Source organism: Nylanderia fulva, unplaced genomic scaffold (genome assembly GCF_048542155.1).
Source record: "Nylanderia fulva isolate GAGA-0341 unplaced genomic scaffold, ASM4854215v1 Scaffold73, whole genome shotgun sequence".
Classification (NCBI taxonomy): Eukaryota; Metazoa; Arthropoda; class Insecta; order Hymenoptera; family Formicidae; genus Nylanderia; species Nylanderia fulva.
Window position 1 is genome coordinate 1 of NW_028190841.1, and position 144,179 is coordinate 144,179.

General features: G+C 32.5%; 13 protein-coding genes, 1 long non-coding RNA gene and 1 pseudogene across 21 annotated transcripts in view; 9 read left to right on the plus strand and 6 right to left on the minus strand.

The window, feature by feature from the left end:
* The first annotated feature begins 249 nt into the window (after nt 1-249).
* Nucleotides 250-5,691, plus strand: LOC146720258 (histone-lysine N-methyltransferase ASH1L-like; annotated as a pseudogene).
* A 2,931-nt stretch (nt 5,692-8,622) lies between these two features.
* LOC146720259 (uncharacterized) lies at nt 8,623-17,571 on the minus strand. 3 transcript variants are annotated; one of them, XM_085488854.1, is made up of 10 exons: nt 17,218-17,571; nt 15,230-16,107; nt 14,916-15,102; nt 13,925-14,652; nt 13,560-13,679; nt 13,292-13,460; nt 12,974-13,213; nt 12,640-12,886; nt 11,913-12,198; nt 8,623-11,723 (listed from the first exon to the last, which is right to left on the minus strand). In XM_085488854.1, the coding sequence occupies exons 1-10, from the start codon at nt 17,378-17,380 to the stop codon at nt 11,655-11,657; spliced, it is 3,087 nt and encodes a 1,028-aa protein (XP_085344980.1). In that variant the 5' UTR covers nt 17,381-17,571; the 3' UTR covers nt 8,623-11,654. The 3 variants fall into 3 exon arrangements, with proteins under 3 accessions (XP_085344980.1, XP_085344982.1, XP_085344981.1); XM_085488856.1 differs by having other exon boundaries at nt 11,658-11,723; nt 11,859-12,198; XM_085488855.1 differs by having other exon boundaries at nt 11,660-11,723; nt 11,854-12,198.
* Nucleotides 17,572-19,467: 1,896 nt separating this feature from the next.
* Nucleotides 19,468-20,801, plus strand: LOC114928826 (ciliogenesis and planar polarity effector 2-like). Its single transcript, XM_085488870.1, has 4 exons — nt 19,468-19,785; nt 19,930-20,195; nt 20,293-20,429; nt 20,516-20,801. Exons 1-4 carry the CDS (start codon nt 19,692-19,694, stop codon nt 20,721-20,723), a joined length of 705 nt encoding a protein of 234 aa, XP_085344996.1. The 5' UTR covers nt 19,468-19,691; the 3' UTR covers nt 20,724-20,801.
* PolZ2 (DNA polymerase zeta subunit 2) lies at nt 20,110-21,858 on the minus strand. Its single transcript, XM_029300179.2, has 3 exons — nt 21,551-21,858; nt 21,178-21,475; nt 20,110-21,104 (listed from the first exon to the last, which is right to left on the minus strand). The coding sequence occupies exons 1-3, from the start codon at nt 21,567-21,569 to the stop codon at nt 20,804-20,806; spliced, it is 618 nt and encodes a 205-aa protein (XP_029156012.1). The 5' UTR covers nt 21,570-21,858; the 3' UTR covers nt 20,110-20,803.
* Nucleotides 21,859-37,654: 15,796 nt separating this feature from the next.
* On the plus strand, nt 37,655-48,505 carry Miro (mitochondrial Rho GTPase). Of its 4 annotated transcripts, XM_029309907.2 has the most exons (14): nt 37,655-38,656; nt 39,357-39,562; nt 39,657-39,707; nt 39,797-39,898; nt 39,979-40,020; nt 40,288-40,453; nt 41,098-41,218; nt 41,294-41,486; nt 42,229-42,495; nt 42,807-43,019; nt 43,100-43,296; nt 45,273-45,311; nt 45,610-45,681; nt 47,653-48,505. In XM_029309907.2, the coding sequence occupies exons 1-14, from the start codon at nt 38,458-38,460 to the stop codon at nt 47,777-47,779; spliced, it is 1,995 nt and encodes a 664-aa protein (XP_029165740.1). In that variant the 5' UTR covers nt 37,655-38,457; the 3' UTR covers nt 47,780-48,505. The 4 variants fall into 4 exon arrangements, with proteins under 4 accessions (XP_029165740.1, XP_029165741.1, XP_029165742.1 ...); XM_029309908.2 differs by lacking the exon at nt 45,273-45,311 and having other exon boundaries at nt 37,656-38,656; XM_029309909.2 differs by lacking the exon at nt 45,610-45,681 and having other exon boundaries at nt 37,659-38,656.
* On the minus strand, nt 48,360-50,965 carry Chchd2 (Coiled-coil-helix-coiled-coil-helix domain containing 2). The gene is made up of 3 exons (XM_029309911.2): nt 50,514-50,965; nt 49,751-50,136; nt 48,360-48,588 (listed from the first exon to the last, which is right to left on the minus strand). The coding sequence occupies exons 1-3, from the start codon at nt 50,552-50,554 to the stop codon at nt 48,578-48,580; spliced, it is 438 nt and encodes a 145-aa protein (XP_029165744.1). The 5' UTR covers nt 50,555-50,965; the 3' UTR covers nt 48,360-48,577.
* Nucleotides 50,966-53,005: 2,040 nt separating this feature from the next.
* On the minus strand, nt 53,006-54,858 carry LOC146720260 (uncharacterized). Its single transcript, XR_014926148.1, has 2 exons — nt 53,818-54,858; nt 53,006-53,723 (listed from the first exon to the last, which is right to left on the minus strand). It is a non-coding gene; the product is annotated as an uncharacterized LOC146720260 (long non-coding RNA).
* A 2,345-nt stretch (nt 54,859-57,203) lies between these two features.
* On the plus strand, nt 57,204-58,293 carry Lamtor2 (Late endosomal/lysosomal adaptor, MAPK and MTOR activator 2). Its single transcript, XM_029309969.2, has 3 exons — nt 57,204-57,437; nt 57,762-57,924; nt 57,995-58,293. Exons 1-3 carry the CDS (start codon nt 57,370-57,372, stop codon nt 58,142-58,144), a joined length of 381 nt encoding a protein of 126 aa, XP_029165802.1. The 5' UTR covers nt 57,204-57,369; the 3' UTR covers nt 58,145-58,293.
* A 647-nt stretch (nt 58,294-58,940) lies between these two features.
* On the minus strand, nt 58,941-65,191 carry inc (BTB/POZ domain-containing protein inc). Of its 2 annotated transcripts, XM_029309942.2 has the most exons (4): nt 64,912-65,173; nt 64,428-64,724; nt 63,394-63,522; nt 58,941-61,784 (listed from the first exon to the last, which is right to left on the minus strand). In XM_029309942.2, exons 1-4 carry the CDS (start codon nt 65,110-65,112, stop codon nt 61,755-61,757), a joined length of 657 nt encoding a protein of 218 aa, XP_029165775.1. In that variant the 5' UTR covers nt 65,113-65,173; the 3' UTR covers nt 58,941-61,754. The 2 variants fall into 2 exon arrangements, with proteins under 2 accessions (XP_029165775.1, XP_029165776.1); XM_029309943.2 differs by lacking the exon at nt 58,941-61,784 and having other exon boundaries at nt 62,339-63,522; nt 64,912-65,191.
* A 1,648-nt stretch (nt 65,192-66,839) lies between these two features.
* On the plus strand, nt 66,840-74,879 carry LOC114936653 (glucose-induced degradation protein 4 homolog). The gene is made up of 4 exons (XM_029309904.2): nt 66,840-67,367; nt 68,861-69,028; nt 69,523-69,755; nt 69,948-74,879. The coding sequence occupies exons 1-4, from the start codon at nt 67,221-67,223 to the stop codon at nt 70,009-70,011; spliced, it is 612 nt and encodes a 203-aa protein (XP_029165737.1). The 5' UTR covers nt 66,840-67,220; the 3' UTR covers nt 70,012-74,879.
* On the minus strand, nt 73,136-77,769 carry Rab40 (RAS oncogene family member Rab40). Its single transcript, XM_029309927.2, has 4 exons — nt 77,390-77,769; nt 76,891-77,084; nt 76,574-76,796; nt 73,136-76,069 (listed from the first exon to the last, which is right to left on the minus strand). Exons 1-4 carry the CDS (start codon nt 77,547-77,549, stop codon nt 75,759-75,761), a joined length of 888 nt encoding a protein of 295 aa, XP_029165760.1. The 5' UTR covers nt 77,550-77,769; the 3' UTR covers nt 73,136-75,758.
* A 9,441-nt stretch (nt 77,770-87,210) lies between these two features.
* LOC114936641 (uncharacterized) lies at nt 87,211-113,100 on the plus strand. Of its 2 annotated transcripts, none has more exons than XM_029309883.2 (8): nt 87,211-88,438; nt 91,833-92,043; nt 92,135-92,258; nt 92,335-92,380; nt 92,522-92,612; nt 93,004-93,201; nt 93,337-96,474; nt 107,083-113,100. In XM_029309883.2, exons 1-8 carry the CDS (start codon nt 88,293-88,295, stop codon nt 107,149-107,151), a joined length of 4,023 nt encoding a protein of 1,340 aa, XP_029165716.2. In that variant the 5' UTR covers nt 87,211-88,292; the 3' UTR covers nt 107,152-113,100. The 2 variants fall into 2 exon arrangements, with proteins under 2 accessions (XP_029165716.2, XP_029165717.2); XM_029309884.2 differs by having other exon boundaries at nt 87,212-88,438; nt 93,385-96,474.
* Nucleotides 113,101-113,301: 201 nt separating this feature from the next.
* Nucleotides 113,302-117,373, plus strand: Sqor (Sulfide quinone oxidoreductase). Its single transcript, XM_029309926.2, has 9 exons — nt 113,302-113,847; nt 113,996-114,151; nt 114,236-114,344; nt 114,422-114,646; nt 114,730-114,930; nt 114,998-115,207; nt 115,288-115,474; nt 115,648-115,894; nt 116,002-117,373. The coding sequence occupies exons 2-9, from the start codon at nt 114,066-114,068 to the stop codon at nt 116,060-116,062; spliced, it is 1,326 nt and encodes a 441-aa protein (XP_029165759.1). The 5' UTR covers nt 113,302-113,847; nt 113,996-114,065; the 3' UTR covers nt 116,063-117,373.
* A 48-nt stretch (nt 117,374-117,421) lies between these two features.
* zetaCOP (COPI coat complex subunit zeta) lies at nt 117,422-119,541 on the plus strand. Its single transcript, XM_029309941.2, has 5 exons — nt 117,422-117,509; nt 118,072-118,317; nt 118,388-118,521; nt 118,582-118,672; nt 119,370-119,541. Exons 1-5 carry the CDS (start codon nt 117,492-117,494, stop codon nt 119,415-119,417), a joined length of 537 nt encoding a protein of 178 aa, XP_029165774.2. The 5' UTR covers nt 117,422-117,491; the 3' UTR covers nt 119,418-119,541.
* A 221-nt stretch (nt 119,542-119,762) lies between these two features.
* The window catches only part of eve (segmentation protein even-skipped), a 36,506-nt gene continuing 12,089 nt past the window's right edge, over nt 119,763-144,179 (plus strand). Inside the window, exon 1 of the mRNA XM_029309970.2 lies at nt 119,763-119,941. Within this exon, the coding sequence (XP_029165803.1) occupies nt 119,886-119,941 (56 nt within the window). The 5' untranslated portion in view covers nt 119,763-119,885. The remainder of the gene's footprint in view (nt 119,942-144,179) is intronic.

Here is a 144,179-nt window from a genome sequence, read left to right on the forward strand (position 1 = left end):
AAGGTCCCCCGTGGACCTGGGCCGAAAAACCGCCCCCCGGAAAACGCGCTGGCCCCAAAGAAGTGAAGAACCCTGAAGAGGTACCTGAAGAAGCGGAGGCAGCAAGGCGCCTTGTGGGAAAAGGTTCCCCGGAAACTTTCCCGACGGAAAAGACGCGGAAAATTCCGGTTCCCGGGGAGACTGAAAAACAATCTGGACAACTCCAGCACGGTGCAGGGACCTCCAGTCGAAGGGCTGGGACGGGGGTAGGAGTCTTGTCCCGGCCAGCTGGGGTTTCGAAGGGACCTGGTGGAGTCCACAGCAGCGTGCTGTCCGAGAGCTGACCGACCCCGATCAAGTACAGAAGATCCCGGACTGCCGGATCTACGCGAGAACGCGCCCTGGAGGAGCCCCTGGGCTTTAAATCGAGTCAGCGGATCGCGGAGTAACGAGGAGAACCTGAGGAAGTGGAGCGCGTGAACGCGAGGCGGCAGCGAGCGTAAAATGGAGCTGTCCGGCTGCTTAAACAACAACCACAAAGAAGAGAGGCTCGACCACCCCCTCGAACTCTAGGTGGGAGCGCGAAGGGGCTGGGAGTCCCGGGCTATGATCCGGAGCGAGGCGCCGCTGCAGCGCGTCGCCAGCGGGACAGGACTCGGCAGGAACCCGGGGGGACTTTCCGCGCACAATCGGAAAAGCAGTCGAGGTGGAAAAACGGTACCTGCGGGCCGGGCAACAACATCTTTGAGTACAAAAAGGGACGGGGAGCCCTCGAAGAAAGCTCGCCGGTGCCGCTGACGCCAAGGGGGAAGATATCGTCGCCCTACGGGGGAACATTCACCGCCGCTGAGCAGCCCAGGTATCATTCCGACCGGAAAGTTGCGACAGAAGAAGACCCCGTTTCACTCCAGACGACCTGCTCTGGCTGCACGCTCAGTCCAGGTTCCTAATAGGGATGCGGTCCCATCGGGAACTACAAGAAAGTCAAAGCGTGTTGTTTTTCTCGCCCTTCCTAGGTGGGAACTCCCAATAAAGCAGAGATGCGTTTAATAGTTTTGACGTTGCAAAAAAATTTTCGGACTAACATTTACTACGACGTGAAGCCGACGCCCCTGTACGAGGCGCAGGGGGCAGTGAAACCCCGGAAGCGGCTGCGGGGACGACTGCATCAATCGCAGGTTTCACGAATGCTCCCCGAGCGTGCCCCTGCTCCGACAAGGCGCGAATCAGAAGATTCAGAGCCGAGTGGTCCCCGGGTTGCGAGGTTCAGACGGAGGACAAGGGTTGGGGCGTGAAGACTAAACAGGCTATCAAACCCGGGGGACTTATCCTCGAGTACGTGGGCGAAGTCGGCCCGAGAGGGAGTTCAAGTCTCGAATGGCGACCAGGTAGGATTCCTTTTAAAAATCATTTCAAAGTCTTGTTTTTTAAATAGAACCCCTATATTTTTTTATATATACTCTTGTCTTTTTACGGTGAATTGCGAAAATCAATATATTAAAATAAAAAAAATTTAAAAAAAATTGATCTTTAAATGACCTTGAAAAGCGCCCTTGGAAAAATCGTGTACTATCTGTCTTCCTTTTTAAAAAAAAAAAATGTTTTACTTGAAACATTTTTTTTTATGCGATAAAAAAATTTGGTATCGAAAAAACAAATAACTTTGAAATGACCTTTTCATCGATGAAATGGGACACCCGTTACCGGAAATAGAAAATACGTAATAAAATTTTCAAATTTTATGAAAAAACAGATACGCCAAGACACGCATCTTATGCCTCACCGGACGGCGGGTTTAGTGATCGACGGTTCGATGGGGGGCGTGGGGGGTTTGTAATCACCGTGCACCGAATTGCGACATAGAAGTGGGGCGTCCTCGGGCCCCCGCGTATGGGATATTTGCATCCAGAGACATCAAGCCGGGCGGGAAATTTACGTACGATTACAATTTCGCGCTTTTCAATCCGGCGAGGGTCAGCAATGCGATGTGGCAGCATGCCCTTTGAGGTGTCATAGGGAAAACATCATCATCATCATCATCAGGTGGAAGATAAATTTTTTAAAAATAAATTCACTTTGGAAATTCTACCGGGGATGGGAAGAGTCAAAAGGGTGGGCCCGAAGGTCCCGTGTCCCCCCCGCAGCCCAGGGGGAATCCACCGAGAAAGGCCGTGGGCAGACCGCGGAAGAACATTTGAAAATCGGCAACGCGCGCAAACGGCCAACTCGAAGAAACCCCTGCAAATCTAGGAAGGTGGGGACTCGACCTTTACCCAACACGCCCAGCTGAAGCCCAGTCCTATCAGCACGTTGCTTCGCGCGCGACACCACTGCTCCTGTGAGAAAACCCGGAGAAGTGCCGGCTCAAGTCGGCCCAGTCGGTCCGCATATCCAGGTGCAAACGGAAAGGCGAAGCCCGGCGGCGCGAGCGTCCCCAAGGGGAGCTCCGGGGACTCCAGGCCCAGTCCGACGCCTTTTTCTGCAGCTGACCGCGTTTACCAAAACCAAAGCGCAACCGTGCGAACGCGTAGGCTCGCACAGGCTCAGGATGACCCGGAGGTGCACAAGACCGCGAAACTGGCCAAGGTCGGTCGATGAAACCACGTCAAGTTCTTCGTTATTATTTATTATTATAAGATTAACATCATATCTTTCTTTACAGGTATTGAAGGAATTATACACGATCGTGACGACGGCGAACGACGAAAACGGCCAGCCGCTGTGCGCGCCCTTCATGAACTTACCCCCGAAGAGGAAAACTGTCTGATTATTATGAGAAAATTGCGGAACCCATCGATCTGAGCGCGATAGATCAGTGGCATTGGCACCGGTCATTACAAGACAGCGGAGCATTTTTGATCATGACATGATCAGGCTCTTTGACAACAACGTGAGGTTCTTCGGCAGACAACGTCCGAGATAGGAATCGCCGCGGCGAGGCTCCGGAAGCTGTATCTCAGCAGTAAACCAGATTTCGTGGATGCTATCACGGAGGCGACCGGGTCTCCGCCGGCTCAGAGCTTCCTGCCGCCTCGTGGATCCACCGCCGGGGAGGAAGATGTCATAGATGCATCTGCGGGCTGCACAGGTATCTTAATTACCAAATATGCATCTGGGAAGATTGAAAATAGAGAATCATCTCGGATAGCAAGCCCAAGTAGAACAGAAAATCAAAATAATATCATTTTGACGTCATTGATCAAATTTGGAGTTCAAATTGATCAATGACGTCAAAAAATGATATTATTTGATTTTCTGTTCTACTTGGGAAGCGTACATCAGTTTAACGCCCAATGACGTCAGACTGACGTCATTAACGTCAAAATGACACTATTCTGACGTCTAATGACGTCATTTGACATCAAAAGCACTCAGGGACTTTGCTATTCCCAAGTAACAAATTGATGTCATTAAACATCAAAATGGCGTCATTTTGACGTTTAATAATGTCAGTTGGACGTTTAATGACGTCAGTTTGCTAGTTGGGAATCGATAACTCCCTGAATGTTTTTACAAAGACAATCCAAGTAGCAGACTGACGTCATTAAACGTCAAAATGACGTCTAATGATGTCATTCGACATCAAAAGCACTCAGGGAGTTGTCTATTCCAAGTCTAATGACGTCAGTTTGCTATTTGGAATTTCTTCTGACGTGTATTTTGAAATTATCTCATTGAAATGTTTCCTCACGCTGATAATCGATGCAGGGACGAAGGTCTGATGATCCAGTGTGAGCGCTGCCTGGTTTGGCAGCATTGCGACTGCGTGAAAGCCGACACGAGCATCGAGTCTTATTTATGCGAGCGATGCCAGCCGCGCAAGGTCGATCTGGAGATACCATTGGAGGGGTGAAGAGGAGGAGGAGGGCCAGAAGCACTACGTGACGTTGTTGCGGGGCGACCTGCAGCTTCGAAGGGCGACACGGTATACGTCTTGAGGGACACTCCTGATAAACACACGTATAAAACTTCTACAGAAGCCCGACTCCGAGCAGATGGGACATTTTTCAGGATCGAACGTCTGTGGAAGAATCACGAGTAAGTGATTGTTTTGCGATCAGTCGAGTTGAGTGAGATAACAAAAAATATTAAGCTAGCTTGACCTTGAAATTAAATTATCTGCATTTGACAGAGGCGAGAGGTTTGTGTTTGGACACCACTATCTCAGACCGCACGAAACTTATCACGAGCCAACGCGAAAGTTCTACGTCAACGAGGTCGTCTGCGCACCCTTATACGAGGCTGTTCCTTGTGATCTCGTGGCCGAGCGATGTTGGGTGCTGGATCCACATACTTTCTGTAAGGTATATGTTGTACAATATTTGTCATCGATTATATTAGCGTAGTAAGTTTTATTTTAAAAAATTTAGACAAAAATTGTCTAAGGTTTATAAGTCTGAGTTCTTGCCGCGGCTATGTCAGATTGTGACGTCAGAGGCGAGAAAGCACACGCTGAAAATTCTTAGACGGCATTTCGAAATAAAAAGATATGAAACGGCACTTCAAATAACTTTAGCACTGTAGACTTCCTGGTCGATGAAGAACCTTAAAAAGGTCTACTTATTAGTCTTGTCATTTTGATCTTGAATGAATCATGTAATTATTTGCAACTAGCAGTTACATATTTTTTTCAACAAATATGTTTTTTACAACTACTTGGCCATCCTATCCTTACAACTTTTTATGCCAAATATTACGAGAAATCAATTTATGTAAAAAATCAAGATGATCTTGTCTTGATCTTGACTATGTCATGTAAGATGAAACTGATGACTTTTGTCTGAAACATTTTTTTTTTTATAAAACTTACATTTTTCAAGATATTTTCCCGAACTTTCGAATATTCTGTTCAATTAACTTTTTGAGTTCAATGACCTTGTCTTGACCTTGACTGTATAATCTAAGATGAAACTAACGATTTTTGTCTAAAACATTTTTTTTTATAAAACTTACATTTTTCAAGATATTTCTTCCAACTTTTCGAACGCCTGTTCAATTAAATTTTTTATCACACCCTCGTTTGAATCAATTTCAGGACGTCCGGTCGGCTCGACTCCCGAACACACTTACGTGTGCGAGTACCGCGTGGATCGCGCGGCGCGACTCTTTACGAAGGTGGCCAGAGCGAGACACGCTGTATGCACGAAACCTTACGCATTCGAGACTTTCCCGGAACGTATAAAACACTATCGCACCTATCTGGTAAGTTTATTATCTATACAAGATTAAGGTATCAATATCTTTTTCTCCGCAACATCACATCAAGTATCGACCTCTTATTTCCAGCCTCACAGCCTAGATGGGATCAAGATGTCCAAGGAGAAAAGAAGAGAACAACGGTCAGGAGATGGACGGAAACCAAAAATTGGAATCCGATAACGTGCATAAAATGCATGGAAAGGAACACAAGTGCGTCAGCAGGACGAGACGAAGATCAGGCGAAATCCTGACGTCGCGTCTCCTATAACATCGTACGCCTCAGGTAAAAACGATCTCGAAGAGAAGTTGAAGAGGGCTCAAGTTTTTCCTTACGTACTCATATTTGTATATATATTTTTCTTCTGCAGAGGAAGAGCAAAGGAAGAAATTGAATGGGCATCCTGTTGAATCTACTGCAGAGGATGCCGAATAAGAAGGACCCGTTGGATCTGTCGTTCCTTTTAGAAAGGAACAGGCGAAATCGAAAAAGACCCTGGTGGACTTAACCCGTGACAGTGGGTGACCGTCACCACGATAATGATATATCCGTACTGTATAATATATAAAAGTTATAACCTTATAGAGTTATACCTTACTACACACAAAATCTCAGTCAGATAATATATAATAGGCTAGGTGTCTCAGGTAGCAAGCTTACGTCATTTTGACGTTGATTGACATAATTTTGACGTCGATGACGTCATTTATGATGTCTAATGACGTCATTTGACATCGATGACGTCACTTTGACGTTTAACGACGTCAGTTTGCCTACTTGGATGGTTCTCGATCGTTCTAAACTTGATTCTATCGCGTATCAAGATAATAATTGTACATTTATCTCCCTGCTCTTCGCATCCCTCCCCTCAACGCGGAGAGTGCGGGAAATGATCTTTCGTCCAGCCCGTCCATCGATTGTAATTATTGTAATTTTATATCAATATATCTATAATCAGGAAGTAACGCTTATTTAAGCAAATGACAATTTAGATTTTTTTCTACATTTTATTTTCTTTTTTTTTTTTTCATAGATAATTAGATGTTAAAATGTACTTCCCTTTTTTTGTATTTGCTCTGATTCTTTAAATGTGGTAAAAATATTACTCCATCAAAGAAGTGTCATCATGTCTTGTAAGCAATTTGTAGGTAGACTACGCTGACATAATTAGAATATTTAAACTGATAAAGATAAATAAATATGCATTCTCTCCGACAGTTGGGCTATATGACTTGTATAGAAAAGTGTCATTTGTACATTCTTTTCATAGAGTTGACAGTAGCTAAATGTGTACAAATTAAACGTGTTATACATACATAGAGCAGGAGGGTGGTTCTACGAAAGGAAGAAATAGATGTTATTGAATTGCGAAATACTGAGCGTACATATATATTTACATATGTATAGGTATTGTGATGATGCTTTATCGTGCACAAGGTATAATATTATATTTTTCATAATCGAATCTTTTTTATTTGAATCAAGTGTTGTAATATATATATACTTTCTTCGCTTTTACTAGGGGAAGAATATCTTTACTATATAATGTATTTTAATTTATTGATATATATATATTGAGAGAATATAGTGGACCGGACGCGATAAAGTCGCAATAATTCCAAAATTGTACATATGTATTCAGGACCTTTATATTTATTATTGCATTACACAGTATGGTAGATACATATTATATATTTTGTAAATTTTATTTTATTTTATTTTTTCCTTGTTTTTCTTTTATATATATATATATATATATATATATATATATATATATATATATATATATATATATCATATACGTATATTATGTATACATTAATTCTTGTGGAATAAATTTTGGTATATTATACGTTTTCAAATTCAACGTAAGACGAAAGTATATCAAAAGAAATACCATTAATATGTGTGCATTTTTTTCCCATAAAATTATAATTACCACGCACGAGAGATATTTAATTTTATTTAACGCACTTTTTTCCGATTTATTAAAAAACATGAAAATATATTTATTATATTGTGTAATTCAAAAATAAAAAAAAAGAAGAAAGAGGATTTATGAAGCTGGCCTTCTAAATTGTAATATAAAAAAGGGTGTGTGTGAACTGGAATTTTAAAATGTATGGTGAGATGAGAATTTAACAAGTAAATCGTAAAAAAAGAGGGGGATATGTTAAACATTGATTTTTTTCCATGACATATAATACACAGTTGCATCTTACTCGATTATTTTTGCGCGATTGAGCGAAATATAAATATTTTAATGCATACAATAATTATGCATTTTTTTTACATAGAATTTTTATTATTGCGAATACATTTTTAATGATTTGGAATTATTTTTTTGCCAATTATACATCTACTTTTGCATATTTTTATATATATGCAATATTTGTTTTTTAAAATAACTTTTGTCTGTAGGTGAACAAGTCGTTTGTCAATCATGTAATAATAATAATAATAACGGCATTAACAATTATTAGCAGCATTATGTAACAATTTTTAATTCGATATCTTTATTGAAATCATGTTATACCATGATGCATCAATTTACGCATCGTTATATCGTATTAAAAAAATACTACATGCCCAACTTGTAAATAAATGCGAGCGAAAACAAAAAATATATATATATCCGATTATAATTTTATTAATTTATGTTATTGACAAGGTTTGAGAAACCGATTATAATATAAATTGTTGTTTTTTGCAATAAAGGGATTATTGTATTTTCGCACTGAAGAAATATATATATATCTTTCGTCTTACGTTTTATATTATATATATATATATATATATATATATATTAAATTATATATTATATATCTTTTGTCTTACATTTATCTCGAATTATTTAAATCGCGAGAACGCGGCTTTTTGTAAAATTCCATTGTTAAGCAAATTTTTGTTTTTGCAACATTGTATCATTAATCAATAATTAATGTCGTGTGTTTGAATTGTGTACGTATATACATATATATTTAAAGCAATATAATGCGATGATGCATTAGATGGATATTTTTCAGATCAATATCATTCGTGACGGATGGATGTGTATAATTATATGATTTGTGGCCTCCTGAGTTCTTTTTTGCTTATCTATGATTAACATCATCATTATAACACATTTAGATATTATAATCAAAAGAAATCAGAAAAAAAACAATTGTTGCGACAAGCTTTCAGCTAATATGTAGTGCATGTACATATATACTATATTGTATTGTATTCTGATAAAAACACAAATACACGTGAAAAGTTTTTTCCTTACATAGATATACACATATTTTATTCTCTCGTCAATCTTTTTCTCTTTAATAAGTACCATACTCATATAAGTTTAATATATAATGTGTGTTGCGCAAGACTGAATATGTGTAACGCATAAAATTACATATTACTTATGAATGTAAGATACATATATCTATATAGGTGAAAGGCCGAAATAAATAGAAGAACCTTTTTATTTTTACGAATAAGTTTGTACATTTTTGTGTCAACAATTAAGAGTTTACATAGATTATTAATTTTTTTTTTTGCTTTTCATCATATAGAAAAAAATTACTAAGTGATTATCGTCATTACACAATATTTCTATCATTTTCTTCTTCACTTATGTGGTAACACAGAGGTACTAGCATACGCTACGTGTAGATTAAATATAGTGTTCTTGATTATTTCTTAAAAAATAGCTCACCCCTCTCTTTCTCTCTCTGTTTCTGTCATTTTTTTTTCTTAATATTTTTTTAAATTATATCTAACTTTGCGTATCGTATTATTTCTTAATTGTTAAATTATTTTCTCGATTTCACACAGAAGTACTTTAGCTCGGAACATCACACACTGTACAATATGTACGGAGACAAAAAAGAATAAAATAAATAAAGAGCTAAAATGATATATATATATATATATATATATATATATATATATATATATTGTATTGTATATAAGAGCTAACGATACGGTGTACAAATGAAGGTACACACTGTACAATATGTATGGAGAAAAAGAAAACGCGAGCTAAATAAGACAATCATTCTTCGAAAAAAAAGAACGTAAAAAAGAATCTCTTACAGCTGAACAGATTCGTGAAAGAAAAATGTCGCGTTTTGTTCGCAAGATTTTTTTTCTTTCGACTGACAATTAAAATATAAAGGTGATTCGTATATTTACTAGTGTTTGACCGCACTTATTTTCATATCGTCGCTAAATTATAATAATTATATTTTCGATTCACTGAATCTTAAACATCTGCAATGTAGGTATCGTCGAGCAAATCGATTTTTTCACGCTGTTTTTTTTTTTATTATACCCCCAGGATGGATATTGATAAACATCGTGTTTATATAAACATATAAACGGTATTTATATATATAAAAATATAGTCGTCGACACAAGATGCAAGATTAGATAAAAATAAACAAATTTCGCTCTTTGTGTTTCTCAAGAAAGGATGCAAGGAAATTGAATATTAATTATATGTCCTAGCAGAGGAAGTACGTAGGGTAACAAATGCATTATGAATCGATAATATATATAAAATTAGCTGTAAAAATCAAATAAGTAAAATTAGAAAAATTGGAAAAATCATACTTTATGTAGATAATAAATCGTGTAACTAGAGAAGATACAATACAGGTACAAACATTTGAAATCGCTTGATTAAATGATAAAGTTAAAATTGTCGTAGCAAGAGAGAGATTTTATTTCGCATGTTGTGCTGTGCAATGAAAAATCTGCATGTATAAAACGTGTGTCGAAGAATAATTTATTTGTGCCACAATATTTCTTTTTTTTTCCCTTATACATCGTCGATAGAAAGATAAAGATAAAGAGGTATACAATATATTATATATATTTTTTCCTCTTTCTAAAAGGGCACTGCTATATAAAGGTTCACTATTCAGCGAATTCGGTTGGATGCACTAGTTGATGATTAAAGTGTTTTTTGTCTTAAAATTAATTAATTAATTTAGATGTAAACACAAACATAAGCGAAACAATCTGACATATAATACTAACTAATGTGATGTATCAATTCGTGCTCTTCATCTCGCATTTTGTCCAACTTTAAGGCTCCTGACTCCTCGTCGACGGTGTCAGATTTTGACGTCAGAGGCGAGAAGACACCAAAAAATTCTTAGATGCCAAATAAAAGATATTTCGATGAAACAGCAGGTCTTAAAATACCTCGAAAACTATTATTTTCTCTTTATAATCCAACAGCTGTAAAATATGTTGATTAGGTATTTAAAAAATATGCTAAAGCCATCTGAAATAGTCTTTTTATTTAAAAATGGCATCTAAAAATTTTCACGCTGACGTCACAATCTAGCCGCGACAAGGAATCGAGGAGTCTTAATGCGAAAAAAAATTCCTAAGTGCTCAATGCTATGTATATTTGTCTTGTGTAAATTTATGTATAGGGTGTCCCATAGGAAATATCTGAAACTAATCAGCTGTCATTTTTTAATGCATGCGGTTATTGAGAAAACAAAAATTGTGTTGGAAAGAGAAAAGTCTGCAGTTTTTAACTGATATAAATAAAATATTTGTATACCAGTTTATTTTATTGATAAAAAGAAATGAAAAAAGCTAATAATCACATAAAAAATAAATAATTTCAACAGTACTAGAAGCACTGTTGAAAATATTTATCATTAGTTTATGTGATTATTAGCTTTTTTTAATTTCTTTTTATCAATAAAATAAACTGGTACACAAACATTTTATTTATATCCATTAAAAGCTGCAGACTTTTCTCTTTTCAACACAATTTCTGTTTTCTCAATAACTGCGTACATTGAAAAAATCACAGCCGATTAGTTTCAGCAATTTCCTATGGGACACCCTGTCTAACAATCTCCCCGAGAAATACACTAGTGCCCATTGAACCAAATTCGCTACATCTATTTAGTATAAATAGATCAATAATTTTTTCTGCATAATTCTTTTTACTTTATATAGATCTGTACATATTTACACGAGCTCTTTTTAGGATAATTACTTTTTTTCTTTTCTCGACCTTTTTATAATGCTACTTGCGTGTAGTTTGTACCCATACGTAGTACTCTTCCTCTTTCTCCTACCTCTTTTTTTACGATTTCTTGAGAAAGTGTTGCGATAAAAAGTTATATCTCTTTTTTTCCTCGCGAATGTGTGTTACATTATCGTTTTTTTAATGCACTTAGATTATTAGACCTGTGTTTCCGGTAAGGATTTTCGAAACTCGCTAGAGATGTATCTGTTATAATTTTTAAAATAATTTCTCATTTGCTGCAATGAGAAAGTTTTCTTCATAATAGCAGTATTTTCGCGTATTTAAACACTTGTCAATACATATATTTTGATGTGTGTGTGTGTATATGTGTGTGTTATTTTGACGTAAATTCTTTTATCTACTTATGAGATTGTTGTATGATTGTTGCAGTTGCTCTGCGAAAGGATAATTCATTCATTTGCGCATAAGACTCTGTTATTCTTGCAAATAGTATCCTGCTCCCATATCGGTAGAAGTAGTTGCAATCATGTCACTTGTAATCTCCTGCAAATACATACACCATTTGTAAGATCCACATCATTACACGAGATACTATCTATTGTGACGAGAAACCAGAATCAAGAAACTTTCAATGTTTAAGCAAAAACAAAAACAGCGTTCTATATGTTTATACCTTACATTCAGTTTCCATTCTCGGTTTAGATTTACGATGGTGGATTATTGTTTGCTTACAGCTTGGCTGCCAGCTGCAGTGGTCTGACCACTCTGTTGTTGCTGGCCCCAATACTGGTTGTTGTAATACTGCTGATTCCAGCTGCTGTTCCAATTACCATTGCCATATCCCTGTTGATTGTATCCAGATTGACTGTACGACGTGCTCGTGTGACCGTATCCTTTCCAATTGCCTCCCCATTGTTGCTGACCCCAGCTACCTTGTTGGTTCCAGCTACCCTGGGACTGATTACTCGACCAATCTTGACCCCAACCTCCAGACTGCTGCGATCCTTGATAACTCCCGCTAAAAATCAATGTAAGTACTCCGGTTTTTTTTCTTTTTCTTTTTCTTTTTTTTTGAGGAAATACCGTAGAAACAAATAGCAAACTGACGTCATTAAATGTCAAATAACGTCATTTTGATGTTTAATGACGTCATTCGATGTCAAAATGATGTATCCTTGTAATGTCATCCCAAGTAACAATTGACATCATTAAATGTCAACATGATATCATTTTGACGTTTAATGACATTATTCTGACGTTTAATGGTGTCATTCTGATGTCTAATGACGTCATTCAATGTCAAAATGATGATATCCTTGTAAATATCATCCCAAGTAACAAACTAACGTCATAAAATGTCAAAATAATGTCATTTTGACGTCTAATTACGTCATTAGATGTCGAAATGATGTATCCTTGCTATCTGGGATGGTTCTATCGCTGAATAATTATCAATTACCTCATAGAACCCCAACCTCCCTGTCTAGGTGCGACAGATCGGTTTCTGTCATTTCCTGATCTCCTGTCGACACCGCCGGTTCTTCTGTCGACTCCTCGTATCATCGCGGGCCCAGGTCGTCCTCGCAGCCTCCATGGAGGAGGGATGTAGCCACCAACATGCCTCATATATCTCTGCGGTCTCTCTCCTCTCCAACCACCCATATTGGGACCACGTCGAGGAGGAGGATTGCGTCCTCTGTCTTGATCTAAAAATCGAAATGTATATATACATAATAGTATATCGTACCATAACATAATTTATAATGAATAATTGCAAATAATAATGTCCTCACAATTATTTCTTCGATTATGATCTCGCGTGTCTCGATTGTTTCGCGAATCGCGCGTTTCTCTGTTGCTGGCCTCGGTCTTGTCGAGACGCGGCCGCTTTGAGGCAGTTGATTGCTGGCCAAATCCGGCCTCCTTACCCTCCTTGTTGTATTTCTCGATAAGCTTCTTACCCTCCTCCTCGTCGAGTCCGATCCACTCCACCGCTTCGAAAGTCTCCCCCGCCGAAGGTGCAGCGAAATTTGCTGTAATTATCGACGCTTCGATTAAACACTGTTGGCAAATCACGAGCATTTATTGAATAAAGTGTCAGCTAAAGATACCCTTCATCTCCTTGAGATCAGACTCCGAGACGGTTCCTTCGATCGCACTGTGTCCGGACAAACGTTGACTGTATTCTTCATCCGTTGGTACCACAACGACGGCTTTTCGCTGATATTCGCAGAAACTTCGTATCTTACGTCTTTGTACGGAAGAATATACGTTGCTCTTCTGCTCACAAAATGTATATATCAGCAAATAATTGTTATAAAATGTTTTCTTTAAATTTAGCAAGTTTCAGTTCTCACAAACCACTATATTCTTTCGTACCTGATCTAATATGTAGTTACGCCTTCTGCCACTTGCCACTTCGATCAGCTGATCGAGTGCGCGATTGCACTTGTCAATAACTTCTCGTCGACTATTTTCCTGATCCGACAGAGCAACGTCCTAAAAAGATATCATAATTAATATTACATATCTATTATATGTATACATATACATATATTAAAACATTAATATATTTTAATATATAATATTTCCTATATATTTTATTATTTTATATATTTTATTATATTATATATTTTATATAAAATAAATATTTAATACAATAAATTATATAAAATATACAATAAAACATAATAAAATATTATATATTAAAATGATAGAACTTTATAATATTTGCAGACACTTACTCCTGTCTTTTCCACCAAGTTGTGGAGCGCTAAGATATTATACAATTTATTTGGATGCTCGGCCGCGTGGTTCCTCGCCCAGGTGGTTTTTCCGGCCGCAGGTAACCCGCACATCATGATCACCTCGCAGTGCGCCTTCGCGTCCGGTCTACGCGGCCCGGCAACTTTGTCCTTCGATTCCACGTTACCTACTAAGGTATAACCGGGAATTTGTTTGCACCAGCCCTGCTCCTGCCCGAAATTGCAGACGAACGTGCAGTTTTTGCTGAGAATGTGCGGAAACAGGGGTCTGTCGCCGAGCTCCTCCTTGGAGATGCTGAACGCGGATCCGAGATCCTTGCCGTTCACCGTGTAGGATAACTCTATGGTGTCCTCGGGCGTCATATCCAAGTAGCAGCCCACGACGTCGTCCTTGCCGAATGGCGAGCCGTAATCTGTGAATTTCGAGTCGGTGCCTTTCTGTCCGGAACTGGTGTACGCGTAACTCAGTCTCTCCTCGCCGAGTTGCATGGATGAGAAGAGAACCGACCAACCGAGTCTGAGTGCATGTTGCTCGTCTTTCACTGCAGCATGATGTTCTGTAATTTTGGCTTCGTAGTATACTTTCCTATTCGCAAAACCATAAGATGCTCTTGCGCCAGCCCATATGTGGCAGAAGTCGCTGTTGTGCATAGGTGTGGCAGAGAAAAATCCTTCTTTGTTGATGATTAAGTTCAAGTCGGAATCATCTAAAAGAAAGAATTTATACAAATATAATAATAATAATAATATACTTTTCTTCAAGATATATATATATTTTATATATTTTTTATTTTATAAATTTTTTTATCATATAGGTATATTTATACATATTTTATATTTATTTAATTAATATATTTAATTAAATTTATATATATATATATATATATATATATATATAAATAAATAATAAATAAATAAATAAATATATATATAAATAAAGATAATTGCATAAAAATTTATAAGAACTTACACCAAGATAAGATCACGGCTGATTCATCGAAATCTGGTTCATCCTCGACTTTCTGCGATACAGGAGATGCCTGATGAACTTCCGCTGGACTAGGAGATCTCTTTCTTTTTCTGTATTCTTTTTGACTTGATTCTTCTGCATCCAGCTTGTTTGCACCATCTTGTTTTACTTCGGATGTTTCTGTAATCTTTTTTTATACAAATAAAGATAAGTAAATGACGATTAAAAATTGCGATTTTTATATTAAATCTAAGAGAAATAATCTGGATAAAAATATTTAATATTTTACATGTAAGATATATAGATTTATATACCTGTTCATCTTGTGGAATATTATCTGCTTTCTCATCTTCATCTTCTACATTAACTGAAACGTCCATCGCTTCATCTTGCACTGTATAATCATCATTAATAGTCTTTTCTTCATTATATGATTTGTCTACCTGATCAGGTATCACATGTTGTTGTTCAACTTGTGGAATGTTTACAGTATTCTTAACGTTATATGTATCTGCTATACATTTTGCGTCTTCTTTCCCAATCGAAATTTTATTTTCCACGCCTTTCCCGAAAGTGTTTTGCACTTTATCGACCTCATCATCTTCCTCAACTTCGGTTTTTTCTTCCAGGACTTTGTAAACTTCATCTATACTAGACTCTTTTGTTTTGTGCTCTTCCCGAGGTATAGAAAATCGATCTACACATGCAATTGTACTAGCTTTTACAGACGGCTCTGTCACAGGTACTTGGAGAACATTCGCCTCATACTTATTATCTTCTAAAATATTAACACGCTTCGCTTCCTCCTCCTGAGATTTTAGCGGCGAATAAATCTTGTTCTGAATAACATTATCTTCCCGTTTTTCTTCAGGCTTTTCAGGGGACCATTTTGATATTCCTTCTTCTTGCACTACATCCTCAGAAGTAGACTCTGATATTGTCGTTAACGAGTCATATGATTTCTCAATATACTGAAGTTTACTCGGAGTGGATTGCTTCGACGAATTTGGAGTAGTAGCTATTCTCGATGTGTTTCTTGTAGAAACCTTTGTAGGAGTCACCATAGAAGAACTCCTGGACGCTCTGCTGGGTGTCCTCGGTGGTTGCCGTGCGGCGTCCGCAATTCTTTCTTGCGTTTCTTTGAAGGCTGTGTCACCTGTATTCTCCGCATACAAAGGTTTTTCTTGACCATCTATGGAAAAAAAACGAAATTATCATTTTATATCTTTCTTTCAACAAACTTCTTCAAAGATAAAGTTATCATTTTATCTAAGCAAGGTTCTTTGAAGAAGTAGAAAAGAAATATTGAACTAAATATTAAGAATATTTGTATACATAAATAAAGAGTAAGACAAAATATAAAGTTATTAATAATATCTTTGCAGATTTTTTTGAAGAAGAAGACTTATCATGCTATCTTGCAGACTTCTTCATCTTTGAAAAAGGTATTGTGCAATATTAAAGATATTTAAATAATTATTTAGATATATAATCTATTATTTACATATATAAATAAAAATCTTGTATAGTGTAGGGTTATTGTATATCTTTGAACTTATTATATATCTTCGAAGAAGAAGAAGAAGAAAACCTATTACACTATATTAGAAACTCTGAATATATAAATATAGTATAACAAAAAATTATCATTTTATATCTTTGCAGACTACTTTTTCTTTTTTTAAAGAAGTAGAAGACATCTCGCTATATTTAGATACATAAAGATCTTGTAGTGTAGCATTATATCTTTGTATTTATCATATATCTTTTCTTCTTCAAAGATGAAGACATATTAAAGACTCTATTTAGATACATAAATAGAGTATGACAAAAAATAAAAGTATCATTTTATATTTTTGCAGATAGCTTTTTTAAAAAGTAAAAGACATCGCACATTATATTAAGATACATAAATAAAGCTCTTATAGTGTAGCATTATTTTATATCTTTACACTTCCTATATATCTTCCTCTTCTTCTTCTTCGAAGACATAAATAACACTCTATCAGAGCTCCTATTTAGATCCATAAATACAGAAATAATCATATTTTACATCTTTGCAGATTACTCCTTCTTTTCTGAAGAAGCCACTGCGCTACGCAGATACATAAATAAAGAAACATTCCTCCGCACACTTTCAAGACACCAATCGCACTCTTCAGCTGCAGCTTGCAGACATCCTAACAGACGTACTCGTGCAGGAGGGCAGCGTAACCACCAGGAAGTCACCTCGGGACCGGCTAGGAGGTGGGGAAAGGACAGGGACGAGGAAGATAGGACCTTAGATGACAACAACACTTACAGTCCTGCTGCTGCGTCTCCTCCTGCAGCACCTCCTCTTCCTCCTCCTCCTCCAGAGCCTTGCGTAGCCGATCGACGAGCACTGGCTTGTTGCCCTTGGTGTCGAGACCGCGCTCGCTCAGCGCCGCCCGTAACTCTATCACTTTCAATTTAGACGGATCCATTGTGCGCGCGCGACGTGCCCGGTCAGCCAGTTAGCCGGATTCATGCACCCCCTGCAAGCCACCCGTTTGACGCGAATGCGAGAGGAGTCTCTTCCCTCTTCACGAAAGGCCCATACACTTATTACCATACACGCGCTATGCTGCTCCGAGCCGCGCTGCGCGTACACAATATGGCGGCGACCGCGGCGACCCTCGTCGGCCCGCAAACACCTCGGTTACGTAGCGCGCGCGCGCGCGCGATTGGTCGGCGCGCGGCGTCGTTTCTGGGGCGACGCGCGAACGCCCGGCCAATCGCGCGCGCCGTCTCATACGCCGGCCAGCGCGGCGCGGCCGCCGATTGGCCCGCGCCAAGGCGGGACGCGCGCCCATTGGTCGAGACGCTTCCGCCGTCCCTGTCAAATTTCAAATACCGTACATCCTTGATGTGAACCGTATTTTTTTCCGTAATACTTATTAGGTTGCATTCCAAAACGTCCTCTTCGTGGAAAATTCTAGTATTTTAATATAATATTATATAATTATATAATATTATATAATTATATAATATTATATAAGTGCCCAGATAGCCACATATAGATTATCAGTAAAATTTTCCTCGAAGAGAACGTTTTGGAACGGAACCTTTTTTTTGTGTTTTATTGTTCTGGTCCTACATACTTTTATATCTGAAGAAAAGTTAAATATCAATTTTGTTTTTAAATATCAATTATTAAAATTAATTAATGAAAGGCTCGTATAAATTAAACAAAATTAAACAATCATATATAGTAGGCCAACTAAACGAGCAAATAAATAAGATGTAAAAAATTTTTTTTATTAATAGTTAAATCATTAAATTAACATTCCGTTACAGAATCGATATAAATTGTAAACGTTTCGACTGCACTACAGTCTTTATCAATACATAAAAATTAAATATTAAAATATAAAGTTAGATGTTAAAAATACAAAGTTAGTTAAATATTAAAATATAAAATTGAAACGATTCTTCGCTGTTGACCAATAGATATGCAAGGCGATTGGTCTGAGATGCCAAGTTATGCGACATTTGAGCATGATTATCGTTTTAACAAGTCCTTTTCCCCGATATTTCAAGTGTGTGTTGCGAAGTCTGAATACCCCTCAGTATATTCAGGGTATTCAGACTTCGCAACACACACTTGAAATATCGGGGAAAAGGACTTGTTAAAACGATAATCATGCTCAAATGTCGCATAACTTGGCATCTCAGACCAATCGCCTTGCATATCTATTGGTCAACAGCGAAGAATCGTTTCAATTTTATATTTTAATATTTAACTAACTTTGTATTTTTAACATCTAACTTTATATTTTAATATTTAATTTTTATGTATTGATAAAGACTGTAGTGCAGTCGAAACGTTTACAATTTATATCGATTCTGTAACGGAATGTTAATTTAATGATTTAACTATTAATAAAAAAAATTTTTTACATCTTATTTATTTGCTCGTTTAGTTGGCCTACTATATATGATTGTTTAATTTTGATCAATTATTAACCTGCTGATGGCCAAAAATTACACCTATATGCGACTGAGTAAAAAAAGAATTAAGAAGAAGTTATAATTTATTTTAACTTTTTAGTTGGACAAAAAAGACTGGGAGGATGAGAATGTGCATTATTTTTACAGATCAATTTCACTGCCTCCGATAATTCTACATCATAGTTAAAATTGCTGTTATATATATTACTGATCTTAGATGTCAGCGAAAAAATATTTTGATATAAACTTGACATGTATGTATGAGGTCGTAAATATAAAAGGAGAATTAACTAAAGAATTACAGCTTCTTATACTAAATTATTATACAAATAATAAAATAAAAAACTGAATTTCTTGAACGTTTTTTATTTTCTTATATTTCTTTTATTTTATTTTTATTTCTTTTATTTATTTATATATCAGAATAATACAAAATATTTCTCGGGTTGGACGATGGTCGTACACAAGGTACTTAGATGAACGATGGGAGGGGAAGGAAGGTCATCGCATGAGGACCTTCCTTCCCCTCTCGTCGTTTATCTACGGGCCTTGATCTTGATATGGATGACGTATGACGTCGCTCGCGCTTGCGCTGTCAGCTGTTTGCCGATTTCTTATAGTATATATAGTTTATTCTCATGAAAGATCGATGATGAATCCACAATCGATAATACGCGCGAAAATGTTGATCATTTTATTGATCTGATTGATTTTTCAAATATTTATAATCTGAAATTGTACGAATAATTTATTGCACTTTTATCACACCTAATATTGCATTCAATTGCTTCTTATTCGATAGAAATGAGTGCTATTAACATGAACTGGTTAGCTTCAGCGGAAGGAGAATCCTTGGTCCATCATTTCTATAATTCTTCCAAAAAGAGGAGATTTTATGGTACTGATTATATATAATAATATATTTATATACATCTTATATACTATAAAATTATATATTATATTAACTATAATTATATATGATAAACAACAAAAGTTAAAATGTGTAAAGCTTTCCCTGAGAATTGCTTTTTGTCTCTTTCAGGTATTCTGGAGAGGCCATCATTACCTAGTTCTATTGAGGAGGTCACTTACAAGATCTTCATGATAGGCAGATCCGGTGTGGGAAAGACTTTGGTAGTGGGAAAACTTGCAGGCACCTTGGAATCCAATAATTATGCAGAAACCAATGGCATAAGAAAGACGAATGTTTTTTGGCCTGTAAAAATCTGGGATAAAGTTGTCTTGTTCAAGCTGCAATTCTGGGATACATCAGAGAGCAGTATAAAAAAATATAATCACATTCTGCCGGTACTTAATTGAAGCGCTAAGAAATTTTTGAATAGCAATGTATGATTTGAATAGCTATATATATTCTATATTAAAAAGAAAATGTATTTTATTTCAGGCATGCAAAGACAAAGTTGATGCAATGTGCTCTGTGTTTTCCTTTGATGATGCGTCAAGCTTTAATGATGTTCCATACTTGATGAATACAATGACTGCGATAAAGGAGAAACCAGCAAATATAGTGATTGGCACAAAGTAATATATATATATATATATATATGTGTGTGTATTTCAATTTGATTAAAAAGAGACCTGGATAATCCAATTAAAATCTTTTTCAGGTTCAAACCTTGGTCAACCTGCGTGATAGATGATGCACAAATCAAGGAATTCAAAGACAAATGGAAAGTTAAGGTCATTAAGATCGATGCCAGTAAATCGTCCATGAGAACTGAAATGTTTGATTGCTCTTATCAATTGAATGCTATCTGCAACATTTTATGGAACAGAGATAAAGAGTTTATATCCAAACTGATGGGACAAGCTTGACACTGCATGTTTGATGCATTTTTTGTTAATTTTATACAAAATAAAAGTACAAAAATATAGATTAATTTTTTGCTTAAATCTTAGGTTTTATTTGTTGCATCCTCAATCACATACATCTGCAAGTTTAAACAATCAGTTTTAATATTCTTCAAGGGCAACAGAGTTTTATTAGTCATCTCTACATCTCCATCTTCAACGATCCATGGAAAATCTTCGCATTTTGGATTCTCGCTCAGGATAATATGTGCAGTTTCGCAAGTCTGAATTTCAATAGAAAATGTTGACCCATCAGGGAGAGGTTTTAAATATGTATCACACATCGATAGCTTCAAACAGATTGTCTTCACTGCTTCTTCTGTCTTTAAATAATATGGATCTTTCCTTGAAATGAAAAGAGATTACTGTAAAGATTGATTTCTCTCAGAAGAAATTTATATTCATTGTTGCAACATACTCTACAAATTCTGCTTGCAATTTAATTATATCAAAGACAAATTTTTCTATTGGCAATTTGTTCTCGTTGTAGAAGGTAAGGCTGATGGTTTTAATACTGCTTTCATCTTCCTTTATCAATTCCCTGATTGCGTTCAGAATATTTGACAAGTACTCATTCAATTCTGGATGTTCCGATACATGTACTGTAATTCCATATATCTTTCTTTTGACGTATATTTCCTTGGGATAGATTTTGCGACAAAATAGTATCTGATTGAATGCTACTTCTAAAAACTCCAAGAGAATGTCAATACCAACTGTAAACAATGTTATAAATATTGAAGGCATATTGTTTAAAGTTATATACATTTTGATCGATCATAAAAATGTACCTATATTGTCCTGAGACATTTTATGATATTAAAAATAACTACATGTTACATATATGTTACATGTTCAAAATATAAATATAAATTTATAAATGTATATCTTCCATTTTCACACACGTGTGTTTATAGCCGCCATTAGGGATGGGCGATATTTGAAATATCGATATTTTTTAATTAAAATATCGATATTTCAGCTTTCGATATCAGCATGTATCGATATCACAGATTAATAGACAGATCGCCAAAGGTCTGGATGAAGGAGAGACCAGCATTTCTCACTGATTTCAGCGCCATATCGTAGTAGTGGTCAATGCAGTAACTATTAATACGTTCCCAAGACACAGATTAATAGACAGATCGCCAAAGGTCTGGATGAAGGAGAGACCAGCATTTCTCACTGATTTCAGCGCCATATCGTAGTAGTGGTCAATGCAGTAACTATTAATACATTCCCAAGATAAGAGCGTCTCATGCTCATGAACTCGTCCGGCGGCATGTACGAGATTTATCTTATCTTTTCGTAGCGTTCGCGTATTTCGGAAAGGACAGAATTTTATGATGTTATAAATAAATAAATAAATAAAATATTAACCTGACCTATTATAATTATTTTTTAATAAATGTTTCATTATTATTATCATCTAAGTCTAAGTCGTTTAATTAATTTTTAGTTTTTTAATAATTAATTTAATTTATTCTAATCATTTTAATATGTGAAAAATACTAATACGTATACGTTTTATAATGAATTAATATATTTCGAGAGTCGAATTATATATTTTTAATAATATAAAAGTGTTCAAAAATTATATTTGACTTTTAATTTTAATTATTTTAGCAAAGAGTTCCGAAATCTCTTACACACATAATAGGGATTTTGTTCATCCATATAATTCGCAATTAAGTATATATGTTAATTATTAATTTTAATAAAATACAAAATTAAAATTAAAGGTCAAATATAATTTTTGATTGAACATAAATATATTTAATTCGTTATAAAACGTATACCCGTGATAGTATTTTTCTCGTACAAAAATAACTAGAACAAATTAAATACTCATAAAAAAATTAAAAAACAGTAATGAACGAATGTGCTCCCGTTATCGCGCACTCCCGCTGCTTTTTGTTTTATCTTCCTTGGTATTAATCATACCCAACGCTGTTTTCTAATACAACAGGGTCACTTGCTTGGTCTCCCTAGTTATGCACGAGTAGCACACTCACTTCATATTTAAACCTCTGTTTACTGGTATTTCTCTTTATTGACTTGTTTGTATACAGTATTTTGGCCCTGATCAGGTTAGACCTATGTTTGACTTGCTTTTTGTTGTACACACCCACTACGAACAAGTTACCTACGTTGTGTGTGTGCTTGTTCACCCGACCCGTTTGAGTTGTTGTATATGTCACATTACCCTGTTTCTTTATTGTCCCCTACCGATCAACCAAACTAATTTTTAAGTTGTTATTCTTTTCCATTCCTTTTTATATCTTTTTTGTTGTGTGTTGTCTTAATTTCTTTACTTCATGTTATGTTTTTGTTACGAGACATATCATTCCTTATCATGGGTATATTGTAGTGTTTTAAGTGATTTGAATATATTGGTTTAAAAAACTCCCCCCCCCACCTCACCCTCGGACCCCGTAGATAGTGTTCTTGGTAGTATTTTTATTTGATTCAACCACTAATACTTAACCTATATATTTAATGCCCGCCCATTATCTGGATGAATTTTATTACAAATCCCACCATTATGTGGGGTAAGAGATTCGGAACTCTGTCCTTGCCTAACCCAATAATTCACATGAAAAGTCAAATATAATTTTTGACAACTCTTTAGATTACTTAAGAATATATAATTCGCTTCCGAAAATATAATTCATATCAAACGACGTGAAGCTATGTTTTCATATCAAAATGACTAGAACTAAATTAAAGTAATTATCAATTGGGTATATTTTACGCGCGCCGCCCATTTGAGATACAGATATCGATTTGTTTTTAAAAAGACCATTGTGATTTGAATAAAAGAAATAATTTTTTTAAAAAGTGTTATGTTCGTGACAAAAAGAAGTTAATACTATTTTTTTAAAAACTAAAATGTATATTTGAGCGGATATATTAATTTGTTCACAGTGTCGTACATAATATAACAGCATGACATACATAAATCTGACGCTCCCAAATAAAGCCAACAAACTGATTTTTTTTACTGCGTTTCGTCAACGATAGTCCCCATAAAGTTGTATTTATAATAAGGTCGAAATGACCAAATTAATTATTGACATATTAGCATGATATTGAAAAAGACTGTCGTGCAGTCGAAACTTTTTATTATCTTATCTTTTGTATATTATGAAGAAAATTAATAAAAAATTTTTTTAATTAAATCATATAAGCTCGTTAAGTTGGCCTTTTTTTATACCCACATTTTTTAATTGTATACGAGCCGAAGTTAACTTATAAAATATAATAATTTTAAACACAAATATATTAAATTAATTATAAAACGATACCCATGATAGTATTTTTCTCGTACAAAAAAATTAGAGTAAATTAAATTAATCATAAAAGATTAAAATTAAATTTAAAAGAATTTAAACTTATATTTTAATTAATAAAATAAAACATTTTATTACGTCAAACCGTCGTGAAATAATTAAATAAAATTTGCTATTTTACGTCGAAGTCAAGTTTTTCAAGCTTATAAACATTTTATTAAAAAACAGATTCAATAAATATAATACATGTTATATATATATTATATTTATTGAATCTGTTTTTTAATAAAAGTTTTTAAGCTTAGAAAACTTGACTTCGACCCTAACTAGCAAATTTTATTTAATTATTCACGACGGTTTTACGTAATAAAATGTTTTATTATTATTATATAAAATATAAATTTAAATTCTTTAATTAATTTTTAATCTTTATGATTAATTAATTTACTCTAATTATTTTTGTACGAGGAAAATACTACATGGGTATACGTTTTTTCTTATCCACATTTACCTCTAGCCTTTTTTTTAATCCATGTAATTTTCCATTTTCCCCAACATATGTATCATCCCCTCCTCCTCCTCCGCCAACAAACACCATGTCTCCGCATATGCCAAGCAGTGCACTTTTTCCCCTCCCAACTTTACCCTCCCCAGCCTCCTTTTTTTAAGCACTTCCTCTATTATCCGCTATCAACAAATGAACAAGTGTGGGTCATTGGACAACCTTGCCTCACACCCCTTGCCGTCCAGAAGTTTTTTCCTTCCTCCTTCCCGCTCTTACTTTACCTCCTGTTTCCTTGTATACCTCTTCATCCTACTACTTAACCCCTTCTCTACCCCCTTTTCCTCATCGCATCCAGTAACACCTCCCTATCCACTGAGTCCAAACGACGCTATTCAGATCTATGAAGGCCGCTACTACCTTACCTCCATTCTTTTCACTGTTTTATTGATAAGGTCTTTAGCAACAATATACTGCAATCACAACCATTCCCTTCCTAAAGCCTTGTTTGACTTCCGGCAAATATTTCCCCCTCTCTATTTCCTCCTTTAAACCCTTTCTGTCGAATCCCCACATACCACCTTATATAACGTTGGCATCAAAGTCACACCTCTATGAGTTTTCCACCCTATTTTCCCCGTTCCCTTTTTAACAGTGGGTACTATTATCACCTTCTTTCCACCTCTCCGGCCACGAATCCTTCACTACTCCAGACTATTGTTGCACATTTCCCATTACCCACTCTCTTCACACCTACTCGAATCAATATTTCCATCTGTACCTCACTAGGTTATCCCATTCCTGCCACCTGCTTTTCCTTTCTTCAATTTTCCAAGATCTCTTTACTTCCCCCCTGCTTATTCCGCTCCTCAGACTCTCCTTTTCTCTTTCATCCTCTTACAACTTTAACATCTACCCTCCCAATAAGTCATTGAATATTTCCGCCATCCTCCGCTTTTTCTCTCATCACTCTTCTTCGTCGTCCTTTCCCATGTTGATGAATTTTCCATACCTCTGCCTTGCGTTCTTGCCCGACTAGAGAGGGCACGTGTACCCTCTTATCCGCACTCATTACTTTTTGCTGTACACAAAGGAGCTAGATGTCTGCCCGTGCGTCTGGAGCAGGCGCCGCCGCAGCCGTGGCGGCGGCCAGGGCCCGGAGCGGGCGCCGCAGGCGGGCCGCGGCGCCCCACAGGACGGCAGACCACAACCGGTCGGGGGGCCGGCTCCACTCTCGGGGGGAACGGAGCGCAAGTCCAGCGGCTAGACGGCGAGGTGGGCGAGAGAGACGAGGAGCGTAAAGAGGGGCCAAGACACCGTCTCCCCAGGCTAGGGACTAGCGGAGGAGGGGAGTACGAAACAGGCGGCGTTCCATTCTCATTTTTTCTTAGTCATTACCCAAAGGTGCCAGTTACCTACTCTTTCCCACATTTTCAGCATTCTCCTGTATTTATAACGTACAATCAAAGGGTGATGGTCCGAATCTATGTTATCTCACCACTCCATCTCTTTATCCTTTTCCTTTACTCTATCCTCTCCCACCAAATAGGCTATCACCGATCCCATCTTCCTCATGTATATGTGTACGCACCCTCCCTATCCCCTCTAATCCCTCCGTGAAAAAATTCCCCATCCACTTCTTCTAGCTCTTTTATAAAACTTCCTACAATCCTCATTTACCTTCTTGTACTCGATCTTTCTTTCCTCTCCTCCTCTCCTCCTAGCACTCCCCCAACTTTCTACATGTCCTTGCGTTGAAACATCTCCTCTAAAAATCGTCCATTTGTAGTATCGTTATCTCAATTCCATCCTTCATTTCCTCCATTTCCGTTTCTATGTCACCGTTAACTGTATATACCGATACCCTCCATTCGCTTACTACTATAAATTCCCGCCATCAGTATTCCCTCAGCTTTTTCCCATTCCTGATACTTTATAATTCACACCTCTCCTCCTTTGACCCAATGGATCTTCCCCCCATCGGTCTTCCTTCTATTCTCTCTTTGCTGCTTGATTCTATCATATATATCCTTTCAGGTAAACATCTTTTAATCGCCTACCACCTCTTTTCCTATAACATGTTTTAATCATAAACCAATACCTCCAATCTATATTATTCAAGAATTTTTCTCCTTGTTTTTTTAAACCCCTGAAAACTTCCAAAAACCTATCTTGCAATTCCTCTCTTAATTATCATTTGTAATTTCTCTCGTGCTCCTTTCTTCTTTTATCTCAGTAGTACCTTTATCACTACTAATTATATTAGTAATACTCTTATTCCCTTCTCATTTACTTCTTCTGCTTTTCTCCTCTTATATCCCTTTTTTTCCTCATTTTGCTTCATGCCCACCCTCTTCACACCTCCATTTTCTCCTTCAATTCTGCTAATTTCGCCTTTCAGTGTCTTGAGCACTCTTCTTTACTCTCCATTTCCACAAAACATCATTGATTTTTATTTTTTATCCTACGTAGTTTGCCACACCTTGTTCCCTTTCTCTTTTATTCCTCCGCACAATTCCATTATTATCCATTCATCTTTCTTTTACTCCAAGGTTAGGTGTCCTCTTTCCTCACCCTCTGCCTCTTTAACAGACTATTTTTTTCATATACCTGTATCATTTGTCTTGCTTGCCTAGTCTTACAACCACCATTATCCTTCTTCCCTCACTTGTCCTTAAAAACTTCTTTATCCATTATAATTTCCGTTTTTCGCGCTATTCTTTCATTATTTTCTCAAACTCTTTATTTTTAATCATTCACTTAAATTACTTAATATTTCTTATTATCACGATGTTATTCTTCTTTATTCTCTTCTTTCACTTAAATTCTTGAATAAGATGTCTCTTCATTTTCCCCATTATTGACTCAAATAAACCCTTACTCCATCCTTCTCCCCCCTATCTTTCTACTTTCTCCTTTTATTATATTATCATTCTTCCTCCCAACTCTATCACCTTTCCTCCAGTCTTTCTATCTTTTTTCCCCATTTCGTTTCTTTAGTATCTCCATTCCCCCTCCTTTTTCATATTTCAATCTTCAATTTCTTTTCCTCACCAAACTTTATATGTAATCTTCTTTCCTATATCCTCCATCAGCATCTGTAACTCCTCCTTTCCTATCCCCCTACTTTCTTGTCAGCCTTTCGTTTTTTTGATCCTTCTCAGCCATTCGTTCCTCTTACCTTATCCGTCCTCTCCCCTTCTTCCTTCCTTTTCAAGAAAATCCTCTATAACATCCATATGCTCCTCTTTCTTTCGCAATCTCTATATTCTCGGCCTACCTGCCTCTTTGTTTACTTCATCCTCATCTCCCTTCATTTCCACCTCTCAACCATCATCTCTAGTAGGCTAGATCATCATATCTCTACGATTCATCTTCAGACCATTCTTTTCCTCCTTATCATTTCTCTTACGCTTTCTTTCTTTGATTCACTTAATATATGGTTCTATATCGCTCAAACTCGCAGTGAATTCCCGAGATGATTCCCTATTGAATTCCCTATTTCTACTGCACTGCTCTATACACCTACTCTCTTCTTACACGTGTCTACGTGTCCACGTGTCTCACCTTTTCCTGCTTTATATTTTCAACTCCTTACCCTTTTCCGTAGTTCCATCCTTCAAATCTACCTCCTCTTGTTCCTAGCACTATCACCTCCTATTTCATCTTCTCCTACCCCTTTTCTCACTATTTCCTCACAAATACCTGGCCACGCTTTCACACACCTGTCATCACACTCTCACTGTGTAATAAGACAAAATAGTGAGGGTTGATAAAGGGGGGCAGACAGAATGAGGAAAATGGAGGGAGATGGAAAGGAAAAATTAGAGGAACGTGAAAGAGTTCAAGTATCTAGGATATAGTCCAAGGAATGGAGGACAGGCGGCGCAGGGTGAGGGACAGAGTGAGGAAAGCAGGAGCGGGTGATGAGACAAGGTATGGGGTATGGGAAAGAGAAGATTTGCAGGAGAATGGATGAAAAGAGTATGGTTAATGAAAAGGTTGGTGGGAACGTGATGGAGGTATGGGGCGGAAATATGGGGGTGGAAGGAGAGGAGAGGAAGTAGAGGCAATGCAGGAAAGATGGATTAGGTGGACGTTAGGAGTAGATTGGGTGTACGCCGGGGTATATGGTAGAGAAGAGATAGGAAAGGATAAATTCAGGGATAAGAGCAGGAAGAAGAGCGATAGGGTATGAGAAAAATTAGAGGAAGGAATGGGAGGAAGTTTAGCGAGGAAATGCTATGAGGAGATGAAGGAGAGGGTATAAAGGAAGGAAAGGAGGAGAAAACGATGTGGGAGGAAGAGAGGGCAAAATTTTTTGAAGGAAGGGGGATAGAAGAGAGGGAGATGGAGGAAAAAAGAGAAAGGGGGGAGGAAGTATATGAGGGATGGGAGCAGAAGACAGAGAAAGGCAAAAAGGAGGAAAGATTGGAGAAGATAAGAGGAGTCGAGATACAATAGATGGTATGGAGAATGGAAGGAGGAGGGTTTACCGGAATACTTGAGAAAGAGGGATGGGGGAAAGCAGATGGAGAAGGATAGTGAGTATAGAATGAACAATGAATGAGGGGGGCGAGATACTGGGAAGAGGAGGGTGGAAAAGAAGATGCAGACTATGTGGGATGGAAGATGAAACTTGGGACATGTAATAGGAGAATGTGGGGGAGAGGGGAATAAGGGAAACTGGTGGGAAAAAATGAGGGAAATACTGCAAGAAGGAGGAGAGGGAGAAGGGTGGATGAGGAAATTAGAGAAAAGAGGATGGAGGGAGGGGTGGAAGGGGAAGAGGAGGAAGGAGTATGAGGAGAATGTGTGAAAGTATGAATGAGGTGTTGGGGAATGTATGGGGACTGGAAGCCGAGGCGAAGCGAGGAATAGGTTAGGGACAGCTCTTTCTCTCTCTTAATTAGTAAATAGGTAGATTAAGTTAGAGATAAGATAATTGTAAGATAGATGAAGAGTAGAATGTAAGAGTAGTCTATAAGTTAAGATTGGAAGAGAATTTGTAAGGTTTGGGTACGCTCCTCAAAGCGCCTTTAATCCCTGAGGGGGCAAATAAAGTATTGAATTGAATTGAAATTGGGTATACGTTTTATAATTAATTTAATATATTTGTGTTTAAAAATATATTTTGACCTTTAATTTTAATTTTTATTTTATTAAAATAATAATTAACATATATACTAAATTGCGAATTAATGGATGAAAAAAATCCCCATTATGTGTGTAAGAGATTTCGGAAACCTCTTTGCTAAAAATAATTAAAATTAAAAGTCAAATATAATTTTTAAACACTTAATATTATTAAGAATATATAATTCGGTTCCCGAAATATATTAATTCATTATAAAACGTATACGTGATATTATTTTTCTCACATAAAAAATGACTAGAATAAATTAATTAATTATTAAAAAACTAAAAAGTAATTAAACGACTTAGACTTAGATGATAATAATAATGAAACATTTATTAAAAAAGATTCAATAACTAGTAGGTCAAGTTATAATTTTTTATTTATTTATTTATAACATTATGAGCTATTAAGCTCATCATCTCGTTCGCTCTCTGTCTTGCTTTCATTCGGCAAGTCACAAACGATATATGATCCTCGTATGTTCCGACTTCAACTCTCGAGAACTCTGAAACAAACGAAACTCGTGTCCAATATACAGGGTGTCGGTAACTAACAGACCAATGATTACAAATGGATTCTTTGGTCAATTTGGGAACGATTTTTCCTCAGCGAAAATGTCGAAAAAGGTTCATCATTTTTTACAACTTTCCAATCTTTGTCATTATATATCTTATTAGAACTAAGCCTTAAATTAAAATTTTATTATAGTAAAACTCTACCTGAAATTAACTGAAGAATGTAATTATGTTAGACTTTTAACTCCAAAACGTTTTAGTTTTCAAAAAACCTATTTTTTCAATCGCTTATAACTCGAAAATTATTGACTTCTCTACATTTTTGCTAAGGAAAAATCGTCTCCAAATTGGCCAGAGAATCCGCCCTTAATCATTGGTCCGTTAGTTACCGGACAACCTGTATATATTATATAAAAGTGTATAGCACGTCAGAAGCTTGTGAGCTTACAGCGATAAGTAAAAAACAATTGCGTATCTATTTCATTGCGTTATCTGTTTTAAACGCGCGCTTTAATTTTTCCAAACGTTTTTGCACTGTTTATATTTTAAAGGTCCTCTCTTCTAAAAATCTTGTTTTAAAGATCACTCTCACGCGAGCAAAATTTGAAAACATAAATTATTTAATATTTTTACTTTATTATTTGTAAATCCTCGGTAATTTCAAAATTTTTCTATTTGAAAATTATTAATTTCTATTGCCAATTAATTTGGGTGCGTTCCGTTATGCACTGCAAGTACGACAGTACTACCAATAGCGTTCCGATATAGATAGCAGTGCACTGCGAAAGTACTATCATGAGTATATGACGTCATTAATTTTGACGTTATTTCCTGTTGCGATTACTGCAACCGGCGAGGTGGTAAAGGGTGCGTTCTGTTATGCACTGCAAGTACTGGCACTATGACGTCATGCAAGTGTACTGTTGACAGCGTTCCTTTTTAATTTTGTGCACTTTGAAGCTACTGCAAAATAGTAAAACGGAACGCACTACAGTACGCTTTCAGCAGACTTTTAACTAACCTTTTCGCTAATAATCATCGAGTGAAAAATTGGTGAAATGGATAATACCATTATTGCATTAATTTACATATAATTTAATCGAGAATATATATGATTCGAGTGAGTCATCAAGTGAAAGCGATTTGGAAATGGAATTAATAAATGAAATGAGGACGACAAATTAAAATACCTAGAATTAAAATGTAAAATTACGTTAAAAATAATTGTATCATTATATTTCAGATATTGAATTTAAAAGTTAGTTCCATACGTACACATGGAGGTAGCCATCTGATTACTGCGAGTGCTTTACCTCGCCGGTTGCAGTAATCGCAACAGGAAATAACGTCAAAATTAATGACGTAATATACTCATGAGAGTACTTTCGCAGTGTACTGCTATCTATATCGGAACGCTATTGGTAGTACTGTCAGTACTTGCAGTGCATAACGGAACGCACCCAAATCACTCGCAGTAATCAGATGGCTACCTCCCTGTGTATGATGGAACTACTTTTTAAATTCCATATCTGAATATAATGATACAATATTTTTAACGTAATTTTTACATTTTATTCTAGGTATTTTAATTTGTCGTCTCATTTCATTTATTAATTCCATTTCCAAATCGCTTTCACTTGATGACTCACTCGAATCATATATATTCTCGATTAAATTATATGTAATTAATGCAATAACGGTATTATCCATTTCACCAATTTTTTACTCGATGATTATTAGCGAAAAAGGTTAGTTACAAGGTCTGCTGAAAGCGTACTGTAGTGCGTTCCGTTTTTACTATTTTGCAGTAGCTTCAAAGTGCACAAATTAAAAAGGAACCGCTGTCAACAGTACACTTGCATGACGTCATTAGTGCCAGTACTTGCAGTGCATAACGGAACGCACCCTTTATCACAGACTTACTCTTACTCCCATTGCACTTTCGTTTGCGGTTTCAGTATACGATTTTTTTATCGTAGTTACTGAAAATTATTATTGGTGAATTATACTTGTGCAGTGGTTTGAAGAATTACAATTTCGTTGAAATTGTTGATTCTTCAAAAAATTACGAGACTTCGCGGAAATTGCGTGCTTTCTTGGCATTTTCCGTTCGCGGCAGGCGGTTTATTTTTGATTGTTGCAAGTGTTTTTTTTTTTTTTATTAAAATAGATAATAATAATGTGAAATAAATCACGATATTTGACAGATGTGCATATTATATAGAAATTGTAATAATAATAATATTATATCATAAAATTGTAAATTGTTTCAATTTTTATAGACTGCGATAAAAGATTTTACATTTGGATAAGAAACCTGCGGTAAGTAAAAATATAAAATTCTTGAAAACGTACCAAAATATTTGATAACGTAAAAAGGTGAACTTTGAAAAATAAGGAACTTAAAATTGCACTAATAAATTGGGCATATGTGAGCCGTGCCGCGGATGTAAGGTGTGTTATATCGAAATTTAATTAATAGAATTGAGAATTAATCCCAATTTTAAGTCTTACAAATGTCCAAGCTATTTTTTGTACTCGTGTACATTTTTGAAAGTTTATATCGAAAAATTAAATTTCAATATGCGTCTTACATCTCACATTTCGCATACGGCTCACATATAGCCTATTTATCTTTATTACTGTATTTCAACCCTTATAGAAATTTATTACTAAGTAACGCCAATTTATCACTTATTTCGAGTAATTAATCACTTTTATTTCGAATACTTAAATTACGTATATTATAGTATTTTAAATACTCAAAATAAGTGATTAATTGGCGTAGTGATAAATTTCTACAAGAGAATAAGGAGCCTTTAAATTCTTAATGTAAAAAATTTCAAGTAATTTTCTTTAATAAAATTTAATTAAAAATTTTTGAACACCTGTGTTATATCACATTTAAAATCGTGATTATTTCAATAAAAAACATTTTATGTGTAAAAAATATATTTTTTATATTTAATAAATTATATATATAAGTATATATATATATATGCATATGTAAAAATATTCTCTTTCTCTTTCTCTCTCTCTCTCTCTCTCTCTCTCTCTCTCTCACACACACACACACACACACAACGGGGGCCAAATCTCTCAAATTGGTCTCATGATCAATTAGCCTGGATTCGCACCAGGGGCAAAGTCTGTTGGTAATGTCAAACGAATTTAGCCTGGACTTGCACCAGGGGCAAAAGTCTTTTGGTCGAGTCTACGAAATTTAGCACGGACTCGAACCAGGGGCAAAGTCTTTTGGTTCAAGTCTACGAATTTAGCACGGACTCAAACCAGGGGCAAAGTGTGTCGGTAAGGGGCAAAGTCTATCGCAATAAAGATGGCGGTCTCTTCTTTAGGCAGAGCCTTTGGCGATCTGTCTGTTACGTGATGCAAAGTCTATCTTGATAGATTTTTTAGAATACGTTGTCATATCTTATTAGTTATTTATTCATCGTCTTTTATTAATTGTAGCACGATCACAGATTATAGACAGATCGCCAAAGGCCTGCCTAAAGAAGAGAGGGGGGGGGTGACCGCCTCTTCGTGCGAAGAATTGCCACCTTACCGACACACTTTGCCCGGTTCGATGTCCGTGTAAATCGTAGACTTGAACCAAAAGACTTTGCCCTGGTTCGAGTCCGTGCTAAATTCGTAGACTCGACCAAAAGACTTTGCCCCTGGTGCAAGTCCAGGCTAAATTCGTTTGCATTACCAACAGACTTTGCCCTGGTGCGAATCCAGGCTAATTGATCATGAGACCAATTGAGAGATTTGGCCCGTTGTGGTGTGTGTGTGTGTGAGAGAGAGAGAGAAGAGAAGAAAGAGAGGAAGAGAGAGAGAGAGAGAGAGAATATTTTACATATATGCATATATATATATAAAATTTATTAAATATAAAAAATATATTTTTACACATAAAATGTTTTTTTATTGAAATAATCACGATTTTAAATGTGATATAACACAGTGTTCAAAAATTTTTTAATTAAATTTTTTAATTAAATTTTATTAAAGAAAATTACTTGAAATTTTTTACATTAAGAATTTAAAGGCTCCTTATTCTCTTGTAGAAATTTATCACTACGCCAATTAATCACTTATTTTGAGTATTTAAAATACTATAATATACAGTAATTTAAGTATTCGAAATAAAAGTGATTAATTACTCGAAATAAGTGATAAATTGGCGTTACTAGTAATAAATTTCTATAAGGGTTGAAATAAAGTATAAGAGATAAATAGGCTATATGTGAGCCGTATGCGAAATGTGAGATGTAAGCCGCATATTGAAATTTAATTTTTCGATATAACTTTCAAAAATGTACACAAGGTACAAAAGATTAGCTTGAACATTTGTAAGACTTAAAATTGGGATTAATTCTCAATTCTATTAATTAAATTTCGATATAACACACCTTACATCCGCGCACGGCTCACATATAGCCCGTTTATTAGTGCAATTTTTAAGTTCCTTATTTTTCAAAGTTCACCTTTTTACGTTATCAAATATTTTTGGTACGTTTTCAAGAATTTTATATTTTTACTTACCGCAGTTTCTTATCCAAATGTAAAATCTTTTATCGCAGTCTATAAAAAATTGAAACAATTTACAATTTTATGATGTAATATTATTATTATTACAATTTCTATATATATGCACATCTGTCAAATATCGTGATTTATTTCACATTATTATTATCTATTTTAATAAAAAAAAAACAAAAACACTTGCAACAATCAAAAATAAACCGCCTGCCGCGAACGGAAAATGCCAAGAAAGCACGCAATTTCCGCGAATCTCGCAATTTTTTTGAAAAATCAACAATTTCAACGAAATTGTAAATTCTTCAAATCACTGCACAAGTATAATTCACAATAATAATTTTCAGTAACTACGATAAAAAATCGTATACTGAAAACCGCAAACGAAAGTGCAATGGGAGTAAGAGTAAAGTCTGTGATAAAATTAATTGGCAATAGAAAATTAATAATTTTCAAATAGAAAAATTTTGAAATTACCGAGGATTTACAAATAATAAAGTAAAAATATTAAATAATTTATGTTTTCGAATTTGCTTGCGGAGAGGATCTTTAAAACAAGATTTTTAGAAGAGAGGACCTTTAAAATATAAACAGGCAAAAACGTTGGAAAAATTAAAGCGCGCGTTTAAACAGATAAACGCAATGAAATAGATACGCAATTGTTTTTACTTATCGCTGTAAGCTCACAAGCTTCTGACGTGCTATACACTTTTATATAATATATACAGGGTGTCCGGTAACTAACGGACCAATGATTAAGAGCGGATTCTCTGGCCAATTTGGAGACGATTTTTCCTTAGCAAAAATGTAGAGAAGTCAATAATTTTCGAGTTTTAAGCGATTGAAAAAATAGGTTTTTTGAAAACTAAACGTTTTGGAGTTAAAAGTCTAACATAATTACATTCTTCAGTTAATTTCAGGTAGAGTTTACTATAATAAAATTTTAATTTAAGGCTTAGTTATAAAGATATATAATGACAAAGATTGGAAAGTTGTAAAAAATGATGACCTTTTTCGACATTTTCGCTGAGGAAAAATCGTTCCCAAATTGACCAAAGAATCCATTTGTAATCATTGGTCTGTTAGTTACCGGACACCCTGTATATTGGACACGAGTTTCGTTTGTTTCAGATTCTCGAGAGTTGAAGTAGGAACATACGAGTATCATATATCGTTTGTGACTTGCCGAATGAAAGCAAGACAGAGAGCGAACGAGATGATGAGCTTAATAGCTCATAATGTTATAAATAAATAAATAAAAAATTATAACCTGACCTACTAGTTATTGAATCTTTTTTTAATAAAATGTTTCATTATTATTATCATCTAAGTCTAAGTCGTTTAATTACTTTTTAGTTTTTTTAATAATTAATTTAATTTATTCTAGTCATTTTTATATGAGAAAAATAATATCATGTATACGTTTTATAATGAATTAATATATTTCGGGAACCGAATTATATATTCTTAATAATATTAAAGTGTTTAAAAATTATATTTGACTTTTAATTTTAATTATTTTTTAGCAAAAAGTTTCGAAATCTCTTACACACATAATGGGGATTTTTTTCATCCATATAATTCGCAATTAAGTATATATGTTAATTATTAATTTTAATAAAATAAAAATTAAAATTAAAGGTCAAATATAATTTTTAAACACAAATATATTAAATTAATTATAAAACATATACCCATGATAGTATTTTTCTCGTACAAAAATAATTAGAGTAAATTAAATTAATCATAAAAGATTAAAAATTAATTAAAGAATTTAAACTTATATTTTATATAATAATAATAAAACATTTTATTACGTCAAACCGTCGTGAAATAATTAAATAAAATTTGCTAGTTACGTCAAAGTCAAGTTTTCTAAGCTTATAAAACATTTTATTAAAAAACAGATTCAATAAATATAAGTACATGTTATATATATACTTATATTTATTGAATCTGTTTTTTTTTATAAAATGTTTTATTATTATCATATATAATATAAATTATTTAATTATTTTTTAATTTTTTTATGAGTAATTTAATTTGTTCTAGTTATTTTTGTACGAGAAAAATACTATCACGCGGGTATACGTTTTATAACGAATTAAATATATTTATGTTCAAAAATTATATTTGACCTTTAATTTTAATTTTGTATTTTATTAAAATTAATAATTAACATATATACTTAATTGCGAATTATATGGATGAACAAAATCTCTATTATGTGTGTAAGAGATTTCGGAACTCTTTGCTAAAATAATTAAAATTAAAAGTCAAATATAATTTTTGAATACTTTTATATTATTAAAAATATATAATTCGACTCTCGAAATATATTAATTCATTATAAAACGTATACGTATTAGTATTTTTCACATATTAAAATGATTAGAATAAATTAAATTAATTATTAAAAAACTAAAAATTAATTAAACGACTTAGACTTAGATGATAATAATAATGAAACATTTATTAAAAATAATTATAATAGGTCAGGTTAATATTTTATTTATTTATTTATTTATAACATCATAAAATTCTGTCCTTTCCGAAATACGCGAACGCTACGAAAAGATAAATCTCGTACATGCCGCCGGACGAGTTCATGAACATGAGACGCTCTTATCTTGGGAACGTATTAATAGTTACTGCATTGACCACTACTACGATATGGCGCTGAAATCAGTGAGAAATGCTGGTCTCTCCTTCATCCAGACCTTTGGCGATCTGTCTATTAATCTGTGACGAAATATTGCATAAATATTTCAATACAACACAACGCCCTCTGTATTAAATTTCTTTCTTTTCGGAACTAAATAAAATTTTAGGTGACATTTTGAATATCTTTCAAAAGATGATTTTTTTGCATAATCAAAGACATTCCTTTATTTTTATCTTTTTAACCTCGCCGAACAGATGACTTTGAAAAAGACATCATCTTTCGTCATCTTTAGTTTTATTTGCTGGCTGAGATGTTTTCACAATAATTTTAATAATTTTTTCATTTCTATAGATTTCAATATAAAAATTATTCCAAGCAGGGGAGAAAAGACGGGACGTATAAAAAGACTTTTTTTTTACACCCATTATATGTCACAGAAGGGAAGAATCACAGATGCGCGCGCGCTAGAGAGCGAAATAAAGTGCAAAGAGCAATATACACACATATATATATGCAGTACCGCTATACACACACAAACACACAGCACCATTCATTGCGGTGGCATAGGTAACCTTGAAAAGGCCACCCTCGAAGCGCAACTACACTTCGGTCCCGTGAATCCGCCGGAGAGTTTGCTGTCAGTCGCCAGCTTTGAAAAAGAAGAAGAAGAAGAGAAAGAAGAAGAGGAAGAGAACAAAAGGAATCGAGGCAAAATCCCAAATAACACCTTCAATAATACATACAAGGAGAAACGGTGAGAGAGAAAGCAAATAGAATGAAAAGAATGTGTGGTTGATCATCGGATCATCTTTGTCGCCCACGAAATGTCACCCTAAGGACGAGCACGAGCGGTGACACTCTCGGCGGGAGGTGCTGTTGACGGCTCGGCGCGGGTCTTATTTAGGTTATACCTCGTAACTGTGCGCGCGGCTTTCTCTTCGTACGAACGACGATGCCGTCCAGGAGGCGCTGAACGGCGAATGCCGTTCTAGGCATCGTCAGGGGATTTGTAATTGTTTTGTTACTCGAGCGCGAGCGAGAATGGTGCAACGCCCGGTCGCGCCCAGGCGCAACGTCAGGATACTGCTGATCGGCGAACGCGGCGTCGGCAAGACCTCCCTGATCCTGTCCCTGGTCAGCGAGGAGTACGCGGAGGAGGTGCCCAGCAAGGCCGAGGAGATCACGATACCGGCAGACGTCACCCCGGAACAGGTGCCGACCCACATAGTCGACTATTCAGGTATGCTGCGCAATGTTTTACTCTTTGCGTTACTCTCCTGGTCAGATATATTGTTATTATTATTGTATTTTTGCTTCTTTTCTTCCTTTCTTCTTTATTTTCCTTTTTATCTTCATTTTCTTTATTTTCTTTAGTCAGATGTGGTGCGCAATATTCTACTTTTGGGTTTCTCTCCTTGTCAAATATATTATTTTTATTGTACTCTTCTTTTTGCTCTTTTCTCCTAAATTTTTATCTTTATTTTCCCTTTTATCTTCATTTTCTTCTTTTTTTTTGTTTTCTTTTTCTCCTTCATTTTCTTTATTCAAGTATGGTGCACAATATTTTACTCTTGTGTTCCTCTTCTTGTCAAATATATTATTATTCTTGCATTCTTTCTTTTTCCTCTTTTCTTCTTTATTTTAATCTTCATTTTTATTCTCTTAATTTATCGTCCATTTTCTTCATTTTTTCCTTTATCTTTATTGTTTCTTTATTTTCTTCTTTTCCTTTACCTTCTTTATTTTTTTATCTTCTTTTTGTCTGCTTCTTGTTCTTTTTATTATTTTCTTTATCTTTCTTTTTTTTTTTAATTTTTTCTTCATTATTTCTTTATTTTCTTTTTTATCTTCTTTTTCTTTAAATCTTTATTTTTTTTTTCCTCTTATTATATTATTATTATATTTTTTATATTATCATAATATTCTTATAATATTTACAGCGGTGGAGCAGACAGACGATCAGCTAGCAGAAGAGATTCAGAAGGCGCATGTGATATGTGTGGTTTATTCGGTGGAAGATGAAGATACTCTGGACAGAGCTGCTAGCTATTGGTTACCATTGATCAGAAGGTGCTCGCCTGACAATCGATGCCCAGTTGTACTCGTAGGGAATAAAATCGATCTCGTAGATTATTCTACTATAGAGGTTTGTTATAAAGAAATATTTAAATGGAGCGTACATTTTTTATTATATTTTATTACATGTCGATAATTTTTAATTTTTTTAATTGACATTCTAGGCTGTATATCCCATTATGAAGGAGTTTACAGAGATTGAGAGTTGCATAGAGGTAAGACATAAATACATTTTGATTTATAAACGAAGGAAATTGAAGGAGAAGGATATGGGGAGATATATATTTTATTTTCTGCTTTTTAGTGCTCGGCGAAAACACTTCAGAATGTTTCGGAAACGTTTTATTACGCGCAAAAGGCAGTTTTGCATCCTACGACACCTTTATACAATTATGACACACAGGAGGTGAGATTTATATATATCTAGTTCTTCTTTAATTTAATATTTCTAACTAAACTTGACTGAAACAATATGTTCTATTTCAGCTCACCGAGGAATGCAAAACTGCTCTAAAGCGAATTTTTAAAGTATGTATTGGATATATATTTTTATCTTCACAAATATATATTTAAATTTTTTTCAAAATAAATGAAATATTTTTTGAAATTATATTTTTGTCTGAACAATATTTTCATGAGTAATATAAATATAATTAAAGTAAAGTTATAAGGTTCAGAAATAATTGCAATGGATTAAAAAGTATATAAATATATGTGTATTATATACAAACACTGACTATATCTTTTTTTATTTTTATGAATGATCTATTATATTATTATTTCTTTTTCCAACAGATATGCGATGTTGATAACGATGGACTTTTAAACGATATGGAATTGAACGCGTTTCAACAATGGTGCTTCAACACACCATTACAACCGCAAGTGCTGGAGGATGTGAAAGCTGTGCTATCAAAAAATATTTGCGACGGTATATGTAATGGATGTGTCACAATGAAAGGTATTCAGCCAGTTCAATATTAAACTTAAGCACTAAAACTAATTACTATAATTAATATAATCTGTATTTAATAAATCTATATAAATTTATATTTATATCAGTTATATTAATATATTAATATAAATATAAATTGAGAGTGTCAAACAGGCAAGAAGAGCCAAATCGCGGATGACAGTGCGTTATCCCAACGAAACTGAATTTTTTCCCGATTCAGCGACTTTCGGATCTATATTTTTCTCTCGCATTTATTTCCTTAAGGGAGGAACAGGGGATGTATGGAATTAAATCTCTTGTAGAGATTATTCCAATTTTAAATCTTGGCCGTGATCAAGTAAAATTTAGTGCCTTGTGCACAGGTTTTTAATCCTAACGAAAACATTTAGTTTCGTTGGGATAACGCACTGTCATCCGCGATTTGGCTCTTCTTGCCTGTTTGACACTCTCAATTTATATTTATATTTATATTATAGAGCCTTGTTAAATTCTTAATTAATATATTAAATTATATTAATGATATATTAACAATTTATATAAATATAAATACAATTTATATAAAGAAATATGTATATATAAAAATATAAATTATATAAATAAAATATAATTTATAAATAAATATAAATTAATATAATCTCTTACTTATGCAGGTTTTATGTATTTACAATGTTTATTCATACAACGTGGAAGGAACGAAACTACTTGGGCCGTGTTGCGAAAGTTTGGCTATGATAATGAGCTGCAAATGTCAAAAGATTATATTCACCCTCCGTATGTATAAAGAGTCAATTAGAGTGTCTTCACTGATGTGTCTTCAGTATTAATAATCGAGTGACTTTGTCGTAGATTAAAAGTCCCACTTGGCTGCACCACCGAATTATCGCACAAGGGACAGGAGTTTTTGACGTTACTGTTTATGCAACATGATCGCGATCGCGATGGAGCTCTCTCACCCTTAGAAATGGAATCGCTGTTCTCGCGATGTCTCGTACCGCCATGGGGTGACGAGTACAAGTACACCGTACCCACGAACGAGAAGGTTTGCATACAGAGTGTCCTAATTTAATCGATCACTCCCAAAATTTTTTTATTTTTGATTGTACAACAAAATGTTCCAAACCAAAGTTGTTCGATTTGAAGAGGGATAGAAGATGGTGCTATAGACTTTCGTAAAGTGTGCTTTTCAAAGTCATTAAGTTTTTTTTAAATGGAACTTTTTAGTTGGAAGTTTTTATTAAATGGAATTTTATAAAATATTTTGTAAGATATTTATTTTTTGACAATCTTACCTGAATACTTTTATTTATAAAATATGAAATGAAAGAAATCAATTGATATAAAAAAGTTTGTAAGAAAAAAATATAAATTTATTCATTTTTTAGCCATTTCACTCTAATAACTTTTTATAGTGAATATTGCGAGAAATCGATTTATGTAAAAAAAAAATATAGTAGTTCCATTTAAAAAAAACATAAATGATCTTTAAATGACATATGACCTTCAAATAATCTTGAAAAATGTTAAAATTACAACTTTTGTGTGAAACATTTTGTTGTACAATCAAAAATTAAAAAATTTGGAGGTGATCAATTAAAATGGGACATCCTATATATACTTTTGCTTATATTATTCCTAAAAGAAAATTGAATTCTTGTAAAACGTCAAATAACGAAGAAAACCCGGTATATCTGTTTCTCTGAGGACCGGAAAGCTATATTATCATCAGATATAAATGCAATATATATTTGAACGTAATTTAATTTACATAATTTTGCATGCAGGGATGGATTACGTTCCAAGGCTACATGTGCCAATGGGCACTGCTGACACTGACAAACGTGCGCAAAACCTTGGAATATATGGCGTATTTGGGTTACAATATGTACCATAACGAGCCCCAAACGAGCGCGATAATCGTAACTCGTGAGAAGAAAGTAGATCTAGCAAAGAAACAATCTAGCAGAAACGTCTACACCTGTCACGTGATAGGTCCCAAGAGTAGTGGAAAGACTACTTTGTGCAGGACCTTTATCGATCCTAAACTTGAGGTAAATCATTATTCATAATTGTATAATTAATTAGTCTATTCCCTGGAAAAATCAGGGAATAATTTTTTGATAAGATTTGAGTAGACACATTGTTGTTGCGGATGTGTTTTTATAATATATTTAATATATATTTATTTTGTATAATATATTATTTTATTATGTAATATATTATTTTATTTAATATATAATTATTCATATATTCTATTTAAAAATATATATTTAATATATTTAATTATCTAATTATTTAATATACATATATATATTTAATATATAATATATAGTTATATATAATATATTTTTCTTTCTTCCAGAAATTGAATGATGAGACGGTACCGTCAAACGCCCATGTGACCGTGAACACTCTGCACGTGTACGGACAGGAGAAGACGATGGTGCTGAAAGATATAAATGTGCTAAATGTACAGGACGCCTTAACGCCGGCGGAGATACAGTGCGACGCCGCCGCTCTCGTTTATGACGCCAGTAATCCGAAATCATTCGAATACATAGCGCGTATTTACATCGTCAGTATTCTATACTCTCTCGTATTCATTAACAAAGGATCTCATATTGGAAACTTTACATAATAAGTATGCATTTGCAGAAGTACTTCGCCGATAGCAAAATTCCCGTTCTGATAGTAGCGAACAAAAGTGACCTTTCCGAGGTGAAACAGGGATATCTGCTGCAACCGACCGCGTTTTGCAGCAAGTACAAACTGATGCCGCCGCAGCCGTACAGTATTTCACGTACGGTGCGACGTGAGATTTTTGTCAAGCTAGCTACAATGGCAGCTTTCCCGTAAGTTGAACTCTCTTTCTCTCTCTGTTATAGTACAGAATACTCGAGGCTCCTGGGTCCTTGCCGCAGGCATCTCACAAGGGAAGGTCATACGATGGCCCAAAAGTTAGGTGACGATTTTGTGCTCGTCTGATAAGGCACCCTTCAAAAAGTAATATATGAAGTCCGTTTGCTAATGTAACGCCAATTACCAGATTATCGGGCAAAAGAAATTAAAAAAAAAATTTTTTTTATATATCTCGAAAATTATTGGAGGTATAAAAAAATGTTTTATACAAAAGTTTTATAGTAAAAATAGCTTTATTTAATGACATTAATACAATTAAAAAAACATTTTTTTTTAATTTTTTGAAAAATTAAAAGAAATTTTTTTGAATTTTATTATTTTGTTTATCAAATAGTAAATATGCAGTCAAAAAAATCATGTCAGAATGACCCACTAGTAAAAAAAAAAGAAATGGTTTCTCTCTCTCTCTCGGTGTGTGTGTGTGTATTTGTGTGTGTGCGCGCGCGCGTGTGTACGTGCGTGCATTATGTGTGTGTTTATTAATAATGTGTACAGTTAATATGTAAATTTTCAAGCAAGCAATGTTTGAAACAATAGCACCGTGTGCAGTGTGCACATTTCAAATCAGAAAACTGGTCACAGTTAAAATGTGAGCATATAGAAAATTTTTCAAATGAGAAAAATGCAGTTTGCAACTCGATAATCTGGAAATTGGCGTTACATTAGCAAACGGACTTCATATATTACTTTTTGAAGGGTGCCTTATCAGATGAGCACAAAATTGTCACCTAACTTTTTGGCCATCGTATGACCTTCCCTTGTCAGATTGTGACGTCAGCGGCGAGAAAGCACACGCTGAAAATTCTTAGATGTCATTTTTAAATGAAAGAATGATTGGACCTCAATTATCGCCTCTGACGTCACAATCTAACATAATTGCTGAGGAACCAAGAGCTTTAGACTCTTGGGTCCTCGTCGCAGGCAAGTCAGATTGTGACGTCAGCGGCGAGAAAGCATACGCTAAAAATTCTTAGATGCCATCTTTAAATAAAAGGATGACTGCCTCAATTTTCAGCGTGTACTTTCTCGCCTCTGACGTCACAATCTAACATGATTGCTGAGGAATTAAGAGCTTAAAGGCTTCTGGATTCTCGTCGCGGTCATATCAGATTGTGACGTCAGAGAGATTTGAAATATCTTTTTATTTCGAAATAACATCTAAGAATTTTTAGCGTGTATCTTCTCATCTCTGACGTCACAATCTAACATTGCTGAGAAACCAAGAGCTTTAAGCTTCTGGATCCTCGCTGTAAGCATGTCAGATTGTGACGTCAACGGCAAGAAAGCTCATGCTGAAAATTCTTAGATGTCATTTTAAATAAAATGATGATGGGACCTCAATTTTCAGCGTGTGCTTTCTCGCTTCTGACGTCACAATCTAACATAATTGCCGAGGAACCAAGAATTTTAGGCTCCTGCATCTTCACTGCAGGCATGTCAGATTGTGACGTCAGGGAGATTCGAAATAAAAAGATATTTCGAAATGACATATAAGAATTTTTAGCATATATTATCTCTGACGTCACAATCTGACATGATTGCTGAGGAACCAGGGGTCTTAAGGACGAAATTAGCCAGATAGATTTCTTGGTGGTTCTTCGATTTAGAAAAAATAGATAATTTTTTTCTTTCGTAGCTGACACACTCAAAATTTATATCGATTACGATCAAACAGCTTTTTCGCTTGTTATTTTTTTTTCTTTTACATATATATTTTTCACCCTAAAGTTACGTAACAGTGATTTGCTGTTTTTCTTACAATTCGCACCTTTTCCAGAGTATCTCCCCTCTTCTTTTCTTGTACTTTAATTTAAAAAAAAAAGATAATGACGTAATCGTATATATATAAAATAAATTATAAAAAAGGAGAAGACAATTCGGTATTAACAAAAAGATATTTCGTGTTTAGCCGCTTTCAAGGAGCATGGGTATTATTTTACAGAGACAGGTTGGTCCGAATTTCAATTTCACACTGTGTAAAAGATAATAGAAGCTTGAGCAAATCGTGAAAACTGCATTCGATCATCATCATCATCATCCATCATCATCATCACCGTCATCGTCACTATTCCTGTCAGTGCATGCTGTCATTTCATATTTCAAGATAGAGTTAACTCTCCATCCTTATTATTAAATATAATAAAAACTGTAATAAACCGGGCGATTTGCTCACATTTGTTAGAAAATCTCTCGTCATCGCACGGATATGGAAAAACTATACGTAACAACATATTGGCTCTTTTCAGCCATTTGAGGCGTATGGTCCACATGTTGCTTGTCGAAACCTCACCCTCTCAGTGGTGGAGTTCTTTCACAAGGTTTTATTTCGTATTACTGCTTTTATACTCTCTATATATATTTCTCCCCTTCGCGATCCACAAATTCAGTCATTCGAGTCGTAGTCGCTTTTGATAGAAACTGACCGCTTTTTTTCATTCAAGCATGAGCATGTCAAGGTCAATCTCTCAATTTTACAAGAAAAAGCTTAATTTATACGCTTCTCTAGAAATTTTAACAGAAGAGAGATTTTTCTTTCGATCCGATGTTGCTTATCGCATATGGTAAAACTTCATTGTCAGGATATAATCTGCAAAATTTCATCTGTCATCAAGGTGTCTACTCTCTGGAGTTTTTTTTTATCTTGAAGAATCCAAAAATTCTCATCCAGGATTTTTTTCTCAAAAATTGTGCCTTTGATAATTTAATTCTTATATTTTAGCACTCAAAAAACAAATGTTTAACATATCTTTAGTTTTTATCGACAATCTCTTTTTAGTATTAAGATCTTAAGTAAGTTTTATGGAAAATTGTTCAATTTTTGAAAAATAATATTTAAATAAATTAGTATTATAATAAATTATTCTTGTTTCGTATATCTTTGTAACATTTATATAGATATTGATAGTGATATACTTGTTGCATTTTGCTATTGTCCAAATTAATTTTACAATTACAAGGTGTCTACTCAAATTTTGTAAATAAGTTTCCTGAGAATTCTCTGATTTAAAAAATTCTAAGTAAATTAAGAAAACAGACGATTACAGTTATCAAGAGTGCAGTTTTCCCAGCATTTAATAAACGTTAAAAATATATATGCAATAATATAAAATAAAAATATAAAACAAAAATAATTTATTATAAATTTATTATGAAATATTAATTTATTAAAATTATTATTTATTCGTTTGTTGAATTATTATTAATTATTTATTAAATAAATAGAGTACTAATTTATTTAAATATTGTCTATTAAAAAATAGAACAATTTTCTATGAAACTTACATCAGATTTTTATACTAAAAATAGATTGTCAATTAAAAAATTACATGAAACTTTAATAAAAACTATATTGTAAAGACATGTTAGACATATATTTCTTAAGCTGTGTGCTAAATAAAAATAAGATTATCAAAGAGGCAATTTTCCAAAAATTTCCTGAATGCCAATTAAATTCCATGAAAATTCCCTGATTTTTCAAGGTAGAACAAAATTCCTTGAAAATACTAGGTTTTCAAGGTTTTTGCCGGGAATAAATATTAAATCCATAAAACATTTTTGTAGTCATATGAATATAATGATATATTAAAATACATATACATAGTAAAAAAATTCATTTTTTAAAAAGTTGCTGCATTTATGTGAATTTTCTTATTTTGCTTGGAATTTTCAACGCGAAAAAGTTTCCTGAAAGAACAGGAAATTTTTTTACAAGATTTGAGCAGACATCCTGATCATTTTTATGTTGTATTAGTTGTATCATCAGTGTTGTGCTTAGATGATTTTAAAATTATCTAGATAAAGATGAGACGGAAATATGAAAATCTATCTTAGATAAGAGAGAGACGAAGATGATTTTGTTTTAAATATATCTAGATAAAAAATAAAATTCTATGGTGATTTATCTAGATATTTTTTTTAGGATTGTTTACGTAAACACAGTTATAAAAAAATATAAATTACAAAAGGGATATAAAAAAATATACTATTTAAATATAATATAAAAAATATATTGTATATATTATTTATAAATTTTTGTTGCTTCTTACTTAAGTTCTACTATTTAATTGCTATGATTCTAAACCAAATTATCTGAATAAATAACACTTTCTTTCATCTAGATGATCATCGATATAATTTTATTTAGATAATAGCAGACACTGTGTATCATTGTATCGTTGAGTATTCGAAGATGACATTGTGGTTTTATCATATTGAAGTATTTGAGTATTTTTTTCGAATTTTACGATTCGAGAATCGTGGCTCTAAATCTCTCTGCTTGGACGTTTCAGACACATAAACCAGTTCGGCCTAATGCAAGGGGACTCCCTGGTGTGGTGGAAAGCAGGCCTCGGCATCGCGGTCGCCACAGTCGCCGGTTACGTGATGATGCGTGTACTGAACACGGAGAAGAGATAGTCTACCATATTCTCTCGTGCTACTTGTGCGTGTTTAACTGCCTCCTAATGTCGAATAAAGAAAGAGAAATCTGTTATTATATATAATAATAATCGCGTTATACATATAGGTTGAATGGTACATATTATATATATATATATATTCATAAATCACACACTAATTTTCGAAATATACAAAGCTAAGTATTAGAGAGAGAAAGAATTTATGAAAAAAGAAGTGCAAATACTTTGTGTAGTCGAGGTACGCTTATACCTTACTCTGGTCAGAATACCCAAGTTTTTATTCGCTATTTTTTTCTCTTCCGACATGTATCATCTTGTAAGAAGTATTTTCACCTTATAATAATATAAATTATTGTTTAATGTATTGTAATATATAAAGTAAGAAAGAAAAGTGCGATCTGTGTATTTGATGTCAGTCTTTATTTTGCTTTGTTTAGCGCGTTTTTAATCTTCGAAAGAAAAAAAGTCATACATTAAATTTTTATAATTTATAATTTTCAAAAAACTATAGGTTTTTTTATTATTACATGCATTTTTATATATATGTATAGTTGAGGGAAGATTAAATGTCACACGTATAAAATTTAAACAAACATAATTTATTGCTCTTTTAAAACTGTATAAGTACTAAAAAGAAATGAATTAAACGCTGGACTATTTTATGTTACATTAACAGTATTGATATAATGATAAAAATAAATCAAATTTTTCGCTGTACAATCTATAGGATTATAGAGCACATACTTTAATTTCTTCACCTAGAGAATTTCTATATTTCTCCATTTTCTACATCAATTTAGATAATATCTGAAAACAGAAAACATAGAACAATTACAAATTCAATCAAGACTGTATCAATAGAATTAACAATATTTTTAAATAATATAAAATCAAGAACAAAAATCGGACAATGTTGCAAATTCAATTATGAACTATCTATAAAAATAACAATATTAGAAAAAAAATATAAGATTAAGGATGATGAAAATAATCTGAGATAATTACAGATTTAATTGTCAGGATTATATCTTTAAAAATAATATTAGAAAAAAATATATATACACAAGATGCCCCAAAAATCCTGCAAATTTCGAAAATAAAGGTTTTTTAAAAAAATGTTTTAAATCGAAGTATTAGGGTTTTAAGTGGCATTAAATAATATCAGTGTGACTATATTATAAACAACTTGTTATTAACAAAATGTAAAATTACTTTGAAATTTTTTAATGGAATCCCCTATTTTTAATTGCACATTCTTGTAGCTTATTTCGAAAACTTTTCAAAACACTATAATAAAGCATTCTTTCATTCAGTGCTTTTCAAATTATAATGCTTAAAGTTTACAATATTTTGACATAAAATAGAAAATATCTTGTAAATATTTAGTTGTCGGTAATATTATCTTAAATCTTTTATGCATAAAATAAAATCAATGGTATAAAGAAAAACAGTTATTTTTAAGAAAATGTATACACAATTTGCAACATATTTTTTCCTAAAAAACAATTATGCATTTTCTTTACACCAATTGATTGGTCTTATTCTGTGATAAAATTACCGAAAACCGAATGTTTTACATGCTATTTTGCATTTTATGTAGCTACAAAATAGTGTAGCTTTCAAGTCTCATAAATTCAAAAAATATTTAATGAAAAAAAAAAACTTATGGTATTTTGAAAAGTTTTTATGAATATATAATCAAAAATAGGGTTTCTCATTTAAAAATTTAAAAATGAATTTTATGTGACTTCAACAACGTTATTTTTTAATATTATTTCAGTATTTATACTAAATAGTATTTATATTATCTCCTACTGTTTTTTATACTATAATACTTATTATTATTTCGAGAAAAAACATTTTTCTCGAAAAGCCTTCGTTTTCGAGATATTTAACTACTATAGGACTTTCAGGACATTATATACCAAATTGTGGATAGAAAATAACAAGATTTCACAGGACTACTGACTATTGGCAACTTTGCATTGACGCAGCGCCTCGTTGAAGCCTTCACACAGGCTCAGATCAGACTGATTCTGGGCGCATTCCAGGAACTGTTTAATCTCCCAGGAGCAAGCAGCTCCTGTGGCTGGTGCAGCCGGAGCAGCCTGCTGCATAGGCGCAGCAGCAGGAGCAGCAGCAGTCTCACTGGAGCCTCCGCTGAAGAGTCCAGTCATTGCATGACCGATGGTGTGTCCTACAGCAGATCCGATAGCTACGCCACCAGCTGTGGCAGCCATCTGGCCCATGAGGGATGGGCCCTGTTGCGGTGGCTGGGCCACCATGGGTGATGTTGGTGGGGCATGAGCTGGAACCCTGGATGGGGCAGGCGCAGCTGCAGCAGCTGGTCTGACGCTGAAATGAGGTTGATTTAGTATAGACTAGATGTCTTCTACATGGATTTTATATAGAGATTGAATTTTACACGAACAGCTAGTTTTGGTAATATACAATTGAGAAATGAAACTAAGGTCAGTTTTATATAAACTACATTTATATATCTCTTTTAGTATGAATTTTATATAGATTTTATTCAGACTAGATTTTTTATATAAGCAGCTGATTTTGACATTTTAGTTTCTAAATTTCTACAAGATTTAGATATATTGTGATGATGATGATGATAAAGAAAGTCATAATGATGAAGAAAATGATGATGATGCATGATGTAACTTTTCAAGATCCAAACGAGGGATTATCATGGATATTATAATTTATTATCGTGGACTTACGTCCTCGGAGGAGGCGCAGCTGCACGTCCACGTCGTGGCATCTTTCCTAGTTGTTTTAATGGATAGACTTGAAGATGTAAATTGATGAAATATTTCGCAAATGCGCAAACCTGGACTCTGAACCCGAACCTTCTCGTTCGACAACGTTCGACAAACTACTAGATGGCTGCGCAAATTGCACGATTCGGAAAGCAAGTTACGCAATCATGAATCATGATAGAACAGAGAGGGCGTTCCAGAAGTTTCTTCAATTCTCTTTGTCGCTTTTTCAATCACGTGAACGTGACTCGAAATTTCTTCACGTGAGCGTGATTCTTTTTTCTATATATATATATATATATATATATTGTTACGTCCTCCGGACGTTCTTTCTCGCAAAAGACGTCTCTCGCACACACTCTCACCACAGATTAATAGACAGATCGCCAAAGGTCTGGATGAAGGAGAGACCAGCATTTCTCACTGATTTCAGCGCCATATTGTAGTAGTGGTCAATGCAGTAACTATTAATACGTTCCCAAGATAAGAGCGTCTCATGCTCATGAACTCGTCCGGCGGCATGTACGAGATTTATCTTTTCGTAGCGTTCGCGTATTTCGGAAAGGACAGAATTTTATGATGTTATAAATAAATAAATAAATAAAATATTAACCTGACCTATTATAATTATTTTTTAATAAATGTTTCATTATTATTATCATCTCAGTCTAAGTCGTTTAATTAATTTTTAGTTTTTTAATAATTAATTTAATTTATTCTAATCATTTTAATATGTGAAAAATACTAATACGTATACGTTTTATAATGAATTAATATATTTCGAGAGTCGAATTATATATTTTTAATAATATAAAAGTGTTCAAAAATTATATTTGACTTTTAATTTTAATTATTTTAGCAAAGAGTTCCGAAATCTCTTACACACATAATAGGGATTTTGTTCATCCATATAATTCGCAATTAAGTATATATGTTAATTATTAATTTTAATAAAATACAAAATTAAAATTAAAGGTCAAATATAATTTTTGAACATAAATATATTTAATTTGTTATAAAACGTATACTTGTGATAGTATTTTTCTCGTACAAAAATAACTAGAATAAATTAAATTACTCATAAAAAAATAAAAAAATAATTAAATAATTTATATTTTATATGATAATAATAAAACATTTTATAAAAAAAACAGATTTAATAAATATAAGTATATATATAACATGTACTTATATTTATTGAATCTGTTTTTTAATAAAATGTTTTATAAGCTTAGAAAACTTGACTTTGACGTAACTAGCAAATTTTATTTAATTATTTCACGACGGTTTGACGTAATAAAATGTTTTATTATTATTATATAAAATATAAGTTTAAATTCTTTAATTAATTTTTAATCTTTTATGATTAATTTAATTTACTCTAATTATTTTTGTACGAGAAAAATACTATCATGGGTATACGTTTTATAATTAATTTAATATATTTGTGTTTAAAAATTATATTTGACCTTTAATTTTAATTTTTATTTTATTAAAATTAATAATTAACATATATACTTAATTGCGAATTATATGGATGAAAAAAATCCCCATTATGTGTGTAAGAGATTTCGGAACTCTTTGCTATAAAATAATTAAAATTAAAAGTCAAATATAATTTTTGAACACTTTTATATTATTAAGAATATATAATTCGATTCCCGAAATATATTAATTCATTATAAAACGTATACGTGATATTATTTTTCTCATATAAAAATGACTAGAATAAATTAAATTAATTATATTTTATTAAAAAAAGATTCAATAACTAGTAGGTCAGGTTATAATTTTTTATTTATTTATTTATAACATTATGAGCTATTAAGCTCATCATCTCGTTCGCTCTCTGTCTTGCTTTCATTCGGCAAGTCACAAACGATATATGATACTCGTATGTTCCTACTTCAACTCTCGAGAATCTGAAACAAACGAAACTCGTGTCCAATATACAGGGTGTCCGGTAACTAACAGACCAATGATTACAAATGGATTCTTTGGTCAATTTGGGAACGATTTTTCCTCAGCAAAAATGTCGAAAAAGGTCATCATTTTTTACAACTTTCCAATCTTTGTCATTATGTATCTTTATAACTAAGCCTTAAATTAAAATTTTATTATAGTAAACTCTACCTGAAATTAACTGAAGAATGTAATTATGTTAGACTTTTAACTCCAAAACGTTTAGTTTTCAAAAAACCTATTTTTTTCAATCGCTTATAACTCGAAAATTATTGACTTCTCAACATTTTTGCTAAGGAAAAATCGTCTCCAAATTAGCCAGAGAATCCGCCCTTAATCATTGGTCCGTTAGTTACCGGACACCTTGTATATATTATATAAAAGTGTATAGCACGTCAGAAGCTTGTGAGCTTACAGCGATAAGTAAAAACAATTGCGTATTTATTTCATTGCGTTTATCTGTTTAAACGCGCGCTTTAATTTTTCCAACGTTTTTGCCTGTTTATATTTTAAAGGTCCTCTCTTCTAAAAATCTTGTTTTAAAGATCCTCTCCGCGAGCAAAATTCGAAAACATAAATTATTTAAATTTAATAAGGAAAACAATTAGATATTTAAAGACAAGGCTCGTGTGATATTATAAAATTAAGATTTAGAAAGACAGGGCCAACTATAACGAGCATATTAAATTAGTGAGAGATGTAATGTCAACACATAATTGATTTATTTCTTAGTAGATACAATGATAATAAAAATAATAAAACGTTTCGGCTGTTACCTCAGCCTTCTTCAGTAAATATAAAAACAATAAAAATTCTCTTAAGAAAAATTATGACATATTACGCATTAGAGTCTATTTTTTAATGAACATTTTGGTTTAATAAGTCGATGAATTTAAATTGGGTTACGCTTATAACATTTATTAAATTAGATATTTTTTCTAATCGGCTAACCATTTTTTAGTTAAGATGGTAAATTTTTTGATTATGTCAAAAAACATGTAAACGAGTTCCCTGTTGTTAGTAGAACAGGTTGACGGCCCATTCCACGTCATCAATTCTTTTGAACATTATTAGTTAAAATTATCGTCAGAACCGCTTGATATGAGAATTGAAAACAATTAGATGTTATCCAGCATCAAAAAGTTAGTCCCCATCATCAAGGATATTTCCGAGTAAGTTCGTCATTGCAGTATATTTCACCGTGATTGTCTAAGTATATTTTTATTTTTTTGGTATATTAATTTATATTAATAAGTTATTTTTTTTTATGTGAAAGATCTTAATTGTGTTTAGAATTGCTTACTTAAATTGATGAGTAGTCAAGATTCCGCCAAGTTGATGTGTTCACTATACAAAGTCACATAAATTATTTAATATTTTTACTTTATTATTTGTAAATCCTCGGTAATTTCAAAATTTTTCTATTTGAAAATTATTAATTTTCTATTGCCAATTAATTTTATCACAGACTTTACTCTTACTCCCATTGCACTTTCGTTTGCGGTTTTCAGTATACGATTTTTTATCGTAGTTACTGAAAATTATTATTGTGAATTATACTTGTGCAGTGATTTGAAGAATTTACAATTTCGTTGAAATTGTTGATTTTTCAAAAAAATTACGAGATTCGCGGAAATTGCGTGCTTTCTTGGCATTTTCCGTTCGCGGCAGGCGGTTTATTTTTGATTGTTGCAAGTGTTTTTGTTTTTTTTTTTTTTTTTTTTTGATAATAATAATGTGAAATAAATCACGATATTTGACAGATGTGCATATATATAGAAATTGTAATAATAATAATATTATATCATAAAATTGTAAATTGTTTCAATTTTTTATAGACTGCGATAAAAGATTTTACATTTGGATAAGAAACTGCGGTAAGTAAAAATATAAAATTCTTGAAAACGTAAAAATATTTGATAACGTAAAAAGGTGAACTTTGAAAAATAAGGAACTTAAAAATTGCACTAATAAATGGGCTATATATATATGTGAGCCGTGCGCGGATGTAAGGTGTGTTATATCGAAATTTAATTAATAGAATTGAGAATTAATCCCAATTTTAAGTCTTACAAATGTCCAAGCTAATTTTTTGTACCTCGTGTACATTTTTGAAAGTTATATCGAAAAATTAAATTTCAATATGCGTCTTACATCTCACATTTCGCATACGGCTCACATATAGCCTATTTATCTCTTATACTTTATTTCAACCCTTATAGAAATTTATTACTAGTAACGCCAATTTATCACTTATTTCGAGTAATTAATCACTTTTATTTCGAATACTTAAATTACTGTATATTATAGTATTTTAAATACTCAAAATAAGTGATTAATTGGCGTAGTGATAAATTTCTACAAGAGAATAAGGAGCCTTTAAATTCTTAATGTAAAAAATTTCAAGTAATTTTCTTTAATAAAATTTAATTAAAAAATTTAATTAAAAAATTTTAGAACACTGTGTTATATCACATTTAAAATCGTGATTATTTCAATAAAAAAACATTTTATGTGTAAAAAATATATTTTTTATATTTAATAAATTTTATATATATATGCATATATGTAAAATATTCTCTCTCTCTCTCTCACACACACACACACACACACACAACGGGGGCCAAATCTCTCAAATTGGTCTCATGATCAATTAGCCTGGATTCGCACCAGGGGCAAAGTCTGTTGGTAATGTCAAACGAATTTAGCCTGGACTTGCACCAGGGGCAAAGTCTTTTGGTCGAGTCTACGAAATTTAGCACGGACTCGAACCAGGGGCAAAGTCTTTTGGTTCAAGTCTACGAATTTAGCACGGACTCGAACCAGGGGCAAAGTGTGTCGGTAAGGGGCAAAGTCTATCGCACGAAGATGGCGGTCTCTTCTTTAGGCAGGCCTTTGGCGATCTGTCTATTAATCTGTGCTCTCACTCACTTTATACAATGATGAAATACAATGACTAATGTACACGCGAAAGAAAGAAGATTGCTCTCTGGTCAAGTCACGTCCGTACGAGATGACAGCTAGACCAAAACTGTCATGGAGCCTGAAAACAACCACCGGGCGGTTGTCAATAAACAACCCCCCTTAACGATGAAGCTCCACGACACAAGGGATGATATTCAGGGGATGAAAGATCAGGGACGTAACAATATATATATATATATATATATATATATAGAGAGAGAGAGAGAGAGAGAGAGAGAGCAAATTGACATCATTTAAACGTCAAATGACATCATTAAACTTCAAAATGACATATTAAATGTCAAAATGACGTCGTGACGTCATTTGATGTTTAATGATGTCAGTTTACTACTTGGAAAGCTTTTAAAAAGCTTTTTAATTAAAATTATTTATTTATATAAATCTATATTTATTTTATAAAATAAAATGATTTATTACATTGCATATAAAAAGATAAATATAACATTTTGTTTCTTTTAATTTTAATCCTCTTGTTTATTATAACATTTTGTGCCACTTTTACAAAAAAAATAAACATGTATCACTATAATTGTCATATGAATTGCATTCAAAATTAATATCTTATCTCTAATTAATAATTGCATGTTATTTAAAAATTAAAAAAATATATATTATATCATTATCACATATTGCATAAAAAAATAACATATTTCACTATCACATGTTGCATACAAAAATAACTTAAAATAACGTGCATTACTAATTATCACATGACAAAACGCCTTCAACCTCGGGTGCGTTCCGTTATGCACTGCAAGTACTGGCACTATGACGTCATGCAAGTGTACTGTTGACAGCGTTCCTTTTTAATTTTGTGCACTTTGAAGCTACTGCAAAATAGTAAAACGGAACGCACTACAGTACGCTTTCAGCAGACTTTTAATTAACCTTTTTCGCTAATAATCATCGAGTGAAAAATTGGTGAAATGGATAATACCATTATTGCATTAATTACATATAATTTAATCGAGAATATATATGATTCGAGTGAGTCATCAAGTGAAAGCGATTTGGAAATGGAATTAATAAATGAAATGAGACAACAAATTAAAATACCTAGAATAAAATGTAAAAATTACGTTAAAAATATTGTATCATTATATTCAGATATGGAATTTAAAAGTTAGTTCCATCGTACACATGGAGGTAGCCATCTTGATTACTGCGAGTGCTTTACCTCGCCGGTTGCAGTAATCGCAACAGGAAATAACGTCAAAATTAATGACGTCATATACTCATGATAGTACTTTCGCAGTGCACTGCTATCTATATCGGAACGCTATTGGTAGTACTGTCAGTACTTGCAGTGCATAACGGAACGCACCCCTCGTATTGGGGTTATATGACGTCTTAATCGTTCTATGACGTCGATATATTTCGAAAAAGTTAGAAAGATTAGAAACGATCTATAAAATTCGTCGACTCTTTGCACAACCAAAACCTTCTTCTTTAAAAAGCTCATTCATATATTGTATATTATATATATATATATATATATATATATATATATATATATATATTTACGTCAAATGACGTCATTTGACATTAAAATGACGTATTGCTATCTAGATATTATTTCTAGCAAGAACGCATAGATAAGCACAATAGCTATCGAATAGGGAATTTTTGAAGTCCCCAAACATTTTCTATTTAATAGCCAATCGTTTATGTGTGTTTCTATTTATCTCATTTTTGACGTTTGTGACGTTTGCGAACTCACTCATACAGCGATAACAGCTGATTCCGAAGTTTGAGGAAGTGAAGTAAATTCTGTACGTTTTGTATCGATAAAGTTTTTTATATTTTTATTTATATACGGTACATATATGTTTGAATAATTAAATAAAATTTGATAAAATAAAGTAAAAATATGTTGAAACCGAAAGCTCTCACGCAGGTTTTAAGTCAGGCTAATACTGGGGGCGTGGAAAATACTTTGTGAGTAAACATTTTAAGTAAATTAATAATTTTTAATAAAAAATTTTATTTTTTGTAAACAATTCGTCAAAATTAAATTTTTTATTATTTAAAAAATTTTCTAGTACTTTTTATACCTAACTTGTTATTGACAAAATAATATACGTTTACATATACTTTTTTATATGTATTATTTTTTATAATTTAATTATAATTTTTATTTATTGTAAATATTTTTATCTGTTAATTATAATTTTTATTATAAATATTTTTATCTTCTAATTATAAAATTAATTTATTATAAATATTAATCCCTTAATTAATATCCCTTGAACAATATTTTAGATTACTTAACAGAGATGGAGGATTACTAGCGTACAGTGGTTATGGAGATAAAGATGCTAGAGTTACAGCTGCTATTACGAGTAATATTTGGACAGCTTACGAGAAGAATGGAAGGAATGCCTTCAAGGAAGACGAATTACATTATGTCCTAATGGATTGCATGGTAATGATATTAAACTTTTTATTATTTGAAATAAGAATAAGAATCTTTTAAATTCTTCCCTTCTTCACAGGAAGGAAAAGTTGTCATTACAGAAGTAGCTAATTTGCTCTTGTGTTTGTACGCAAAGGAAAATGTGGGATTTGGATTGTTGCGAGAGAAAGTGCAGGCATTGGCTATGTATCTTGATCAACCCTTAAAAACGATAGCAAATATGCCTTGAAATTACCATTGTTTTGTTTTTAGGAATTCTTATTTCATTAAAATATGCTCAAACTTATTCTTTTTATTTATTGTTCATGAGAATTTATGATTATATCAATATATAATACGCTATGTATATGTATAAATATATTTTTTATTGATTTGAAATTATGTGTACTTTCACTTTTAGCATATACATATTTTTATACACGATTATAAGAATATAATCCCAAGTAGCAAATTACGTCATTTTGACATTTACTACTTGGGATGCTGTATATATGGGTGTATTATAAAAGAAAAAGCAAAAGGGAAGAGAAAAAAAAAGTAAAAATAAAGATAAATTTAAAGTGTAAGACAGGCAATAAGAGCCAATCGCGGAAGACAATGCGTTATCCCAACGAAACTAAATTTTGTCGTTAGAATTAAATATCTGTGCACAAGGCACCAAATTTTACTTGGTCACAGAGCAGTCACCCGGCAAGCGAAAGGTCTCGGGTTCGATTCCCGATTCAGCGACTTTCGGATCTATATTTTTCTCTTGCATTTATTTATTTATTTCCGTAGGGGGGTTAAAGGATTATTGAAATTAAATCTCAAAGATGAGATTATTTCATATTTTAAAATCTTGGCCGTGACTAAGTAAAATTTGGTGTCTTGTGCACAGATATTTAATTCTAACGAAAAAATTTAGTTTCGTTGGGATAACGCACTGTCTTCCGCGATTGGCTCTTTATTGCCTGTCTTACACTTTAAATTTATATTTATATTACAGAGCCTTGTTAAACTCTTAAAAATAAAGAGTTATTTGGAACTTCAATAGTACAATAAATCTTTTATTTCGTACAAGTTACAATTAATACAAACAATTTGCATTTTAATTTTTCTTCATCTCACTTTACAAATCACACGCTATGGAAGGTCTACTTATTAATGTAAATTCACCTATCGATAATATAATAGTTGTTGTAAATAATTACTATTTATAATGCAAAAATGTGGTTTGGTGTAATTTAATATAAATTTATATAATTTTTTGAAATATATATGTTTATATATGACATTGTGAGACTGCATCGGCAAAAAATTAACTTCAAATTTTTTTTATTTGTTACACTCTGTGAATTGCACTACTAGATAAGAATTATTGCATATAGAAGGTTGTGGTATGTAAAGTTCTATATCAGAATTGTTTTATATTTTGAATGATCATTAAAGAAATGATTTTTGATTTCCTTATTATACATCTGTATACATACACTGATAAGATGGATATGTTTGTATGTATAAAAATGTGTGTGAAATCTGTGTGCCTCATTAAAATAATTTTTCAACCGAGAATTAAATGTGTAATATAAAATATAAAAATTTGTGTTTCTCAGACAAATTCATTTTATGCAGTTAAATTAAATGAACAATTAATTAAGTTGCAAACACTTGTTAATATTATAATTATTCGTATTGGATAATACTTGACAAGAGAATTTTCAAATTAAAAATTTCCACTTGAAACACAAAAATAATTAAATATGCATATATGTATGTATATACGATAACTTTTTACATCCTTATCGTGTAATAATCTGAATAATCTGAGACCTATCTCGTTATAATAATTTTAATCTCCAATGTAAATATATATATACATATTATCTTCTTGTTCCCTAATGCCAAACATTGAATAATCAATAAATCTATCTATCATTATTATAAATCTCTCCATCTATATGAAAGTATACAAACTTTACATGAGTAAAGAGGAGCGCATGTGTAATGTATATAATATAATGAACATTAATTAATACCGACTAAAGATTCACGAGTAGATACAGAAGTTTGAGCTAGAAAGTAATCGCCTTACATGCCTAAAAAACACTGTACATAGTGCGCGAGATTAACAACAATATATATTGGTCCTAAAATTCCGTCAAATTAATTATTATCAGCCAATTTGTAATATATCTTGTTATGTACCTCACTATTCGCATAAATATTTGATACAACTATAAGAGATTAAAAAAAATTTTTTTGTTAAACTGTATACCCTCTTACAAAAAGAAAAATGTGTATGAGAAAAAATTTTGCACATGTATTGCAATATTATAATGGCATCTATAAAAAGCCAAAATATTACGTATGTTCTTTTTTTCCAATGTGTTTATTATATTCTTTTGTTCTCAATAATAGGCCTTTGACAATTGACAGCCTACATCTGTTGTAACTATTATTTATTACTACGGATGTAGGGGATCATATCGCAGTGTGTGTATATTTTGACATTTAATGACGTCAGTTTGCTACTTGGATATTGTATTTTTTTCTATCTATGGATGAACAATACGTGCACTATTATATTTCAAAATCTTGTAAATTGTACATATTGTTTCTCTCTCTTTCGCTCTCTAAAATTTCCTTCATAATAGCATCTACAAAGAGAGATTAAGCTTCTACTTTTTTCTTTTTTTTTACACACATTTCAAATTTGTATCCTTAACAAGTAAGTGTAATAAAATTGTTTCCGTTTAGAAAAAATCCCTCTTCCCCATATTATTAACAATACAATGTAAAAAGTCAAGTGTTCATATTCAGTTAGTTTTTGTTACAATTACAATGCGTCTTGGATTTCTTTTTTTTTAAATTATCACGTGTTACAGGTATACAAATATTATTTTTTTTTCTTCTTTATGTTTTACAGCGGCAGTGCGAAGGTATAAGTAAATTTAGACGTTCTTACGATAAGGACACACCGGATGGAGAGTGGGAAAAAGAATTTTTGTACAGATTCTTCGCGGTACAAAAATGTGACAATCTCTACATCCCACTATATATATATATATATATATATATATATATATATATATATATGTGTGTGTGTGTATAGTATATTATTTATAGCGCTAAGATTAAAAACTACGCATTATCGCAGAAATTTTCACAAATATACATCATTTTATCTATTCAAAATATATACGACAAAGCTATAATAAAACATAACTGCAGCCATTTCATCTATATGGAACAACATTATTATTTATTAATAATATAACTATTTTCTCTTTCTCTCTCTCTCTCTCTCTCTCTCTCTCTCTGACTATATATGTATAATTATATAGCGTACCTGCTTTTAAAGCAGATAGGTGCGCTTATAGAAAAAGGAAGGTTTTTCTTCTTCTTTTACGTCTGTATAAAGTTGTATGAAATTATTAAACTATGTCCTTCTTTCTCTCGTGAGATCGATATTTTTTTCCCTTTCTGCGTACAACTTGTCAATGAAGAGGAATAAATTAATAATGATACTTTCGGTTTTTAAAGCTTCATGTACAATATATATATATGTATGTGTATATGTATATATCTTGTGCTATGTAATATAAATACATATACTATATAAAATTTCTTTATCCTTTGCACAGTAATGTCCCTGTTTTTTTAATTACATTATCTAGGAATAGAGACTATATAATGGAAAAAGAGTTTTTCGGAGCTTACCCTTTACAATTAAATGTAGAAACAACGAAAGAAGAAAACAAAAACAAAAAAACAGTCTTCGCACACATCTCCTGTTGCAGCGCAGTTGATTTTTTCAAATTAAAGGAGGCAAGAGGAAAAACAAGGACGGATCTTAGACATTACATGCGTGAACCCTTCTGCTGCAAAACCTAGAACGTAATCCAACAGTCGAAGCTTAATAAATCATCAGTAATTAGTCACTTATTATATAGTAATTATAATATACTTAATTCTAAATTATGAGTTGTCAAATTTAAATATCATACAGATTTTATTCAAATATATTGTTCCGCCTCTGTTACATTGTTGCGCCATATTTATATATACATAAATATATATATATATATATATATATATATACATGTTTATAACTATAAAGCTACAGCAGTTTCAGTTCCCAAAAGCTACCCCATATCAAAAAGCCACCCCATACGATATTTTTAGTATATATATATATAATTATAGTATATATATATATATATATATATATATATATATATATAATTTAATTTTTTATATGATCTAAATATATAAATAATTTATATATATATATATATATATATATATATATAAATAAAAGCTACCGATAAAAAAATATACAGGAGACAATGGACAATTCATTCTTATGTATGATGAATAATATAGTTTTAGCATGCATAACAATAATTCATGCAGGTCACAGGTCATAAAGTAACCAAACCAATGAAAGAAAAAATTCTTTATTTAACGAACGGCATGCGGTACATAATAATAGTAATAATAATAATAATAATAATTAATAATAATAATAATAATAATAATAGTATGGTACGTACAACAAATATCAGAGGCAGAACATGCTTAACATGCGAGGAGGCCTCTGAGTCTCTCACAAACTATTAGGTGGTTTTTTTCAATTAATACGACTTTAATAAAATGTGTGCATTTAAAGCACTGTGTATGTATATATGTACAAAACATATAAGAAATTTAAGATTGTCTATAAATTTTTATTTATAGAAATTTTTTAAAAATTCTCGTCAAAAATATATTTAAAAAATCTATAAAAAAATTCTTTCCTTCTTTTTTTTGTTTTGTTGTGATTAAGCAAAATAATTCTAAGCAATTGTATCTAAAGTATTGCGAAAAAATGTAGATAAAAATATAATTGAACCGAACCAAGCGTGTGATTGATAGGATATATATAAAGTAAAACTTTATCTTTTAAAGGTATATATCTATAATATATATCTTTTATTTGTCATACGATAAAGCTTATCTTTGGTTTTCTACCCAACCCATACAACTGTCAGTCAATTTAGGCAAATCATTGTTAATACCAAAAGTAATATTGTTTTATTGAACCTCGTGAAAAATTGATAAAAAAATATGTTATTTGATTTCACAATAATGTTAGAAATCAAGGAAAAATCGATGCTGGATTGCAAAAATCTAAATAATTTTCTTACGGAAAGCATTTGTACTTTAGATATTTATTTTCTCACTTCTGAATGAAAATCTCTCATGCAACCCAACATAGAAGAGGTATATAACATAATACCGACATAAATTATTCAGAGGGTACATAATTCTCACGTAAACAGTGAAGCTATTTAGTAAAGAAATGTGAATCAGACCTCTATTAATAAACCTGTTGATTAATAAACTATTGTATTACTAGGTTTCAGGGTATAACGAAAACATAAAATGGTCGCATTAGCCATAGTGACTACTTTGACTCAAACAAGGATGGGAAGCAGTCGAATAGGATAGCGGTACCTTGACACGATCCGTGGATTCCTCTTCTTTACTGCTGAGCTGACTAGCTCCATATTCTCGGCTTACGACACACAGAAACTCGGCGTGATCGTCGTTACCATAGTTATATTGAGAACCTATGTTAATTAACTGGAAAGAAGAAATAAATAAATTAGTAAAGAAACAGCATAAATAAAAAGAAAATGTTATTGCAAGTCCAACACCATGTGGAAAAGAAATTTATATACCAATAAGCACCAAATACATAAGATTTTGGCTTTCAATGGAACTGGCTGTTTTTTGTTTTTTTTTATATGTTGTAACTTATGTCCTGCTAAACAAAAGATGTAATAGTCTCAAAGCTAAATATTGGATAATTACTGAGTTATAGCCAGTCAGACAACTCACAGAGCCTAAGTTTTTGTATTTGACTTGCTGTGAATCAGTGACCATCTATTATTTAACTTTGAGCCTATTACATTTTTTGTTCAGTAGATTATAAGCTACGACATATGAGAAAAATCAGTTGATTTTACTAAGATTAAGGATTTTTAAACCTATATAAAATCCTAGATAAAATTGAATCTTGGTCACAACAAGCTACAACATATGAAGAAAACAGCCAATTCCAGTAAAAGCCAAAATCCTATTAGAAAGCCCTTTTAGGAGATGATTCTTTGTCGAAAATTAAGAAGGATTCTATCATAAACATGTTTTATATAGCTTTAAGCCTATTACATATTTTGTTCAACAGATATAGCTACGACATATAAGAAAAACCAGCTGCTCTCACTAAGATTTAATCTTATATGATTAATACAGGGTTTTTAAATCTATATAAAATCCTAGATAAAATTGAATTTTAGTCATAAGCTACAACATATAAAGAAAACAGCCAATTTCACTGAAAGCCAAATCCTATTTGGTACAAAGTCCTTTTAGGAGATGATTCTTCATCAAAAATTAAGGAGGATTCTCTCGTAAAAATGCATAGTCCTGTCTCGCACCCTATTTAGAATTACTTTGTAAATGAAACAAGGAAATACCCAATATACCTGTTCAAATCTCCATCCATCTGACATGGTGGACACCATCTGCGTCAACTCGTCCTCGTGACACTGGAGAACTCTGTAAACATGCTTCTTGGAGTCCCTCTGCGGTCTGGTGTCCCTCAATATGATCCTCTCCTTAACTAAGCGAATGAGCTCGGTGATGTTATAAAACTCCGCCTCCTCCAGGACTCCCTCCTCAGTCAGGTCCTTATTTATGACCAGCTTGCCATGACGTAGATAATTTAACACCGGACTGAAGTACGTGGGGTCGCGGTCTATCAGGTAAGCTCCCGTCTCGTCCTTAAAGAAAGAGGAAAAAAGGCAAAAATTATTATGTCGCGCATTTTTCTAGACGGAAGAAAAAAAATAAAAAATAAATCAAATGTAAATAAAATAAACACTCGAAAAAGATTATAGAATACTAAATTGGGGAATTAATTTAAAATTCCCGGTTTTCTCGGAAGCAAAACAACACGGGTCAACTAACCCTGTCCGAAATAAGGTCCGAGTCTTCCTGACAGAGCCGATACAGAAACGAGTTCGGGTCCCTCGCCAGGGTGGTCTTCGCCGTTAAAAAGTACGTCCCGCCCACGTTCAGTCGCACCCACTGATTTTTGTTGCACCGTTTGTTGACATGATTCTCGGTCATTTCGTGCGAGTTCGTGTTCGTGACATCGAGATCCGCCATACTTGCATCTGGCAGCGATTGACATTTAAAGGGACGCGCGAGTTGGGTTTGATTAGGTTTCTGTTCCCGGAACGGGCTTCCCCCACCAGGATGAGGAGAACGCCGTTGATCAAAATTCGGTTTAAATGAATTAATGGAATTTTTTGTTTAATAATAAAATAATAGATATTTAATAATAAAATTAATTTTATTTATTAATTAATTATAAATGGAACTTAGTAATCTCAAACCAAGAGATACAGTACCGAAGAATTAATTTTTCGCGCTTGGGCTCTATTGGCCGATTTAAAATATCATATATTAAAATTAATTTTATTTATTTATCATAATTATGTAGATAAACTGTATTTATTTTATATATATAATAATATAAAAATGGCCGCATTCGGCAGACACAACGGTTGAATGATTTTCTGATGTACTTCGATGCCAATTGGCTGGATCTTAAAGTAGTAACCAATCACGTTTGGTTGCTACTTAGCAGTTGAGTTTGCTGAATGCGGCATTTGATATATGTATATCTTATAATGACGTCACTATCACTTTATTTATTTAAGAATAAAATAATAAATATTTAATAATAAAATTAATTTTATTTTTACATAATAATTATATATGTTCTACCCCAGGTAACAAACTAACGTCATTAAACGTCAAACTGTGACATCATTAAACGTCAAAATGGCGCAATATTGAAATATTTATGCAATATTTTAGCAATATTTCGTGCTGTAGAGGCTGGAACTTGGGATATTAAAACAAAATCATATATCTTTATAATTACCTAAAATAAATTTATATATTTTTATCTTATATTTATCTAGTTAATTTTGAAATTATCTAAGCATACTATATATGTATATAGTTTTTATATTACAACTTCGAACCTCTTTATAATTTAAAAAGTATACTTATTATAATGAAAAAATACTTTTATTATAGGGTTTTGAAAAGCTCTTGAGATAAGCTACAAGAATATGCAATAAAAATAAGTGGTTCTATTTAAGAAATTAAAGGTGACCTTCACGTGACCTTCATAAGCAACTATTCAAGGTCAAACTAATGGTTCCATCTTAGGTTCAGGAATTGGTTCACAACGAATTAAACTTCGGTTAAAGCGAGTTGTGGAACCGGACTTTAACAATTTTCAAAACCATACAATAACTTTTATTTTGTTTAAAACAAATTCTTCTATATACAATCAAAAATAAAAAATTATTTGAGATGGCTCTTTAAAATGGGACTGTATATAAAGATAAAATGACGCCAAAATGTTATCTAGATAATTATCTATATAGATTTATTTAGATAACAGTAAACGATAACTGAACAATAAAAAATGTGTTCAGTTGAATATCACCCAAAATACGCGTTTCAAATTTCGTCGCAAAAAAAGAATACATTTATGGAACTCACATAAAAACACTAAAAGTTTCTAAACTTCCCAGGAAGAAAGCACGCGATTGGCTGTTGACTAGAGAATTTTTTCAAGCCCCAAAAATTCATCTATCTGACAACCAATCATATGACATTTTGAGAAGCAAGATCGGATTATTATATTTTTTTCGAATTATTATTCAAAAAATCTTTAAAAAAAAAGAATAAATAAAAAATAAAAAAAACTTCAATATACTCGACTAGAATTTTTTCATCGCGCATTTTTTTTCCTGCGAATAAAAATTTCGATGATAGAAAGGTTAAAGGAGGGAGGGCAAAAAATATTTCGCTGGAAAATTAACGATCCACGAGGAGGGGAGCGAATCACCTCGGAACGGAGATTCCGGGTTCCGGGAGTTCCTGCACCCGCGGCATGTAGATAAATAAATTTCGGTCTCGCGGGGTCTGGGTTCGAGACTTCGCGCGATAAAAAGCACCCGTATCTCTCTCCCTCGCGGAGACTCGACCGGCAGTCATTGCGACACCATCGGTCCTCTCTCTTTCTTTCTCTTTCTTTCTCCTTTTCTCTCTTCTTCGTGATATGCGGGGTGCCGCGTCGTCGCCGCCGTCGTCGTCGTCGTCGTCGTAAATTCCCCCCCATCCCCAGGACTCTCCGAACGTCGTCGCGTGTCGTCGTTTGCCCAGGGGACACCAGCACCTTTGACCGAAGGATGCCGGTGAAGGTCGACGTGATCCCGCCACCACCCGCGAACTCGAAACAGCCCGGCGTCACCAAGTCCTTGTTGTACAACGGCTCGCGCTTTCAGGGCTCGCAGAAGTCCAAGGGCAACAGTTACGACGTAGAGGTGGTCTTGCAGGTTAGCCTCCCCCCTCCCTCTCTTCCCTTCACCACGCTTTTTCGGAAATTGCGCCACAAAATTGAAGCTCGCGTTTTGCGCCTCTTTTGTAGAGGAGAGATGGATTTTTTAAGTGTAGCTTCACTTGGTTTTTTTTTTTTAATTCTTTAGAGTTTCTTTGGGTCATTCAGATTCTGTAAAACAGATGCAAAGAGGATGAGATAAACTTGTTTTTGGAATTTTCTCTGATTATTTTGAAACTTCTCGGTCCTTTCTTTGGGTCATCTTCAGTAAATTGATTAGACAGAAGGTTCTGGGTATTAGCTTCACTGTTTTTTTTAATGTATCTTCACTTGGTTTAATTATATAGATACTTTGATTCATTACGATCCTGCAAAATCAGTTGCAAAAAGAGTCAGATGCAGATAAACTTGTTTTCGGAATTTTCTCTGATTATTTTGAAACTTCTTGGTCCTTTCTTTGGGTCATCTTCAGTAGATTGATTAGACAGAAGGTTCTGGGTATTAGCTTCACTGTTTTTTTAAAATGTATCTTCATTTGGTTTAATTATATAGATACTTTGATTCATTACGATCCTGCAAAATCAGTTGCAAAAAGAGTCAGATGCAGATAAACTTGTTTTTGGAATTTTCTCTGATTATTTTTAAACTTTTTGCTTCTTTGGATCATCTTCAGTAGATTGACAAGACAGAAAGTTCTGAGTTTTACTGTTTTTTAAATATATCTTCACTTTTAAAAGAGGAACAAGGGAAATTTTGAGATCTCAACCATGAGATAGGAATTCCTAAGTTTCTTAATTTTCACAATAACATCGCGTTTGGCTCTATTGACTGAGATGGAGGTGTATATTATGTATATATCTTCACTTGGTTTAATTATATACCTAGATACTTTGATTCATTCCGATCATGCAAAATCAGTTGCGAAGAGGATCAGATGCAGATATTAAGTGCAAACAAACTTGATTTTAAACTCTTCTCTAATTTTTTAATCTCTCAGTCCTTTTATCTTTAGCAGAGTAGATCTTTTAATTAAAATAAGTGAAGATATACTTGAAAATAATGAAGATAAAGTCTGACAAGAAAGTTCTGGATGTTATCTTTATTTATTTTAATTATATACAGATACTTTAATTATTTTTAATCAAAATCAGGTATGAAGAAAGCTGATGAAGATTAGATGCGGATATTAGGTGCAATAAACTCTTCTCTAATTTTTGAACTTCTCAATCCTTTCTTTGGATCATTTTCAACAGATCTACTAGACTAAAAAATTCTGAGTGTCCTATTAAATTATTATCACACTTTGACATCACAAATTATCTCTTTCAGGATAATTTTTCAGGAGATTCGCACAGAATAAAATTGATATAAACCGCGCAAACAGGCCCAGTTGTTGATTAGAGACTTTCTCACCTGTTGTTTGCAACGATTATTATCCCAATAAATTAGAATTCAATTCGCATACTCATATTTTTCCTTTCACTGTTACAGCACGTAGACGAAGAGAACAGTTACCTGTGCGGATACTTGAAAATCAAGGGCTTGACGGAGGAATTTCCGACATTGACGACGTTTTTCGATGGCGAAATCATCTCCAAGAAATATCCCTTTCTCACTCGCAAGTGGGACGCGGACGAGGATGTTGACAAGAAGCACTGGGTCCGTATCAGTGTTTGCCGTTATCTAAATAAAATTATATGGATGATCATCTAGATGAAACTTTTGCGTCATCTTATCTTTATATAGATAATGAAAATATGTATGATCTATATCTGCATCTTAGATGAAAAAAAAGTATTATCTTTACTAAATTATTTAGAATAATTTTCAGATAATTTTAATTTTAGAATCATAGCACTTAAAAATATTTAAATAGTAGAACTTAAGCAGTAAGCAATAAAAATATGAATACATATATTTTTATATCCCTTTTATAATTTACATTTTTTTTATAATAGTGTGCTTACAATAAGCAGTCTTAAAAATTATTATCTAGATGAATCGCCATATAATTTTATCTTTTATCTAGATATATTTAAAACAAAATCATCTTCGCATCTTATCTAAGTTGAATTTATATATTTTTATCTCATCTTTATCTAGCTAATTTTGCAGGATTGCGATTGTACTTATTTTCCTTATTCTCGTTGCAGAGTAAGTTCGAGTCGTTCTGCCAATATGCCAAAACCTTCAATTCCGACACGTTCGATTACGAGGCGCTGAAGGGTACAGACTTTGTATTCATGAGGTGGAAGGAGCACTTTTTAGTTCCTGATCACACGATCAAAGATATTAACGGTGCCTCTTTTGCGGGATTCTACTACATTTGCTTCCAGAAATCCGCTGCCACAATAGAGGGCTTTTATTATCATCGTAGCTCCGAATGGTAAAGCAATAAAGCGAGTCTGCATCTGCATATTATAAGTTAAAAGAACTAAACACTTGTACACTGAGAAAGAGCTTAATCGGTAATACTTGATCCTTTAATCTGCCAAACTTATTTAAACAAAAAAAAAGCATATCGAATATTACCAACGAAATATATATAATTAAAGACAATTTTTATGTTATGTTTTAGGTATCAGTCCTTAAATTTGAGACATGTTCCGGAGCACAGTATACAGATTTATGAGTTCAGGTGAAGTCCTACACCTTTGCTGAGAAAAAACTCGTGACATTCATGTCTTTTCTCTTCTAGCACACAGATCTCATAAAACGTTTGCCCGATAAATTTATCAGTGCATGTTGTAATAAATTGGTTTGCATTAATCAAGTGACGCTCTCCATCATCTTGGGGGAGATTTGCAGCAAAAAAAGAATTTTTAATATCTTAGTCGATCATGCTAAGAATCAAAGACGAGAATTGCGGAGTGCCTATGTAGCGATTGAATGGTACAATTGATTACAGATTAATAATCATGATATTGTAAAATGCTCTTTTGGTCGAAATAAATTACCTGAGATGCATATCATTTTAAATTCTGGTGTTTATTATTCGGCTTTTGTTGACAAAAAAAACTAAAATATTTATATTTATATGTATGTGTGTCGTCGTCCATGTGATTTACATTTTTGAACATTTAATTTGATAATTAAATCTTACATCACAAATACTTTATTTGTGTTTGTGTGTAGGAGATAAGCTCAACTTTGTTTTTAAAAAAAGTTAAATAACGATAAAATAATTGTAAACGACAAAAATTATTTTTTATTTTATTTGACTTGGGGAAATTTATGAGATCTGTCTGCTATATTACGGAAGATCAGGTGTACTCGTTGTTTGAATGAAGCTGTACGTATGTCGTAAAAAGAAAGAAAAAAAGAAGAGAAAATGATATAATCACGAAAACTATATCGAGATTGATTTGTATTTTATGTGTCAGAAATTTATTTATTATTTACGTGATTGATCTTTATCTAATAACTTAACATACATATATAAAATATATGTATACCTGATTTTTTTTAAGAATAGATATTAGGCACACATGTTGGCTGTTTATAAAACTTGTCATCATGTTTTTCTTTTTTTTAATTAAGTGTTAATTAAATCTATCAATTTCTTTTTCTAGGAAGATAGTACTCTATTGTGATAAGCACATTATCGTACTATAACATATATATATATATATATATATATATATATATATATATATATATATATACGAGTGTGTATAAATTTACAGATTGTAATGAAGTAATGCGTAGTTTATCTGAGATTTTTATTGGCATACTATAGTTTTCATTTGCGTTTTACGAAAATTATTTTAAATCACCGGTGATGTTGATATTTTAAATGGCACATGTTATGTTCTACATTATATTTTAGATATTTATTTATTAGCATTGTTAAGTACTAATAATTTTGTTTTTATAAATATATATATATTTGTGCTAATAACACAAGCCTGTATGATTTTCATGTTTGAGATTTGACAGTGCTTTCCTACGTAATTTTGTTCGCTGAATCCTGACATCAGAATTTGAGATTAAAATGTCAAGAATGATGAAAAATGTCAAATAGCAAACACTGACGTCATTAAGAGTCAAAGTGACGTTTTAAATTTCACTTTACACAGGCTTCATGGACTCCACAAACCCTAGTGTTGAACTTTTATAAATAAATCAATTATAGTTTTTTTGTTTAAATTAATAAATTACAGTAATAAGATAATTAAAGTATAAGTTATGAAAATGATTTTAAAATTAATTTTAACACACTAAATTTTAATACACATATTGATATTATTATTATTAATTATAATTATTATTTATAATTTTTAATAATTATTTAATTATTTAAAATTAGATTTTTTTCACAGAAAATGCAATTTTTTAAAGATAAAAAGGACTATTTTTCTCTAATTAACAGATTTAAAAAATTCAAACGGCGTTTTGAAAAGGACTTATTTAGTTAGACTATCAGAAAAAAATATTTTGTAAATTATATATATATATATATATATATATATATATATATATATATATATATATATATATATGCATATGGGCAAATTCTGATGTCAGGTTCGAATTTATAAAATTACTTATGAAACTACTTTGCCCAAACATATTTTAAGACTCTTTATTATGCAGGCCTGTGTAATCTATTTAAATACTCAGAAACTATAATGAGTCGAAAAAATTATATATGCTTCTTACGATGAAGCGAATTGACAAGCGTCACAAATTGGATATTGAAAAATGGAAGGTGTACGTAAGATAATATATATATATATAATTTAATATATAATAGCGGACTACCTTCTAAATACACTTTCCCTGATATTGTTAATTATGCTAAGCCGATCTTTATTATAAAATAATTTACTATTATCATTCTTATTTTACGAGCTGTGCATTGTTGTTTCTTTAAGAAGATTATTCTTATACTTAGTTATCGATAACAGTTATATAAAAAATATGCTTCGTAAAATGTCACATTTTAATTTATATAGTTGCGATTTTTTTCAAATATATAATCATTTCTGCGAAATTCATCGTTTTCGACGAATTGTAAATCTTGCAATACGTACAATATGAAATGTTATATTAATTTAATAACACTCCGCAATTGCTTATGAAGGGATTGTTGAAATGTATTTTACATGACATATACATATATATGTTCATAAATATTTCATTTATTTCTATTGTACAATTATTATATATATGTTTTAAAAGTGAAACATAAAGTAATAGAGAAGAACATATAGTAATATAATTGAATGTAGATCGACGAGTTCACAGATCAAATTTGCTATTAACTGCAGTAATAATGTATAGTTGGATAATAGATTGACGAAAGTTAAATGCTCAGATTAATAAGAAAATAATGTTACGATATGTTGCGAGACAAATGAACACTTTTGCCAATCTTATTTAATTAGAATAAGAAATTTTGATTAAATTATTAAATAGTAGTTAACCCCCTTAGTTAATTAATTATAAATTAATCAACACTAATAATTAAGATTAGAAATGTGTTTATTGTATATGAACATAGTAAAAAGTATACGGAGAGAAACAGCCTCTCCGCAGATCCCCCCCTCTCTCTCTCTCTCTCTCTCTTCCAACAAAATTAGCATTTTATTATTAAATTCGAAGCATTTTGGCAAACGGGACGGCATTTTCTATTTCTTCCCTTTCTCAAATGTGCTGCATGTGGCCCCTTTTTCAATTTATTTTTAATACATATACATATACTGAAGATATATATATATATATATATATATATATATATATATAAAATTAATATATTAAATATTATATATAATTGTTTTATTATCCTTTTGTGACAAAATATGTATACATTAAATTAATGCGAACCATTTATTAAGGAAGATTTTGGTTTAAAGTAGGAAATCTGTTTGAAATTTTTTTTTACATTATTGATCGACATGCATTGCATATAATTAGTGTATAATGAGAAGTTAAGTTTATTCAGTTATACATCTCACAGACAAGTAAGCATATTGTATGTGTGTGTGTGTGTGTTATTTTATGTTTACATAAAACAATATATTATAATAGTTCTATTTATATATACACATAATTTAATTTTTAGTTAAATCTAACATAATATATAAATACATCATCTCATGTGCTTTTCTGGCATCGAGCAATTTGTTACAGATATACACCCAAGTACCAAAATGACGTCATTTGACATCTAATGACGTCATTTTGATACTTAATGACGCCTATGACGTCATTTGACATCTAATGACGTCATTTTGACGCCTAATAACGTTATTTAATTGACGTCTAATGACGTCAAAATGACATACACTTGCTACTGGGATCATTAGAGATCGGGTATGTTTTATCTATCTATCTATACAATACACACACAAACGCATCTCCTGCAATCTTATATACTGTACAAGTATAACTTATTATTTAGGTGAAATTAAATAAGAGATACAATACTTTTAAATAACATACTTCCGAGAGGAGGGGAGAAAGAGGGGACATTCCCTTTAAACGCGAGGAAAAAAAATCACTTCACAATTCACACGAAAGAAATAAAAACATTGAAGGAAATCATCCGATCGCGATCGATGTGATATAATAATGTAAAAATTCTCGTGCCGTAGAAAGAGCTCATTTTATTGCTCTTTGTAAAACCGTCTTAAAAAATATATATATGCTCTTCTACGGCCAGTGATCGACAGTAAAAAGATTTTCGCGAGGGCACAAGCAAGTAAAGATGTATATATATACATATATTTTATATATATATATATAAATATATATTATATATATATAATTATATGCATTATATATATAATATATAATACTATATATTAATATATAAATATATTATATATACTATATATTTATATATAATTAATATATTAATATATATATATATATATAGCTAATATATCTCGAATTAGCTGCTCTAAACTTTCTCTACGCTTACACTATCATAATTAGTCTACGCCACAACCACCTGTAGACTTAGCAAACTTGTACTTTTTTTTTCAATTCATTACTCGCCCATTTTATGTTAAAGAATATTTCGCACAGAGAGATACGTTTGTGGGGAAGGGGGAGGAAGGGAGGGAGAGGATCCACTTTTCCAACGGCCAAAAAAAGCGACTTATGAATTTTAAAATATATAGGCACACTCGCGCGAGTCGCGTGATGTATAAATAATCGTGTATGTGTTATACTTTTTACTTTGTAATTCTCCAACTGGTTTTCTTTCGCGATAGGAGCTCTCTGATCGATGTAATACGGTGTAATATATTACTTAATAATAATATTTAAGATCTTTCCCTGTTTATGTATATTGTAATATTTCTTTCTTTTTATCTCATGGATGGATGAATGGCACGTGGTACATATGATAATTTCAAACAGATTGACAAGTGACAAATCGTACAGAGAATTGTATACAGAGTGTTCCAAAAGTCCTACAATAGTTAAATATTTGGAAAACAAAGGCTTTTTGTAAGACAAATGTTTCAAATAAAAGTTGTACAGCTTTAAGTAGTAATAATAGTGTGACTATAAATAGCATCACTTTGATATTTTTTAATAAAAACCCCTACTTTTGATTACATATTCATATAGCTTATTTTAAGAACTTTTCAAAACATTCTAATAAAATTTCTTTTTATTAAATATTTTTCAAGTTATGTGGCTTGAAAGATACGCTATTTTTTTTACATAAAATACAAAATATCTTGTAAAACTACTTTTCTGCGCAGAATAATTAGACTAATCAATTGGTAAAGAAAGAAAATTCATAATTGTTTTTAAGAAAAAATGTTACGCAAATTATATACATTTTCTTAAAAATTACTATGCCTTTTCTTTACACCAATTGATTTGTCTAATTATTTTATGCATAAAAGTATTTCAAAAACTAAAAATTTTACAAGATATTTTGTATCATATTTTATGTCAAAACACTGCAAACTTCAAGCATTATAATTCGCACTTAAAAATTTCAAAATAAACATGGCCTTAACAATGCTGTTTATAATCATACTAACATCCCAGATAGCAAACGTACATTATTTTGACGTTGAATGACGTCAGTTTGCTACTTGGGATTACAATTTAATGCGCCACTTAAAGCTCTATAACTTTTATTTTAAACATTTTCTTTAAAAAGCCTTTGCCTCGAGATATTGGACAGTTGCAAGACTTTTGGGACACCCTGCATATTCATACTATCTCGCAGATAGTTTAATCGCTATTAATTATCGAGATAGTCCGCGAAACACGTATTTGTAATTCTCTAAAAACAGGGAAGAAGGGAGGGGAATGTGAAGGAAGAAGGCCCGATTGTGCTAAGTGTATCGTTTTTGCAAGTAACCAGCTACCCTGATGATCTCTTCCCTCTCTTTCTCTTTCTCTCTCTCTGCCATTCTCAAGACACTGTGCAGGAATTGCGACCGACGCAACTCGTACGTGAATCGGTGATGCTGCCGGGTGAGCTTCCGGGGGTCGACAATCCGTTGTTGTGTCCGACCCCGACAAAGCGCAGTTTCCGATGCGATCCTAGACTCTTGCTGGAGCTCGACGAACGGTTGCCGTTGTAGCGCAATTGGGTCGTCGTGGTCGTCATCGCGTACGACTTCAAGTGTGACTTGATCGACTTGGGTAATGGCAGCTGGTCGATGCCATAAACCGTCGTCCGGGCTACTATCGCGCGACACGCCAACTCTTGTAGGCTGAGCACTGTATAAAGACACAAATTTAGCGATGGGATCATACATCTCGCATGTAGGTTCGAATTTATTTGCATACTTTCTATCCCAATCATTAACATCATTTTGACGTTTAATGACATCAGTTTGCTACTTGGGCACCTTCAAGTAGACTAAGCCTAAACAAGGTACCTAAGTAGCAAACTGACGTCATCAAACGTCAAAATGTCACTTTGAAGTCTAATGACATCATTAATGTTAAAATGATGTCATTTTGATATCTAATGACGTCAGTTTAACATTTAATAACATCAGTTTGCTACTTGGGATAATTATTTTGAAAAAGAAACCTCCCAGATAGCCATCATATGTCATTTTGATGTTGAATGACATCGGTAGACGTCAAAATGACGATACTTTGAAGTTTAATGACATCATTTGATGTCAAGATGATGTAGGTTTGCAACCTGGGTAGATTCGGAGATTCTCTATAAGTAAGAGAGATTTCGAATGGATCACTATGTATATAAGATACCTTTGTTGGATCGCCATAATCTTTCCATGCCGTTCCTATGCAGCGCCATGCGAGAGAGTTCCGAGAAGCTCTCGCGAATATTGAAGTCGCAGAGAGGCGAGACTTCGAAAAACGCCATTCGATTCTTAGCTGCGTAAGTCTCCGCATCTCGTTCTCCGACTTGTCTCTTGAAAGCCAAATGCAGACGATTGCCAACCAATACTTTTGGTACACCAGGTGCATGCTACAATAAATTTCCAATCAAGGTCAAGATTCATTCTTCATCATCAAACTCTCGTTGTACAATAATAGATAGAAATTGGAAAGAGGTTGCTTACCTCTTCCACTTCTTTCAGCCACCTGTCGATACCATCAAAGGACCATTTGTTGGTGATATCGTACACTAAAAGTATACCCTGAGCACCTCTGGAATAGGACCGAATGATTGTGCAGAATCTACCTTGGCCCGATGTGTCCCATAGCTGCAGCTTCACTCGTTTCCCATCCAGTAAAATAGTGGTTGTTTTATAAGCTGAAAAGATAAATAATTAGTAAACAAATTTTGTTAAATATCTAGAATAGACCAAATACACATCAAGTGAAGAAGATTGGAAGATAGATATTCCTTAAAAAAATATATAAAAATAGTTTTGTAAGGTAAAGATAATTAAATAATAATTATCATGGATATTTATAGCTATTTTTTATAAAACGAGATTATTTGATATGAATCTTTCTGATTCTCCATTCAACGTAACAAATTTTCTTGAATGTCCAGAGTTCAAATCAGGTGTGCAGCAAGAGAACCAAAGAATGGAAAACCAGAAAAGGACCTACCGCTGCCGCTGCAGAAGGGCGACTCCGCGGCCCCGTCCTCGAGGCCGCTCAGGATTTCTTGCTTGCCTACGTCACTGTCGCCCACCAGGAGAAACTTGAGCAGGTAGTCGTACTGCTTCTCCTGACGAGGCTTCGCCGTGTTGGCCTCACCTGCAGCCATAATATCCGCCTGGGCATACTGCAGGTGACCCAAAGAGTGACTCTCACCCACCTGCCACCGCTCTCTACTCCGTATTCGCGATCCTGGACGACGTCGACGGTGACCACCTGAACGACAAAGACGATGACGATGACGACGAAGACGATGACGACGATGACGACGACGACGACCTCCTGGACGACGACCTCCTAGACGACGATGACGACGAGAACGACATGGACTCCTGGGTAAAAGCTATCGCATCGTATCGAAGTGTGCAGAATTGTCGCGTGGAGTCTGTCATCTAGGATCCCGGTCGGATCACGATCTCTCTTTCTGTCTATTTATCTGTCTCTCCTTTTCTCGTGGGTTAGCGATATATGCAGATATATCTCTAGGCTGCGGATTGCGACACGATGACACGAATCATAACAAAACAAAACTGGTGGACTCCTTGGCACACACTGTACACTTTCTCCACTGTTTTCGCGCTTATCCCTGCCACCGAAGTGTTCCTTCCACTTCGCGCGATATATATCTCGCGTTGTCGCAAGGTGCGCGAAATTCGCGAAGGTCGAGTGTGTTCGTGATCGGGTTGCGGCGGGTTCTTATTTAGGTCCGCTTTCAATCACTTTTTAATCAATTATTGTCATATATTTTGTTCCTCGTAATTTTAATTAATATAATAATAATAATAATAATAAGTAATAATAATAATAATGCGATAATAATAATAATAATAATGATATAATAATCAGAATTAATAATAATAATAATAGTATAATCGATAATCAGAATTAATAATAATAATAATAATTATTATTATTTTTAATAAGGAAAACAATTAGATATTTAAAGACAAGGCTCGTGTGATATTATAAAATTAAGGGTCGGCAGTACACCCAGGCAAACTCCGAATTGATATTGGAGACCTCGTGCGGTGACAACGCGAAACTCCGGTTTCAGTGTTGCCAACGCCGAGAAACCAATTCTCGGGTTTTATGTAGTGGTGTATGTCTGTACACGTACATACACCAACTGCATCGCTCACGCGGACACACGTAAGAGAGACAAGGACCGATAATCACGTGTTCTCCTTGTTCATCTACCGTGCCGGTATACGCGAGATGCCGCCTGAAAATGCTTTCTGGCCTTCCGTAGCAGAAAGCAGTAACGTAGCAAGACTAATAAGCACCCACTTTTTGGAAATTGTATATATGGTTATGCACATATGTGCATAACGTATATATATAACATATATATATATATATATATATATATATATATATATATATATATTATATAAGGGATATGTTGATTATATTTTTGATTTCTTTTTGATTATTGATGCTATTGTATAATTTGCTCCAAATACTTATAACGTGAAAGAACGTTGAGTAATGTATAATCAATGCAAGGATGTTCAGTATATCATCCAGTATATAAATTAGAGTTCAAATATATCAATATCAATTTTTTTATAATATATATATATATATATTAGAATATAGAAAAATGATAAAAAAATATATTTCGGCGATTTAAAAATTTTTTAATATATTGAAAATATTTTTACTACATACACTATATATAAGTGTAAAATAATTCAGAAAATAAATTTAATAAAAATCTACATACCAGCTGTGTGCATGTGTGCAATTGATTTATTACTTGAAATTTATTTACGGAATTATTTTGCATTTATATATTTATAGTATGTGTAGTTGTAAAATGATTAAAATATTTTCAATATCAAATTTTTAAGTTTATCGCCTATATAAAAAATATATTTCTATGATTTTCTATATTCCAATATATTATAAAAAAATTGATATTGATATATTTGAACTCAAGTTTTTTACGTGATTAAATATTCTTGCATTGAGCCATCATACGTTACTCGTAAGTTCTTTCACGTCATAAGTACTTATGTAGCAGAGAGAAAGAAATGAGAGTTATACAATGTAACATCAATAATCTTATATATTATAATCTTATATATTATATATATATAATATTTCATTTATTTATAAAAAACATTTTATAAATAAGTAAAATATTATACAGACAATGTACAAGATGTTCAGTTTGTGCCATAACAAGCTTCAATCAATAATTATTACTCCAATGAGTATAATTCACAATAATTTTTATATAATATAATAAATATTTGAATATATAAAAATATTTTTAAAAATTTGTTTTAAAAATTAATTGAAAAAAAATATTTAAAATATTTTTTTATATTTAAAATATTCTTTTCCTCAATTAATCTTAAAAAAAATATTTTTAAATATTTAAAAATATTTAAAAATACTATATATTATATAAAAATAATTGTTGATTATTATATTGGATTATTAATTGAATGAAGCTAGAGCTTTTAATATGGCTTTTAATACTGCTTGACAAGGAGAGAGCATCATTTCATCTTTGTCTCTCTTACATCGCATATGTAGTAGCGTCCATGTAGGTACAAACACTAAAAAATATTAAATTTAATTTTTTTATTGTTTTGAATAATTTTATCATTAATATACTTATTTTCAGAACTATTTCAATTTTTATTTCATACTTATGTTTATATAAATTATAAATTAAAAACATATCAAAAATGTAATACATATTAATAAAATGCAAATACATATAGAAAATTAATTATAAAATGTCATCTTAAAATAGTTTTTATTTTTGTTCTTTATTTACATATGCATACATATACAAAAAAATAAAAATAATATGATAGCCTTTTTGCTGACATTATCTCTCAATATTTGCATCCGTGTGCTCACGTATTAGTGTTTGTACCTACATGGACGCTACTACATATGCGATGTAAGAGAGACAAAGATGGAATGATGCTCTCTCCTTGTCAAGCAGTCAGCATGTTACCACAGAAATTTCCCCTGCTCCTTATGAATCTAGTGAGAATCTTATCGTCCAGATATTTCATAAAATAAGTGACATAACTTCGTGAATTTTTTTTTAATATATTCTTTATATAATAAAGCAGTCCTCTAAAAGGCCGGATTTTACATTTTCGCTCTTAAAAATTTATAATAAATAAAATACGGACTCGCGGCTAACCCAACCTTACCCGTTCCTAGCTGTGCATTCCCCCAAGTTTATTAAAACCTTTTATTTTTATCTTTTTTTCATAAAATAGCTCTTTAGAGGACTACAAATGAGTTTACTTATTAAGAATATCCTAAATTTAATAAGATTCATTCAATATTTTCGCTAATATCTGGAAAATAAGAATCCGTAATTCCCGGCCGGCCGATAGGCGTCTCCACCATGTCGCCTGCCGACCCTTAATCTGTGTCCATGTAATATAAGGCAATCAAAACAGACGGAACGGAACGCGCGGAAATGCGGGACTCTAGTAAAGTTTAGTTACTTTCTCTTCCGCGTTTCCGCGTTTCCGCGTTTCCGCGCGTCCATGTAATCGCACCCTGATTGGCTGCTGCAGCATGCTGCGTATGAAAAAGTACCTTCAGTCCTTTCGGCGTCCTTGAGGTATAGCCGGTGTAAGCAGGCCCCGCAAAAAATAGAGAGCCTTCTCTCTCCCTAGTCTAGACGTAAGAAAAGAGAAGAACCGTCGCCCGGATGAGACATCACAGTTGGTTTTTATATTTAAGGCTATTCTGCAATAGGTTGCAAATATCCTAGTTGTTTGTGGATAATTGCAGATTAACCAATCAGCTGACAAGTCGCTTTGCTCTGATTGCTCAATCGACAATTGTCAACTAGCAACGAGGATATTTGCAACCTATTGTAGAATGGCCCTTAAGATCGAGTTCTGTGAAGTTAGCCTATCAAAATTAGATTTTCGAAGTTTCAATAATTGAAATCAATAGTTGGTCTTTTATTGATCATTGTTGGTCATATTTTAGCTTTTGTTGGTTATTAGTTTGATTGTTATTAAAAAAATAAATATCAATGTTGATATCAATAAATATAAAGTTAGCCTACCTAAATATACAATTTTAATAGATTTTAATTAATTATACGTCAAATCGATAGGAAATCGATTGTTGGTCCCAATTATGTCTTTAGAAATAATTGTTGGTCGATTATTTACTAATTATAACGAAATAATTATTTTTCAATTGCTCACATATACTGCGCATGCGCATATATACTGCGCATGCTGTTTCCAACCATTAAGTTAGCTGTCTACAAATATATTATTCCGCGATTATATAGTCAAATATCTGTAAAATAAGAAATATTAATATAACAATTTAATTGTTTTTTATTTAGCAATAATAATTTTTTTTTTATTTTTAACTTGTAATAACCATAAATTTTCTAATAACTGATTTTCTCAACACAAAATTTATATCGTTAGTACAATTACTTAAAATCTTAATAAATACACTAAGACTAATTATAAATGTGTCAATTTAAACGTATTTGTATAAAATACCTGTTTCATCTAATTGTAGATTTTTCTGATCGCGGAATAATATATTTGTAGAGAGCTAACTTAATGGTTGGAAACAGCATGCGCAATGTATATGCGCATGCGCAGTATATGTGAGCAATTAAAAAATAATTATTTCTAAATACATAATTGGAACCAATAATCGATTTTCTATCGATTTGACGTATTATTAATTAAAATCTATTAAAATTGTATATTTAGGTAGGCTAACTTCACATTGATATTTATTTTTTTAATAACAATCAAACTAATAACCAACAAAAGCTAAAATATGACCAACAATAATCAATAAAAGACCAACTATTGATTTCAATTATTAAAACTTCGAAAATCTAATTTTGGTAGGCTAACTTCACAGTACTTTAAGATCGTCTTAAGACCTCGTTCAACCAATCAAGAGATGCTATACGGCCATTTGATTGGTTGAACAATGGTCTTAAGACAATCTTAATATAAATGGCCGCATAGCATCTCTTGATTGGTTGAACGAGGTCTTAAGACGATCTTAAATATAAGAACGGACTATGAATACCGCCCTTAGTGGTGGGCGATGTTCACTTGATGTTTAGAAAATCGAATATTTTCGGAACATCGATTATTTAAATCGATGTTTTTTATAATCAATGCGAGTAACAATCGATTAATAAAAAGTAATATCGATGTTTCTTAACATATATAACTTTGCTTCGAGAAATATATTTTTTTGTAGGTATATATTTGCAAGTAGATAACTTTAGAATCACAAAAACCGAGTTAAAATTATAAATCAAACAGCATTCAAACCATTACCACAAAGATCAACATCTCGGGAAAAAATTTTTTATATATAACAATATAAAATTATACATATAATCGCAAAATTATATGATATTTACAATGTCCATACATAATTAGATAAAAGTGCTTTTTATATATATAATTATATAAATTTATATATGCAATAAATATTTCTTCATATATATATATATATATATATATATATATATATATATATTATAAATAATAATCCTTAAGGTTGCCAGTAATAATTAATAAAAAACCACTCCTCAATGTTTAAAGTCGACCAGACTGGCAATAATTTATTATAAATAATTATTTGAAATACAACAACGTTTCGGCTGTCATTGCAGCCCTTTTCAAGTACATCTATAAAAAGTTTAATCAAAATAATTATAATTTAATACACTTATTCGCAACAATTAATTATACATTTAAAAACAAAAATGTGTTACATACCAAATTTAAAACAGTAAATCAACTTCTATGTAAACTACCGACAATGTTAACGCTTGTTTTGATGAACAATGTAAGACTGACAGAAGTAAGCACATATTAAATAGATGTTAACTGTTCACAAGAATCTTAGTCACTAAGCGTTAAGAAGATAGAGACGAAACTAAATGTGTCTTTCGTAATTTAAATCGTCATAATAAAGTCAAATAAATAAAAATAAATAAATAGGTGGATATAAAAATAAAATTAAAAGTAAAAATAAATATAAAACGACTTAAATAACGTCAAGAACACGATCATAAATCCCACTGAAATTCTCCGTATCTTTCTGTAAATTAATACTTTTTCCTTGTTTTTTTATGTAAAACATTTCTGCAATTTCTCTTTTGATTGAACTTTTTATAGATGTACTTGAAAAGGGCTGCAATGACAGCCGAAACGTTGTTGTATTTCAAATAATTATTTATAATAAATTATTGCCAGTCTGGTCGACTTTAAACATTGAGGAGTGGTTTTTTATAAATATATATGTTTCATATATAATTTGACGTGATTATATATATATATATATATATGAACCATTATAATTTACATATAAATTTATATAATTATGTATAAAAATAGACATAATTCACAAATATAATTATGTATAATTATATAATTATTTATACATAAATTATATATAAAAATTGTTTTCCTGAGATTCTATGCTTAATTTTGTATCTACATACGAATAAAAAGTAAAATAATACAAATAAATAATACGAATAAAAGTAAAATAATACTTTAATTAAAAAAAAACCCTACTTAAGATATGCATGCTACTTTGAAATTGGTTTTGTTTATTTCACTACATTTTTATTTCTCGACATTTTAATTACCTCTTATTATTTTAATATGTTTTGTTTGTTGATTATAATCGCCTTTTATTAATTTCTTTTTAGTTTCTTTCTATATTTAATTCCAATTATATTCCAATCAGGCGCGTTTCATTCCGATAAAAAAGAATCGATATATTTGGAAAAGCATCGATTCTCAAACATCGATTATTTTCGGAATCGATGCTTTTTTTTCGCCCACCACTCACTCAGGGTACGATTACATGGACGCGCGGAAACGCGGAAGAGAAAGTAACTAAACTTTACTAGAGTCCCGCATTTCCGCGCGTTCCGTTCCGTCTGTTTTGATTGCCTTATATTACATGGAGCACATTTTGAGCGGAAAAGCGGAACGGGGAATTATAAAATATTAATATTTAAGGGTCGGCAGGCGACATGGTGGAGACGCCTATCGGCCGGCCGGGAATTACGGATTCTTATTTTCCAGATATTAGCGAAAATATTGAATGAATCTTATTAAATTTAGGATATTCTTAATCAGTAAGCTCATTTGTAGTCCTCTAAAGAGCTATTTTATGAAAAAAAGATAAAAATAAAAATTTTTAATAAACTTGGGGGAATGCACAGCTAGGAACGGGTAAGGTTGGGTTAGCCGCGAGTCCGTATTTTATTTATTATAAATTTTTAAGAGCGAAAATGTAAAATCCGGCCTTTTAGAGGACTGCTTTATTATATAAAGAATATATTAAAAAAAAATTCACGAAGTTATGTCACTTATTTTATGAAATATCTGGACGATAAGATTCTCACTAGATTCATAAGGAGCAGGGGAAATTTCTGTGGTAACATGCTGACTGCTTGACAAGGAGAGAGCATCATTCCATCTTTGTCTCTCTTACATCGCATATGTAGTAGCGTCCATGTAGGTACAAACACTAATACGTGAGCACACGGATGCAAATATTGAGAGATAATGTTAGCAAAAAGGCTATCATATTATTTTTATTTTTTTGTATATGTATGCATATGTAAATAAAGAACAAAAATAAAAACTATTTTAAGATGACATTTTATAATTAATTTTCTATATGTATTTGCATTTTATTAATATGTATTACATTTTTGATATGTTTTTAATTTATAATTTATATAAACATAAGTATGAAATAAAAATTGAAATAGTTCTGAAAATAAGTATATTAATGATAAAATTATTCAAAACAATAAAAAAATTAAATTTAATATTTTTTAGTGTTTGTACCTACATGGACGCTACTACATATGCGATGTAAGAGAGACAAAGATGGAATGATGCTCTCTCCTTGTCAAGCAGTATTAAAAGCCATATTAAAAGCTCTAGCTTCATTCAATTAATAATCCAATATAATAATCAACAATTATTTTTATATAATATATAGTATTTTTAAATATTTTTAAATATTTAAAAATATTTTTTTTAAGATTAATTGAGGAAAAGAATATTTTAAATATAAAAAAATATTTTAAATATTCTTTTTCAATTAATTTTTAAAACAAATTTTTAAAAATATTTTTATATATTCAAATACTTATTATATTATATAAAAATTATTGTGAATTATACTCATTGGAGTAATAATTATTGATTGAAGCTTGTTATGGCACAAACTGAACATCTTGTACATTGTCTGTATAATATTTTACTTATTTATAAAATGTTTTTTATAAATAAATGAAATATTATATATATATAATATATAAGATTATAATATATAAGATTATTGATGTTACATTGTATAACTCTCATTTCTTCCTCTCTGCTACATAAGTACTTATGACGTGAAAGAACTTACGAGTAACGTATGATGGCTCAATGCAAGAATATTTAATCACGTAAAAAACTTGAGTTCAAATATATCAATATCAATTTTTTTATAATATATTGGAATATAGAAAATCATAGAAATATATTTTTTATATAGGCGATAAACTTAAAAATTTGATATTGAAAATATTTTAATCATTTTACAACTACACATACTATAAATATATAAATGCAAAATAATTCCGTAAATAAATTTCAAGTAATAAATCAATTGCACACATGCACACAGCTGGTATGTAGATTTTTATTAAATTTATTTTCTGAATTATTTTACACTTATATATAGTGTATGTAGTAAAAATATTTTCAATATATTAAAAAATTTTTAAATCGCCGAAATATATTTTTTTATCATTTTTCTATATTCTAATATATATATATATATATATATATATATTATAAAAAAATTGATATTGATATATTTGAACTCTAATTTATATACTGGATGATATACTGAACATCCTTGCATTGATTATACATTACTCAACGTTCTTTCACGTTATAAGTATTTGGAGCAAATTATACAATAGTATCAATAATCAAAAAGAAATCAAGAATATAATCAACATATCCCTTATATAATATATATATATATATATATATATATATATATATATATGTTATATATATACGTTATGCACATATGTGCATAACCATATATACAATTTCCAAAAAGTGGGTGTTTATTAGTCTTGCTACGTTACTGCTTTCTGCTACGGAAGGCCAGAAAGCATTTTCAGGCGGCATCTCGCGTATACCGGCACGGTAGATGAACAAGGAGAACACGTGATTATCGGTCCTTGTCTCTCTTACGTGCGTCCGCGTGAGCGATGCAGTTGGTGTATGTACGTGTACAGACATACACCACTACATAAAACCCGAGAATTGGTTTCTCGGCGTTGGCAACACTGAAACCGGAGTTTCGCGTTGTCACCGCACGAGGTCTCCAATATCAATTCGGAGTTTGCCTGGGTGTACTGCCGACCCTTAACTATATTTATTGATTAAAATGCTTGTATTCAATAGATAAGTTGAAAAGATGAACATATTAAAAGCAATTACAATGAATTAAGTAAATATAAATTTAAAAAATTAATACAAATGTCTATTTGTCACTATACCGTTCCGCTTTTCCGCTCAAAATGTACTCCATGTAATATAAGGCAATCAAAACAGACGGAACGGAACGCGCGGAAATGCGGGACTCTAGTAAAGTTTAGTTACTTTCTCTTCCGCGTTTCCGCGTTTCCGCGTTTCCGCGCGTCCATGTAATCGCACCCTCAGATTCCGTGAAAATGTCTCGAAATATCTAGATTCACGTCGGAGAGAGCGCGCTCGCCCGTCCACGGCCGCGCTGCCTTCGGTGTGGCGACGAAGAGGACCCGAGTCGGAGAGGAGAAGGAGGACTCGCGGTGACGAAGAAGTTCTCGAAGAGGAAGAACGAGAGGCGGCGGAGGAAAAGACCCGGGGGCTCCCCCGACGACGACGTTACGGTCTCTCGACGACGATGCGCCTCGTCCACGTGTTACGCAACGTGTGAACGCACACCTCGGCTCCTCAGCGTCGCTACTGCGGGTAATCGCGGGAACGGAGAGGACCCGATGACGATGCGTCGCCTCGATAAATTCAGGAGGTTATGAGAGCGCATTCTTCCCGATCATCATCATCGTCGCTTGAAAATTGACGCGGGTTCAATTAACCCTCGAGGATAATTCCCCACGTTACGTGACAAAGACACTTTTCCCGACAAAGACACTGCTCACGAGCGAACGGAACAAAAGTGATATGATGAAACTGAAAAAGTAATGGCGGTGATTCTTTTCCGTCACTTGCTGACTGACAGTTCTTGCGTACTTTGACGTTTAATAAGGTGATGCAAAAATACGGAAAGAAAATTCTTTCTAGAATGAAATTATATATATATATATATATATATATATATATATAAATATATATAAATCGCAAAAAAAAGGGGAATAAAAAGACTGACGATTGTTTTCTACCAGCCGTTCTAATATCTGACGCAATGAAGTGTGCAACAGAAAAAACCCCATTCGCGACCAAATTCACTCGATAGCGATACGAGGAGACCTCTCTATATATATATACATACACGTAAACGAGAGACTCTCCGTCTCTCTCGCACCGAGTGTTTACGATTATCCGTGAGCCACTGCGGCGCCATTTTAAATTCTCGCGAGCGAACGACGTGACGTTAGCCACGAGGGGAGAAGATATAAGCGAAGTGGTGCGTATATATCAAGTGTGCGTTCGGACCCCTTTCCCCTTTGCCGCCCCGCGCGAATCGTGCGTGCGTGCATCGTTTTTTGATTTGAGTGGCGAGAGATTCTCGCGCGTGTACATATATATAAATATAAATGGCGGCTGACGAACGATGGTACTTTACGAGAGAGCAGCTTGCAAACACGCCGAGCAGGAGACACGGCATCGATGCGGACAAGGAGCTGAGTTATCGCCAGCAAGCGGCGAATTTCATCCAGGATATGGGCCAGAGACTCGTTGTGTATCCTTTTTTCATGCATCTCATGTCTGAAGAGCGAAACAACTTGCATTCTATTTCTCCTTTTTCTTTCTTTTTTTGTTTTTTTTGGTAGATATAATTTTTTTAATATAAAATAAATATATTGTGAAAGCTCGTTTTGCTAAATTAATAAAGAACAAATTAACAAAAGCTGTTTTACGAGCTAAGTATTGGATGGGATTTATTTTAAATTATACATCTATAATTCTGAGATGTGGAGTTACCACATCTCAGGATTATAGATGTATAATTTAAAATAAATTCCATCCAATACTTAGCTCGTAAAACAGCTTTTGTTAATTTGTTCTTTATTAATAATTTTTTTAACTTTGCGACACGCCAGAAAAATCGTGTTTTCGAGAAACACGTGTCTGTCGTGAAGATGCAGGGAGACAATGGATTTTGACCATATTGGAATTTGTGGTGCATTCCAGGTATCGTAAACGATCATTCAATGAAAATTTCTAGGGACGTCGAGAGGGAAACCTTAGCTGGAGGAGAAACTTCTGTTGATTTTTTCTTTCCTCTTTTTGAGCAAAAGCCCAAAATCAGTGCGTGTCCATATATTGGGTCTGTTTTCAGTCAAACTGGCTGCACTGGTTTGGAGTTTTCTTCTTTCCTTCCAATGTGGAGTGAAACAGGTGAATTCTGCACCATCGCAGCCAGTTTAGCTGAAAAGAGCAGACCTATTGAATGGTAATTGAAGAAATATTGCTCAAAACATCAGTGTGTATCCACATTTCAGGTCTATTTTCAGCTTGAATTGACTGCGCTGGTTTGGAGTTTGCTTCTTTCCTTCCGATGTGGAGTAAAACGGGTGAATTCTGAACCATCGCAGCCAGTTTAGCTGAAAAGACCAGACCTTGAATAGTAATCGATGAATAATAGAGAATATCCAGTCTAATTTGGTAGTATAAATTACAAATTCGAAATACTAATCTGTTGATATATCATTGAAGCAATCACATCTTGTCACTCAAATATTTCCTTGCTTGTATTTTGTATCGCAGTAACAGATCTGAATTTTTGTTTTCTAGGGATATTATGCAGGATGTAACAAAATACTGTCGCTACTATTTTAGGAATGTGTTTTCCTCATTGAAATGAAGGAAAAAGTTCATATAAACATATGTCCTCTAAAATGATTTTTCAATTTATCTATCGTCCTGTCAGTTTGATAATTTTTGGAAAATAATTTGCCCATTTTGCTTGGACAAATTATTTCCTATTGATAATTCTATTCTATTTTCTATTGTAAAAACAAATTAATACTTGTAATTATCTTAAGTTTTGATTCAAATGTAATTGTAATGTTGAGAATGCACTTTTGGATATATATTTATATTGTCTAACTTATTTGTTCATTTTGATGACTCGATATGCTGAAGTAGCAGTACACACTTTTGTTATATCCTGTAGAAACAATTTTAAATGTTACTTATAAGTTATTTAACGCAACACTATCTTTGCAGGTCATTACAAGCAAGTTGTCAAAATATATTTGGGAGTAAAAAATCTGTTTATTTTTATTTGAGACTTTTATATATCATGGATTTTTACAACTCTTCAGAATGTAATCCTCATCTATGTTTATTCTTCTACGTCCTATGGAAAGAGCAGTTCTTTTTTTTCAATATATTTATTTTAAAAAATTGTTAAAATATATATTATAATTTATTAGTCGAGAGGAATATTGTGGTTTTATATATTATAATGTTTTAATTTCTCTTTATGTCTTGGATTTATTTCTTGGTGATATATTAATAGTGTGATATATGATGAACTTTAGAATTGTTACCAAATCTTATATAAACTGAATTTATTATTACGAAGAAAAAAAAACCATGTTTAAACAACATTGAACACAGTGAAATTGAGTGTTGGATGTACATGCAAATGAAATTAAATAAATTCTTTTATACCTCTATTGTACCATATTTAATCTTACCATTTTTAAATTAATCATCAAATTTCTAACAACATAGTAGATTTATATAGTTCGTTTTTTTTATTTTTTATTTCCTTTCTAATTTAAGGCGAATTTTTAAAAAGAATTTTTAATACTTTCTTTTTGAAGAATTTGAAGATTACTGTGATAGGATTTTTTTTATTTATTATTTATATATTAGTATTATGAGTTATATTTCAGAGAAAGAAAAGATAGGATGTAGTGCGAAAATGGGAAAATTACATATATTTTTATTAGATTTTGTATTGAAACATCAGTGCAAAGAAATGATCGTTTACGATATCCTAATATCTAGTAAACTAAAGTGGTTTGAAAATTTTTATAAAAATATTTGTGTAGTCTTTGCAGAATGTAATGTATATATATGTATAATTTTTTTTACATGTCCTAATTTCAGTGTTTGTTTTTCTACTTTTGTTCAACTTTAATTATATAACATATATATTTGCATCGGCATATTCGTCATACCGCGATGTACTTTGCGTCCACGAAATTAATTTTTTCGTTGGTTTAGGAATAGTATCCTTGGTTTGGATCTTTAATTCTTGTAATACCCCCTTTAATTTAAAACCCCTGTAAAGCTATAAGGCGAGAAAAATATTGTTCCCGATTCAGCCGTCTTTCGGATCAATATTTTTCTCGCCTTATAGCTTTACAAAGGTTTTAAATTAAAGGGGGTATTACAAGAATCAGAGATCCAAACCAAAGATACTATTCCTAAACCAACGAAAAAATTAATTTCGTGGACGCAAAGAACATCGCGGTATGGCCAATATGCCGATGCAAATATGTATGTTGTATTTATGTATGAGGCCGAATTATATATTCTTAATATTATTCAATTATATAACTATGTTCACATATATACATTACATATAGACACATATAAATTATATATATATATATATATATATATATATATATATATATAATGAAAAATTATATATATATAAAATAAAATTTATATGTATCTATATATAATGTATATATATGAACATATTTATATTATTTATTTTGTCTGTATATTGCTCATCTATTTAATTATATTTCCTTTTTTATCTTATTATGTTTACTTATTTATTATTGCTTTATCTATTATTACTATATCTATTCTTTTATCTGTCTAATATTTTGGAAGGAATAATGCACTAACAAACTAATAATTAGAAATAATATTAATTTTGGAGACTAACTATTATATGTATATAGAGATATTAAGTTTTGTAATATATAATTATTTATATAACAATATTATTTAATAGAAATTATGTTACAAGATGAACAATATAAAGATAATAATCACATAATTTTTAATTGCTCTCTATTCTAAATAATTTATATAATTTTTCATCGATAAATATAACAATTCTATGAAAATGGAGTTTTTCTTAATTAATGAAAATTTAGATCACAATTATGTATCAACACAGCTATAGTCTACATGCACAGGTTTTATGTATTTCATTCGCTGACCCAGTTCCACAGAAATTCTATGGCTGTGGCAGCACTTTTCTTAGCAGCAAAGGTAGAAGAACAGCCACGAAAGTTAGAACATGTCATAAAAATTGCATATACGTGTCTTCACAGAGAAGCCTCACAACCTGACCCCAGATCAGAAGTGAGTTTCAAATGATGTGTAATTTATAATTATACATTTTATCCTATATCCTTCATATTTGTATCTTACTACGATGAATTTTATTTTGCAGCAATTTCTTGAGCAGGCCCAAGATCTGGTGTTCAATGAGAATGTACTTCTACAGACTTTAGGATTTGATGTCGCAATAGATCATCCGCATACACATGTAGTTAGGTGCTGTCAACTAGTGAAAGGTAGAGATTAAATTCTCCGCATCTCAATTTTGGTTTAAAACAGTATTGAATTATATACAAAATATTTTTATTTTAGCAAGCAAAGACTTAGCTCAAACGTCGTACTTCATGGCGTCCAACAGGTAACATAATTCATATTATTTTTTGTATTTTCTAAAACTGTATACAAGCTTATCATTGTATTGCAAGCAAGATTTGATTCGCAAATCTATTAAATGATTATGCATATTTTTACCTTTTTTTATACGAGTATGTCTTTTCAGTTTACATTTGACGACAATGTGTCTGCAATATAAGCCCACAGTTGTCGCCTGCTTTTGCATCCACCTCGCATGCAAGTGGTCCAATTGGGAGGTAAGAGAGTGTATACGTCATCAATATGTACGTAAATTTATGCAACATAATCAGAGTGTGATGGGAATGAAAATTGTAACGTCTTAGGTAGCAAGCGCACGTCATTTTGACATCGAATGACGTCAGTTTGCCACTTGGGATGATCGATATCATATTCATTGTACTTATGAGTTTGCCAATTTATAGCCAGGTTGCAAACTGATGTCATTAAACGTCAAAATGACGTCATTCGACATTATTAAACGTTAAAATGATGTGATTTCGACGTCGAATGACGTCATTTTGACATTTAATGACGTCAGTTTGCTATCTGGGTATCTGTTCATTTTTTTTAAACGTAACGTCAACATGTATGATCCTCTAATAGACACTTCTTTCTCTTTACGCGCAGATACCTCAAAGTACTGAAGGAAGACAATGGTTCTGGTACGTAGACAAAACCGTGACGGGGGATTTACTTCAAGAGCTCACGGACGAGTTCCTACACATATTCGACAAATGTCCATCGAGACTGAAGAGAAAGATCATGAGCATTTCCGCGAATCAGAGTCCGACCGTTCATCATCCGAGTCTCCCGAATTCGCCATTTGTAAGTACCTCGTTACATCAATATTCTAACAATTCTGCTTACGCATTTCTTATTTCATTTATTTATCTATTTTTTTTTATTTCATTTCATGACTCGCCTCGCAATCACAACATCACGAATGAAATATATTTCCAGTTGAAATATCAATGGGAAGATTCTAACTTGTTTCCCCTTCCTGGACAGGACGCCGAGCCGCGCAGGACAATACAATCGCCGGCGGACAATCCCGGCGCCGCCACCGTCGCCCACCTGATGCGCTTTCACTCCATGGAAGGCGTTCCCGGTCCGTCCGGCATGGCTCACTCGAGCCGGTCTCACCATACGACGACGGACAGCGTCGCTTCGAGCTCGACGGCGACCTCGAGTCGCTCACATCACGTCTCCTCGGAGGGCGCCGTCGCCCACTCGAGTCGCTCCCACCACGTCTCCTCGGACGGCGCCGTCGCCCACTCGAGTCGCTCCCACCACCAGGAGAAGCAGGACGAGAAAAAGGCGGTCCCGGGGCCGTCGACGTCCAGGACGGCGATGGATTATCGGGAGTACCGCGAGAAGAAAGAGCGCGAGCGTCTGGAGAGAGAGAAGGCTGCAGCCGCAGCGGCCGCTGCGGCTGCGATCGGGTGCCACATCCCCGATCCCGGCAAGCCTCCTCATCACTCGCACCATCACAAACCCATGCCAAGCGTGTCGAGCAAGCATCAGATGCCGGTGCAGAAGGGCACAGGGGGTCTCCATCACAATCATCATCATCGGTCGGACCTGAAGGTCGGCCAGCCGGTACCGCAGAGGCACTCGACCAGCGGGTCTCATCCCAGAGACCCCAATCGACAACGACTCTCCCGAGAGCACAACATCGCTCATTCCTCGTCGCACGCTCACGTGAACCTGGACGGCTCGGCCGAGTCCCACCGATCCGACACCGCGCAGGACTCCTTGGGCTACGGCGGCTTGCCGGAGAAGCTGAGCAACAACAACCACAGCGGGCACAGACTGAACGCGATGGACGGGAAGCACCAGGCGCACGACAAGCGGCTGTACCGCGGGGAGGATCCGCGGCTCAAGTCCGCCAAGTACGCGGACATGAGCAGGATGGAGAATCAGCGACGGAAGACGGAGGAGCAGCGGTGCGAGGAGGTGCGGAAGCTGATCGAGAAGCCGCTGCCGCCGCCGAAGCAGGCGGATATGCCGTACCTGATAAACGCCCAGAAACAACAGCAGCAGCAGGCGCATCACTCGAAAGGCTACAATCAGCAGCAGGACAAGAGCGGCTCGTCATTCGATGCGAAGCATTTGGCGGCGATCTCTCAAGACGCGTCGCCGAGCGCGGTGAGCCAGCAGAAGTCGGCCGCGTCGGCCAAGACGCAGCTGTACAACCAGCACACCGTCCAGGGCGTGTCCCAGATTCTCAAGGACACCATCAAGAACGGTAGTTCCCAGTCCTGCCTGAATCTGAACAACGTGGACGACCAGAAGCCGGAGAAGCGACCACCGCGAACCGCGGCGCCGGGGCACGAGGAGAATCTCGTCGAGAAAAATTCCGTCGACGTGCACACCCCGCCGCCGCCTCCAGGCAAGCATAGATCGCTCTTCAGCCCGGAGACGCCGACCAGCCGGGAGCCGCAGCCCGGTGCGAGGCCGACCAAGTCGAAGCAGAAGACCCTGCTGTCCGCGAGCGCGGCGAAGCTGAAGGAACGCGCGTCGCCGTTCGCGAACTCCCCAGGTGCCCAGGACGCGTCGGCGATGAAGCGGTCGGCCTCCAGCGATGGCATGTCGACTTTCGCGTCCCACAATAAGAGGGCCCGCACGTCGAGCAGCGGCGAGACCGCGGTCGAGCTGAAGATAAAGACCGAGATTAAGCAGGAGGAGAGTTTGGAGGCGATGAAGATGCTGGGTCGCGTGCCCGATCTGATCCAGCCCATCCGGGACGGCAATAATCCATCGAGCAACAGAAACGGCGCCGGTGCTGCACCGTCCTCGTCCGTCGTCAACGATCTGAAGCCGCCGCCGGAGCTCATCAAGCCTTTCGACTCGGACCAGCCGCGCTTCAACGCGATTCCGTCGCAGACGCACAAGGTCACCGCCGTCACGCTGAACGGGATAGACTTGAACTCGATCAAGCAAGAGTTCCCGGAATATCGCGTGAAGAGAGAGCCTCTGGAGCAGCATTACATCAAGAAGGAACCGGGATCCGTGCAGAGACCGTCCGAATTATCGCTGAACTCTCAGTTGCAGCCGAAGTTCGAGTTCTCGTCCCCGATCAAGTCCGCGCAGAGTATAAGCGCGCTTCTTCAGCAACCCCTACCGCAGATGCCGTCGCTCTTGCAAGGTCTGCCGCAGCTCGACAGTCAGATACCTTCTCAGGTGCACCAGGAGCAGCAGCAGCAGTTGCAGTCTATCCATCACCAGCTGCCGGCGACGACTCCTTGTTTAGTGATGCCGACCGTGAGCGACAGTTTCACCTCGATAGCCTCGACAGTCGACATCAGCATTCTCTCCGACGGGGTGTCGATGATACTGCCGAACAGCAGCAGTATCCCTGAAGTAGCGACGTCGGTGGTCGCTTCGAGTTCGGTTCACGCCCCGATGACGGTCGCCGCGGTGGAGGAGAAGCGGTCCGAGCACCACAAAAGCGAGAAGAAGAAGAAGAAGGAGAAGCACAAGCACAAGGACAAGGAAAAGAGTAAGGAGAAGCACAAGCATAAACACAAGGATAAGGACAAGGAGCGGCATCGGGAGAAGAAGGAGAGGAGCGAGGAGGTCGCCGCGACGGCGGCGGCGCCCATCAAGATCACGATTCCCAAGGACAAGCTGAACCTGAGCACGGATACCTCACCGAGCGTTCTCGGCGGCGCGAGCTCCTCCTCGGAACAGAACAAGAACATATCGCCGCAAGGCACGGGTCTGAAGATCAAGATACCCAAGGAGCGGCTGAAGGGCACCGACAGCGTGTCCAGCTCGCCCGCGCAGCAGGTTCAGGGCTCCCTGAAGATCAAGATCCGTACCGACGGGATCTCCAGGAGTTCCGTGCCGCCGCCGGCCTCATCCTCGACGAACGGTTCCGGCCAGTTCTCCAGCGAGACGACGTCCGTGAACGAGATGACGACCCGGAAGCGCGGCCTCGAGGTACATTTGTCCGGCGACGGTCTGATACCTGGCAGCGGCGATTCCTCGTTGCTGAAGAAGCTGACGGTACCCGGGACCAGCTACGGCCAGAGCCACCGACCACCCGGGGAACGGCAAAACGGCAGACATTATAACTCCGGCAGCAATAATAAGGTACGTGGTAGAGGCGGCCGTCAGCATTACGACGCTCGCAATTTGCCACCACCACCACCACTACCGCCACCGCCACCACCCCATCACGCGACTTCCGGTCCACGTGGTAGCGCCGGTGGTCGCTACCAACGTGACAATTACGGTAGTAACAACCGCGCTCATCAACAGCATCAGCCACCACCTCCACCCTATCAGTCCCACCAGACCCACCATCATCGCGCACCCCATCATCATAACGCGAGGGGGGCCTACGTTGACCAGGCGGAGTCGTACTTCTACCCCAATTACCCGTCCTCGTTGCACTACGTGTATGATCCCGCGTACCAGCAATACTACCAGCAGTTCCAGCAGTCGTCCCAGTACCCCACCATGTATCCCCCGGCGGGAGGCGCCTTGATCATGACCCCGGACGGCAGCGCCATCAACACGTCGCTGCCGCCGCCGTCCTTGATCCCGGGTCTGCAAAGTTTGGTCAACCATTCCGCGCCTGGTCAGTCGCGTCAGGACGAGGGGGCGCCTCCTCCGCCTCTAGAGCCCCCGCCGGTTCCTCCGCCTCTGCCCAGCGGACCCCCGCCACCGCCGCCTCCTCCGCCTCCGTTGGAATAATTTTTTTTTTTTTTTTTTTTTTTTTTTTTTTCCGTCCTTTGACTTAGGAAGAATCATTTTATATACATATATGTATATATAGGACCCGATTTAGTCGAACGACGTCATTAAACGTCAAAGTAACGTTGTTCGACGTCAGAATGACGTCATTGTGACGTTTAGTGACGTCAGTTTGCTACCTAGGGAGTCGAATTTCTTTCAAGGTCACGAAAGGTCGAGTTGCTAATGAATTTTATTACGTGGGATTATTGAAGTTTCTTTTGCTCTTTGGTTTTGACGGGTGGAGATAAAGTGAGCGTCATAACCACTTAGTGACGTAGGGTCCTAGGAAGCGGGAAAGGGTAGGAATTTAGGATTAACTTTTAAAAAAAAAATAAAACATTTTAATAAAAATAAAATAAGAAAAATACAAATTTGCCTTTTTAAAAGGACAAAGAATATTATAAAACATTAAAAAAGAAAGTAAATTTTCTTTGTAAATTTTTTTTTATGTGTTTTTATTTGTATATTTTAGGACAATTTTTAGGCTATGAATTTTACCACGTGTGATTATTGAATTTCCTTTTTTTCGTTCTTGAATGATGAAGATAAATTGATCATCATAATCACTTACTGACATAAGGTTCTAGGAAGAAATAAAAGAATGAAAAAAGAAAAAATTTTAATTAATAAAAATAAGGTGAATACAAATCTGTCTTTTTTTAAAAGAACGCAGAAAAATATAAAAAAAAAGTTTTCTTTAAGACTAATTCAAGGCTCTTTAATATTACATATATAAATACAACTAATTATAAGAAAGGCTTTAAGAGCCGCACGCGGATGTTCCTGCGTATATTCCAACGAAAATTTTAGTTGAAAATAAATCTTTTCTCTCGCAATTTTTCTTTAGATGGATTAAAGGGGTTTTATAAAATTAAATCTCAAGTATGAGAATATTTCAGATTTTTAAGGTCTGGGTAGTACATCAAGAATAATACGTGCCTTGTGCACAACTATTTATTTCCAACGAAAAATAAATTTTATAAATACGCAAGAACATCCACTCTCAAGGCCTTAAGGCCTTTCTTAGTTGTGTTTATAAATTTTCTTTGTAAACTTTGTATATTTTTATTTGTACATTTTAGGACAATTTTTATGCTACGAATTTTACCACGTGTGATTATTGAATTTTCTTTTTTTTGTTCTTGAATGATGAAGATACAGTGATCATCGTACTTACTGATACATGTATGTCACTTATTGTTAGGCCCGATTGTACCAACGTCATTTTGATTTTAAGCAAAACTTAAATATATGTTTGTCTTTATTTATTTAGAAAGAAAGATAAAGATAGATACATATGTAAGTCTCACTTAAAACTAAAATAACATTGATGCAATCGAACCTTACTGCTTTCGTTTCTTTCTTTTTTTATTTTTTCTTAAAAGGACGAAGAAAAGTATAAAAAATTAAAAACTAAAATGTGGATAGCAAATTTAAAAAATTGTAAATTATCTTTATAATGTTCTTTCTATATTTTTCTTTTGTATATTTCAGGACAATTTTTATGCAATGAATTTTATCACATTTAATATTCAAAGTACTAATTGATGAAGCAAAGTATTCATTCACAGATCTTAAGAAGAAAGGGGCGAAAAAATTAAAAAAAGAAACTAAAAAGAAAATACAAAATTAAAAAAAAGTAAATTTTCTTTTTAATTTTCTTTGTATATTTTACTTTGTATATTTTAGGATAATTTTTATGCAATGAATTTTATTGCATTTAATATTCAAGTTCTTTTCGTCCTAATTGATAAAGCAAAGGATTCATTGACAGATCCTAAGAAAAGGGGCGATTTGAGATTAACCTACTTTCAAATAAAAAAACGAATAGAATTTTACAAAAATAATTTTAATTATAAAGAATAAAAACAATTTTTCAATTAAAAAGAGTAACAAAGATATTGAGATAAATAACAAAATGTTTGTAAAAGAACGGAAAAAATATTTAAAAAATTAAAGAAATAATTAAAACAAAATAAAAAATTTTTTTAAATATAATTTTTTTTGTACATTTTGTTTATTTCTATTTTGTATCTATTTTGTAGTTTAAAAATAAGATCAGAAGTTCCGTCATGTTCTCATCATTGAGCTTAATATCAAGAAAAACATCAAAATTAGTAAAAAGCAAAATATCATGTCTTATTTGAAATTGGATTTTGTGAGAATATATTTTATTGTAATAATACTGTAAAAATCAGTCATAAAAATTATCATGATAAAGTTATAGAGACTTTGTCAGAAATCAAACAAAGAAAAGATAGTAAAAAGATCTTAGAGAGCGAATTAAATTTAATTTTTAATGTTTAAAATATTTTTTATTTTACAAAAATTTTTGTATAGACACAAAAAATTTGCTCTAATTGGGGCGAAAAGAGAAAGAGATAGAGAGGGATGAAGGAGGAAAAATATAAAAAAGAATTTGAATATCGGATAAAATTCTTTGGCAACTTTTCGTGATTTAAATGGGACTCAAAGAAGAAAAAAAATTCTGTTCGTAAAACAGAAAGTCAACAATCGTATACATGTATGTACATATTTTATATTAACAGAAATATTTCTTTTTTTTTTTTGTCTTTTGCTTTGCATATTTTTTTGTATATAGTTATTACTTTCTATGTGTATGTAAGTACTTGATATAAGATCACGTTTCAATAGCAACGTATTTCTCTTAAAACAATCATGTATTTTATTTTTTTTGTCATTTTCATCGGTGTGTGCCTTTTATTTTAATTCATGAATTTTTGTCCACGATTTTTTTGTTTTTTTTTAGATTAATAGTTTTTTTCTGCTGCGTTAGATATAAATATTTTAAATACTTTTTCTTTCTTATACATTTTTCATTAGGTGAACGGCTCAATGGGGAGCAATTAATTTTTATTGACTGAATAAATGTATAATATATATGTATATATGTATATAGCGCATAAATATTTTTGTTTTTTTATTTTTTAATGCAAAACCTGAAATCCTTTCAATATACGAACTGAAACGCGAGACTGTGACGTCGTTCATCGTTTTTCGCAGAGCCACCCCAAAAAAATCGCTATTAATTTTTTTCTTCTCTTAGAGTTTGCGAAATAGTTGAAGTAGTAGAAATAGTAGCATGTAACACACTATTGTATACTATTTACTTTTTATTACACAACTGCTTCGATTGTTTTTCTCTCTCTTTCTCTTCTCTTCTTTTTGTACACGTACAGGGTGTCACATAGGAAATTGCTGAAACTAGTCAGCTGTTTTTTTTAATGGATGCAGTTATTGAGAAAATAAAAATTGTTGGAAAGAGGAAAGTCTACAGTTTTTAATGCGGATGTAAATAAAATGTTTGTACACCAGTTTATTTTATTGATAAAAAGTAATGAAAAAGTGCTAATAATCACATAAACTAATGATAAATATTTTCAACAATGCTAGATTTAATGGCAGCTATTAAAAGGATTGTCAATAACATGAAAAATGAAATGTTAGAAAAAGTTTTTACGAGTTTTCGTAAAAGAACAATATTTTGTACAAATTCAAATGGTGCGCACTTTTTTCAATAAAATAAACTGACGTACAAACATTTTATTTACATCCATTAAAAACTGTAGACTTTCCTCTTTTCAACACAATTTTTGTTTTCTCAATAACTGCATACATTAAAAAATGACTGATTAGTTTCAACAATTTCCTATGGGACACCCGGTATATAATGTTCTATATATTGTAGACAATCTTAAAATTGACATTTCATTTCAATGTTTTAATTCTATTGTAGTAAAACTATATATGTCGATCATTGTCAGTTTACGTGTCTGGAAAACTATGAAAAACTACACAAATAGTTGCGTGGAAACTGTCCAATTATCTACAACCTCAATTTTGCATATAGACATTACAAAAAATTGAAGTTAAATTTGAATAGCTATATAAACGTTTGACGTGGTTTACAGTATTTTATATTTAGGTCTTCTGACTTACATTCTTCTTTCAAAATTAGATTCAGTGTTGTAGCTCCTACTAAAATCCCCCCAAAAACCAGCATGACCGACATATTGTAAGAGTATGCTATAGAAATAGACTCGCTCTTGCTTTTGTTATTACACTTTCCTTTTTGATATATATAGTAATTTTAAAGATTATAAGTTGTGAATTATTAAAATAGAAAAAAATATATCTATATATGTATAAAATATAATTTTCAAAAATCGAAGGAGAGGATCCATGATGAGATCCTTTACATATAAATAAATAGTATTTTTGTATAAATTCAAATGCACACTTTAGAAATATTGTGTATTATACTGTCATTTAGATTTGAATTCTAATCTACGATTTATTGTTTAGATATAGAGTTTTGTGTTACATATCGTGTTCAAAACTTGTATATAATTTTGAAGATTTTCAAAAAATTTTCCAATTAGAGCTATCTGTAACTTCTCGCATCTGACGTCACAATTCCAACATGGCCGCGGCGAGGACTCAGGAGTCTTAAAGTGATTTTTCCTCGAGACATACTTTGCAATTGTAATTTTATACTCTTGCAGTTAGTATTTTTTTTTTATTCTTTAAAAAATCGCGAGAAATTTTTTGAAAATCATTTTCTTTTTTTTAGACGTCCCTACATTTTTACATTCTTACGCTTTACTTTTATTACGATATATCGCATAATAATAATTAACTACCAGATATATAATATGTATATAAAAAACCATTTTTTAAAGAGAAGTACACAGCATATATATATATATAAGTTTACGGCCATAGTTGCGACGAAGAAGAAAATTGTTTGCGTGGAAGTTTGAGAAAAAAGGGCACTGCCAGACTGATAGACGAAAATATATACATATAACGAAGAAGAGAGCGACTATAATTTCCTATGATAAGTGTCGAATGGTGTCATTTCCGAAAGTATTTAGTTAGAATTGTGAGAAACGATTACATATTTATACGAAGAAATATCGATTGCGGAGAGGAACCACAAACTCTTTTGTTATATTTAATCGGAGATTATTATTATTTATATAATTTTTTGATTAAATTTTATGTACATTTTTTTCTCAACGAGATATAATGTGTGGAATTTTTATATAGAACAAATGTTGACTCAGGAATAACTTGTTGATTAAATCATGCGATATATATTTCCTCTATGTTTGTATACGTATTTATATGGATACATACGAATATTTTTTAAGAATTGTATATAATATACGCGCAGAAAGCGATATTATATCGAAATCGTGAAAAAATGTATTGTTGTTGTTGATTGTTATAAATATTGTCACGATTACTCTATCGCGTATTTTTCAACATACGCAAAAGATTTAGTTGATTGCGAAGAAATCGCAGAGGATTTATGATCAACAGTATATATAAAGATGATGATAGTCTTCTTTACTGATATGATATCCTCTGTCTGTGTTTTTGTGTAACTATGTATAACTTTTTCTTCCCGTGTAAACTCGAATATATTTTAAACATATATATGTATTATATGTATGTGTGAATACGTGTGAATATGTGCATGTAGATCTATTAATTTCTCTGTGAGCTTCACACAAGGATCACTATTTATATTTTAATTATCATATCTACCTTAATTTAAATCTCTTTATCTCTTGATCTTTATACGTTTTTTCTCACATATCCATTGCTTTTTTATTTTTGGTTGATTTTTAAGCGTCCACTGATGTTTTTTCTTCCTATCTGTTGGTTTACTTCACTTTGACTTCAATTTGATATTTATCTAATATCTAATAATATAGAAATATTATTTAATAGCATTAAAATCTTAGTAAGCTATTTTGAATCAGTTTTTCTTCAGCAAACTTCTTCTCTTCATTTTATAACACATATAATAAAATGCAATTGCGTACTTTATTTCACTTATTTTAGATTTTATTTTTTTGACATTAAATTGTCAAAGATGTGTCAAATTAAGCTTTCTCAAGAACTTATTACTTTTTTCTTATTTTTTTGAATTATTTTTTCTGATTCTTTTAAATTACACTTTTTGCTTTTTCATCTTATTACTATGCAAACTAATACATATATATGTTAGATTAATTCTGATATAGACATATTAGTTTTCGATAATATTGAAGTTTACACGGAAAGCGAAAATATTTCTTATTAAGCATAATGTACTTTTACAATCGCGGCTTTTCTTATCGTGTGCAACCGAATATTTCAACTTTATTTTAGATAATCTTTATATAGTATGTATATATATATATACATACTATATAAAGAAGAAAAAAATAAAATATATATATATATATATATATATATATATATACACATTCGATATTTTATAAAAAGTAAAAAACCATTGTTTTTTCTTCGGAGTGCGATATTTTAGCGTCTTTTGAAGAAAAACCTTTATGCGTCGCGATTTTGAGAAATGGCGCTTTCAACTAATGCAATAAAATGGCGCGTCTCTTCTGTGATTTAGCCATTTAAAGCAATTTGCAAATTAATTAAGCGATTTATATAATTTTCGTTTATTAATTTCTCAAATGTAAATCTATGATATTGCTAGTATTGCGTGAAACAGAATATATACAAACAGAAATCACGTGCACGGTGAAGAAACTGCGTAATCGTACTGTGCAAACACGACGATAATAGCGCAAAGACAAAATAATTGCTAAGGTAAATCTCTAGTTTTTTTTATATATATATTCTGTGATCGTGTAAGAAATTTAGAAGAAAAATATATATGTTTATATATACAGGGTGTTTCAGAAATAGATTGCTAAACTTTAATAACATATTCTACTTATCATAAGGATGAAAAAAATCATACAAACATGAAACTGGAAAAAAATAATTTCCAGCAATTTCATTAATGATGTCTGTCTTACAAAAATAAATAAAATATATAATATTTTTAATATAAAATATTTTTAAAAATAATAAAAAATAAATAATATTTTTATACTAATAACGAAATAAATATAATTAAAATAAAAAATATTTTTAACTTTGAGAGAGAAAGCTTTTTCCGACTTATGTTTACATAACTTTTTTCATACTTATGATGAATAGGATACGTTCCTAAAGTTTGACTACGTATTTTTGAAACACTCTGTACATATACATATATTTGCATGTTAATAGCGTTCGATCACATCGCCTTTCCTAATTAACGCGACGAATTTTTGGACCAATATCCGGAGCTTGATTTTGTGTGGCGAAAATTTTATAACGGCCTTAATTTTTGTATCGAATTAATGATATCATGATAGCGAGCAGTTACCCTCGATTTAAAAAGTTGCGACTTGGTTGAGAGATTTCGTCTTAATAATAAGAATATATTATCCAAAAATAATTGTCTCAAAATATTTAGTGTCGCAAAATTAGCTAAACAATGGCGAGCATGTTTTAAAATAAAAGAATGTGATTTGAAATTTGATCTGTGATTGATGGCAAAGGTAAGATATTATGAGCGAGAGAGAGAGAAGGGGGGGGGGGGAGATAGAAAGATATACAGAAGAAATGTAATAAGCGTAAAAAAAAAACGAAAGAAATATGTTATGCATATTGTAAACATTAGAAATATGTAAGTTTTTTCTGCGTTTTCTCTAACGAAAATATTTTCAGTCTTAAAAATTTATAATTTTTTATCAATAGTTGAGATACTTTTCTAATGACGTCATTCGACGTCTAATAACGTTACTTTGACGCTTAATGGCATTATCCAATATCTAATAACGACATTTCGACGTCTAATGACGTCATTAAACGTCAAAATGACAGTTTACTACTTTGGTATCCTGTCGTGCAAAAAAAAAAGGATTTAGATTTCAGTTAACGGTTAATTTATTGAATAAATTAGCGTACACATACATATATTAATGTTTCTAAACTGCTGTCCAGCAAAATGAGTGTTTAAACAAGCGATAGTCACACTAAATTGCGTACGAGCTCACGCGCATGAGCGGCGGATGTGAATGAATCGAGGGATATGAATATTAAGGTGCAAGTAATTCTCGCCAAAAAAGGAAGAAGAAGAGATATACATATACATATGTAACGCGAAAACACACTTATTGCTGCGTAAATTCTGTATACAATGTGTATTCGCCACTTGTCACGTACGCTACCTGTCTAAAAAAAACAGACGCAGAAATTGTTAAAAAAAATATCATATAATTATAGAAACCTGAAATATCTTTATTTTAATGTAATAAATATATTTATCTTCGATTTTGCACTCAAAAGACAAATATATATATATATATATATATATATATATATATATATATATATATATATATAAAATATACATACATATATACGAACGAGAAGAAAATTATTTTTATCAGGAACCATCACACTCACATAGACACAATATATACACATACACAGAAGGAGAGAAGGTTATACAGCAGGAATCGTACCGTGGCACGTGGTCGAGCAAAAAAAGAAGAAAAAGAAATATAAGAGCAACGCAAATAAAATGTCTGTTCAAACGAAACGTACCTTAGTGATTATTTTGTCTTTTTCTTAAACCATATCATATATATATATATATATATAAAATCGCACACCGTACCGTTATCGCATTTCTTTTATATGTATACTAACACCCCAAGTAGCAAACTAATGCCATTAAACGTCAAAATGACATATGCTTGCTACCTGGGACATCACGGCTTTAGTATATTATATATGAATACCATATTACGATGATTTATCATATAAGTATCACGCACACCAAATATAAAAATTCGGCAAAATTAAAAAAAAAGATTAATTACGTTGTTGCTCTCATGTCATTTGATCTTGTTATTGCTTGGTGAAGGGTACATTATTAGGACAATCGTTGCTACTATATTGTTATACGAGTGCAATTATTGCGTTATTGCTGCTTATTGTTGTAACAGTATTATTATCAATTGTTCTGCGATGTGTAAGTATGCGTGTGCGTGTGTGTGTGCGTGTGTGTGTGTGTGTGTGTGTGTGTGTGTGTGTGTGTGTGTGTGTGTGTGTGTGTGTGTGTGTGTGTGTGTGCGTGCGTGCGCGCGCGCGTGTGTACATGCATGCATGCATGCATATGTATGTGCATGGGTATGGCATGAGCATTAGTAGCTATAGTAGGCTATGCACTTTTATGGTGTTTAAATATTTTTTAATATTTATATATTTTTTATTTATAGAATTCGTAAATTAAGCTTCTCATTCGTTCGCAGCTTCATTAATTTCTGTCTCGATACTCATAATCACATTCGCGTGAAAGATCATCACAAAATATTCCAACACGTTATACTCCCATTTTTTTCTCGCTCGCATTATTACTTAATCGATTTGTTAATCATTAAATGCTACTACGCGTTTTTTTTTCGAAAAACTTCATCCAATATGCTAGAATTAATCTTAAACGAAATCTTTCACAAATTATCCATTATTCTTTTTTCCTTTTCAAATTGAATTCTTGCGAAAAACCTACAATAGACATGCAAAAGAGAGAAATTAAAATTTGCGTCATATTCGTGTTTAATAAAAGTTTATGTAGATATTAAAAATCTAAAAGAATTCTCTTTATCCCAAGTAGCAAGCCTACATCATTTTGATGTCGAATAACGTCATTAGACATTAAAGTGACGTCATTTTGACATCTAATGATGTCAGTTTGCTACTTGGGATTATTCTCAAAGATGACTTGGTTGTTTGAAAATATATTATAATGAATATATGAGACATTTTGTGTTTCATAATGTGTCAGCTGTTTGTCATCGAGTGTTAGAAAAATTTTTTCCAATCCCTACATTACTTCATATAGAGCAGACATCCCCAGATAGAGTCATGTCCAAAATTGGTGCATGAGACATCTTTAAGATGTTTTTAAGATGTCTTTGGGATATTGTATCATAAGATTTTTCAAAAATGTCTTAAAGATTTTTTAACGATGTCTTATGCACGAATTTTGGACATGGTGCTATCTGGGATCACATCTTTATTTGTCGTTTTCAGGAAAGACACACGTCCAGCCATCACAAAAACGCCAGCAAGCATCTATCGCAGCAGTTTCATGCAACGTAGTATGCAGTTGGACTGAAAAAAAATAAGGAAGTGTCACGAGTTAGTTTGTATCCCGTTGCCGAAGAGGAAGGAGCGAACTTTGAAGCTTCCGGCGAAAATTTGTTTGAACGGAGGCAGAAAATACCTACTAGCGATATCTCTTGGAAATATATTTGAATAATCCGGGAAATATTGCCTGATGCCATCGATCATAGCCTCAATAAGGATTATCTCTTCACTCGCGTTTTTCTTCCTCGTCTTCTTGATTCTTTTATCTTTTTTTCTTTCTCCAAGTTCAGTATTGCGCAATAATCTTCAAATATTTCACATTTTAGCTGAAGCTATAAGCTTGAAACCTTTTAGCTGATAGCTTCAGCTATAATTATGAATTACATTCGAAATTTTTTCTTCTCTTTAATTCGAATCTTTTACTTCAGTTAGTTCAGTTATTTTTTCTAAAATAGCTTCTTTCAAGCTGAAGCTATAAGCTAAAAGATTTCAAGCTTATAGCTTCAGCTTGAAAGAAGCTATTTTTAGAGAAAATAATGACACTAACTGAAGTAAAAAATTCGAATTGGAGGGAAGAAAAAATTTCAAATGTAAATCATGATTGCGAACATAATCTTTTATAGCTGAAGCTATAAGTTAAAAGGTTTTAAGCTTATAGCTTCAGCTTGAAAGAAGCTATTTTTAGAGAAAATGATGACACTAACTGAAGTAAAAAATTTGAATTAGAGGGAAGAAAAAATTCCAGATATAAATAATGATTGCGAACATAATCTTTTATAGCTAAAGCTATCTTAAAATCTTTTAGCTTTTTTTTTTAAAGAAGCTATTTTTAGAGAAAATGATGACACTAACTGAAGTAAAAAATTCGAATTTGAGGGAAGAAAAAATTCCAGATGTAATTCATGATTGCGAACATAATCCTTTGATTCACTTGTCTCTTCCATTCGCATAATTCGAATTTTGTTGCAATCAAGTGCTGAATCTTAAACGAAGGTGATCCTTGTTGATGATTGTGATCGATGTTCCACCGCTTGTGTCCTAAATGAGAACTAGTTATTAATAACGTGATAATTATTGGCGGACTTATTGTCGATTGTAAATATTGATGTTGAACACTTCGATATTTTCTTAGTGCGAGTTGATTCGAGAGGTATTTAATTTTATATATTTGTTTTTCCATCTCTCCCTCTCTTTAATTTACAAATAATCGATAAAATTGTCATCTACAAACATCATCTGCAGTTGTTAAATTTTTACAAAGAAAAATTGACACTGAACTTGTATTGCTAAATAAAAGAATATGGAAGAAATATTCTTACTAACTCGCACAAAAATAGCGAAGTGTCGAGTCGATAGAAAGCAATTGATTAATATAGTGATTGATAAAACTGAGGAGTGGACTGTAGATTATTTCGGACACGATAGAGAATTTTGAAGGTAGACTTGAGACGAGATTTCAGTGAAGACAGAATCTTGATAATGAAAAAAAAAAAGAAAAACGAAAATAATTACGATAAAAATTATTTTTATATTCTTTCTTCGCACTATTTCGTCGTCTAATTAGATAATTATCGCCGAATATTCTTGGCTTGTAAATTGATCGCCAAACTGTTGGTTGATTTGTTGCAGAAGAAAATTTTGCAATTAATTTTCTAAGCTTAATTTATAGCTATGTCCAATGAAAATTTTCAAGTATATTATATAGCAACAACTCTCCCCGAGACGCGACTCGAGTCGCTCGATTCGGGTTAGATAGGAAAATTACACTTTTGCATCGCTGGGCTCTTATACCCTTATACAGGGTGATCCGTTTTAATTTTTGTGTTGAGATTTTTTGAAAAGGTTTTTTTCGAAAAATGTTTTATATGAGAGAGAGAGAGAGAGAGGGAGAGGGAGGGAGAGAGAGAGAGAGAGAGAGAGAGAGAGAGAGAGAGAGAGAGAGAGAGAGAGAGTTGTAGGATTTCGAGCAAAACGTTTTGTCATAAGCATAATTTTATTCCAAGCGGAGGTTTTTCTGAAATTTTGAGGTCATTATTAGTTTTCGAACGAAATCACCATAATTTCCTTACACAAAAATTAATTTCTTGTTACGTTTGGCGTTGAAAAATTTGTTGGAATAGAATAGTCAACAAACGAACGGTTTACAAGATATTTTATGCTTTATTTGATAAAACACATTAAATATATCATAATTATTTTTATTTTTCGATAAATATAATTTTCTGCATAGAATAATAAAATAAATCATGTGATGTAAAAAATATACTTTTATGATTTAAAAAAAGTTGCAATTATGGTGACTCCGTTTAAAAAAAGTATAATAATGACCTTAAAATCTCTAAAAAAAATGCCTTATCTGGAATAAAACTATGATTACAATAAAACGTCGAAATCCTATATTTTTTATATGAAATATTTTTCGATGGTAGCGTTGAAGAAATCTCAATGCAAAAGTTAAAATGGGACACCCTGTACACATATATAAATTCATAAGTGCTATTATAAGTTTCTTAAGTTTTTCTAAAGTAAAGTAAGTTAAGTAGTCTTATTACATTAGGATTAAGAGTCGTTTTTTCCCGACTCTCCAACTACGTTATGCATTTAACAATGCCTTATTTCCGGCTGTGTTTTAATCGATATTTTGTCTCTTTCATTTCTCTTCACACACATACGCATTGACGATGTCGTAGAGAGAGATACGTCATTCATATTTTTTTTCTTACATTATAATAATTTAATGAACCCTCCGGTTTTCAACAACACTTATTTCATACTTCATCAGAGTCAATTTTATCGATGCTTTATCTTGTTGTTACCGATTGTTCCGCGAGATAAAAATTTAACGATTATGTATCTCTACAACGAAACGATCGATTCAAAAAAACATACAGACACATTCATCCACGCATATACATACACACATATTCACAAATACAGTGAAACATCTGCTCGACGATAATATTTATATATTCGTCTTATATATTATATATCCTGTAAATAGTTCTCTACCTGCATAATGTAGTAAGTAAATATAATAATATTATGTAAGTTAATAAAGTAAGATTGAAGAACGATAAAGTAAATATTGATATTATCTCAACAGACTGTAAATAAAATTATTTTGTATGCCAAAAGAAACCAAATGAGAATAAATTACTTCGATGCACATGCAGTATCACGCAGAAAGCCGAATGCATATATATATATATATATATATGCACGTAGGGGAAGTTCCCTTAACGCCGGACGGCACCTAATACCGGACGTATATCATGTCTATGTAAGTAAAAACGCGATCGAATGGTTATATCGGTGATAGGGATCACTATCCCCTTCACTGCCCTATCGCCGATATAACCATTCGATCGCGTTTTTACTTACATAGACATGATATATGTCCGGTATTAGGTGCCGTCCGGCGTTAAGGGAACTCCCCCTACACATATACAAACACATACACACATATATGAGTCGAGTGCTCTTTAAGATGTATAGTTACGCTACGAATAATTATCTGCGAAATCAATATGTATACGTATGCGATGATTCGTACATCACCGTATATTATTATATACTTTGTTAAGCGGTATACGATCTTTATTAGAGTACCAAAACGCAAAATTTCATTCTCGACCGACGATCGTACTTTTTTTCTTTTTTTTCTAAGGCTCCTGGGTCCTCGCCGCGGTAATATTAGATTGTGACCTCAGAGGCGAGAAAATGCACACTGATCCCAGGTAGCAAACTGACGTTATTAAGGGCCGGTTGTTTCAACTCTTGGTAAATTTTACTCGACAAGTAGCATATCTTTGTCTCTTTTTTTAGAACTTATTTGAAAAGAGACGAAAATATGTTACCTGTCAGGTAAAACTTATCGAGAAGTTGGAAAAATCGGCCTTAAACGTCAAAATGACGTTAGTTTGCTATTTTGGAGTGAGGAGCCAGGAGTCTCAATAACGATCGACTTAAGTCTCTGACTTAAATGTCAATTATATGTAAGAAGTTAAGCGTAAAAATTATATATTACGGATTATATTGCGTGCGCATTGTATCCAACAACAAGATACGAGACAGAAGAAATGTTGAAATCTATTGCGTTTATTTGTAGGTAGCATTTTTTTATGTATCAAAAGCCGAAAAAAACCCAAGAAACGTCGAATTATATCATTAGAGTGTTTTTTTTTTCGTTCCATCGTGGAAGCTTAGGATTCGCACGCGTAACTTCATGTCTTGACTCCTCCTCTTTTTTTGGATTTTTTAAAATAATATGCGACAATTGTTCTTCGAATTAAATACATCTATATACGGACATCGACAATATCGATCTGTATATGATTTGAGAGAGCGACGTAATAACAATGCAAGTGATATATCGTGTTTTTTTTGCTAATAGACAGATTTTTTACAAAATTTTGATTTGACAAATTCGAACACCGGCGCGATAAAATTGCAACGTTACGTTTTGCGCAATATGGCGGAAATATTTTATAATTTTTATCATGATAGAAAGAGAGTGTGAGTGAAACGATGCAAGTTTCTATTTTATCGCGCTAATAACAATAATTATTTTGGCGAAACTTATCGTGAGAAGAAGAGAAAAGAGAGAGAGAGAGAGGACGAAAAATAGAATTAGATATTTTTTTCTTTTCTTAGCAATTTTTCGTTAACACTTCTATTTAGATACCTCTCGTTAATTCGCAATTATCATGATTTTGATTTAAAAATTCGAGCTATTGAATGAAGCAACACATGATAATGTTTGTTTGTATATTCTTGCATTGCGTATAAAGAAAAATATAGTAAAAACCCGCTGGAAAATTTTTGACAAAATAATTTTATCAATGCGAAATCAGACGCAGTTTTTATTGCATAATTAAATACTTAAATAACGAAATAAACATTTTATACGATATTGTTTCAATTTTTTTTTAATTTTCAAAAATCTATTTTGACATTGATTTTTTTTACTTTATCAATATTAATATGTTGATACCATTAATATGTTAACATAATTATATTCATGAGATGCGCATATTTGAAACGTTACTTCATCCAATGACTCGGTATTCAAAATTTATAAGTAAAATCCTTCAAATGATAATTAGAACATTCAAGGACATAAAATATTAAAACAAATAACCGAATATTAAATTGCGAATAAAACGACCCAGATAGCAAGCGTGCGTCGTTTTGACGTTAAAGTGACGTCAGTTTGCTATATTTTTGGGGAACGGCGCTCTCTTATTTAAGAGGAAAGAAGGGGAGGGGGCGAAAGTTGATAGTGAAAGTTGATAAGAATCATTGTCCACAATACTGTACATAATAAACTCTAGCTATAAGGACTTAGAAAAAATAACAAACAACCGATGTGCACACTGAGATGAGAGGAGGGAGGAAGAAATAATGTAACTCATTATTATTACTGCTCGTAAATCGTCCGTTTCGCGATTTTTACCGCGAATATAAGTGTTCTCGATCGCGAATCGCCGAAGAAACTTTTGTTCGCGAAATATTACTATTATCATTATTATTATTATTATTATTATTATTATTATTATTATTATTATTATTATTATTATTATTATATTATTATTATTATTATTATTATTATTATTATTATTATTATCATTATTATTATTAATATTATTATTTTTATGTGTAATATGTAATGCGCTAGTAATAGCGTGTAGTATTTCATTCAGATTTACTTTTGATTTTTAACCGCAATAATGTAGAATTCGCGCCGTCATTACAGTTTATATAGTTTTTCACATTTTTTTATTTCCGATTTCGTAAGATATACGATTTGGAGTTGCGGCCGTGATATGATTTTTCCAATTTGTAGTTCAACGCGATCGAGGACCCGGCTGAACCGATCGAGTTTGCCTAGTTTAAGGCGGCGTTCAAAAAAAAGTTATCCTCAATAAAGAGAGAAATAACAAACAAACGATCATAAAACTATATCATCAAAGGCTTTTTTATCACCTCCTTTTATTTATTTCTTATATATATACATATTAATCTTAAAAACTATGCCACTTTTATATATGTATATATTTTTATTTATATATTTTTTACTTTTTATCAATTGCACCATTTTTAAATGTCGGAAATGCGCATGCGCAGATTAGTGATGGATTTGTAGGATTCTGAGTTTCTTTTAAAGAAAATTAATTTTTTTTCTTTTTTAGTATGTCGAAAAAATTACATATGTAAATATTATTATATATATTATTCTACATCGATAATTGATTCATCTTGCAATTATATTGAAATTAATTATTTTTAAAATTAATTTGTGGTATCCCAAGTAGCAAAATGACGTCATCTTTATGATCAACTCTTTTCTCAAGGTCGTGTAATTTTTCCGATACGTAATATATCATGTTACATTCGTGAAGAATCGCAATGTAAACATCGAGGGAGACTTTGATTAATTCTTTTTCTGATTTGGATGGAGGTTTATTATCACGAGTTCTGGACATTGAGAGTTGTGGAGAGATTTTTAACCTCTAGAACTACAAAACAATTCACTTAATTATAATTTTCTGTGTTTTGACCTTATATACTTCGAAGAAGAAAAGAAGAAGAGGAGAAAAGAAGAATCAGTGTTAAATGCAAAAAAATTAGTATCAAAAAAGTCGAAAAACAATTAATAAATACATTCAAACATCTAATATGTAAATAACAGATACAGATGTTTTATAGGTAAGATAATTTATAATTCACGATGATTTCTATCACACTGTACATGTTTGTCATGTAATCTGGAGTTTACGCTATCTTCTTTTGCCATCCACTTGATAGAATGTATTAAAATTATTGGTATATTAAAATTTTTGAAAATATTTTATAGGTTTGTTATGCTTGTAAATATTTTACACACAGAAGAATATTTTACACATATTTAACTTCTATGATACACAATGTTTCATCCACTGTTGTCATGGAATCTTACATTATTATCTAGAAGAGTATTGGGGAGACATGAATACAGGCAAATCCATCATACGTAAGTATAATGTTTTATAGAAAAGTAAACTGTGCCATTCATGTTTGAGATATATTTTTAATTTATTGCATTATTTATTTTTAGCTGTAAAATCTTGGTGGTTGGAGGCGGTACTGCTGGCTGCTCGATGGCTGCGAAGCTGTCAAGAAAATTTGATGAACCTGGGCAAGTTATTGTGTTGGAACCCAGCGATGTAAGTCAAAAGAATTCAGATATATATTATATATAAATAATTGCATGTACATTTTAATAATAAAGTCATCTTTCCAGGTTCATTATTATCAACCCTTGTTTACCTTAGTCGGTGGTGGCATCAGTTCTTTCAAATCATCTAGGAAGTATATGAAAGATGTTCTGCCAAAGAAGGCAAAATGGCTGAAAGCTTCTGCTGTTGAGTTCCAACCGGATGTTAATAAAGTATTGACCCATCATGGAGATACTATAGAATATGACATTATGATTGTTGCGCTGGGCTTGCAATTATACTGGGATAAGGTATGATATAGTAAAATAGTAATATTCATTGATATATGTATGATTATTTAAACATTCATGCAATAATACAAATATTTTAACAGATTCCAGGTTTGGTAGAGAGTTTGCATGATCCCGATGCACAGATCTGCTCTATTTATGGGCCTGATACTGTACCCCAAGTTTATGAGAAAATTAAAAAAATTCAATCAGGAACTGCAATATTCACGTTTCCGAATACACCAGTCAAATGCCCAGGTGCGCCACAAAAAATTGCTTACATTGCCGAGGATTACTTTCGCAAGGTACATCTCTGAAAATTATTATAGATTATTAATTCAGACGAGGAATTCTCATTTATTTTACTTAAAGCGCAATTTACGTAACAACATTGACGTTGTATATAATACGGCATTGCCTGTTATATTTGGAGTGAAAAAATATGCCGATTCCCTCTGGAATGTTTGTAAGGATAGAGATATCACTGTTAATCTTCAAACGAACCTGGTGAAGATAGACTCGAATAAGAGACAGGCCACATTTGAGAAATTAAACTCGCCGGGAGAGACGTCGATACAAGACGTATGTTCTTTATCTGAAATAATAGTACAATTTATTTTAATACATATGATAAATTTTAGTAATTTTTACTATTGTACTAGTATTCTTTTCTCCATGTAACGCCTCCGATGGGACCTCCTATAGTTTTGAAACAACACCCAATATTGACTAATGAAGCTGGATTTCTTTGCGTTGACCCTAAAACGCTGCGACACATCAAATATTCAAATATATTTGGCTTAGGTGATTGCACAAATACTCCGAATTCTAAAACAATGGCTGCAATAGGTAAAAAATATTCTAGAAATATAATATATATAAAATATATAAAATAATAAATAATAAATAATAACATATATAAAGATTGTACATTAAAGATTATATATATTATATACATATATGTATATAATATATAAAATTTTATATGTATACATTTTATAAATATAATATTTGTTGTACAGCTGCACAGGGAAAGGTATTGTATCAGAATATCATGGATGATTTAACTGGTAAACCAATGACAATGGTTTACAATGGTTACGCATCATGTCCTTTGGTCACTGGTTATGGTAAATGCATTCTGGCAGAGTTTGACTACAATTTGCAGCCTATGGAGACTTTTCCGGTGAATCAAGGCAAAGAATTTTATTTTACATTCTTGCTGAAGAAGTATGCCTTCCCGTTTATATACTGGTACTTGATGTTAAGGTAAGATTAATTTATATGAATTTAATTAATTTATATAAATAAATAATGATATAATTGCAAATGGATACATGCAGAATTTAAATCTTTACATTATCAATGCTTTGCAGGGGTTATTGGAATGGGCCAGAATTATTTCGCAAGTGTACGAAGCTCTTGAAGAGTGATTAGTGCTCGAAGTAAAAAGAAAATATTTTCAGGAGAAAATAAGCCCGGTGCCTTTCTTTTTAATTAAAAGTTAAAGTAGTATTGCTTTTCATGATTCTAACATGTATTATCATACAAGGTGATTTATTTTAATCGCCCCAAGCAAATATTTCAAAAACTATGAGAGATTTTTTATTGCATATTTTTGTAGTTTATTTCGAGTTTTGCAAAACACTATATACTAAAGTACCTCTTAAGTACTTTTTGAGTTATTAAGGTTTGACATTAACAATTTTTTGACATAAAATGTAAAATATTCATTTTCGATAATTATACCTTAATACTTTTATGTCCGGAATAATGAGACCAATCAATTGGTGTAAAGAAAATACATAGTTGCTTTTAAAAAATTGCATTGTTGTAAGTTATATATTTTTTTAAAATATTTATTTGGTCTCATTATTCTATGAATAAAAGTATTAAGGTCGAAAACTGAATATTTTACAAGATACTTTACATTTTATGTTAAAAAATTGTTAACTTCAAACCTTAATAACTCAAAAAGTACTTAAGAGGAAAATATTTTATTATAGTGTTTTGGAAAGTTCTCGAGATAAACTACAAGAAAGTGCAATAAAAAATAGTTGGTTTATTTAAGAAATTAAAGGTGACCTTTATGTGATCTTCAAATTATTATACAAGGTCAAACCAATGATACCATCTTATTTCCCTCTCGAAGTCAAAAGACTTTTGTTTGAAACTTTTTTCTTGTTTCTCATAATTTTCGAAATACTCGTCTGGAGTGATTAAAATTAATCATCCTATATACAGGGTGTCTCATTTTAATGTCCCGCCCCAAATAAGTTTTTTATTTTTGATTGTAGAAAAAAAATGTTTCAAACAATTTCTTAAATGGAACCATCTACTTTTCATTACATATTCTTGTAGCTGACATCGAGAGCTTTCCAAAACACTATAATGAAACCTTTTTATCTCAAGTACTTTTTGAGTTATAAGACAAGATCTCCTCACCTCAAGGTGACCTTTACGTGACTTTCAAGTAACTATTCAAGGTCAAACCAATGGCACCGCCTTAAGACCTCAAAATCACACAATTTTTGTCTGAAACATTTTTTTTTTTTTACAATCAAAAATAAACTTATTTGGGGTGGGACATTAAAATGGGACACGGTATATATGTATATGTATAAATGTAGATAATGTTCTTTTTGTTTATTTCTCGTATAAAGTCTTTTGTAATAATGAAATTTAATAATGTATATAGAAGGAATTTATATATTTTGAAAAAATATAAATAAAAGAAATTTTTGCGTATGCGCAACTTTTTTGCCAATCCTAGGGAAATTTTATATTTAGCCGCATTTTGGTCTTTTTCTTTTTGAACACGTCGAGCGAAATCGGTCGAAGAGTTTGACAAGAATCTAACGTAAACATGGATGGTCAACTTTTGGTAAGTTTTTAAAATAAATGTCAACTGATTCTGTAATTATGAAACTTTTATGCTACACATATGTTTGCGGTAAAAGTGATAAACTTGCGTTTCTAGCATAAACCATAGTGAATATTGAAACTTTGTGCAACATAACCTAATTATTCTTACATTGATTATAAGGACAGCTAGAATTAAAAGAAAAACATTCAACTTATAAAACCTAGGTGTATATGTATTATACATAATTAATTTTATAAAATTAATAATTTTATAAAGTTAGAGTTTGGATTTTCAATTTAAAAAATTCTTTTAATTTTTATTCTATTTTGTTTCATTTTTCAGTTTATTTTTAATGCAAAAATTAAGTTGTTAATAATTTGAAAAACGCATTAAAATTATTCTAAATCTCATAATTTTATATACTGCATTAGACATATACATAAATATGTCAATATTTATACTTATATTGGGTACGTGTGTATGTTTTATGTATGAATATGCCTAATTTTATTTATTAGATAAATTAATTAACTAATTTTTAACTATTTAAAATTAATTAAGAATTTAATAATTAATTTAGGAACCTACATTGTACACGGTTAAGGGAATGGCCATCCTGGACAACGATGGCAATCGAATTCTGGCAAAGTATTACGATAAGAATGTATTTCCAACATCAAAGGAGCAAAAAACTTTCGAGAAGAATCTGTTTAGTAAAACACACAGGGCGAATGCTGAGATTATTATGTTGGATGGTTTAACATGTGTTTACAGAAGTAACGTGGACTTGTTTTTCTACGTTATGGGCAGTTCGCATGAGAACGAAGTTTGTATAATCATTAAATAACTTTAAACACAATCACAATTATCTAATATCTATTCTGGGCTGATTTCAGTTAATTCTTATGAGTGTTCTCAACTGCCTGTATGACTCTGTTAGTCAGATCCTTCGGAAGAATGTTGAGAAGAGAGCAGTATTGGATAGTTTGGACATAGTAATGCTGGCGATGGATGAGATTTGTGATGGCGGGTAAATAGAATTATTATTTAATAAGTTTTGAAGTTATATAAGGGAGTATTTTTTTTTCAGTATAATTCTGGATGCGGACGCATCGAGTGTAGTACAAAGAGTAGCATTGCGAACGGATGACATTCCACTTGGGGAACAAACAGTAGCACAAGTAATACTATAATTTTTCTATATATTTTATATTATATGCAGGGTCCATTTTATTTTCTTTTAATAGTAGATTCTTCTGGAATCATTTGAAAACGATTTTTTCTCAGTGAAAATGTTGAGGCACCTATTTTCAAGTTTATAAGCAATTGGAAATAAAGGATTTTTCGTCAACTAAGCTCTATAAAAATAAAATATTATTAAAGTTACATTCTTCAGTTAATTTCAGGTAAAGTTTACTTTAACAGAATTTTAATTTAAGACTTAACTGCAAATGTGCCTGATAGCAAAAATTGGGGACATGCAAAAAATGTGTGACATTCCTCGACATTTTCACTGAGGAAAAATCGTCTTTAAATAATCTTAGAAATCTCCCCTTAACAGGTGGTCCGATAATTTTAGGACACTATATATAAAATTATATATAATTTATATATATATATATATATATATATATATATATTTTGTCATTTTTATTATAAGACTGAAAGTTTATAAATATTTAATTTATATATATATTTAGGTCATATAAATGATTTATATGTATACATATATGATAAGAATTTTTTTATAGATAATTTATATAAAGAATTAAAAAATTTTGATTATTTAAACGCGAGTAACTTTAGCTTATTAGCTCATTAGTTACTCGCGTTATAATTTATATATATTTATTTATGACAAGTTTTTTTTTGTTTCAGGTACTGCAATCGGCTAAAGAACAGCTTAAGTGGTCATTATTAAAATAAATTTTTTATGTGTATAAATCTTGCATAGATATATCTGCAATATATGTATATTATAAAGGTTGTTATTATTTTTATTATTATCATCATCATATAAAATAAAAATATAATTATAATTTAACGAAAATGTCTGATTGCTTATTGATTATTTTGCTTGACTTATATTAATTATTTTTCATCGATGCAGAACTGGGATATGAAGAGAGACGATGCGAATAGCGAGATCTACTTTATCTACAGTAAAATACAGGTACGTGCGCAGAATTCATTATCATAAACTGGTAAGCATCTGAATAATCGTATACGCTTGACACTTGTCTTCGGTCGATGGCGTTTTATGTTTTCCTCTTTCTTTCGAACTCTTTCTAAATCTTTGACAACTTCGCACACCACAAAATCATTCGGCGATATATTCAGTTTAGTTTTAAGCGTGATCTGTCGGGTATGAGTTGATCGCTCCTATACGAAGCTATGTGTGACCTTACTGTGACAGCATTTGAAAGTTTTACGAAGCATGACATCTTCACGTGAGTTTAAAATATTATTATTCTTCGATTTTACATACATATATATACACACTACATGTACAGGATGTCCCGCAGCGTGATGTCCATACTGAAACTATGTATATTCTTGGTGTCATTCTAAGTCAAGAAGTTTTAATACACATATGCCCTGTACATACATATATATGTGTGTACATATACATTTAATATAAATACATATATAGTTTACATCGGAAAGTTAATCTCCCGATGCGATATGAACACGGAAAAACATTTATCGGGAATAAATATATACCCAGATAGCCACAGTAATCCCATACAGCACCGTTAGATTGCAAAAACATTACAACAATCTTTCACCGCAATATTGCAATATTGCAAATTCACTGCAAAATGTTGCTACATCATTGCTGTTGAATTGCAGCAATGTTAAAATGTCCGCTTTTTCGAAGATAATAAAATTATTGATTATCGTTAACATCTTTTATTGTACAATATTGCAAAAAAATTATTTTATTACAGTATTATACCCAGCAAATACCAAGTTACAGTTATATAATTGTTAGTTGTAATTTTCCACTCAACAATATAATTGTTATAATACACGTATTATATTTTTGAGTAGGAAATTACAACTAACAATTATATAGCTGTAACTTGGTGTTTGCTGGGTATATGTATATATAATTACAATATATAAATTATAGAATTTGGATTACATGCAATATTTCCGAAATATTAATGTCATGTTGCTACAAGTGTGCTGGAATTTTGTGCACCTATATCTCTGCAATGTCTTTATAATGTTGCATTGCAACTTGCAACATTGCAACGTTGCTGCAATATAATTGCAATAATCTGTGCTGTATGGGATTATTATGACATCATTTTGATGTCAAAATGCATCATTTGCCATCAAAATGATGCATTTTGATGTCATAATAATTACTGTGGCTATCTGGGTATATATATACATATATACCATACAACACACAAGTTTGTAGCAATATTGCAACAACATTGCAATATTGTACATTGCATAGCAATATTGCAGAAATATTATGAAAATAAAATTCACGCAAAAAATATTAGGTACATTCAGTCCGATCATGTATTTGGCACATTTCCAATAATCTAATAGCAATATTACATATATATTTTATTGCATTATTGCTGCAATGTTATAGAACAATATTTCTGAAAGCGGACATTTTACCGTTGCTGCAACCTTGCAGCAATCTTGCTGCAACATTTCACAATGTTTATGCAATGTTCTAATATTGCAAATGAAATGTTGCCACAATGCTGCTGCAATTTTGTTGTGTTGTGTGGGATATATATACCCATACAGCACCGATAGATTGCAAAAACATTACAACAATCTTTCACCGCAATATTGCAATATTGCAAATTCACTGCAAAATGTTGCTACATCATTGCTGTTGAATTGCAGCAATGTTAAAATGTCCGCTTTTTGGAAGATTGCAACAAAATATTACAACAATATTGCAATATGTTATGAGTTTGCAATAATGCATTGTTATTGCAACCATAAACTAATAGTGCATATACAGGTATATAAATGTAAATAAATCATTAATGAAAATACGTTGTAGTTAATTTATATATATATTACAATATATAAATTATAGAATTTGAATTACATGCAATATTTCCGAAATATTAATGTCATGTTGCTACAAGTGTGCTGGAATTTTGTGCACTTATATCTCTGCAATGTCTTTATAATGTTGTATTGCAACTTGCAACATTGCAACGTTGCTGCAATATAATTGCAATAATCTGTGCTGTATGGGTATATACATATATATATATATATATATATATATATATATATATATATATATACGAGGTTTATTTTCACGCGATTACAGTATCGAGTTTATTGAAATTATATTCGCTTCGACCCCCCCTATCTCCCTAATGCCGAGCCCCTCGTCCATGGCGAACTTTTTATACGGCCTCCGTACCATCTCGGCGCCCACCGCCCCCTGGGGAAATTCAGCGCTCGAGAGTGAGAGAGAATGGAGGGATGGGGGATGAGTGGGGAAGAGGCAGAGGGTTAGTGACGCGCGCGCGAAGAGACTTCGCGCGGAAGAGAGCATCGGCGTCCTCCCGTTTATTCGGCGTCACGTGACGAACCCCGTGGACGACCCGTTTCGATCGGGTCGGTTGGTTACTCTTTCATCAGCCTCCTCCGCGCTGGGAATTTTAAATTTGATTACAAACTGCCCGAACGCGCGCCACACGTCTCTCCTCCTTCCATCCTGCCACCCTCTTTTGCTCGGGGAGGTTTTCGCGTTTCCTCACGTCTTCTCTCTCCCTCACCCCTTCTTCTTATACTCCTTGTTCTCCTCATTCTCTCTCATCCTGCCCTTCCCGCTTCCGTCCTGCTTTTTTCTCTCTCTTGCGATCCCGATGAAAAAACTCTCGTCGCTCGATCGCGACGGAATTATTGGCCGGCCGGCTTTATTTATAGCATTCATTTTCCGGGAAATCGCGGCGCAATCCGTCGCCCAGCCCGACGTCCGACCATTTTTCTCATCACCTCTCTCCTTTTCTCGTTTCGCTAATTGCTTACTTATTCTGCAGCCTAGCGATTTTGCCATTTATTAATGTCGCCTATTCACCTATATTAATGTCTAATTATCATATCATAGATATCGTCGATGATTGATTAAAGATATTTATTATTTATTACGGAAAACACAAGCAATTTTTGAGAAATAATTGTGATGACACGTTATTTGAAAAAGATAATTTTAAAATTATTTTAGAAATTGAGATTATCAAGAAAATACATATACATATATATATTTTTTTTTAATCATTACCTCCGCATTTGTTGTTACATATGTCTATATTTTTCATTTACATATTCTATGTTAGTGAGAAATTTTTTTAGTAGAATATTTACTATTTTATTAGTAAAAAAAAGTTTATATATTTTTTGAAAAAATTTCAAATAATAAAAATCGCACAAGAAAGAAAATGGAAAGAGCGTTTAAAGGAAGAACACTTGGACTCGTTGGAGAATGGATATTCAGTTACGTGCAAAATAATAGCACGCGGTTGAAAAAATGAGGAGAATTTGTATATTTCCTCCACCATCAAAAAATGATTATTCAAGGATTTCCTGGTATTCGTTAATTTGTTCGAAGACCACAAAAATCAGAATTTAATCCTAGATAGTCAAGTTAAACATGATGGAGGAAACATACAAATTCCCCTCATTTTTTCAAGCGGTGCTATTATTTTGTACATAACTGTATATACAATATATGTATATCAATATATTCAATATATGCACATAATTATTCATACATTTTAGGATGATTTTATTAAAAAAAGACTAGATTAATCTTCAAATAATTTTGTAAAATAATTTTATATTTTAATGATTGGATTGTTTCTTTTTTTAAATAATATTATTTTCCATTTTTCTTTTCTCGTTACATACAATTTCTAGTTTGATGTTTATTTTTTTGTAACAGTTTAGAATTTCGAATTTCGAACTCCATTAATTTTGGGCACTTCATTAATTTCTTTATTTCACTGCCTTTTTCACGCTTTTGCGCAGACTGTCGATACACGATTTACGACCCGTCAAGTGAGGGACGAATAGTACGTTGATAACGACGACACTTTGACGAGAGACATCTCTTTTTCCTCTTACTACTGCAACAGGGATTAATTTCGGAGCTTTGTGCGCGCGTGCTTTTTTCCGACTCTTTCGTCGTATATTATTTTTAAAATAATAACTCGATCGTGTTATGTAATATTAATAACGTGTTTTAACAACCTTCTTCAACTATCAGCTAGATTAAAATAAAACGAAGACATTTAAAATAATTCGCAATCATCCTCCCCAAGTAGCAAATTAACGTCAAAACGACGTCATTTTGTTCATTAGATATATTTAAGCTAGTAAATTCAAAGTTTATAATTAACTGTACATATCTTTCAAAATTTACAAATCTTACAAATTTCAAAGTTAGGGCCAGTTTTATCATTTCTGGTTAACTTAATCGGCCGATTAAATATAAGACTTGCTATAACCGCAAAGCATAGACATCTTACTGTAAATGTGGTTAATTTTAAGCAGTTGGCAATCGGAGATAGTGAAACTAGCTCTTAACTATCTAAATGCAATTGCATTTTTAATTCAAACCTTCAGGAAAAGGTTGGATGTAAGACGATTTCAACAAATGTTGACATAAAAATCGCTTATAATTAAATACAGGCACACGCCGTGTTAATTAAGACTGATGTTGATATTGAATTTGTTTGGTCCGATATATCTGTTAGGTTAGGTTAAGTTACAGCGTTACTGGTTAAAGCGTCAGAGTAACGCTTTGATTTTCACATAAATTACTCGGACGGGCCATTCGGGTGACCAACCGAATTAACCGTGCCTAAATGCGTCGGGGTGTACGGGAAGAGAAAGAGATAGACGCCTCCCTCGTAAATCAATAACTCCGCGGGAAGTGACGAGGTGAGACCCGAGTCGCGTCGCGACCGGTCACATGCTCGAGATGTTAAACGCGTTCCCCGTTAAGGGGATCCTCAAATCCGCTCCTAACATTTCGCGCATCCAACGGTGGTGGTCCAGGTGGCCTCGCAGAGGGACAATTAAACGTATAAACGGCTAGAATTAGCCGCAAGAATTGCTCCGGGAGCCTTTCAATGGATCGGCATTGCTTTCCCGACCATCAGGACCATTTAACACGATGACATCCCATTTACCACCCCCGCAACAAAGACCTCAGTAGATACTAGCAAAGCCCCGAAAACCCATATGTCAGCACGTGCCGCTGAACGGAGGCCGCTGTACGACGTGCCGCATCGTTCTCTTTCAGTATAGCTATATACGAAGCCGATAGTCCGGACTACCCACCGTATTCGGTCCCTCAATTTGACACGCCGGTGTTGGAAAATTATTCGCATAGAACAATTATAAACAATTCGCAGTTTATTCTGCTCGCCATAATTAACAACTACCAGTGTAGTGCTTAGATGATTTTAAAATTAACTAGATAGAGATGAGATGAAAATATGTAAATTTATCTTAGATAAGATGAAGATGATTTGGATTTTTGAAAAATATACCTAGGTATATATATAAAAGATTATGGCAATTCATCTAGATAACTTGTAGGCAGTATTATTTTTAAGACCGGTTATGTGAACACAGTTATAAAATAAAAAATGTAAATGATATGTAAGAAATATAAAAATATATATTGTATTTATATTTTTATTTATAAGTTTTTATCGCTTACTGCTTAAATTTTGCTATTTAATAAAAATATTTAAGTATTTTTGTGCTATATGACTCTAAACCAAATTATCTGAATAACATTATTCTAACTAATTTAATAAAGATGACACTTTTTTCAGTTAAGATGCAGATATAGATAATATATATTTTTATTATCTATATAAAGATAAGATGAGGTCAATATTTCATCTAAATGATTATTTATATAATTTTAATATTATAACAGCAGACACTGCTACTAATGAAAATAATTTATTGAATTTTAATTTTCTCGTTAACATAAGATCATTGATGATGTTAATATACAGTAACGAATAATCAAGTGATTAATTCTTCTAAGCAAATAATCAAATTTCGGCAAATAATGATATAAAAAATAACATTGCAGTTAACAAAAAAACAAAATAATGTATTGTAAGGTGTTTTATGAGGAGATAATTTCTGATTTATACTAGATTATAATAATTTCAACCGAAGTTAGTATTTTATGGTATTTAGAGAAATCTTTTAGAGTTTGAAAAAAAAGATCGCTTATTTTTTTGTCGTTTTCTGTTTTTGTCTCCTTTTAGCTTGTTTTTACGCATGAGTGTCTTAAAAACAATTCAACACGATAATAAACTCGGTTATTACGATCGCAGCATGATCACTGGAATGTATTTTTCGGTATAAACTTTTCAAATTGGTTAATAATATTTTATTCTTTTTAGAGTTCCGTTCTTAAACTAGCATATTTCTTTATTAAGAACAAAATTCAGAGTCAAATTAATATAAGATTTATTTTTTGAATTACACACGCGTAATTACTAAAAAATTACGAGAATAATTTGAGTATTTAACAACTACTAGATTGGCTACCAGGCAATTAGTGCTTGATATAAACGATAAAAATATTGAATCGCAAATTGTATTTGTTGAATTATTTTTTAATTGTTAAATTTTTATAAAACAAGATTATAATTAAAGACGCAAGAATTTTAATTTAATTATATAATTTCTGAGTAGATAAAAAAAGAGAGGCGACATCCTCTGAGAAGATACTATATAGATGTTATGAATGCTTGATGATAGCGTTTCACGATTCGTGGGAAGAAGGAAGGGGAAGGGGAAGATGGAAAGATAACAGCGTTATACAAAAGGAAAGTCAACTTTTTCAACCACTTGTATTTATCTGATATAATATGTTCTAGCATATGGTATAGTCTTTCTCTCTTCCCTTCTCATTTTCTAAGTTTCATTTATCTATATCTCATCTAGTGAGTGACAAGTAAAAACGGGCTTTTTTAGAGCGAGATGACATTTTCAAATTATGATATTTAGCCTTAGCATCTCGGATTAACCCTTTTCTTAACGCATAATTTTCATCTTTCCATCAATACATGGATACTCGGACACCAACTGCGTTTTTGATACTGCAACAATTTCTTTATTCTTTCCTGTTATATTTTAGGAAATCTCGTAATTTTTTTGTACAATAATTCATTTCAAACAGAAAAAAATTCCAAAAAAATCCCATTTTAAAGTTGTTTTGGATACCTGCAACCCTTCATCAACATAGAAGGGTTATATAATCTTACAAGATTTATATTAATCATATATTAAATTCATGCGGTCAGAGAGTATATAGAATAACTCGTCAGAAACGGAGTATGATCACGCTCTTTATATTTTTGTGTGTAACGACGTTTAACGACTTAGCAATCTTTCTAAATCTATATCAGACATAAGTCAAAGTATAGAGGGTCAGTTTCACCAACTGCAGTTTTTGTAATTCTTATATTTAATCGGCCGATTAAGATAACACCATGGTGTAACAATTGGTCTATATTATAGTACAATCAATAAATGTTTATATGAGCCAAATAATACCAAGTCAAGGCGAAAGAAATTTATCCGCTTATAGCCCCTGCTCGCTCTTAATCTCTCACCATCCTCTCTTTCTTTGTTTGAACAGTATAAATGCTACCCTCCGTGTCCACAGGTATATCCTTAGGTCCGTAGTCTCTCTTACCCCGAGAGATCCTGCTTTGTCCTCCTTCATCCTTCGACGCAATCGCGCCGCCCACGACCCTCCGTGCTGCCAGAGCCAATCGTCGGCGAGGACCGAACAAGGAGTGGTGAATCAACCCCCTCTTTATCCGTTTTCACGTTGTGCTGGCCCGGGGGGTGAAAGGGACTTCCTCCCTTCGCTCTCCAAAGAGTATCGACCGGATATCTCTCCTTTCCCTCCGCGCTGATAAGCGAGAGAGACCAGAGCCATCATGGCCGCTGGATGTTTCGATGTATATACGCGTTATATACAATATGTAGCGCACGCCTTTACTTTTCCAACGTTGCTGCTTGCGACGATTTTCGAAACAATTCGAAATTGATTCATTCCTTCTCATCAATTAAACTTTACTCCGTTCTACTTTATAATATTTAGATTATATAGGTTAGATACTATTTCTGTGTATATTTAACGACACACGTATACATTTGTTTGTAGGTAATTCATCCTTCCGAGCATCAATTTTTTTTTTATTAGCAGATAATTTTATTTATCGTAATTGCTAGACAATAGGTTCTTTAAAGAAGATTGTCGCGAATCGGGAGACAATTTTCCCCTTATCTACTGTTATTACGCGATAAGGATGTATTATGGTGTATCTACGCTCGCGCGAATCCAACGATCCATTCAACATACATATTGCGTTTCGCGTGGGTGTATCGCCGACTACAATATATACACGTGTTCGCCCAGATCAGAGATCGTAACAGCGCGGTGCCCAGCGCCTTATTGCCACCTACCACCTTACGCCAAGGTCCACCCTCTCCCCAATTCTCGATCTTTCCCCAGCGATATTCCCAGATACATGCCGGATAGGAGCATATAGAGAGTATACACACACACACACATACAAATATATATACAGGGTGTTTACGAAATACTTGGACACACTTCTAGGGCGTATTCTTCGAGTCAAAATAAAGAAAAACTATTTATATAGGGTGTCTGACATAAAGTGTCACATCGAAAATATACAAGTAGATCTCGTTATTTGGAGATGATTTTTCTTCAGCAAAAATGTCGAGGGAGATTATCATTTTTTGCATGTTCCCAATTTTTGCTATCATGTATCTTTATAATTAAACCTTAAATTAAAATTTTACTAAAGTAAACTTTACTTGAAATTAATTGAAGAATGTAGTTTTGTTAATATTTTATTTCCATAAGGCTTAGTTTGCGAAAAAAATTCTTTATTTTCAATCGTTTATATATAACTCGAAAATTATTGATGCCTCAATATTTTTGCTGAGGAAAAATTGTCTTCAAATAACAAGATCTACTTGTATATATTTTCAATGTGACATCCGTATGTCAGACACCTTGTATATTATATTTATAATAAAAAATGAGTGGCAAAGTTATAGTAAAACAAAGTTTACATTAACATTATTATGAGATAATCATAATAATGTTAACGTGAATGAACACTTGTAAGATATGCTTAAAATGGTCGCCATTTTTTAAGTCAGATTTTTATCTATGAGAACCTATTTTAAAACGTTTAGTGTACAATCTATTGATAACGAAGAGATGCTATCCTAACGAATTATTATAATGCTTCTAACATTATAAATTGAAATCGTCCGGGTGAACCCTTTGAAATTATTCAACAATCCTTACTTTACTATGGCAAGGATTGTCTTCGATCAAATGGTGACCATTGTGAACATTTCTTATGTACTTATGATTATTTAACAATCATAATAAGTTAGCATAAAATTTTGACTAGGGGTGTACATAATCGTTTTCCTTTATTATGACGTGCAGAATGCTCCGTATAAGTTTATTTGTTACCCACAATATATCAATTCTTTTAATTAATAATAATTGCAAATTATTATACAAAATCTTATATATAATCTTATTGTTAGTCGAAATTTGGTCCTAATAAATCCTTGGTTTTTCTTGGACCTTGCTGTAGGGAGCACACACACATGTACAGTCATCTACATACATGTAAAGGCATATACACACACGTTCACTTAGAACATCGTAACGGCGAAGCGCTGTACGAGCTCATCCGTACATTCGGTGTCTACAAGAAAATGTTGCCATCTAACTCGAGATTAGCGTCAGGGACGCTCCTATTCTCCCTCATCTGGTTCCGTGAATGTTTCTACTTTATCAATCATTCTAGATCCGCACAAATAATCTCGGCGTTTAGCGCGTGGCAAATAAAACTTTAACCTTTTCTTAGAGATATCTTCAATAATGATTTTTTTTCTGATGAAGAATATTATTTTAAAAATTGTTAACACTATTTGTTAAAAGTGCTATATTTTTCTATATTTTTATATGTATATACATATAATAAATACGATAACTCTTTGTATCTTTGAATATTTTTGAATAGACAACAATAAATTGAAAACGTAGATAAATTAATTAAGAATAATTCAATTTTTTAAGTAAAAATTATGACAAAATAATTAGATTGGAAGTACATATATACAGGGTGTCCCATTTTCATCTATCACCCCTCGTAACTTTGCAGGGAATGGTCGTAGAGAAAAATGTTTCAGACAAAAGTTGCAGGATTCAGAGGAGGTTATCTGACGGTGACCTTGATCTTGACCTTGGGATCAAATTTGAAGGTCATTTGAAGGTCAATATAAAAATTTTAAGAATTTTGTAACTCGGAAATACCGAATAAAAAAATACTTTATAGTGTTTTAGAAAGCTCTTGAGATGAGCTACAAGAATATGTAATAAGAAATAGGAATTTTTATTTAAAATTTTTATTGTATTTTTATTGTATGAATTTAAAGTAGATAATACTTATAAATAAAAAGAATTAATTAGCCGAGAAAAGAAATAATTTCGTATAAGCGATTCGCGCAGCCTGACAAGATATTCGAAGTTATTTTCGAAGTCAGGGGCTGCGCCCCTGGCAAAGTCGACCTCGGCGATATCCTTCCGCAAGGCGGCCATGTTACATTCCCCGTAGCGGTAAAGCCTTGCCGACTAATAAGTTTCATCCCCCGCGTAGTGAGCACCAATTATGAACTTGCTCCGGCCATAATTAAAAAATGTAATTTCGCCGCCAGAGCTCCTCGATCTTCTCTTAACGCCTTAACGATCTCTTACCCTGTATTCCCGGAGGTATATATGCGCGGAAGAGAATATAACAAATTGAAATATTCATTCTCGCAAACTGTCCGAGTAACCGTCTACATCTATTGTAACGTCCAGTTTTTTTAACAGAGCTTTTTTTATAAATTATTTTAGCAATTCATTTTAAAATTATTTTATTTTATCCTCTTTTTCGTTATTGAGAAAGATGCACGCATCATTAATAAAAACTCTAATAAATAATGTAATTTTTCATGTGCAACTGTAACATTTTTTTTCAAGTAATCCTCGTGAAATTTTTTAAACTGCTATATAAAATTATATATTATAATTTAGAATACATATAACTAGAGATTATACCATACTGTATATTAAATATAATTATATAACTATATAACTATATTATAACTATATATATATAACTATATAACTATATTATAACTATATATATAACTATATATACGATAACTATATGCTATATAACTATAACTATATATTATAACTATACACTATAACTAAATACTATAACTATATAACTTTATAACTATAAACTATATAATCTACATATTAACTATAAATAATTAATTATAAATATAACTATAAAACGATCATTTAGTATAGCATTAGTAATCGCTAACTATTAGTGCTTCCATCCTCTTCTATCTCTTCCGGCAGATTTTTCTTACATTGTATTGAAAAAAAGCCCGACACTTTAGCTTTCCCGGCGGTTTAAGCGGCGGCAATTAAAAAACAAGTGACAAGTGCCGGAATTAGAACGCAATTAGGCGCGCCACACTTGAAAAGCTTGTCTTAAAAATCTTTCGCCCGATCGAGGAGCACTTCGCCCAGCAGGAGCCTGACGCTTCCCGCTTCCTGTTCTTTTACCTTTTTTAGGCTCTTATGAAAAAAAAACATACAACGATCACGTCGCGTCGAGCGCTTCCGTAAAAAAAAAAAATTACCGCGACGAACTGATACAGCTAGACATCGTGTTTTACTTCTTCCTTTTTTCCTTTTCCGGGGTTTTACTTTACACGATAATTTACTTACGACGCAATTAAAGCGCACACAAATGTCGTTAATTAAAAATCATTTATCGTTTTACGAAGAATAAAATTTTAAATAGAAGATGACGAGAGGGGAGGGAGGATGATAAAAGATGATCTTCATATCTTTCATTATACTTTTAGCATATGAAATTTTAATATATTTTCAACGTATTTTAATTTTAATTAATTTTTTGTATGTGGAAGCGTTGAAAAATCGGCAAAATGTTTTAAGATTATGTTTTAATTCATAAATTTGACAGAGCAATGGAAATTTGGTAAAACGCACCGTTTTTGTATGACTGAAGAAATTATTATTAAATTTTATAATTATATTGAGATAATACTTATTTCTATTTTTGTATGATACAAAAAGTATTTTTGTTAAATTTTTAATAGAAAAGAGAATTTATGATTATAAATATGACATTCTTATCGACGTTTTGTTGCAGACTGAGAACTTTTGTAGAAGATGAAACTTCATTTTTGTTATAATTTTTGATTTTATTGTTAGAGGTACCTAGGAATTAAAAACTCATGGGTACAATTTAGCAAAGTATTATAAATTATAACAAATACTATTTAATTTACGATATGAAACAATAATAAATTTGTGTTAATGTTTAGTATATATCGTTGACTGTTATCTAAATAAAATTATATAGATGATCATCTAAAAGAAATTTTGGCGTTATCTTATCTTTATATAGATAATATATATTTTATAGATAATACATATTATATAGATAATAAAAATATATATTATTTATATCTGCATCTTAGATAAAAAAAGTGTTACTTTACTAAATTATCTAGAATAAATGTTTAAATAATTTAATTTAGAGTCAAAGAGCACATAAAAATATTTAAGTAGTAGAACAGTTAAGCAATAAAAACTTAGAAATAAAAATATGAATATTTTTATATCCCTTTTATAATTTACATTTTTTATAACTGTGTTTACATAAGCGATCTTAAAAATCAATATTATCTGGAATTTATCTATAGATAAATTGCCATATAATTTTATTTTTCAGATATATTTAAAACAAAATCATCTTTATCTTATCTAAGATAAATTTACGTATTTTCATCTCATCTTTATTTGATTAATTTTAGAATCGTCTAAGCACAACACTGATCACTGTCGACAAAGAACTATAGATTTAAATGAATAAAAAAATTTGCTATTTCTTTGATAGTTTTATTGAAATTTTAAAATTGACCTTATAGATGGAATGATTTAACATGCTTTCCTCTGTCTTATATTTTAAATATATTTTCATAAATTTGAATATAAACATTTTTTTAAATTAACTTCAATACTCTATAATTATGAACAAATTCTCATTAATATTAACATTATATTCTAATTTCACAATATTTTATGTTTGTGCGAAAATATCAAAATAGTATCGTAAATACTTTTTCTATTGTCTAATTTCGTAAAAACGATTTTATTCTTTTATTTCGATACCTGAATTGTCTATAGGTACCTAGTTTTTAGGACATTTCGGAGATTCCCCGAATTTTCTTTTCTTCACACACGAGCCGTATCGAATCTTCGAAAACATAACAATACCGTGGAAAATCGCGCGCACACCGGGATGGAACGAGGAATGGAATTTAATGTCTCTAATTTCACGCGATCATCCCCTAATTTAATCAAAACTCCCGACTCTCCTCCCCACTCCTCGTCGCCCCCCTCCCGCCGGTTAGCATTGTTATTCCCCCTCTTCCCTCCGCTTTCTGCCCCCCTTTCCCTCGCCGCTTGTGGAATAAGCGGAGCAGCCGATTTCGCTAACTCGGTTATAAACTCAGGCGCCGTATTAAAGCTCGGAGAATACATGCTCCGCGATCCATCCTTCTCCATTTTACTTCCTCCTTTGCCTCGCAAACCCCGGCGGGTTATGATGGCGGCTATAAGCAGGTACGCCATTAACGTGGAAATTATATTATAATTAGCAGCGCGGGGGAGTGCAAAGAGGACGCGGCTTGGGGAATTCACGTCAATTTAGCGCAGTTTCTCGCACGATCGATTCTCCGGGACTCGAAAAATATACGTAAACAGGATAAATGAAATATATTTATTCTTCTATCTATAAGATATCTTAAAACTCTTCACCGAAAAAAGGTTAGAGACACGTATTGATGATGAAGTAAATTGCAACCTGAATCTAAATACGAACGAAAATTGCAGATCTTTCGCGGTTATCAATGACATTTATGTTTCAACGATTCGAACAATAACTATAATAATAGTAATAATAATAATAACAATAGCAACAGCAATATTAACAACAATAACAATAACAACAACAATAACAACAACAACGACGACGACGACGACGACGACAACAATAACAACAACAATAATAATATTTAAAAAATTCGTAGAGATAAAAAGAATACATCCAGGCACATACAATATATTCCAATTGTTAATTCACTAAAAGTTTGAAAAAATAAAAACAAATATATAAGATTTAATATGGCGGATTCTAGAAACGGAGCGTTTGGGGGATTAAATAAATCTTCTATTTCAAATTAAAAAAATCAATTGTACTAATTTTAACGGTGCTTGAAGATGTTTTCAATGAAATGGCTATATATAAAAATTGTAAAAAGAAAAAACAAGACCAGAAATTTCATCACATTCTTGTGTGATCTTTTCTAACCTATCTTGTCCATTAGTCCATGATCGAGTTTACTATTTTTTTTCGACGCAATAGAGAGTTTGAAACCATGTGTGTGCAAACAAATTCGAATTTTTTGTAAGATTCTTAATTCTGTTACTAATTGCAGTATTTTCGTTCACTCTCGAGTGAATATATATTGTCCCAAGAAACACCATTCGCTCAATGCAGGACGAGTGTTTATCATCGTTAGCAGCCAGATGTATCTACTTGACCGAAGGCAGGGTGATTAAATTATATGACACATCGAACAAGACCCGTGATGTGTGTTTGATTCGATATGAAAAATCGATATCAACACTCATCGTTGGACGATGTTTGATTCTCTCAATTAGTGTGATTTCACCAATCTCCACGCGTCATGGACTATGAACTCTATAGAGTAGAGAAGGGATGAGATATAAAATCCTTTTATATAGCATCAGGCTAACATATGGCAATAGAGATTACTTGTGTTACGACAGCAGGGGTTGAAGCCTCCCTTATAATAATTAATTTAAATTTATTGAATTTAAAAAATTTTTATTAAACAAAATCTCTGTATAACTATTACAGAAAAAAATCTCAACCATTTTTTCAATAATTTTTCTTTTTACAAATATTATTCCAAAGTAACTATATAATTTATAGTTATCAATAAAATAAAATAAATTAAATCGTAAATCTTTATGTATTCCATTTCAACGAAGCGACGATTGGAGTGAAATTAATATTTGCGCACTATTCGAGTTGACTCGAGCCCATCCTTCGGGAAGACGGGAAGACGGCAATAGAGATGAGACACCGGCAAAGAGCCTTTCATCTCGCCGCTTAACATCAGCTGATGATGATGCGATGCGCGCACGGTGGCACGCACGCTAATATGGCCCTAAAAAAAAAAAAAGATCGACACCGCGACAATGGCCGCGCAATCTTACATCTTTATGATACATATATTTTACACCCGTCCCTACCCTTCGGCGACGGATATGGGATGATACTCGCGCGGATCCGTGAAATCGTCGAGCAACGAGCTCTCTCGATGGTTGGAGAGCGTTGAAGAGTAGCTGCGAGTTGTACGATACGGAAGATAAGGAAATCGAGGCGTTCCCCTGTCAACGAGAAGCGCTCCTGAAGTATATCCATATGACGAAACATCTTACGATACTAGGATTTTTATGGGGGTCTTCGATAACTTATATGATTTTAGGCTTCAAATTAAACGGGAGAAACATATTTTGTCGCGCATTATTTTAATATTGTTATTATATTTTAAAATATTAAATTACTATTAATTGCACTAGTTTATAAAATTTTTTAAATTATTTTTTTATTATTTACTCTAGACAAGATATTTCTTATAGATTTTTTAACACTGAAAACAATGTTGCAATCTAACTTTTATCATTTCAGATTTACGAAATAATTGAGGTTTATTAATAATATGTAAAAAATTGCTTTTTTGTGTGATATTTAGGAATATTTTGTTTTTGAAAAAAAGTAATTATTTTGAAATTCTAATTAGATGTCATAAGTGTATTGTTCATCTCTTATAAAATGCTTTTTTAAATTTCTACTTATCGGCTTTTATTATACGACTTATCTTACTTTTAGTCATATTAGAAAGGATTTAATAAATATAGAGTTTTGCTGAGATAGAAAATATTCCACCTATGATGATAGTCATAATTATATATACTCATAAAATTTATAATTTAGTGCATTAATAAACATAATGTAATTTATCACGATAGATTCCACTAAATGTATATTTATATAAAGTGTCTCATTTTAATTGAATTTTTCGAAGCAAATGCATGTTCAAAAAAATGTTTTTTATTTTTTTTTTATTTTTTTTTTTTATTATGATCTATAAAGAGGAACACATAATATGATAAAATCAATTCTGGAAAAAAACTTTTTTTATATTAAAAAAAATGAAAGATGACAGCTGGAAACTATATGGAGATGCTCCTAAGAAAAAAATCTTTCCAAAAAAATGTCTTTTCTTGGGAGCATCTTCATATGAATAGTTCTCAGCTGTCATGACATCTTTTATAACATATGGCTAAAAAGTAAAATATTGAAATAAAAAGAAATGTATTTTTTATAGGAGATGAATAATTTATTTATGATATTTGATCAGACTTTTCAGATAACATTAATCTTTTTACGAAAAATCTTAAATATCATAAAAACTATTTTTTTTTAATTATTTAAATCTCAATTATATTTTAAAAATCTGACGTGCTAGTAAACTTTGGTTTGCGGCGTCGTTTTCAGTGCATCCAAAAATTTATAAAAAACCACTTTGTCTGGTTTAAAATAATTTTTGGCTGTAAATTAGTGTTATTGTTCTATTATTCTTAAATTATTAAATTATATTATTAAATTTTTTTTATTATATTTTAATGTTAATATTATCGTTAAAAAATTATTCGAGATTGCGATGAAAATGTTTGATACAATTTGTTCTGAAAAATATAGCGACTGATAGTTAAACAATCACACTACGGTTTTGCTACGGTAAATGCCAATAATACCTTTAATTCGAGAATTTATCGTTTAAAAAGTCCCTGGTACATAACCGGTGATGGCGGTTCGATAGCAGAGCCATCGACGTCTGCCTATTAAAACTACATTTCGTTGGTTCGATATAAACCGCTTTTCGCCGCACACGTGTGATACGCTAATTTCCAGATATTCGCTAATAATTGGTTTAATTGTGCGCCACGTCGCGCGTGTCGAATTAATCGTACGAAATATCCATGTGTGTTGCATATGTGTTGAGTTATATCCGTTCTCATCCGCAGCACCCTAAATTCGTGAGCAAGTAAGAATAATTGATTACGAATGACTCGTAAATGGATCGCATCAAATGCTCTTTGAAGACTCTATTTTCTGAAAATTGTACATGAAATACGTATTTTTTTCTCTTACGATTAGCATATATGCAGTATATAGATTATATTTTTTAAATTTAATTTAATAAAAATTGAGTTGTGTAGATATTTGGATTCTCGTTCGGCCAATTATATTTCTTTCATAAATATACTTGTCTATTATCATATATTGATTTATTTTCATATTTTAAAATATGCTAAAATATTATATTACGGAAGTTACTATTTTTTACATTTTTACTTATAAAAAATCGATTATCGAAAGTTTTATTTGTTTATTACAGTTAAAAGTCTGTGTAAACCACATGATTTATTCAATATTAATTTTTTAAAATAAAATCTTGTTTAAATACGAGATTTTAAAAATAAAAGTTCAATATTAAATACAATATCTCTTATATTCATATTTCTCAATTTTTCTTATATTTTCTAATTTTCTAATATCGTTCATGAAAAAAAACAAATTTTGATTTTAATCCTATACTCTTTCTCAATAAAATATATATAAAATGTTGAAAGAGTAAGATAAAATTGACTTGAAATTGTTGTCATTTATAGTAAAATGATCGTGATTATAATAAATTATTATTTATAATAAAAAATATCAATACCAAAAAATTATATATGTATAATAAAAACAAACAATGCAGATGTTAGGTTAGGTTCTCACAATTTCATTGTAGAGATAATTTATTATTATACTTTTATATTAAACTTTAAAAGAAAGAAAATTTATAACAGCAATTTTTTCTGATTAGTACAATTGATTTCTCTTGTTTGTTCTGACGAGTTTCCTAACAATAACAAAAAATGATGATGACCTTGAAATCTCTGAAACGCCTCCATCTACAAAAAAATGATTAGCATATTATGGCTCTCTTACAACTTTTGTATAAGTACACTGTTTTTTATCAGATTTGCAAAATAATGGAGATTTAATGTGTAAAAATACTCGTAGCTTTTTGCGATATTTGAGATTTTTGGTAAAAAGCTTAACGTTATCTAAAAAATCTGATCAAATATTATGAATGTATTGTTAATCCCTTATAAAATGCATTTTAAAAAATTTTGACATCTTACTTTTTTAATCACGTTATGAAATATTAAAACTAGGAACTCATCCCAGATAGCAAAAATAATCATTTTGACATGAAAATAATATAAAAATTATTAAAGTGATAAATATAAGGCCAACTTATCGAGCTGAATATTCGAGATGTTCAGTCAACTACCATTTATTACATGTATAAATTATAAAACTACAGTCATTATATTAAAACTAACGCAAATTACAATCATTCTATAAACGTTTCGACCGCACGCGGTCTTTTTCAGTATAATTATTGAAATATAAATTCTTACAATTCACATAATATCGAAATTTAATTATAGTTATTCAGAATCAAGAGTTTTTGAGCAATTAACGCGTGTTTCAATCCGTCCTGTCCAACAATGTTCGCCTCGATATGATCCCTGATTTTGTTCAGATCTCGGATAGTTTCATCGTTAATATGCGAGAAATTAACCCGTTCCGTAGGCGCTGCGATTAATAAAAAATTACCGATCAACGTATGTCCAAATTATAATATGTATCCCCTACAATTGGTAGTATGCTTACCTATCATCGTTCTTCTTGACAATTTTGCTACTTATTAACAGTTATTAAGGATGACACATAACAAACCAACAATACAGAAAGACAGCTCATTTTAAACTCTACTTGATCGGAGAGCGTGCGATTTTAATTTTAATTTTATTCATAGAGTTTTTGGAAGAATAACCGCAGATTATTTTAAACAATGGATTAATGCGAATTACTTGTTAATAAGAGCGAGAGCAAAATTGGAATTTTTAAGAAATTGTAAAAATGGCGATATTTTTCCTACACATTTAGAAGGTTTTTGCCGCATTAAATTTAACGTTTTTCATCACAGATCGATCAGAAGACTAGATAGTATGTTGTACAAATTCAAAACAAATGCGATGAGCATTGAAATCTTTGATTTGCATAGACAGGTAGAGTCATTACAAAATAGGATTTTTCATCTCACCAGCGGGTTATTTAATCGTTTACCTGTACTCGCGTGGAATAGAATTTTCGAACATCATAACATTGCTTTTAAAAATTGCCACAACAGATTGGTTACTGCACACGAAAAGAAATTCAATTGGCTTAAGAGAAAACAACACTATAAGTATATCAACAGCATCAAACCTATAGATATACATTGTTCTTTACATTTTGAAACTTCACAACCGACGAAAATATCACAAAATTCTCTCAGGGCAATCACTAATGATGCCAAGGAGATCAATATACACATAGAAGCCAATAAATTTCTCAATGATACAATTAACCCTTTGGAAAATACTAATAAAAAATGGTTTGTTAATCTTTCCAACACAGACATTCCGCCTAACGTTTCTAATCTGTTGCAAATGGGTGATAAATTCTGTCTTCCGAATATTAGTAAAAAAACAGCGATACATGAATTCATCAAGGACATAGAGAGTAATAGCAAACGAAATAATATTAATAATCTCACAACGATCAGAAATATCGCGGTTCCAAAATTTGCACAACTTCTGAACACGAAGGATAAAAATGACGTAAGTCAACAAAAATTACTTGGTGCACACAGAGATTTAATAAAATTTTGTAAAGACAATCCGAATGTTCTATTCACACGCGCGGACAAGGGTAATGCTACGGTGGCAATGGAAAGATCTTATTATATTAACAAAATGGAAAACGTTTTAAAAGATGTCAACACTTACACTATTGTTAAAAAAAATCCGTGCAAAAAAATAGAGAACGATTTGAATGATTTGTTGAAGAGATGGCTTAAGGAAGATTATATTTCAAAAAACGAATATTATAAATTACGTTGTAGTGATTCTCTCCTTCCAAAAGCGTATGGATTACCTAAAATCCATAAGGAAAACTATCCAGTTAGAATCATAGTTTCATCGGTTGATACAGCTCTATACTCGCTGGCTTCGTTTTTACAAAACACCTTACGAACTAGCCTACCCAAAGCGAAAAGTCATATTAATAATAGTTTTGATTTGTACAGCATATTGTCTGGTAAAAAGATTGATGAGAATGATAGGATGTTTTCCTTGGATGTGGTGTCTTTGTTTACGAACGTTCCTCTGGATCTTGCGATTGACGGTATTAACGATAGATGGGATCACATTGGAATAAATACTAAAATACCGAAAAACGAATTTTTGGGGGGTATAAAATTCATATTGACTTCTACATATTTTACATTTGATGACATAATTTATAAACAGACGTTTGGGACCCCTATGGGGTCACCGTTATCACCAATTATTGCAGACCTGGTTATGCAAGATCTTGAGGATACAGTTCTCAAAGCGTTGAATTTGGAATGTTTGTTTTATTTTCGTTATGTGGATGACATAATAGTGGCCACCTCTATGACTAATATGACTCAGATTGTGAATAATTTTAACAACTATCATGAAAGATTTAAATTCACGGTCGAACAAGAAGTTAACCATAGCTTGAATTTCTTAGATTTATCACTTAAAATTATTAATAACAAAATATATATAGACTGGTATCAAAAAGAAACCTTCTCAGGAAGGACGTTATCATTTTATTCAAACCACCCATTATGCCACAAAATTGGAATAATATATAACCTTGTAGACAGATGTCTATTGCTATCACGTCCACTATTTTTTAATAAAAATTTGGAGTTAATTATTAATATACTCAGAAGCAATGGTTACCCTCTTGATCTGATTTTTAACAAAATTAATCATCGGATAGAACACATCATATCTAAGGGGAGCATTATAGAGAGACAGGCCAACATAGAAAGAACAAAAAGTATAGGAAATGACTCGGTCAATAAAAAATTCTTTGTCATTCCGTATATAGATGGAATCTCAGAAATGATTGTTTCCTCGGTAAAAAATAAAAATTGTATGGTAGGGTATAGATGTCTCAACAAACTGGATAATATTATTAAAGCGCAGAAAGATAAAACTAAACATCCATGCAATTCGAATGTGGTTTATAAGATCAGTTGCAATAATTGTAATGCATCTTATGTAGGCCAAACAAAGAGGCAATTGCAGACGCGAATAAAAGAACATAAAAATAATATTAGGTTGGACTCAACGAAACATTCAGTAATTTCTGAACACATAATAAATGAACATCATACTTTTAATTGGGACAATGTTAAGATCATGGACAACGAAAATAATTATTATAAAAGACTCATTTCTGAGATGCTACATATCAAGGAACAAAAAAATGGACTAAATTTAAACAAAGATACTGAGTTACTTAGCGAGTCGTATTTTGATATATTGGATATATTAGCGAACAAGAAATAATAATAGGACAAATAGGACATTAACGAGTAAAACATAGATATTAGATCATATATAAACACGCACGCTCTCCGATCAAGTAGAGTTTAAAATGAGCTGTCTTTCTGTATTGTTGGTTTGTTATGTGTCATCCTTAATAACTGTTAATAAGTAGCAAAATTGTCAAGAAGAACGATGATAGGTAAGCATACTACCAATTGTAGGGGATACATATTATAATTTGGACATACGTTGATCGGTAATTTTTTATTAATCGCAGCGCCTACGGAACGGGTTAATTTCTCGCATATTAACGATGAAACTATCCGAGATCTGAACAAAATCAGGGATCATATCGAGGCGAACATTGTTGGACAGGACGGATTGAAACACGCGTTAATTGCTCAAAAACTCTTGATTCTGAATAACTATAATTAAATTTCGATATTATGTGAATTGTAAGAATTTATATTTCAATAATTATACTGAAAAAGACCGCGTGCGGTCGAAACGTTTATAGAATGATTGTAATTTGCGTTAGTTTTAATATAATGACTGTAGTTTTATAATTTATACATGTAATAAATGGTAGTTGACTGAACATCTCGAATATTCAGCTCGATAAGTTGGCCTTATATTTATCACTTTGTTTTTAATATACGAGCGACAATTGTATTAATTTATAAAAATTATTGTATAGCTATCTGTGATATGGAGATGTTCTTGAGGAAAAAATTATTTTTTCCAAAACTGATTTTACCATTTTTTTATTTGTTCCTTTTTAGATCATATAATTTTTGTCTGAAGCATTAAGCATTTTTTCGAAAATGTATTTGTTTTGAAAAATTCAAAGTGAGCAGTTAAAATGAGACATCCTATATAAATATAGATTTAGTGAATCTATCATGATAAGTTACACTGTGTATGCGTGTCAATAATCTTAAACTACAAATTATTTGACTAACAATAAGTATAATTATGATTTTATCATCATAGAGTGGAATATTTGTTACCTCAAGCAAAACTTTATTATTCAAATTTTTCTTAACAAAAAAGTAAAACATCGAAATAAAGAAAGAATGAATTTTAGGGAAGGGATGAACACACAATACATTCATGACATCTGATTAGAATTTCCAGATAACTTTCTTCAAAACATTACAAATATCGGAAAAAGCCATTTTTTTGCATATTACTCTTCAATTATCTTGAAAACTTAACATGCTGGTGAAAATTTGCTTGCAGTATCATTTGCATAGTATTCAAAAATCAGCAAGGACATTTTATCTAGTCTAAAATAACAAAATCTAAAAGTAACAGACTGTTACTTTGTCCCCACTTAGATTTTGTTATTTTAGACTAGGTAAAGTGTCCTTGCTGATTTTTTAATACTGCAAATAATACTGCAAGCAAATTTTCACCAGCATGTTAAGTTTTCAAGATAATTGCCACTGAAAAAAAAATTTTGTTGGATTAACAAAAATTCTGTTCGAAAATGGACGAAACGGAATTCTGGTTGAATCTACCAGAATTCCTTTTAATACAACAAATATCTTGTTTGCACCAACAAACTGATTTGTTGTACAAACAAGATGCTTGTTGCATTAAAAGGAATTCTGGTAGATGCTTGTTGCATTAAAAGGAATTCTGGTAGATTCAACCAGTAATTCCGTTTCGTCCATTTTCGAACAGAATTTTTGTTAATCCAACAAAATTTTTTTTCAGTGTGAAGAGTAATATGCAAAAAAAATGGCTTTTTCCGATATTTGTAATGTTTTGAAGAAAGTTATCTGGAAATTCTGATCTGATGTCATGAATGTATTGTGTGTTCATCCCTTCTAAGTGGGGACAAAGTAACAGTCTGTTACTTTTGTCCCCACTTAGATTTTTGCCACAATTGATCAAATATTTAATGTTATAAAATAAATTAAACTCAAAATAAGCATTAAACTATTTAAGGGAATAGTGACTCATTTATAATAAACAATAAATAAAGGGGTAAACTAAACCAATGCAATATTGAGAAATGAAGAAAACACAAAATACCTACTTTGCGACTGTATTTTTATGGCATCGATGTAATAAACACACAATGTGACAAGGAGATACAAAAGATATTGTATAACCATGGGTAGATTTGTACATGAATGTTTATTGCTTAGTAATCGCGTTTGTTACATTTGTCCCGCGTTACTTTTATCTCTGGTCTTTCCTATTCTTTTGTAAACTAGTGTCACCAATTGTCAAGTGTGTCTGGGCTGTTTTCTTCTTTTTTTTCATGTGGGACCAGAAAGTCGACATATTAATCGTTATTTGATACCATCGAATCTCTTCGCAATCAGGGGAATGATTCGTGACTATACGGTGTGACATTTCGTCACGTGGTTCCCCTCTTTCAATGGTTGGCCAGTCCGTATAGCAAATCGGCAGGGGAGGACGTTATAGATTTCGCATAAAGTAACGTTACATCGCGCATGTGAGTAAATTAGTCGCTTAATCAAACCGTTTAATCAGCGGCATGATCGCGACCACATCTGGCCGAGCTGTTCGCGCCAATTATCTCTCGTCCCTCCACACTTCCGGCACCTTTTCTCCCTCCCCTAAGCGCACAATCGTGTGTACACTGACGTATCTAAAGAGGGGAAGAGTAGAAGTGCGCGAAATATACTATACGGATACAAAATTCTGCTAGCGGAAAAAGTGTAAAATTATCAATGAAAACTATTGAACCTATTCTATATTTTACCTACGAAATGTTTGTCATTTCATGTTTATTTTTTATTGCTTTTATAAAATTAAAAATCCTTTTCAGGGATTAAAATACATTTGTTAAGAAAGGAATGGATGGTCATCTTTGA

Bases quoted from the DNA above. Each gene is read 5' to 3' on its own strand.
- LOC146720259 (XM_085488854.1), bottom strand. From the start codon at position 17,380: ATGGATCCGTCTAAATTGAAAGTGATAGAGTTACGGGCGGCGCTGAGC. The intron at 15,103-15,229 runs GTATATAAATCT...GTATAAAAAAAG, and splicing joins ATATTCCACAAGATGAACAG to ATTACAGAAACATCCGAAGT. The intron at 13,461-13,559 runs GTACGAAAGAAT...TTTTGTGAGCAG, and splicing joins GTAACTACATATTAGATCAG to AAGAGCAACGTATATTCTTC.
- LOC114928826 (XM_085488870.1), top strand. From the start codon at position 19,692: ATGAGTGCTATTAACATGAACTGGTTAGCTTCAGCGGAAGGAGAATCC. The intron at 19,786-19,929 runs GTACTGATTATA...TGTCTCTTTCAG, and splicing joins CAAAAAGAGGAGATTTTATG to GTATTCTGGAGAGGCCATCA. The intron at 20,196-20,292 runs GTACTTAATTGA...ATTTTATTTCAG, and splicing joins AATATAATCACATTCTGCCG to GCATGCAAAGACAAAGTTGA.
- PolZ2 (XM_029300179.2), bottom strand. The intron at 21,105-21,177 runs GTATGTTGCAAC...TTTCATTTCAAG, and splicing joins TTGCAAGCAGAATTTGTAGA to GAAAGATCCATATTATTTAA.
- Miro (XM_029309907.2), top strand. From the start codon at position 38,458: ATGGTGCAACGCCCGGTCGCGCCCAGGCGCAACGTCAGGATACTGCTG. The intron at 38,657-39,356 runs GTATGCTGCGCA...TAATATTTACAG, and splicing joins CCACATAGTCGACTATTCAG to CGGTGGAGCAGACAGACGAT. The intron at 40,021-40,287 runs GTATGTATTGGA...TTTTTCCAACAG, and splicing joins CTCTAAAGCGAATTTTTAAA to ATATGCGATGTTGATAACGA.
- Chchd2 (XM_029309911.2), bottom strand. From the start codon at position 50,554: ATGCCACGACGTGGACGTGCAGCTGCGCCTCCTCCGAGGAC. The intron at 50,137-50,513 runs GTAAGTCCACGA...ACCTCATTTCAG, and splicing joins GCTGCGCCTCCTCCGAGGAC to CGTCAGACCAGCTGCTGCAG.
- Lamtor2 (XM_029309969.2), top strand. From the start codon at position 57,370: ATGTTGAAACCGAAAGCTCTCACGCAGGTTTTAAGTCAGGCTAATACT. The intron at 57,438-57,761 runs GTGAGTAAACAT...ACAATATTTTAG, and splicing joins GGGGGCGTGGAAAATACTTT to ATTACTTAACAGAGATGGAG. The intron at 57,925-57,994 runs GTAATGATATTA...CCTTCTTCACAG, and splicing joins ATGTCCTAATGGATTGCATG to GAAGGAAAAGTTGTCATTAC.
- inc (XM_029309943.2), bottom strand. From the start codon at position 65,112: ATGGCGGATCTCGATGTCACGAACACGAACTCGCACGAAATGACCGAG. The intron at 64,725-64,911 runs GTTAGTTGACCC...TCTTTCTTTAAG, and splicing joins CGGACCTTATTTCGGACAGG to GACGAGACGGGAGCTTACCT. The intron at 63,523-64,427 runs GTATATTGGGTA...TCTTCTTTCCAG, and splicing joins ATGGATGGAGATTTGAACAG to TTAATTAACATAGGTTCTCA.
- LOC114936653 (XM_029309904.2), top strand. From the start codon at position 67,221: ATGCCGGTGAAGGTCGACGTGATCCCGCCACCACCCGCGAACTCGAAA. The intron at 69,029-69,522 runs GTCCGTATCAGT...TTCTCGTTGCAG, and splicing joins ATGTTGACAAGAAGCACTGG to AGTAAGTTCGAGTCGTTCTG. The intron at 69,756-69,947 runs GTAAAGCAATAA...GTTATGTTTTAG, and splicing joins TATCATCGTAGCTCCGAATG to GTATCAGTCCTTAAATTTGA.
- Rab40 (XM_029309927.2), bottom strand. From the start codon at position 77,549: ATGGCTGCAGGTGAGGCCAACACGGCGAAGCCTCGTCAGGAGAAGCAG. The intron at 76,797-76,890 runs GTAAGCAACCTC...AATTTATTGTAG, and splicing joins GGCTGAAAGAAGTGGAAGAG to CATGCACCTGGTGTACCAAA. The intron at 76,070-76,573 runs GTATCTTATATA...GTCTTTATACAG, and splicing joins ATTATGGCGATCCAACAAAG to TGCTCAGCCTACAAGAGTTG.
- LOC114936641 (XM_029309883.2), top strand. From the start codon at position 88,293: ATGGCGGCTGACGAACGATGGTACTTTACGAGAGAGCAGCTTGCAAAC. The intron at 88,439-91,832 runs GTATCCTTTTTT...ATGAAAATTTAG, and splicing joins ATGGGCCAGAGACTCGTTGT to ATCACAATTATGTATCAACA. The intron at 92,044-92,134 runs GTGAGTTTCAAA...TTTATTTTGCAG, and splicing joins AACCTGACCCCAGATCAGAA to CAATTTCTTGAGCAGGCCCA.
- Sqor (XM_029309926.2), top strand. From the start codon at position 114,066: ATGTTTCATCCACTGTTGTCATGGAATCTTACATTATTATCTAGAAGA. The intron at 114,647-114,729 runs GTATGATATAGT...ATATTTTAACAG, and splicing joins TGCAATTATACTGGGATAAG to ATTCCAGGTTTGGTAGAGAG. The intron at 115,208-115,287 runs GTATGTTCTTTA...CTATTGTACTAG, and splicing joins GAGAGACGTCGATACAAGAC to TATTCTTTTCTCCATGTAAC.
- zetaCOP (XM_029309941.2), top strand. The intron at 118,522-118,581 runs GTAAATAGAATT...TTTTTTTTTCAG, and splicing joins GATGAGATTTGTGATGGCGG to TATAATTCTGGATGCGGACG. The intron at 118,673-119,369 runs GTAATACTATAA...TTTTTGTTTCAG, and splicing joins GGGAACAAACAGTAGCACAA to GTACTGCAATCGGCTAAAGA.